We start from the raw sequence: 144,179 nt of genomic DNA, 5'->3' as shown, positions 1-144,179 counted from the left end.
CTAATGATAACCACAAATCAAAAACCTGTACTACACAAAACATAAACTGAAAAGAATCCAAGCTTAACACTAAAGAAATCCATCAATTCACAAAAGAGAATATGAGAACAAAAGAATAGAAAGAACTAAAAAAAAAAAAGAAAGTAGAAAACAAGTTAAAAAAATGGCAATACATACATACCTATCAATAATTATGTTAAATATAAATGGACTAAATGCTCTAATCAAGACACATGGAGTGAATGACTGGATTTAAAAAAAAAGACCTAGTTCAATGCTACAAGGAATCCCTTCAGACCTAGAGACCTATACAAACTCAAATTTAAGGTGTCCAAAGACATATACCATGCAAATATAAGGCAGAGAGAGAGAGAGAGAGAGAGAAAAGCAAAAAGCCAGGGTAGTGATACTTCCATCAGACAAAAGGGATTAAAAAAAAAAAAAAAAAAAAACAACTGTAACAACACACACACTCACACGCACACACAGCACTACATAATGATAAAGGGAACAATCCAACAGGAGGATGTAACAATTGTAAATATTTTTGCACCCAACATAGGAGAATCTAAATACATAAAGAATTAATAAAAAAAGGATAAATTGATAGTATTTCAATAGTAGAGGGCTTTAATACCCCAGTTCCATCAATGGATAGATAATCCAGACAGAAAATCAACAAAGAAGCAGTGGCTTTGGAAGATACTTTAGGCCAGATGTATCTAATTGATATGGGCAGAAAACTCCATCCCAAAACGGCAGAACAGAATTTATTTCAAGTGCATATGGTATATGTTCCGGTACAGATCATGTTAGGACACAAAACAAGTTTCAATAAATTCAACAAGATTTTCCAACCACAAAGGTATGAAACCAGAAATCATGTAGAAGAAATAAAAATCTGAAAAAAAAACACACAAATACATAGAGGCTAAACAACATGCTACTAAATAATGAATGGGACAACCAAGAAATCAAAAAGGAAATAAAAATATACATGGACAAATGACAATATAATTCAAAATATTTGGGACATACCAGAAGCAATCCTAAGAGAGAAGTTTAGAGCAAAAACATGCCTAACTCAAGAAATTAGAAAACTCTTAAAAAACAAAAACAAAAACAACTTAACCTTAAACCTGAAAGAGCTAGAAAAAGAAGAGTGCCCAAAGTTAGAAGGAAGGAAATAAGATTAAAGCAAAAATAAAAGAAAAAAAAAAAGCAGAAACAAATGAAATAGAGACTAAAGCCCAATAGAAAACGTTGATGAAAACTGTTATTTTTTATAGGGTTGAAGAGGAGAGGGAGAAGGAGAGGGAGAACCTTAAATAGGCTGCAGGCCCTGCATGAAGCCCAATGAAGGGTTTGATCTCATAACCCTGAGATCATGACCTGAGCTGAAACCAAGATTATGCTGCTAATGTGACTGAGTTATCCAGGTTCCCCCTAGAGTTGGATTCCCAAAAGATAAACAAAATCAAATAATCCACCATCTGACTCTGGATCAGATCTTTTTAATAATAAATTGTTCATATGATTCCTTCTCTTACATATTTTGCACTATTTAAAGGGCATAAAAGCAAAAGAATGTGGCCAAAATGTTAACATTTTGTGTCATTAAGTGACATATTTCCTGTTTTTAAAAATGACATTCCTGTCTCCTCATAATCTAACACAAATGTCTTCATAATTATGCACAAACTTGGCAACGCTTTTAACTACTACTATTCCTCAAAATTGACCTCTAAGCAAGGGATCAATAGACATTTCTCCCTCAACTATGGCTATAGCCTCATGGGAGTTTCCCTATGACTAACTAATAGAATAGAGAAAGGCTTGCACATGGTTCATGGATAAATGACCTTGATGTATTGGTATAAACTGAAAATTTGCACCATTGGGACTGTAGTTCTATTCAAGTGTAGCTCTACAAAACTCAGGATTAGGGAGAAATCCCACCAGTCGGCAGAGTATCAAGTAGCAATGCTTGATCATATCCTTTGTGTAAAGTTAAGAAATTGTGTGAAATAAGGATACGTCACCCTTCTGGACAGTGGCCAATGGTGTGGTTTGTCCATCAGAAGTTAAAGATTTGACTATGAGAAATGACTTGGGGGTAAAGAGGAATGAGGATAGCCCCTAGGGAGTGTTGGCGCAATATAAAGGATGGCCTTTTCTTCTTTTTCTCTTTATTGTTATTTATTCATCAACTAGACTCCTAGGGTTCATCAGGTGCGATTAAGTTTTGTTTTGAGGATTTTGTTTAATTCATGAGAGAGAGAGAGAGAGAGAGAGAGAAGAAGAGAGAGAGAGAGGGAGGGGCAGAGACACAGGCAGAGGGAGAAGCAGGCTCCATGTAGGGATCCTGATGTGGGATTTGATCCCAGGACTCCAGGACCACACCCTGGGCCGAAGGCAGGCGATAAACCACTGAGCCACTCAGGGATCCCCCAGCAATTAAGTTTTGGCAGATACTTTGTTATTAGGTTGAATGATGGCCCTCCAAATATATGTCAATATCCTAATGCCTAAAATCTGTTAAGATTACCTTATTTGCAAAAAAGGACTATACAGATATAATTTAATTAAGACTCTTGAGATAAAGTCTTCCTAAATCAGGCTTAAGTTCTTTTAAAACACTGCTTTGAGACTTAAGAGAACACTGAGACACAAGGAAAAGACACAGAAAAGGAGAAAGTCATGTGAAGACAGAGATCGAGACTGGACTGATATAGCTACAAGCCAATGAATAGGACAGTGACTAAAAGCTGAAAATGGCTGGAATGCAATCTCCCCTCAAACTCTGAGAAGCAGTGTAGCCCTGATGACACTTTGATTTCTGACTTCTGGCCACCAGGACTGCAGGGAATACCTTTCTGTTGTTTTAAACCACTCAGGTTTTGATAAGTTATTACAGTCACTTCAAGAAACTACTACAGTAACTTTAATTTTTTATTGTGACAAAAGTAATTTTCTAAGATTTAAATAAATGTATGTAGAATCAAATGGATCCAAGTAATCTAATTTCTAGTGGCATTTTAAGTTTAATTTTTTGAGAGGGTCTGCACACATGCGCATGAGCCAGGGGATGGGCGGAAAGAGAGGATCTCAGGCAGCATCCCTGCTGAGCACAGAGCGTGATGCAGGGCTTGACTTCCTGATCCGGATATCAGGACCTTAGCCAAAATCAAGACTCAGATGTTTAACCGACTGAACCATCCAGGTACTCCCATCTAGTGGCTTTTATTTTATTTTATTTATTTTATTTTATTTTATTTTATTTTATTTTATTTTATTTTATTTTATTTTATTTTTGTATTTTATTGTATTTTATTGTATTTTAATTTTATTTTATTGGCATTTTAAAAATTAATACAGTCACACTTTATAAAGCCTTTTGAAAAGGAATTATATTTTTAATCCCTTCTTTGATATAGTTCTAAAAGGTTTAAATATCTGGCAATTTCTTAGAGAAAATTTACTATTAAAACTTGAATTCCTCTGGTGAGAAATAATAAAAGAGGAGTGTCGAGTACAAGAAAAAGATAACATTTATTACCACTGTGGTACCCGATGAATGTTGTTGAAATAGAATTTGTGTATATTTCCACAGTGACAGTGAAATGTTATAGCATTGCCTAGGGTATTAATAAGTCCATGACTCCCTTGTACACTAAATCATGGTTCGATGCCAAAGGAAAAAAAAAAAAAAGAGAGAGAGAGAGAGAGCCAAAACAGATGGCAGCTACAATAGCCCCAATGCTTAGGAAAATTATATACTGAAAAAGAGTACTGATTGCATATGCCTGCAGTTTGGACCAACAAGATGGGTACAGGTGCAAAGACCTTTTGTTGAGGTCACTTAAATTTATAGAATAGAAAATTATATGATGCCTTAGAAAGCTGAGAACTATTCTTATTTTTTCTGTTACATAATTGATCCTAAATTACTGCTAATTAACTGCTGAAAGGTCATAAATTACAAAGGAAAACAATATTCGTTTTAAATAAAGGAGAAATTATGATGGTCAAGGGTCATTGTACATCAATATTTTACAACATACATTTGAGCTCATAAGCAAACACTGTCTTTGGGGTCTTTGTTAAAATACTACTTAGGCTTATGGAATTTTTCTTTGCCTTTGGTTGATTACATTTGGTCCAACTTTTCCTTAAAACTTACCTCCCAATTGTCTTTGATACCAAGGAAAATATGCCAAAAAAAGCTTAACTATTCTATGCTATTGGCTATACCTCAGTATTTCATTCAGTATGGATGAAAGAATTAATGAGGAATTACCTATCAGAACACGTAAGGGTCTCCATAAAGGAATACATTTGCAATGCCCTGTAGCTTATTGAATAATAGGTTGTCTCCTGCTTTTAACTTATGACTGAAATTCACCATTTGGCTTTACAATTCCTTCCTTGGCAATTGGCGTATGAATAGTCAATCTGAGGAATCATGTGGCTAAGTACTCTTAAGTTGGTATATTTAGTTTCCTCATAAGGAGCTTCAATAGTGCTTCTGATGGTAATAGCAGTAGTAATTGCTCCATTCTGGAGGGATTATATTGAGTTAGAAATGTTTTATATATCAGAAAAAATAACCTGTTTGCAAGTGGATAAAGTCTGTCATCCTTGGTTTGTTTGCATGTTTAGTTATGAGAAAATCTTAAGACGACTGTCCAGGATAATTACCGTAATTCAGTATTGCTAATACAATATTTCAAAGGAAATAAAATGAGTTTTTCTGTGTTTGACACAAATGCACACTTAATGTCATTAGTTATTGAGGATTTTAAAAATTGTTTTAGCAAAGCTTAAAGCTATATTCTAAGCATGTTAGAGGCTAGGAATGATCAAAAGAGGCACATTATGAGTGTGAAATGATAATATTCTTTACTCATTTTGTCCTACAGTTATTTTTATGGAACTAAATGGACAATCTACTATAGTATGTTTTCTTGCCAAATATGATTTAGATAGATATGATACTAAACTAGATATGGGAAACTTCAGTAACTCTTTCAGGAACTCACGACACCATTAGAGTGCTACTGGGCACTACAATAATGTGAACAATTACTAACAAAAGGGCATGTGATGAGTCTTTCGTGGTCGATCATTCATGAGTCAGCCATTCTTAATATTAGATTTTTATTTTACTAAATGGTACACAATTATTTATAAGTCATTGAATTTTAGCATTTTTGCTTTCAAGTATAAGTAGAATTCAATCTCTGTCATTTCCTGCCCATCAGGGACTAATCTTTTCCTGGACTACTTTTTCCTACTACCTTCTAGGCCCACCTGGTGTCATTACACCGAGAAAATTCAGTTTAAATACCTGAAGAGAATGTGATGGGTGAGTGCCTTTGTATCTAAAAAGATTTTGATGGAATATGGTTTTGAGCGCCGTATTTATATCTTTGGAAAATATTCATCTGTTTCTAGTTTCTTAATAGAGATTGCTTTTCTGTTCTGCCAAGGTAAAATTGATTGCTATTCTCTTTCCTTGTTCTTTGATACACATTTTGCACAAATCTTTTCTTTTATAGTAATACCAATCACTTTCTAAACTGCAAGAGAAAATGTTTTCTAATTCAAATTTAAATTTCTGAGGAAAATATGATGGCAAAGAATTACAGATTTTTTAACATCATCTATTAATTTTAGACAGTAATTTTCAGCCCTGGGTATGCATTAATGTTTACAACTTGGGCTTGGCTTTTAAAAATATAAGTTTCTGCTATACAGATTTGTAGAAGTACTACTACAATTGTATTCACAATTTTGTAACATTTGTAATCCACATCTTGCCACCAAATTTCATTCATTATGTCAATTCAGTTGTAGTTTATTTCCAATCTTGAATTGTTATCTTTTTGTGTAACTATCAATTCTCTACTGAATAGATTCTAGGACTGATTTCAATTCCACTGTTTTGCAATTACAAGTGATATTTCTATGCATGTCTTTGCAAATGTCCCTGGGATACACATATCTGAAGGTTTGATTATGGAGACATCCAGTTGATTTACATTCATCCACATAAGATCATGCCAGATTCTTTTATTTTCTTTTAAATATATTATTTATGAAAGAGATTAAGAGAGAGAGTGGGAGAGAGCATTTGCACAAGCAGGGAGGGACAGAGGGAGAGAGAATCTCAAGCAGACACCACACTGAGAACAGAGCCCAAGGCTCAATCCCATGACAAAGAGATCATGACCTGAGCTGAAACCAAGAGTCAAATGTTTAACCAACTGCATCCACCAGACTGTATTTTCAAAGAAACAATTGCAGTTTAACCCCCCCAAAACAATTTGTCTGCTGCTCTGATTCCTCAACACATGAAATTATCTAACTTTTTATTTTTACAATTCAAGTATAATATAGTAATTTTCTATAGTCCTTATTTTCATTTCCTTGATTACTTATGAAAGTACACTTCTTTACACAAACATAAATGCATTCACTACTACTTCATGTTTAGAGGCAAGTTTAGCAATGTTATTGGCCTCATAGACATTATATTGTACAAACTCTTTTATAATACTTTAAATCAGGAGCTTGGGCGGCTCAGCGGTTTAGCGCTACCTTCAGCCCAGGGCCTGATCTTGGAGACCTGGGATCGAGTCCCACGTTAGGCTCCCTGCACGGAGCCTGCTTCTCCCTCTGCCTGTGTCTCTGCTTCTCTCTGTGTCTCATGAATAAATAAAATATTTAAAAAAATTAATTTAAATTGATGGTAGAAAATGTATGCATATTGTCTTAATTATTGAGGTGTAATTTATACAATATTATTATACTCTGATTAGCTTGATTTTCTGTATACATTTGTGTAACCACAAATATAATCAAGCTGTAGAGCATTTTAGTAATCCTAAGAAAGCTCCCTTGTGACCTTTCCTATTAAATCCCTGCCCATTGCGGGTTCCAGGCACCCCATAGACAATATACTGTGTGGTGATACAAATCTCAATTATACAGAATATATTTTTAGATCATTATGAAATTAAATAACACAGAAATCTGAAAAATCCACAAAACTTTGTATATTGCATAACAAACCTACATGGTTCATGGACAAATAGAAATTATCATAGAAATAAAGTATTTTCAATCATATGTTTTTGAAAAGATGTGTATCCTGTTATTACTGGGAGCATCGATCTACAAATGTCAAATAGTTTAAGTTGGTTATTAATGTTCAAGTTTTCCTTACCCATATTGATTTTGTATTATACAATGACTAAGAGTCATTGACTTTTATTACTGTCAAATTTTGTCATGTGTTATAAAGCTTTTTAGTGGACTCAAATATTTCAATTAGTTGTTTTCTTGATGAATCAAGTCCATTTGTCATAAACTTTTCCTTGTAACCTTCCTTATTCTGAAACCTAGTTTGTGGGTGCCTGGGTGACACAGTCAGTTAAGTGTCTGCCTTTGGCTCAAGTCATGATCCCAGGGCTGAGATCAAGTCCCCATCAGGTTCCTTCCTTTGCAGGCAGCCTGTTTGTCCCTCTCCCTCTGCCTGTTGTTCCCCTTGTTTGTGCCCTCTGTCAAATAAATAAATTAATAAATAGCATCTAAAAAAATAAAAAAACCTAGTTTGTATGATATTATAGTTGTTGAAGATTTCTTATGCTGGATGTTTTCAGGGTATATGCATTTATATCTTTCTACCATATCTATGCACTATTATTATTTTTGTTTATGAAGGCAACCAGTACTCCTGCCTTCCTTTTCATGGAATATGACAATCTCAGTTTCCCACTTGAGGTATTAATGATTACTCGGATCATTTGTAATTAATACAATTATGGATTTGATAGGATTTAAGGCTATTGTAGTGCTGTACACTTTCTATCTGTTCTTTGTTCTAGTCCTTTTAATTATCACTCATTTTTATAGTCAGTTTTAAAATGCATTTTTAACTTATGAAATTCCTATTACATCAACACATAATATTAGAAACTTACAATAGTATCCTATTTAGTTCACTTTGTTTAGAATATTGTCTTGATTTGCTTTCACTACTACACATTAGAAATCTCACAACATATCATTAATATTTTTGTTTTTAACAGCAATTAGGCTTTAATGAAATTAAATTGAAAAATATAACTGATATTTACTACATATTTATGTTCCCATCAGCCTTGTTCTGTTCATGTATCCCAATTTCCATCTGCAACTCTGATTAAGTATTTTTAGTTCACATTCACCTTGAACATATTTTTTCTAGGTATGAAATTCTAATTGAATGGACCTTTTCTGTACCCACAAGACCTTCACATTTTAAAAATGTTATTGTCTTTGTGTTTGCATAGTTTCAGAGAAATCAGTTATTTTGCATGTGTGTGTTACTGACTGTTGCACTAATAAGATTTTCTCTTTGTTACATGTTTACACTAGTTTTATTATAGTGGATCTTAGCTTGGTTTTCTTTTTTCCTTTGTATAGGCTCTAGGATATTCCTAAATTTGTGTTTAGTAATAATGTTTTAAATTTTAATCAAAGTTATGGAAAAGAATTCTGGTTCAGGCTCAATGGGAGCTGGGTAGATTCTGAACTCATCAACTCCATGCAACAAACCAAATTGCCCAAATACAACAATTCCTCCTGAGGAAGTGAAGGGTGACTGAATAGCTACTGAATAACTAAATATAAAGAGAATGGTAACACAACAGCAAGATAAAAGAGATACCATAACAAAGGGAGCCTCCACTCCCAACAATGCAAATGGTAATGGGGAGGGTTAGTATTAAGGGAACAGGAACCTATGGATCTTTCCAGGAGCAAAGAAAAAAAAAAAGCTACAGTTTAAAAGAGCAACTAGCATATGCAAGACATAAAACTAGTATTCTGCAGAGTTGCTATGGGAAAGCTCTCCAGGTCAGAGGGACTGGGGAGTGACACAGTTTAAGCCTCCATGCCCACTTAAAAACCTAGACGGCACAGTCCAGATGCCATCATCGGTGGGTCTGATCCTCTCAGTGAGCTTGTTACTTGGAATATAGGGTTCACAAGCTCACACCAACCCTAGGAACACTGGAGTATAAAAAAGAGATTGCAGCTTAAAAGGGCCAACGAACTACAAGAGCATTCTCTTCCTCTCCACCTTAAAAGGCCAGACTGATCAGGATATAGATGCCATAATGACCAGATTCAGATGCTATGATTACAGTCTCAGTTTAAAAGTGAAAAAAAAAAAAAAAAAAAAAAAGAGAGAAGTTTGTCTCCCCTGCCACCTTAAAAGCCCAGACTGGAGCAGTCTTGCTCATCATGAACTTGTGACCTTAGCAGGTCCAAGCCACAGTTACAAACCAATTGCCCCATAGTGCTAGAACACAGAAAAGAAGCCATGGTTTTTGTATGTATATTGGTTTTCTTGTTGTATTTGTTTCTTTTGTGTGTTTTATTTTTACTTTTTAAGATGTCTTGTTTTTATTTTCTCCTTTTTTTCCCTTTCTTTCTTTCTTTCTTTCTTTTTTTTTTTTTTAAGATTTTATTTACTTATTCATGAGAGACACAGAGAGAGAGAGAGACAGGGACACAGGCAGAGAGAGAAGCAGGCTCCCTGCAGGGGGAGCCCAATGTGGGACTCCACCCTAGAACTCCAGGATCACGCCCTGGGCCACAGGCAGATGCTCAACCATTGAGCCACCCAAGCATCTCTTGTTTTTGTTTTTGTTTTGTTTTTCTTTTTAAATGTTTTTCTATTTTTTTAAATTTTTTGTTTTATCTTTTTCTTTATTCTTTCTGTAAAAAGCCATAGTTTACAAGAGAAATTGGGATATATATCCACAGCTCCAGCCTGCCAGCTAGTCAATGTGGGGACACCATACACAAGACCACTTCTTCAACTTTAGAAATAGCTATTTCACCTAATGCACAGAACATCAAGCAAAATGGGCAGGCATAGGAATATTCTCCAAAAGAAAAAAAAAAAAAAACTCAGAAAAAGAACTAAGTGATACAGAGATAAGCAATATGTCTAACAAATAATTTAAATTAATGTTCGAAAAGGTATTCACTAGGCTGGGGAAAAGAATCAAAGAATATAGTGAGACTTTCAATTAAAAAGTTAGTAAAGAGAACCAGAGTTGAATAATACAATGACTCAAATAAAAACAAGGGAATCACAGTAGGTTAAAAGATACAGAAAAAAAAAAAAAATACCAGTAATCTGTAAGAAAGGGTAATGAAAAGCACACAAGCTCAACAGCAAAAAGAGAAAAGCACTTTAAAAAATGAGCATAGATCTCTTGGACAACATTGAGTCAACAAACATTCTCAATATAAGGGAAGAGAGAAAGGTATAGGAAACTTATTTGAAGAAATAATGGAAAATGTCCCTCATCGAGGGATGGAAACAGATATCCAAGTTAAAGGTGTACAGAGAATTCCAAACAAGATGAACCCAACCAGGTCTACACTATGGTGTAGAGTAATTAAAAGGTCAAAGTTTTAAGATAGAGAATCTTAAAAGTAGAAAAAGAGAAACAAAAAGTTATCAAAAGGGAAAATCTTTAAAATTACTAGCTGAATTTTCAGCAGAAACTTTACATCAGTAGAAAGTAGCATCATATAAGCAAAGTGCTCCAAGAAAAATAAAAACCTATAACCAAGAATATGCTACCTGAGAAGTTATCACTTAGATTTGAAGAAGATACAGAGTTTCCCAGACAAACAAGAGATAAAGGAGTTTATACCCACTAAACTAGCCTTACAAGAAATGTCAAAGGAACATCTTTAAGTGGAAAAGAAATGGCCATAATTAGAAATAAGAAAAAATGTAAATAAAAACTGTAAAATATGGGACATCTGTGTGGCTCAGCAGTTGAGCGTCTGCTTTCGGCTCAGGACGTGATCCCAGGATCTGGGATCGAGTCCCTTATCAGGTTCCTTGTGTGGAGCCCTGCTTCTCCCTCTGCCTATGTCTCTGCCTCTCTCATGAATAAATTAATAAAATCTTTTTTAAAAAGGTAAAATATGACAACATATACCTAAAATGTGGATAGGGGAATAAAAGGGAAGAAAAAAAAAGATTTTTATTTTTTTTAGAATGTGTTTGAACTTAATTGATCATTAAATTAATACAGACTTATTTTTTTTTTAACAGAGAATGGTATAAGTGAAACTCATGGTAACCACAAACCCCAAAACTAAGATATACAAAAATATTAAGTGAAAGAAAGTCAAATAAAACACTACAGATACTCCTCAATTACAAAGAAAGAGATAAAGAAAATAAAAACCAGAAAACAAATTTTAAAAATTGAACTACATACCTATCAACAATTACTTTAAATTTAAACGGCCTAAAAGCTTCAATGAAAAGACAAAGTGACAGGATGTTTAAAACAAAACAAAACAAAACAAGACCCATCTATATGCTGCCCACAAGAGACTCACCTCAGACCTAAAAAAGCACGCAGACTATATATAAATGGAGGAATGGAAAAACATACACCATGCAAATGGAAGGAGGATGGAAAAAAAAAAAAAAAAAGGCTAGGGCAGCAATACTTTTATCAGACAAAACAGACTTTAAAATAAAGATTATAACAAGAGATAAAGGAAGTCATTACATAAAGATAAAGGATAAATCTGACAAGTGGATGTAAAGATTGTAAAGGTCTACCTAACACTAGAGCACCTAAATACATAAAACAAATATCCGTAGACATAAAGAGAGAAACTGATGGTAATACAATAGTATTAGGGAGCTTTAACACTCCACTTACATCAAGAGATAGATCATTCAGATAGAAAGTCAGTAAGTAACCCAAGATTTTGAATGACACATTGGGCTAGATGGACTTAACAGATATATATGTCCAAAAACAAGAGAACACATATTCAAGTGTAGATGGAACAATCTCCATAACATACCACATATGAAGCTATAAAACAAACCTCAATAACTTTAACTGAAATCATACCATGCATCTGTTCTGACCACAATGGTATGAAACTCGAAATCACATGGAAAAAACACAAACATGTAGAGACTGAAGAACAGGGCTAAAACATGGGGCAATGGAGCAATCAAAGAAGAAATAAAAAAATACAGAGACAAATGAAAATTAAATCACAACAGTCTAAAATTACTGGAACACAGTGAAAACAGTACTAAGAGGGCAGTAAAAACCCTTAGAGGCCTACTTCAGGAAACAAGAAAAGCCAGTAAGCAAGCAATCTAACCTTACCCTTAAAGGAACTAGAAAAAAGAAGAAACAAAGCCCAAGGTAGAAGAAAGAACATAATAAAAATCAGAGTAGAAATAAATGGTGTAAAAACAAAACAAAACAAAAAAACAAAAAAAAGGAAAAATAAATGAAATAAAAAGAAGATTCTTTGTAACAATAAACAAAATTGATAAACCCTTAGCCAGACTCAATAAGAAAAAAAGATTAAAAAAATTGAAAGAAATACAATCAAAATGAGCGAGATAATTAACTGACACAACAGAAATACAGAGGATTTTGAGAATTCTATGGAAAATTGTATTCCAACAAACTATTCAATCTGGAAGAAATGGATCAATTCCGAGAAGTATACAATCTCTAAAGCTTAGCCAGGAAAAAATAGAAAATTTGAACATACCAAGTATAAGTAACAAAAGTAAATTGGTAAAACAAACAAACAATTCACGACCAGATGGATTCACAAGTTCTACCAGAAACTTAAAGAGTTAATGCCTATTCTCTCAAACTATTCCAAAAAATACAAGAGGAGCAAAAGCTCCCAGATATAATCTATGAGGCCAATATTACCCTGATACCAAAATCAGATAAAGACGTCCCCAAAAAAGGAAAAACCTACAGACCAATATCCCTTATGAATGTAGATGTAAAAATCCTCAACAAAATAGTAGCCAACTGCATACAACAATACATTAAGAAAATCTTTCCCACCTAATGGGACTTATGCCTGGGATGCACAGACAGGTCAATATTCACAAATCAATCATCATACATGACATCAACAAAATGAAAGATAAAAATTGTATGATCATCCCAGTAGATGCAGAAAAAGCATTTCACAAGATTTAATATTCATCCATGATAAAAACTCTTAACAAAATGGGGTTAGAAGGATTATACCTCAACATAATAAAGGCCACATACAAAAACCTCACAAGTAACATCACCCTCATAAGGGGAAAAATAGTACTTTTCCTCTTAGGTCAAGAACAAGACAAAGATGCCCACTCTCACCATTTTTATTCAACGTTTTACTTGAAGTCCTAGACACAGCAATCAGACAAGAAAAAGAAATAAGTGGCATCCATATTGGTAAGGAAGAAATTAAACTGTCACTATGTGCAGATGATAGGATGCTATACAGAGAAAATCCTAAATATGCCACCAAAAAATAGTAATAAAAAAATTTAGTAAAGTGGCAGGATACAAAATCAATACCCAGAAATCAGTAGCATTTCTATATACTAATGACAACATCATAGAAAGAGAAATTTTAAAAATAATACCATTTACAATTGCACCAAAAGGAATAAAATACCTAGGAATAAACTTGGCCAAGGAACTGAAAGACCTATATATTGAAAACCATAAACATTGATGAAAGAAACTAGAGGTGACATAAACCAATGGAAAGATATTTCATCCTCATTGACTGGAAGAGTATTCTTAAAAATTTCCATGTTACCCAAAGCAACCTCCAGATTTAATTCAATCTCTAACAAAATACAAACTGTGTTTTTCACAAAAACTAGAGCAAATAATACCATAATTTGTATTGAACCACAACTGACCCTGAATAACCAAAGTAATCCTGAGAAATAAACTTGGAGGTAGTCACAATTCCAGATTCCAAGATATAGTGCAAAACTGTAGTAATTAAAACAGTATGGTACTGGCACAAAAATAAACACCTAGATCAATGGAAAAGAGACCCAGAAAGAAACTCCTATTTATATGATCAATTAATCTATGACAAATGGGGCAAGATATATAATAAAGATGGTCTTTTCAATAAATGATGTTGGTAAAACTGTACAGCTATGTGTAAAATAATCAAACTAGACTACTTTCTAGTACTACACACACACATACAAACCTCAAAATGGATTACAAAAATTTGAGACTGAAAACCATAAAAATTCTAGAAGAGAACACAAACAGTAAGTTCTCTGATGTCAGCCATCACAAGACTTTTCTTGTGTGTGTCCTCAGGCAAGGGAAACGAAAGCAAAAATAAACTATGGAGATTACACGAAAATAAAAAAGGTTTTTGCACAATGAAGGAAACTGTCAACAAAACAAAAAGACAATCTACTGAATGGGAGAAGGTATTTGCAAATTATATATAAGGGGTTAATATCCAAAGTAAACAACTTCTGCAACTCAACAACCCAGAAACAAACAATGCATTTTAAAAATGGGCAGAGGATTCAAAAGAACCCTTTCTTTTTTTAAAGAATCATACAGATGTCCAAGAGATACATGAAAAGATAGTCAACATCACTCAAGAGGGAAATACAAATCAAAACCATAGTGAGCCATCACCTCGCTCCTATTAGAATGGCTAAAATAGAAAAAAACAAATAAGCTTTGGAGAGGATGAGGAGTAAAGGGAAGCCTGTGCAGTGTTGGCAGAAATGTAAACTGGTATGGCCACTGTGGAAAACAGTATGGATGTTCCTCAAAAGTTAAATTTAGAAAAACCATATGATCCACTAATTCCACTATTGGGTATTTACCCAGGGAAAACAAAAACAGTAACTTGAAAAGACACCTGCACCCCTGTATTTATTGCAGGACTATTTACAATAGCAAAGACATGAAAACAACCTAAGTATCCATCAATAAACAAATGGATTAAAAAACCCAAATGGATAAAGAAAATAGACACACACGCAGTAGAATATTACATACCCATTAAAAAGGATGCTTTTGTGCCATTTGAGACAATATGGGTGGACCTAGAGGGTGTTATGCCCAGTGAAAAAAGACCAAGAAAAGCAAAGATGATTTGTTTCTACTCATAAATGAAATCTTTAAAAAAATGAACATGAAGCAGAATTAGAACTTTAAATACAGGGATCCCTGGGTGGCACAGTGGTTTGGCGCCTGCCTTTGGCCCAGGGCGCGATCCTGGAGACCCAGGATCAAATCCCACGTCGGGCTCCCGGTGCATGGAGCCTGCTTCTCCCTCTGCCTGTGTCTCTGCCTCTCTCTCTCTCTGTGTGACTATCATAAATAAAGATTAAAAAAAAAAAAAAAGAACTTTAAATACAGAGAACAAAATGATGTTGCCAGAGCAGAGGGCATTGGAGGGTTGGGTAAAATGAGTAAAGGGGAGAGAGGAAAGGGAGATATAGGCCTCCAACTATGGAATGGGTAAGTCAGGGCAAGAAAAAGCTGAGCATAAGCAATAGAGTCAATGATACTGTAGTGTATCATGGGACAGAGGGTAGCTACTCACGGTGAACAACAGAGCATAATGTATACACTTGTCAAATCACTAAGTTGTACATCTGAAATTAAAGTAACATTGCATATTAACTATACTAAAAAAATCTTATACAACCTTTGTGACTTCTTTATTCAAATATTTTTCTGGACCTCCTTCCTTTTGAGAATCCAGTTATACATAATATCAGACAGCTTGAAATTGTTCTAAAGGCAGTGATTTGCTTTACTCTCAATGCTTTAATATGGAAAAATTATATTGTTATAGATTCATTTTTATAATATTTGCTAATATATTGCATAAACTCCTGCTAATCCTATCCAGTGAAATTTAAATTTCTTGTATCTAATTTTTAGTATCTTGAAATTTCATGTGGTTCTCTTTTGTTTCTTGATTTTCTGTTGTTAATATATTTAGGCTTTCCTTCAAATAACTGGATGTTTTAGAATTCCTATTTTAAGGTTCTGGTCTGATAATTCTAGAACATCTTTCACTTCTGGATTAGTTTGTACTGATTGACTTTTTGCCTCTTTACAGGTCACATATTTCTGCTTCTTGGAATGTCTGGTAATTTTATTGCATGCTAGACATTATGAATATTATATTTATTGTCTCTAATTTGCTCTCCTCTATTAAAGATTGCTAGATTTTGCTCCAGCAAGCAGTTGAATTGGCCCCAACATGCTTAATCTTTTATTTCATTAATTATTCAAGATTTTCAGGCTTATTATTACTTTCACTTCCTCTAATAAGTCACAAGCTTACCTCTATGCATAATTAGAGGGTCATTGTCAGGCTCATCTTGTTTGTTTCACTTTTCACAGTGATCCAGTTTCTTCATTGCCCTTTGAGTATTGCTTGAAAACCACTATTTCCTTTTCTCCCTTGTTTTATAGTAGTCTATATTGAGAGGATTCATTTTTTTTTTTGTTGACTTATCAATGGCCAGTGGTGGAAGTCTGTGTACATTGGTTTTAATTTATGCCCTACAATAAGTGATTGATGTATACAACTCATTAATATACACAACAGGGGTGTTATTAACATTAAAGAGATCCCAATACTGAAGCCAAATAGCAGACCTAAATGCCACAAGAGCAATGCTGCCCAGAATTTTAGCATAAAGGCTGATTTTTTCATTTAAATAACTGGTATTCATCATAATGTGTATTTTATAGGTATAATTACATTCTTGTGATGTCTTTTCTAGAGTTTGGTAGGTCAGCATATTAACATCTTGAGTTCCATTCTATGCCCAGTCCTCTTTTCATTCTTATGTCCTTCCATAGAATGCAAAATGAAAGATTTTATAACACTTTTAACTATAAGGCTTTTTAAATTATGCTGTTAATATACAGTTGCTTTCTATTTCAGTGAACCTCTTGCAGAATTCTTAACTGGTAAATAGATGGTATGTTCTTGAGTATATAGAGTATAAACTGTTCTTTGGACTATTTGCCAATAAATGTTTGGATAATTGCTAGAATCCTATTGGACATATTTGATGACAAGCAACTTCCTGGTAGCAGGGAAATAAATCTAAAGTACCCATAAAGGTTGATTTTTATAAAAATAAACTGACAATTTTGAGTGACCAAGTTGCCTAAATAACTTCTTTAGGGCAGATGAATATTGATTTTTCTGATATATATATATAAATAATATACATAAAAGTAATAATTAGAAATATGCCCATATCTCATCAGTAGAATTTCAACTTTTCTGGAGACCTAAGTATCTGTATATATATATATATTTTTTTTTATGTCTCTAGAAGTTTTTCTGATATGCAGCCAAAACTGGAGATAAGAATCTTTTCAAGGGACCTAACAGATGATATAATTTGATTCCTTTAACATTTAAAAAAATGAATCAAAATGATTTTTTTAAATCCTGAGATTATGTAAAATTTGGTTTTGAAGAGTTTTCAACCCATTTTCTACTATTCACATCCTTGGAATTTATGGATTACTGAAGAAATTTATAAGGTATGATGCTACACAGAGCACAACACTGTTTCTGTGTGCATTTAGTTTCCCATTTGAATCCAGTGTTAGTGTCTTTTATCTTTTTAACAGTTATTATTTTATGTGCAGGGTAAGAATAACAGCAAGAACAAAGAAAAAACATCTTAGGTTTTAAATGTCATTTTTGAGACATAATTTCAGTTATATTTTGCTGCTTCTTCTAAATTTACATAACAAGGATACATGAATTTATATTGTGACTCATTGTCATGTAAATATATGAAAAGTTCATAAATTTAAATGTTTTTCAGACATCTGTTTGACCTGTTGTGGAAAGTTTCTCCTCAGGGGGTATACATCTACTTCACATTTGATAGCATGACACTTTCTGCATCTTATTGTCTTATTTTAGCAAAGAAAACAGCAGACCATCATTGTGAGAACAGAATACCAATAAACTAGTAAAACTCTAATCAAGTTTGAAAAAATGATTTGAATTGGGCATGTCATTCAAAGCTCTAGCTTATTGAAATGTGATTTTAGAAAATAAATTTGCTGAACAATAAAAATGGTAAGTCTGAATTCTAAAACAAAAGATATCAGAAAAACCTAGTGTTTTAATGTATTCAGATTTTTTGAAGTATGCTATTTGCTTATAAATTTAAGTCAACAGAAAGAACATCATAATATATATACTTCATATTTTCTTCAAAAAATATGATGAATATTCAGAAGATATTGACAAGCAGATGGTCATTGTGGATATTTTTGTCAACATTCTTGACTGAGACTTTTGCTACATGGTTCAGAAAAAGAATATTTTAATGGGTTTGTATATATAAATAACAAAGTATGGTGATAGAAATTCAGAGAGACCTAAAACCATAAATCCTATCTTGTTTCATTAAAAGTCTAGATGAATAGATTAATAGTTTAATGAATAGTTTAATAATCAAATACATTTGAAAATTTAAAAAATTATCTGAATAATGATTTAATCAAAATTAAGTACCCCTTTAAAATGAGAAGTGTATCTCCTATGCTTTATACATATTATAAATATACTTATATGTAAATATATGTATTTAAATTTTATGTTGTAATATACATGCAGAAAACTGCACACATCTTAGGTGTATAGTTTGGTATATTGCATAAACAATACACGCTTAGAACCAACACCAGACTAAGAAACAGACATTACCGTGAAAGTGGAAACCTCAAATTCTTTTCCAGTCACAACCAAATTTTAAGACTGGCTTCTAAAAACACAAACTAATTTTGCCTGCTTTAGTACTTTATATACTGATGGAATCAGAGAACATGTATCCAGGGTATAATGAACATCATTGTATCTGTGAATCTTATCCATATTTTTATGTATAGTAGAAGATTCATTTGCCACCTTTTAGTTCTCTAATAATCTAAAAATTATTAGTGAGAAATTTTTGTTCTTAGACTGAATCTAAGGTAAACAATCCAAAGCAAATGTGAGTAGAAAAAATCTTATTGCTCTCACTTGAGAAATACTTCCTACAAACTAAATCTTTGACAGTAATTTTTAAAAAATCCAAATATACAAGTATACATGCTCAGAGATAGTCTTTCAAAATATTTTAATATTAACTGTTATGTCCTACTAAAAAAAAAAGAAAAACAAAAAAACCCAGTTATGTCCTACTGAAGATGCTCGCTCTTTCTTTTGATTTATTTGAGAGAAAGTGTGAGCACAGGGAGGGGTAGTGGGAGAGGGGGAGAGAGAGATTCCTCAAGCAGACTCCCCATAAAGCATGGAGCCCAGTAGGGAGGTTAACACTAGGATGACCCTGAGATCACAACTTGAGCTGAAGTCAAGAGTCGGATGCTCAACTGAATGAGCCATCCAGGTGCCCCCTTTTTCTTTATTAAAAAAGGAAAGTAATATAGTCTTTGATGTTTAAAATAAATAAAAAAATTTAAATACAGCTAAGTCATTATCATTACAACTTAATAGAAAAGTTAGTCAACATTGCTGCCTGTATTTTTTTCTAAAAGTTTCTAAATCCATTACAAACCCCTCCAGCACATTAAAGTGGTTCTGTATCCACAAATTACAAATTATAGCTCCATTATCCATAAAAATAATTAGATGCCTTGTGTGAATGAAATGCAAGGAATGGTTTGCTTTTTGATTGCTCTGACTGAACTGTTTTGGTTTTGTTCCCCTAGCAGTAATGAGCCATTTTTAAGATTGGCATTTCTAACTTAGGGAATAAAACTGAAGTGATTTTACTGGCTGCATATATTGCACCCCCGTTCCCCAACCCCCCGCCCCAGAAAAAAAGCTTTCCAAAAACACAAAAGTTACAAATTAGAACATAGTGCTGATAACATGAAAAAGTGCTATGTAATAGCAGCCTTGTGTATAACATAATAGATACACACATCTATGAATGTTGTTCAGAAGCATAGATCTTGAACATCTAATCATTTATCTTGGCATTTTCAATATAATATAGTATGGGAAGCTCCATAGAAGACTAACTTGGATATAAACAAGCAATGTATTTTACTCTGTAAAGATAGCTGTGACATTTAGGTTTTGGTCATAGTGTTTTGTTCTTGCCTTTTTTTTTTTTTTTTTTTTTTTTTGCCATGTGTAGAAGTAGCTGCCCTGTTACCTTATACTTGTAAAACCTATGTACATGCCTATCATATAGGAGAATATTTAAAATATATTTATTGCATGACTGAAAGCATTTGTTGTGGAGCAATAACATTTTCACTATCTAGATTGATTATTTATTTATTTATAAAGATTTTATTTATTTATTCATGAGACACACACACACACAAAGAGAGAAGCAGAGACACAGCCAGAGGAAGAAGCAGGCTCCACACAGGGGGAGCGATGCAGGACTTGATCCCGGGACTCGAGGATAAGGCCCTGGGCCAAAGGCATGTGCCAAACTGCTGAGCCACCCAGGTATCCTTTACTTTCTAGATTTTTTTTTTTAATTTTATTTATTTATGATAGTTACAGAGAGAGAGAGAGAGGCAGAGACACAGGCAGAGGGAGAAGCAGGCTCCATGCACCGGGAGCCCGATGTGGGATTCGATCCCGGGTCTCCAGGATCACGCCCTGGGCCAAAGGCAGGCGCCAAACCGCTGCGCCACCCAGGGATCCCTACTTTCTAGATTAAAAAAAAAAAAAATGGGGGAATTTGAAGTAGTATATCACCTAATTCACTTGGGACATCTAGGTCAAACCCAATTACACGTGGTACTGTTAAGTTTTTTTTAAAAATCTAAAATTGAAAAGTAGTTTCACACTCTATTTTTCAACAACAGCATAGCTCAATATTTAAGGACATTCTTAAGTTTTTTGTAGTTATGTCCACCAAATATATTTAATGCATAGTTTTTAACAAAATAAATCTGTTATATTTAATCCTTTAATAACTTCTTGAGAAAAAAACAAGTCAATATCATTTCCTACATGGCATATCTAACATTCAAAAATGTGTGAAACAAACATATCACTAAGGCTAACTAGAATCTGGAGTATTCTAACAAGACTGAAAGAGGGCCCTTTTTTTTTTTTTTTGAAGATTTTTATTTATTTATTCATGAGAGACAGAAAGAGAGAGAGAGAGAGAGAGAGAGGCAGAGACACAGGAAGAGGGAGAAGCAGGCTCCATGCAGGGAGCCTGACGTGGGACTCTATCCTGGGTCTCCAGGATCACGCCCTGGGCCAAAGGTGGCGCTAAACCATCAAGCCACCCAGGGATCCCCAAGAGGGACATTTTTAATGGAAAATAACTGAAAAAGAACACTTTTATTGCCAACTGACTCAGTTTGGCCTTCTGCCCATATTATGCAATACCTTAGGATTAACCTTCTGATACCTATGTTAGCATTACTAAATGCATATTTTAGTTAACTGCCTCTATTTTTAGTATGATTTTATATTATAAGCACAGTATAAGCAAATAATTCACACCTATGATATTTAATGAACATGGCTTCTTCCAGGAGGAACAAATTACTTGAACAGAAACCCCCATTATGGCCGATTGAGCTGTGTGAGAAATTCTCCTGGCAGATGAGCCCCAGACCAAGGGCTGGCTTCTGTTAAGATAAATGGGTAGATTCTTCTTTATTTTGTAGCTTTTCTAATTCCTTTTGTACTGAAAATGATGCTTGCCTAGTCTTTCATTGAAACAGTTGTCACAGAGAATACCGTATGCTCATGGAAAGAACTTTTCTCCAAATTACTGTCAGTTAGATTCTCAAATCACAAAACCTCATACCTCCCCAAATTCCTGATTACAATTTCCTGTATATTTATTTGATTTCTTCCCATTTCTAATGGAAATATTCTAGTGATGTCCCCTTTCATGTCCCCAGGCCTTCACTATCAACCAACTCCGCTAATCAGCATGTTTAATCCAGACAGCAGTAAGGTTGTATATTTGTGAAGAAGCATAGAACTTTTCTCTCCTTAGTGGGAGGAGACAAGAGTAATACGAGTCTGTAAAACATTTGATCTAAATATTTTATTAATTCTAGTTAGTATTTGTAGATATCAACAGAGAGACAACAAAATGCTTATTTTTTGGTCACTAACTCAACTGCATATTGGGACTGGGCCCACGACAATGGAATTAATTGGATTCTATGTAAGAACATTAGGTACAGGCCTCACTGCGAAGACTAAGGAGCACATGTTCACTCCAATTAGGACATGGATATTCAGTTTGAAAATTTGCACTTTGATTGCATGAATTAATGCTATGATTTAGGCAACCAGCCTGTGAGCTTAGGTAGAGTAGTTACAGGGTAAGCTTGGAATCAGATGACCTTTTAGATTGTCCTTTTGCAATTTAAATTACTTTTCTTGACTTACATTTCTCCCACCAAGGTGATTGATAGGAGTACCTAACTCATGTGTGATATGGACTGGATAAGTAATTTACCAGACAGAATTTAAAATAATGACCATATAGATACTCATCAAATTGGGAAAAGAATGGATGAACATAGTGAGAACTTTAACAAGGAGACATAAGAAAGTATCAAACGAAAATCATAGAACTGTAGAATACTATAACCAAACGGAAAAATATTCTACAGGGGTGCAACATACTAGATGAAGCAGAAGAGATCAGTGACCTTGAAAACAGTATAGAGAAACTCTATCAAAGTACAAAGTATGAAAAAAAGTGAAGAAAGCTTAAGAGACTTAATGAACAACATTAAACAGAGTAACATTCACATTATGAGTCCCAGAGGGAGAAAACCGGGGGTGGGGTGGGGGGGTGGAGGGCAAAAAACTTATTTGAAGCAGTAATGTGAAAACTTCTCTTGCCTATGGGAAAAACAACAAAACAAAACGAAACAAGACATCCAAATCCAGGAATCCCAAAAAGTTCCAAACAAGATGAACACAGAACCACACCAGGACACACTATAATTCAAAAGTCACAAGTTAAAGACAAGGAGAAAATCTTGAAAGCAGCAGGAGAGAAGGATGTATAAGGGAACTCCCACAAGACTACAAATAGACTTTTCCACAGAAACTTTGCAGGCCAGAAAGATGTAGCACAATATATTCAAGGTGTTGAAGTCAAAAAAATAACAGCAAGCAAGAATAGTCTACTGGGCAAAGCTATCATTCAAAAATCAAAGAAAGAAAGAGCTTCCAGATAAGCAAAAGCTAAGGGAGTTCTTCATCACTAAATCAGCCTCGTAAGAAACTCCCAGAAGAAAATAGAGGGTAAGCTCCTTCACTTCAGTCTTGGTAATCCTTTTTTTTTTTTATGTGATAACAAAAGCAAAAATAATCAGGTTAGACTACACAGAACTAAAAAACTTCTGTACGACAAAGGAAACCATCAACAAATGGAAAGGCACCTACTGAATGAGAAAATATTTGCAAATCTCATATCTGGTAAGGCACTAATGCCCAAATATATAAATAATCCATTCAACTCAACAGCAAAGAAACAATTGGATTTAAAAACAGGCAGAAGACCTGAATAAATTTTCCAAAGAAGATATACAGATGGCCAATAGGTACATGAAAAGGTGCTCAAAATCACTAACTGTCCAGAAAATGCAAATTAAAACCACAAAGAAATATCATTCACATCTGTTAGAATGGCTATGAAAAAGAGTTAACCAGTACCAGTGAGAATGTGGAAATAGAGAACCCTTGAGCATTGTGTGTAGAAATGGAAATTAGTGCAACCTCTATGGTAAAATGTATGGAGGTTCTTCAAAAAATTAAAAATAAAACTACCAAATGATCCAGTAATTCCACTTCTGAGTATTTATCTGAAGAAAGCAAAAACAGTAACTTGAAAATATGTATGCACCCCTATGTTCACTGAAGCACTATGTAAAATAGTCAAGACATGGAAACAACTGAAGTGTCTATTGATGGATAAATGAATCACTAAAATGCACGCGCACACACACGGAAAGATTTCAGCCATAGAAAGTAATTAAATCTTGCCATTTGTGACAACAATGGATGTTGAAGACATTATGCTAAGTAAAATAAGTTAGAGAAAGACAAATGCCATTTGATCTCATTTATATGTGTTATCTTAAAAATGAAAAAAAAAAAAAAAACCCTAAAAACTAAAAAAACTCCTAGATAGAAAAGTTTGGTGGCTGCCAGTGTCATGGGCTAGTGGTTGGCACCATGGGTTAAATGAGGTGAAAAGGTACAAGCCCCATTATAAAATAAATAAGCCATGGGGTATGGTACACCTGAAAATTAGTATAATGTTGTAGGTCAACTATATGTCAATGAAAATACATACATATGTACATATATCAGTGAGTCTCGGTTTAAGGTACAGTATAGTGACTATGGTTAATTCTGTATCACATAGTTGAAATTTGCTCAGCAAGTAGATCTCAAAAGTTCCTATAATAAGAGAAAAAAATTGTAACTATGTATGGTAAGATTTGTTAGATTTATTGTGATGATCAATATTTACTATTTTTACAATATTGAATCATTAGGTCATAAATCCAAATTAAATATATGTCAATTATACTTTAATATAAAATATACATAGATTGTTACTGCGCTCATAATGCTTCATATTCTGTGCTGTTGATACAACTATCATGTTACATTCATGGGTTTTATTATGGACTGGAGATTTTTGCAATTTTATTTGTAGAGCCAAGAAATAAATTCAAGGTAGGATCAATGAAGTAGGCCCATGGCGTATGGATTAAATCCAAAAAATTACAGTTAAAATGGGAGCATACAGGTAAAGGTTTTATTTTCCATGTCAGTAAAGTAATTAATTAAAAAATAAGTTCTTTAACTCTTCTGGAATTCTTGTGTTTATCCGTATTGTGTATAAGATTGTGTGTGCTATTTGTTTCTATCTCCTATCTTTAAAAAAAATTTAAAGCAAGAGCTGAATTTAATATCAGGGGTATTTGGGCATTTTTTATTAACTATATTATTCATATGTTTCTTTGAGTTGTGAATATTTTCCAGTAAGTTTGGAACAGCTTAGTGTTTCTCAAGTTATAAAATTGCTCTGAAATCAAATTGAAGAGATAAAGTAAGATGAAAATAAAGAGAAGATAGGCTTTAGTTGTTATATAAAGTGATATATATGTAATTTTGAATATATGTCTATATATACATATAGCACCATGAATCATATTTAAAAAGATGAGGCAGACAAAAGAGATGGAAAAATCAGAGCTCCATAGACTCAATTTTTTTCCCCCAGTAGATCCCAAAGAGCCCAGGAGTGAAAATGGATATAGCAGAAAAAAAAAAAAAAAAAATCCCAGTATTACATGGAGAGAGGCAGAAAAACTACATGGTAATATAGGCATCTCTTTAAATTTGAGATGACAGAGAGCCTCATTGAACTTGTACTGAGGAAGCTGATTTGAGCTATCTCAGAAAAAAAAAAAAAAGATTCTGATTAAAAAATCATTTAGTCTAACTGTGCTTTAATAAATGCCAGATTGTTTTCTGTGACATTAAATCTCAAATGGTTTAACATAGCCAAAATATTAACCTATGTGACACCAATAATTCAAACAATTCAATTATGTTAAAAAATATTAAGATACACAGACACTCACACTAAGACGGTGTTATCAAGCACTAGGAACCATGGTAAAGCATGTAGCTGTACATTTACTACATTGTCAGCACTATGTGCAGAGCCTCTTTGCATGAAACAAGATCCAGAGTGACAATATTTTGATCATTAAAATGCAAATGTTTTTCACTGAATAAGTTTGTTTGAAAGTTAGTGTGAACAATCTAAGTTAGATCAGAGAGGAATAATTTATTGCCTCCATTATTCCAAAAGTAGATTTAAAAGCACTTTCTGTATTATAAACCTTTGAAAATTTTGAACAAGTAGGGCTATGTAGATACAGAGCATGCAGTAGTAACTCTCAATTTTCTTTCTATTGATGGTAAGTGTCTAGTAATTTTTTCAAATAAATACTGTATTCTTTGTAAGGACATTATTTTCCTCCAAGAATTATTAATAATGATAGCTTATATTTGGGGGAATGCTTAAAATGGTCCGGACACTGTATTAATTGCACCTCACAATATATAATTCAAATATAGTAATAGTAGATTGCAGCTAAAATAACTGCAAGGCTCATAAGCTATTTATACAAATAATCTTTAGGAAAATTCCAAGATAGTAGGAGAGGTAAAAACAAAGACATGATAGGAAATTTTAGCCTCTAACACGTACAGCAATGAATATGAGTAGTCATAAGACATGAGGTTGGGGAAGAAAAGATTCTGTAATTCATGTCATTGAGTCTTCATCTTTTAGGGAGGTTATGATCTTGAGCTATAAAACATGTAAATATTAAAATGACAGGATTTTTAACCATTTCTCCCTTTTTAAAAGAGATTGCATTTATTTATGAGACAGAGAATGTACATGCATGAGGAGAGGGAGGGGAAGAGGAAGAGAGAATCTCAAGCAGACTACAAGCTGAGCTTGGTGCCTGACAGGGGGCTCAATCTCATTACCCTGAGATCATGACTTGAGCTGAAACCAAGAGTCAGAGTCTTAATGTACTGAGCCACCCAGGTGCTCCCATTTTTAATCCTTATTTTACCTACTCCACTCTCCTATTCCATTTTCCTGAGTTATCGCTAGTAAAACCAAGAGACAATCAATGATTTTAATGAATTTTTAAAAATCCTTTGTGAATTAGGACACTAATTCACATAGTTTATGACGCAGTATGAGACAATGATTAAGAGTTTGGGGTCTCTAGTCAGTTTTCCTGCTTTTTTAGGTCTTGAATACTATTTATTAGCAGCATAACCTCAGTAAGAGTCTTCATCTGTTAAATGGGGATAATGGTTGTAATTACAACTTCACAGAGATTGTTAAGGATTAAATCACTACGACAATTGATACAACCTTAGCTTTTGCTAGAGATTCAGGGGCAGACAGGGAGAATAAGGCAAATGGAATACTTAGGATAGTGAAACCATGCTATGTGGTACTATGAGAGATACATAACATTTTGCATTTGTCAAACTCCATAGTAGTGTACAACAGAGAGTGAACCCCAAAGTAAACTGTGGAAATAACTTAACCAATAACAGATCAAATTGGTTCACTAATTGTAGTGAATTCTCTACACTAATTCAAAACATTAAAAATAGGACGAGCTGTGTATGTGTGGTGGGGAGTAATAAGGGCATTCTGTACCTGCCCAATTTTTCTATAAACCTGCCCAATTTTTCTATAAACCTGAAACTGCTCCAAAAAAACCCCACATTTATTTAAAAAGTTATGTAGATTCCTATGGGGGCAATATTTATAATGGAAGACAGAGGTTGGATAAGGTTGTCTCATTATTCATTGATTAGTTATGATTATCCCACCTATGGATGAGAAAGATTATCCTAACCAGAAGTTTCACAGTTTTTTCTTATTTTTGTTGTTGTTCATTCTGAACTTTAACTTGGTACAAGTATAGGAATGCTTTAATAAAAATACATTTAGGAAGCATTAAAGACATCTGATACTTAGATGAAGACTATGGTACTAATACACTCATTAAAATTAATAAATTCTTTAAGCCAAGGTAATTTTTAGGGTGAATTCTAGCAAATATTAAGGAATAACTATTACCAATTTTACTTTCTCTCCAGAAAACAAAGGAGAATATATTTCTCCATTTATTTTATGAAGCCAGTGTTACCCTGTTGCTTAATCCAAAGATGGTACAAAAATAAAAAAAAAAAACAAACTGTTGACCAATCTCTCATAAATATGGACAAAAATATCTTTAGCAAATTAATAGAAGAGAGGCTGCAGCAATGTCTATAAAGAATTACACCTTGACAAACTGAGACACATTCCAGGGACTTAAAGCTGGTTTAATAATTGAAAGTTTATGTATTTCATATTAAAACCCTGAAAATAGAAATCTCATGATCCTATTAATTGATAAATATCATTTGATAAACTCAAAACCAATATATGATAAAAATTGTCAGAAAACTTTAGAAAGAAGTTCCCAATTTGCTAAATACCATCTACAAAATAAGTATAGCTATTATCATAATAAATGATCAAAGATCAAATGCTATGAGACTGGGACCATGGCAAAGATAACCACTTTCACCATTGCTAGGGTATGCACATATGGATTGCATTTCTATATGGTAACAATGAGCACAAAAAAAATCAAAATTTAAAATAGTATTTACCATCATTCAAAAAAAGAAATACATACATACAAAAATAACAATGCGTATAATAGTAAGCTGAAAACTACAAAACACTGGCAAAAGAAATAAAAGAAGTACTAAATAAATTTAGAAGTTTCAGCATAGTAAAGGTGACATTTTACTCCACAATGACAGAAATTGAAGGTAATTCTTATCAATCTCAAAATGATTTTATTTATAATTAGACAAGATTATTCTAAAACTTATATGACTTAATTTTCCATTAAATTGTAATATTTTTCTTGGGTCTCCCCCTCATACCTTCCTAAGCTGGTTTTATCAGTGTAAAACTTATATGGAATGACAGGAGCTCTAGAATAGCTAAAACACTTCTGAAGAATAAAATAAGGATTACTCTGCTTGATTTCAAGGCATAACATATAGGTACACTAATCAAGAATGTGCAGTTTTGGTGAAGGAACATATAGAACAAGGAATTTGAAGATCCAGAATTAAACTCACACAGATAAGACCAACTGGATTTTTGTTGAAAGTGTAAATATGACTCACTAGAGGAAACATAGTATTAAAAAAATGGTGCTGAAGCAATTGGATATTCATAAGCAAATATACAAACCCCAATGTAAATCTTATAGCCTATTAAAAATTATCTGAAATGGGAACATTTACATATAAACTATAAAAATTTTACAAGATAATATAGGTAAAAAACCCTCTGCAACTAAGCCATGGTGAATAATTCTTAGACATGACACCAAAAGCACAAAGAACAAATGAACTAGACTTCATCACAATGAAAATCTCTTGCTCTCTGTACCATAAAGTATAGACTAGGACAAAATATTTGCAAACTAAATGTCTAACAAGGGACTTACATGTAAATTATTTACATATGATATTCATTATATAAATAGACAATAGGCAAAAGACAAAATGAGACATTTCACCAAGGAGGATATATCAGAAAATGAACACAGGAAAATAGGCTCAGCATCACTAGCCTTAGAGAAATACAAATTAAGACCATAGTGAGGTTTCATTACATACCAATTGGAAGAGCTGAAATAAAAAAAAATACTAACAATACCAAATATTGACAAAAAGGTGAGGAAATAATTCCTCATCAATTGTGGTAAGTACGTAAGATGATACAGCAATTTTGGAAAATAGTTTGGCAATTTCTTTAAAAATAAAAGGACACCATAAATGTTAGATACTGCACTCTCAAACTAGAGAAGTGAAGGCTTAGGTCCAAGAAACATATTCCCATGATTTTTTAGAGCAGTTTGATGTATCATAGATCTAAACTGGAAGCAACTAAAATATCCCTCAATAGGTTAATGGTTCACAAACAGTTGTGCATCCATACCAGGGAACTCTATTTAACAATAAGAAGGATATTGATACTTGTAAGAGCTTGAATGGAACTCAAAGGCTTTTTGCTGAGAGAAAAAAAAAAAGGCTAATTTCAAAAGTTACTCTGTTTCCATTTATGTAATATTCTGAGAATGACACAGAAGAAAGTTCAGTGTTTGCCATGAGTTAGGTATGGTGAAGGGATTGGTGGGACACTATGGGAGATTTCAATGATGAAGGAAGAGCTTTGTACTTTTATTGCAATGATGGTTACTGGAAGCTACCCATTGTGACAAAAGACACATAAAAATCACACACACACATTCCATCAGATTCTTTTTTCCAGGATTAATATTGTCTACATACGCAGGATGTAGCCTTTGGAGAAACCAGGTCAAGTTTCATTGATCTGTTCTACTGTTCTTCTGATTTCTATTTCATTCAGTTTCACTCTTTATTATTTGTCTTCTACTTAGTTTAGGCTTTGCTATTCTTTCTCCAGCTCCTTAAGGTGTAAGGTTAGCTTGTATATTTGAGATTTTTCTAATTTTTTGAGAGAGGCTCATATTAAAATGTACTTACCTCTTAAGACTAACTTTCCTGTATTCCAAAGCTTTTGAACAGTTGTGTTTTCCTTCTCATTAGTTTGCATGAACCTTTTCTTTTCTAATCTCCTGGATGACCCTTTCTTTTTTCTTTTTTTTTTTTTTTTTGTAGGATACTCGTCAACTCCCAAATGTTTGAGTTCCTTCCAAACTTTCTATTATGGTTGAGTTCAAGTTTCAAAACAGTGTGGTCTGAAAATATGCTGGGAATAATTTGAACCTTTTGGTATCAGTTGGGACCTGATTTGTGACCCAACATGTGATCTATACTTAGAAAGTTCCATGTGCACTTGAGAAGAACGTGTATTCTCTTGCATTAAAATGGAATGTTCTATATATATCTGTAAAGTCCATCTCATCCATCTCAGAGCCCTTGTATCTTTGTTGATCTTTTGCTTAGATGATCTGTCCATTGCTGTGAGTGGGGTGTTGAAGTCCCTTACTATGATTGTATTATTATTTTTAAAGATTTTATTTACTTACTCATGAAAGACAGAGACAGAGAGACAGAGAGACAGAAAGAGGCAGAGGGAGAAGCAGGCTCCATGCAGGGAGCCAGACGCGGGACTTGATCCCAAGTCTTCAGGGTCAGGCCCTGGGCTGAAGGCGGTGCTAAACCGCTGAGCCACCTGGGCTGCCCAAATGATTATATTATTATTGATGTGTTTCTATACTTTGGTTATTAATTGGTTGACATAATTGGCTGCTCCCCAATTAGCATAAATACTCATAATTGTTAGATCTTCTTGTTGAACAGACTCTTTAAGTATAATGTAACATCCCTCTTCATCTCCTACTACAGTCTTTGATTTAAAATCTAATTTATCTTAAAGGAGGATTGCTACCCCATCTTTCTTTTGAGGACTATTTGTGTGGTAAATTGTTCTCCACTCCCTGATTTTCAGTCCCAAGGTGTCTTTAGGTCTAAAATAATTCTCTTTTAGACACCAATATGGATGGGTCTTGCTTTTTTAATCTGATACCCTGTGTCTTTTGACAGGAGCATTCAACCCATTCACATTCAGAGTAACTATTGAAAGATAAGGATCTAGTGCCATTATATTAACTGTACAGTACAGTCCCTGTTTCTGTGTATTGCTTCTTCAGTCTCCCTCTTTGCTTATAGGATCCCTCATAATATTTCTTGGAGGGCTAGTTTGATGGTCACATATTCTTTCAGTTTCTGTATGTTCTGGAAGCTCTTTATCTCTCCTTCTATTCTGAATAACATCCTAGCTGGATCAAGTATTCTTTGCTGGATATTTTCTCATTTAGCACCCTAAATATATCATTCCAGCCCCTTCTGGCCTGCCAGGTCTCTGTGGATAGATCTGCTGTTAATCTAATATTTCCTCTTTTGTATGTTAGGAATCTCTTATCTTGAGCTACTTTCAGGATTTTCTTTATCTCTGAAATTTAAAGTTTCAATATTATATGTCAGGAATCTGTTTGTTTGTTTTTTTGAGGCATCCTCTCTACCTCTTGGATATGAATGCCTATTTCCTTCCCCAGAGTAGAGAAGTTCTCAACTAGGATTTGCTCAAATATACTTCTCACTCTCAATTTCTCTTTCTGCATCTTCAGGAATTCCAATAATTCAGATGTTTTTCTCTTTCAAACCATCACTTATCTCTCAGAGCCTCTCCTCATGGGTTATTAGTTGTTTTTCTTGCTCTTCCTCAGTTTCCTTCCTTTCCAGCTTGTCGTGTGTGTCACTTATTCTCTCTTCTGCCTCAATCACACTCGTTTATTAGAGCATCTAGTTTAGACTTCATCTCAGTAATTTTAATTTTGGTATGATTAGATCTCATTTCTACATGAAGAAATTCTCCAGTCAAGAGTACAGGGGACATTTTTGTATTATTTTTACAACTTCCTATGAATCTGTGATTGTTTCAAAGTATCAGATATTGAAAAATAGTTTAAAAAAACACTTGATAACATTGTAATATTCCTATGTATTTGCAAGATTATTGTATTTAATGACTGAGCTAGCAGCTTCATGTCCTGACATTACCATAATGGGGAGTCAATACATAATGTTCAAAATTAATGAATTAGAAGATAGCAGTAGAGTTTCATGTTCTATTACAATATGTTGAAGTGTAAATCCCATGGAAAAATACAAATACCAAAGATGGTGCTTCTGAGAATGAGTAAAGAAAAATGTGGAGAAAAGAACACCAGACTCTTTAAAAATTAAATTGTTCTTTTCATTTAACACTTAAACAATGAGGGTGTTAATTAAAAAAAAAAAAAGAAAGAAAAAAGAAAAAGGAAAAATAAGAGAAAATAAAGATATGTTTAATGTAAATACTTGGAACAATTGGTCAAGTTTTCTGATTTATAGGAAAAATACCTACAAGAGGTATTTTAATTTTAAACCACTAATTTTAACCACTTTCAGCTGGTGGCTTCTCTTTACCTATTAGTGTTTATTTTGCACGTTTACATACATTACAATATCCTCATATGTCTTAATACATCTTGAATTTGCAATCAAACCAGTTGTCAATGGTATTTTGACCTTCAAAGTTAAATACTCAGCTTTATTTTAAATAAAAATAGTCAAATATCCCTTATTATTGAAAGATTATCATACATCATTTTTCATATGGCCACAACATCCTAGCCTAATAAATCTTAGATATATATTTAATAATATTTATTCAAAATACAGGTTTGTGTGTGTGTGTGTGTGTGTGTATGTGTGTGTATCCTAGCCTATTCTAGGCACTAAGAACACAATGAAATAGTAATGAAAGGTCACATTATATTAGGAAAGTCCCAAACAGGATAATTAGAATCACCAAAGAACTATGTAAAATGTAGATGGTATTGAAGTTAATTTTAGCTCTATGAAAGCAAAATTGTTATTACTAAATTATTCAGAGAAATATTTTTTCAGATTAATTTTAAAGTACTTGAGTACAATTGAATATGTGTGTCAATACATTTCTAAATTCTACAAAGATGTTTTAATTATACAATGGGTATAACAAAGATCTGAAAGTAACCCATCATTCACCCTGAGGATAGATTTTTATTTACAGAGTGACTATTATTTATTCTCCCCTTAATATCTCTAAGTCCCTCATTAATTTTCTGTAAGCTTCCAATCTGAAATAGAGTCACAATACCCTAAGTTCATCTCCAAGAAGGCCACCAAGATTTTTAATATAGTATACTATGCCCCAAGGCTCTCCTCTAGGACTATTAAGCACATTATTCCAATATTGCTAAAGCACATAATGAACTGTGTTAAACACTAATCAAATATTTAAATAAATGCATTTCACTGGATGATAGTATTGCTAAGAACTTTGCTTAGTTTGTGAATCCTTTGATTAAATCAACTAATTATTTTAATTGAACTATTTGATGAATTTTTTAATCACAAAGTATTTGTTAAAGAACTTCTATTGGGGGGCCATAAAAATAATCTTCTACTTTAAACACAATCTCTTCAGATATATTCTGATTAAAATTTTAAGACTTCAGAAGTGCAAACATTAGTACTTCCACTTTGTATTTTTGGAAAAAAAAGCATATTACATTAAAAATGTACTCTACAAATATTCATTTATAGTCATTATACATATTGGTTTTTATAAAAAGTGAAATGCATTTTTTTTTGCAATAGCTGCAACAGTAGCTGCTAGATAAAAAAAAAATCTACATACACTTTTAATGGCTGCTGGACAGTTATATTGACTGTTTATGATAAAGGATTAGAGAAAGAGAAGTAGGTACCCCCTGTCCTGCAAAAACTGATTCAGGTGTTTCGTTTGAATTAAGGACTTAAATACACCACTCATTTGTTAACTAGTTCTTTAAAAACTTGCTCTTTTAGTCTACTTATACATATATCTTAATGCTATCAACTGTCTAGGCAGTGGATTGGGTCTTAAAGACTTTTACCTTCCACCCAAGATATCTAGCAAGAAATGTGAACTGGCTTGAATTTCTTTTTTGCTTATCATGCATACTATTGTTAAAGTTATTACATATTTTTCAATGATTATGTGAAGGATAAATAAGATTTCCTTCTGAAAATTATACTTGAAACAAAGAGCATAAAATAGATGAGATTAATTATCTAAATAAAACTTTATATTTATTTTTTGCATTTATTTGACCAGGATAACAGGACAATATTCATCTTGTCATTTTTGAGTTCTTATGTAGGTGATCTAAGAACTTTGTTTCATCTTAGTCTTAGCCTAATTTATTTTGCTTAATAAAAATGATTTTGAGCTACACTGTCAATTATCTCTATAGATATGTACCTGCATGTTGAACAGTATCTGACATGTAATATATGATAACTGGCATATTATTAGATTTTTAATTTTCACATAAGCTGAGGTATTAGGATGTGGGGGGAAGAAAGTTATAGAATAGTTTTTTAATTAATTAAAATGTTAATTCATTTTAAAAATTACTTCAAATGATTAGACTCCTAATAGTTACCTTAATAAATTTTTCATTTTAAACATTATGTCTAATTAAAAGTGCAATTTTTTTCAATTCTATATATCTCAAAAAAGCTCCACTTATTTCCTTCTGTTCTGGTCTGACAATAGTTTCTCATGTAGTTTGCTTTTCCTTGAAGTCACTTACTGTTTTCTATTTTGTTTTCCAAAACAATTTGCAGAATCACATTTTAGTTTTAATAAAAAAATATAGTCAAAAATATTTTTATGGATAAAATATGCAATTATATAATATCTTACTGATATTTCATAAATACTCTATTATTACTATTTAAGTTACCCCTAAAAGATTTTATTACTCAATTCTTTCCTATTGAGATCATGTAGTATTTAGATTATTAAAATATAAAATAAATGAATTAAAGTCTCAAATTCTTTGTTTATACAACATCAAATTATGTCTTGGGGAGTAAACACAAACGTTTTGCTTTCATAGAAGACATTTCTCATCATTTGAGAGCAATCATTTCTAGTTTTATTCATTCTAACTTTATTCCTTTATGAAAATTCAATCCACAGTCTTAATTGCTAGATGCAATCAGCTTATCCTGTGTATCATTAATGATTCCTTGTCTTTTATTTAAAAATGGTCCTAAAATTTATCCTAATGTTTCCATTTCTGTTAAGAAATATGAATCTTTTTATAACAATGTTATTCTTTAAACAGGATACTGTTTCATATATTAATTGGGGCTATGTAGTTCCTTACTTACATTCTCTGGACAGATTTTTTTCTTTTCTTAGGATACAAATACACTAGGAGTTCACTTTATCATTGATAATGTAGATTTTAAACATACATGAAATCTTATTTTTTTCAGGTATCCCTGAATTAAATGCGTATCTTGGAAAGTTATTTTTATTCTATAGTTAGAGACCCATTATATTTCTTTTTACTAAGTATGTATTGAACATGAGGTCTTACAGTGGAAAGTTAACCAACCACTTTGCACTCATGTTTGCTATTTTTATAAGAATTATAAAATTTTTCTTCCTGCAGTAACACCTTCAAAAGATATTTTATCCTTAGACATAATTAAAAATATTTGGAATGTCAGACTACCATACATAAAAGCAAAATTATTTATAACTAGACATCATCTTTACATCTTTAATTTTTTAATTAAAAATTTTGTAGTTTTTAGTCTATAACATCTATACTTGAATTAGTTAAGTAGTGTCTTTTTGATTCTATTAAATAGGAAATTATTTTGTAATTAAATTTTCAGACAATTCATTGCTAGCATCTGCAAATATAATTGACTTTCCTATCTTGATCTTGTACATTTTAAATTTGCAGAATTTATTAGTGCTAGTAGCTTTTATATAGATTCCTTGGGGTTTTCTACATATGTCACCTAGAAGTGGAGAGGGTTTTAAGTGTTCCTCTCTAACCTGAATGTTCTTATCTTTATTCTTTCTTAATAACCCTGAGTAGAACTCCAGCATAATGTAGTGATATGGCTAGAGAGAATATTTTAATATTTTTCCTAATCACAGTGCAGGAGAAAGAGATCAACTTTTCCATCAAGTTTGATGTTACTTCTATGTTTTATGTACAACACTTTTTATCAAGTTTTAGAAGTTCTCTTCTATTCCTACTTTTTAAAATGCTTTTACCAAGAGAGGGTATTGGATTTTGTCCAATGCTCTTTCTGAATTGAAGTAAATGATAATAGGGTTTTCCCTCCCTTAATCTATTAACATATAGGATATTGACTTTTAATGCTAATAAAACCTTAAACTCCTGGCCTAAACATCATTCAGTTATGGTGAATAATTCTTTACATATTTTGCTGAATTTGGTTTGCTAGCATTTGTTGAGGATTTTTATGTCCCTATCTTAAGGAATATTGGTGTGTAGTTCTCTATTTAAGGTGTTTTTGTTTGGCTTGGGATCACGATAATAATGGGGTTATAGAACGTGTGTGGAAGTGTTATGTCCTATTCTTATTTGGAATGGTTTAGGGAAGATTTTTATGAATTTTATATTTTTATCTTTGGTAGAATTCACCACCACTAATCAGGAACTAACCAGTTCTAATTTATTATTATAGGTCTATTCAGATTTTTTTTCTTGTCTTGATTTGGTTTTGGTAGTTTGTATCTCTAGAAGAATTTGCCCATTTAAATTAATATGTTGGCATGAAATTGCTCATATAAGCAAATATATTCCTTTTAATTTCTCTAAGGATAGTAGTAATTTCATCTTTGATTCCTGATTTAAATAATTTGAATTTCTTTCTCAGTCTAAAGGTTTTTCTATTTAATTGATTTTTGCAAAATGGCCAACTTATAGTTGTTGGTTTTCTTGATTGTTATTCTATCCTTTATTATATTCATTTCTCAATGTTTGTTATTTCCTTCCTTCTATTTTGTTTGAGTTTCATTGCATTGCTTTTTATTTTCCATTTTTTATTCAAATTCCAGTTAACATTACATACAGTGTAATATTACTTTGTGTGTGTATATATATAATATATATATGTTATTCAGCACCTGGTGCTCATCACAAATGTACTCTTTAATCCTCATCACCTATTCAACCTATCTCTCAACTCACTTCCCTTCTGGTGACCATCAGTTTGTTCTCTACAGGTAAGAGTATTTCTTTATTTGCCTCTATCTTTTTTCCCCTGTGATTGCTTTTTTTTAATTCCACACATGAATGAAATCATATATTTGTCTTTCTTTCACTTAGCATTATACTCTCTTGCTCCATCCACATCATTGCAAATGACAAGATTTCATTCCTTTTTTATGGCAGCTGCTTTTCTTTCTTTCACTTTTTCATTTTACTTTCTAAGATAGGAGGTTTATAAATTTGAGCATATTCTTCTTTAATACACTTATCTGTAGCTATAAACTTCCCTGTAAACTCTGCATTACCTAAATTCCACAGGTTTTTTTAGGTTTGATTTTCATGTCTATTTCCTTCTTAAGTAATTCCTTCTTTCTCTTGCAATTTTCTTTTTTTCACTCATTTGCCATTTAGGAGTCTGGTGTTTAATTTCCCAAAGTTCTTAAAAAAAAAAAAAGAAATAAAATAAAATAAAAAGACTTATTCTTCTATAATTAACATATTGGATGATTTCAATCTTTTATTTTTTGAGGCTTATTTCATGCCCTAACATATGATCTATCTTTGAGAAATATTTCTTGAATTCTTAAGTATATTCTGCTGTTGCTGAGACAAAGATTCTACAGACACATGTTTGGTTTATAGTGTTATTTAAATTTTCTATTTCCTTGTTGACTTTTTAACTCATTATGCTATTCACCAATGGAAGTTCCATACTGAAGTCTCTACTATTTTTAGATTTTGGAGCTCTATTTTATGATGCAAGTGTTTTCATTATAATACTCTTCTGATGGACTGACTTCTAATTATGAAATGTCATTTTTCCTCTGGTAACACTTTTCTAAGTCTGTTTGCTAGATGGTAGCCATTCCTACTCTATTTTGAGTCTTCATTTTATGTTTTTTTTCAAATATTTAAATTTCAACCTATTTGTGTCTTTGAATATAAAGTGTGTCTTTTGTATAGTTGGATCTAATGTTTTATCCATTCTATCTTTTGATTGGAACGTTTACTTCCTTTACAAGGAATGCAATTGCTGATAATGCAAGATTTATATGTAATTTTGCTATTTGTTTTTTATATGCCTTATGCTATTTTTTGTTCCTCTATTCTTCCATTATTGCCTTATTATTAAGTATTTCACAGCATGCCATTTTAATACTTTGATTTTTTTTACTGTGTTTTTAAGCTATTTTCTTATTGTTTGCCTAAGGTATTAAAATTTGCATGTTAATTCAAAATATTCAAATTTGGAGAAATATCTAATTCAGTGAAATTCATTTTTGCTCCAATATAGCTCTTGCCCCTATCTTTTGTGCTAATACTGTCAAATAAATAACAACTTTACAAATGGTAAGCCCATTACCACGTATCATCACACAAACAAGACTTCAGTAAAGATAACAAATATATAGATAACAATGTAGTTAGTAATAGACAGTCTTTCTGGGGAGCAGCACACAAAAGGAAATCCAAAGCTACAGAGACTCAAACAGGTATCACCAAAGGAATATGAAATAATTGGTGCCTATGGTATAATGAACCCCAATATTTGTAACAATAACAAAACTTAAAACCAACACATATGGGATCCCTGGGTGGCGCAGTGGTTTGGCACCTGCCTTTGCCCCAGGGCGCGATCCTGGAGACCCGGGATCGAATCCCACGTCAGGCTCCCGGTGCATGGGGCCTGCTTCTCCCTTTGCCTATGTCTCTGCCTCTCTCTGAGTGTGACTATCATTAAAAAAAAAAAAAAAAAAAACCACACAGAAAAATACACACACACACACATATGTCGACAATATTAACACAAATACCTTCATTAGAAGCTTAGCAAAAAGAGACTCCTATCTAAGCACTAAGCCTCAAAATATATTTTCCTAAACAATGTTTGTTATTACCTAAAAATTACAGGATACACAAAAAGTTAAAACTACTTCATCTCTTTGAAGAAATAAAAAATTGTCAAAACCAGGCTCAGCCATGACAGAGTGTTGGAAATATCAGACAAGGAATTTAAAATAACTAACATATATTAAAAATTCTAAAGGGAAATTTACACAATGTACAAGATCAAATATGCAGTTTCAGTAGGGATATAGAAACTGTAGGAATCAAAGAAATGCTACAAATCAAAATTACTGTAACAGAGGTAAAGGTCTTTGATGCCTTTATCAGTGCACCAGTACAGCTAAAATAAGAATCAATGTGCTTGAAGTTACAGAAATTAATCAAATTGAAATGCAGAGAGAAAGAATGAGGAATAACAAGGGATAACTTGAAAGAAATAGGAGCAACAAAGTTGTCTAAATACATGTAATTGAAACTCCTGAACAAAAAGAGATCATGAATGCCTTAGAGAAATATTTGAAGAAATAATTGCTAAAAATTTTCCCAACTTAATGACATTCCAAACCACAGATATAATTCAGAAAACTCCCCACACTCTGTATAGCACAAAATAACTAGCCAAACTAACTTTTAAACTGCTAAAAAATAAAACAAAAAATTCCTCACAGCAAGAAGAAAAACTTATGTAAAATGAAACTACAATAAAATTATAGCTAGGATATATGTAAAATTAAAGTACAATAAAATCATAGCTAGGATAGTTTTTTTTTTTGCCTTTTTTTCATTATGTAAACTCACTAATTTTTCAGATGAAGATTCTTTATCTCCATAAATTTCATAAATTTCTCCATATAGCATTTTGTCATATAAGGAGTATGAATATTTGGCATTCCATCACAATATGAAATGCTTGCTATCTCTACTAAGCTCTGAATGATTTTTTTAAAATTTTATTTTAGAGATAGCATGTGTGCACACACAGGGTGGGAAGGGCATAAGGAAAGGAGACAGAGAATCTCGAGCAGAACCTGGGTTGAGCATGAAGCCAGACCTAGGCCGGATTTCATGACCCTGAGAACATGACCTAAGCCTAAATCAAGAGCCAGAGGTTTAGCTGACTGAGCCACCAGGCACCAGGCACCCTGATTTCTAATTTCTAAACTTGGTAGCAATATTATTTAAATTCACAGGAGAACTTATACGAAATATTATTTATAAATATTATATATCTGATGTATGATTTAAGAGCAGTTATACATACACACAGCCCCATATAAAGTTTGAGCATGTTTCTTGTGCTTGAAGTCTTCTTTAATGATCATTATTTCTTTGAGCCTCTTACCTATGATATTGGGCTGATTATTTTCACCACTGAACCAAAATCCAATATTTAAATATATTTAAAATTTTAAAACCGAACTTGAAGTATTCTTTTTGAGGGCTTTAGACTAGGACTTTGACCAGTTTCTTAAGGACAAAATAAATGATAGAAATGCCAGAAATATAAGAAGCAGGAAGTACAATTTTATATGAATATTCATAAACTAAATAAATCTTAGGATGAATGCAGATATATTGAGCGGTATACCTTAACTTCTGTTTTTTAAATTGGAAATATGATTTCACAAAATTATAGGATTTCACAAAATTAAAATTACAGGGTATATTCTAGTTTCTTTTTACAGGTACCTTGGAACTAACACAATTCGAGCTTCATTTTTGTAATTGAATCCTATGGTAAACAATAGCTTTTAGTGAGTGAATTAGTGAGTTGAGATTTGTTTCTGAATCTGATAAAGATCAGATCTATCTTTAGTTTTTAGTCTAAAGATTTAGGTCTACTGTAGAACTATTTAAATTCCAAATTTAAGTTACCTTGATTTACAGCCTGTTATTAACATCATTAATTATAAACATTTAGAAAATCAGTCAAAATATTTATTTTCTATTCTTTTCCCATTTAATTCCTTCCCATCCCTCTAATCATTAAAAGAATCTATCTCATGCAATCCAGTAGGGGCATTTTCATAACACATGGAAGTAAGAACATGCCAATTTAACCTTAAATCCAAATGTAAAGAAATGTCCTTATAGATCACATTTGAGATTAGACCCTCTCATAACCTATCGATTATGGATTAGACCCTCTCATAACCTATCAATTATGACTTATATACATTTATTTAATTATTGTTTTCATGTCAAGTTAAATCTGAAGGTCTGGGAAAGATGAGATTAACTTCAATAAGTGGAGGTCCATAAATTTATAAAACTAAAAATTTTCTGAAATTTCTCTCAAGTTATTTAGCTTCTCTTTTAACATTACCATTTGATTTTAATCTGCTACATTTTCAAGCTTAATAAAGTTTAAAATCTCTTAACAATAAAAACTATATGGAATAAGCATATGATTTAGATACAAATCAAATAATTACTGACAGAAAAAAAAATCCTAACTATGGCTCTTTAATGAGCAGTAACCTGGTTATGTTTAAAAATGAAAGAAATGCTATATTGAGATATTTGCATTAAAGGTTAAGCAAAACTACTCACAGTTCTGGACAGTTGGGAATTATAATAATGTTTACCAACTAACAAGATTTTTCAGGAGTTATATATGATTTCAGTTAAGAAGGTAGAAGAGTAGCTTTCAGGAAGCATTGTAACATTCAAGGGTACTTAATTTGTGACTTTATGAATATGAATGGTTAAGTGAAAGTATGGTTAAAGACCAATTAAGGTAAAGTAGTAATTTTTTAGATTAATTTTGGTAGGAATTTGAGAATAATTTATAGTTATTAAAGTTCTTACACTTCATTAATAGCATTATTTTCTACTACTGAATATAAATCAAAATAAATCACATTGGTTTTTGATAATATAAAAACACTAATAAAATCCCTTAACTAAAGACATTAAAATATCAGTAATCACAATAGGTTGGGAAACCATTTAAGACATCTTTGAGAGATTTAAACTAAATACAAGTTATCAGTGAAACATCATTTTCTTCAAAACAAACATGAGATTAAGGCTAGAGAAGAAAGACATCAGGGCAGAAATAAAATTATTTATGAATCATACTCTTATCTGAGAAACTGGATTATGAAGTCTTGGTTCCAGGTCATTGTCACGGCCAAGCTTTCCTAGGTGCCCACCACCAAACTTCCAGGTTCCCTCCAGTCAACTACTAGGAGTATAGAGAAACTCTGATGTGTCTACAACTGCATTGTCAATATGGCAGTCACTAGCTATGTGTGGCCATTCACCACTTGATATATCTAGTTTAAAATGCCTACTACAAATATTTTAGTGGAGATATCAATAAGGCTGGCATAGGAGTCTAGAGACAATTGCAGTATGAGGCCACCAAGAAGAAACTTCTACATATATTGGAAAATCCACATGGGAGATCCCCATTAATGAGGGATTTATGGGGAACCTGTGATCAATGTCCTTTACCACAGATTGCTAAAAACACATCATTACAGAACTAAATTGAGTTTGTAATTCTTTGCACAGAGGCTATTTACTATGAAGAACCATGGAATGTCTCACCAAGAGGGTATTAGAAAGATACTATTCAGTTTGTTCTTTGGTTAGTCAATATTGGGGAGAATGTAAGAAAGCAAGGATTTACTGTCTATTGGGTGTTATCATAAAGTGGAGAGATTTCATGATTGGATACCTCAACAAATCCTGTCTAAGGAATGAGCACATTAAATGAAAATCACAACTAGTAAATTAGTAGAAGTTACTATTTTTAAAGAAAGGGTATATTTGCTATTTTGTGGTTTCACACTGATTTTTCACCCCACTCTATGTTTTTAGGGTGATTGTGTCTGATGTTGAGGTTCTGAGAGAAAATTTATGCCTATTAGGGAAAAACATGGCCTGTGAGTCAGGACAACGTGAAACAACACAGAGGCCTTAGCTTTGTGTTTAGACAAGTTCCTAATAAGATTAAGGCCTAGCTGTGACTAGTTCTCAGATATGAGGGGCTGATCTCTTTATTCCTCACCAAGAATAATGTGCCCCATGAAAACAGAAAAAGCTTCTTAGATGCAGCCAAGAGATGCCAATCAAAATAAAACTTTTTTTTTTGTTCCTTTCCTACCCTCCACCTAGACCTTCTAAATCATTCTTCAAAAGGAAGTCACAAGTGAGGTAGAACAAAAAGAAGATAGTGAACATAAGTCCTTCTCTTCCCACTCAGGTTTTCATTCTCAAAACACTCTGGACTTGGGACGGAAGTTTTAATAATATTTGCCGTTTTAGTTTTCTATGAAACAGTCCATATTAATTACAATGGAGCACGGAAAAGGTAAAGTTATAAGTGTATGTTCCTTTTGTAATAAAATTAGTTTAAAAATCAGAAATTAGATAGAAGTAATAGAGATTATCTGGTGTTGTTACTAGCATCAATGTTCAACTAAGTAGCTTTGCTCCTTTTGGTAGGGAAAGGTCTTTTTGATTTCAGTTGCCCATGGCCTCAATCACCCATGCAAAACAAGAAATACCTCTTTAAAAGCCTGATTTTCAGAGAAAACAGCAAAATTTCCATTTGTAAATCCTATTATCTTTCTAGTGTTCTCTTAAAAACATGGTACCTAATTCTTAATTTGGGGGTAAGGGAACATTATAGAGTATTCTTGCTCGTCAGTCTAAGGGCATTCTCTTTGGATATTAGATCTTCTTATTATTAGGTCATTGTAGGAACCGCTTCTGTTAATATTTTAACAGTCCTCATTAGGCACGATTTTTGATGGTGGATAGAGTAGTTACTTCTTTTTCTTATCAGGATGTGAGAATCTATTTTACTTCTGCAGTGTTTATGGGGCTTTCCAAAAGAGACAAAGGAATAACTGTGCCCTTACTTTTAAGAAGTTGAATTTAAAATGATAGAGACAAATAGTTAAAATATTACGTGAATTTATTAACAGAGCAAAGTTTTAAGGGAGTGCCGAAGAATGACAGTTAATATTTAAAAGCAAAGTTTTAAAATGAAAACAAAAGGATTTCTGAAAATTGTTCTCCGATGAATCCATTTTCAAAAACTTTTCTGCAAGAACAACCAGTCTAACATATCAGAAATGTGTTCAGCAAAAGCTAAAAATTCCTAAAATAGTCTGCTTGCACTTTAATCAGATTGAACACAGAAATGAAGTGGCAAAGTATGCCAGCACACCTGGTCATTACCCCCTGTGGCTTATACATTTTCCAAAAGGTTGGCATTGATGTGTCAAAGTAAGTAGCAGGTGGTCTCAAAGTCTTAGTTCCCTCCGGTGATGGATGTCAGTTGGTTCTTAATTTTTCCAAAGAAGGTGCCCTAAGCAAATTAGCAAGCAAAACCTACAAACCTTTTTGACCACGTTTATGCAAAAGAAAGGCAAGAGAGCATTTTCACTCATCATAAGATGTATCAACTCATTAAAAAGTGCTTCAGTTCCTCACTGGCAGGTCAAGGGACAATACCCAGGAACTCTACAACTTCTAGTCTACTTTATATGCTGTGTTAAACATATTTTATACTTTCTTCTATTCAAAAGTTTGATCATGCTCTATTACAGATGATGTTCATTCCTTTATGTCTACGACTGGTAATTTTGATTGAGCAGTTATGGAGCACTCACAACGTGTCAACAACTATTTAAGGCTTTACAACTATGAACTCGATCTACTTAGCCATCTTCTGAGCTAGGTTCATTTACAAACAGGGAAACTCTGGCATAGGGAGCTTAGCTAGCTTTCCCAAAGTCACACAGCTGGTAGGTAACAGAGCTGGGAATTGAACCCAGGCATCATACGGACTTCAGTTGAACTTCAACATCCAATTGTACGATTTTCTTTTTATATATTTATTTATTTTACGCAGAAGGCATTTTACCTATTTAATTCATCCCCTACCAATTGGGTAACTTGCCATCATAAACCTTTATCACAAGATAAGCTAAAGGTAGGCCTTGGATGGATATGTAAACTACTGAGCTTTGTTTCATACCTAATGGTTATATATATTGAATTAATATTAAATAAGGGTATCCTGATAAACTGGTTCAGAACCTTCCTTTCGTCACAGATTTAATGGCAATGAAGTAGTGTCAGATTTGATATTCTATTAATGCCATGTTCATTTCCCAAATATGAATTATAAGATAGCCTTGATAAATTCTCTTCTCTTGCTAATTTAGCATGCATAAAAATTCATAAGCTACACAATCCATCCTTATGAATACCAGAAAAGTTCCCCAATAGAATCTTCTAATGATGTCTCCTACTTAGATACTCATAATTCCAATGCCATAACACAGTTCAAGTCATTTTCATCATTTTACCAGTTTTATTATGCATATTTCTACTTTTTAACATAATTTTTAAACTGTATTGCTTAATTACACTGTGGTCTTCATCAAGCTGATTCTGATAACACTTGGACATGTTACTTGGAGCATTAATGGCAGCTTAATAGTAAAAGATGATCATAAAACACCTATTATCAATGACACTGTTAGCTCATTTATATCTATTTATTGCTACATCTTTTATGTAAAATCAAATTCAATGTCCCTGGTAGTAGAAAAGGGGCCCCTGAGTTAAAATGACAGGAACTAAAAAGTAAATGTTATCTGTCAAGAAACTCTGATTTGTATTTTCCTAGACTTGAAGAAACCACAAAATACCATTTTTTGTGCTATTTATTCTCTATCACCTAAAATACTACCTTTAACAATTATCGTATAAAAACAGATGATTAAATGTGTATAGTTCTTGTACATCATTATCTGACTCGTTCAGTAATAAGGAAATACATGCAGATATCAAATACTTATTTTAAAAAAGTTTGAGAGCTACAGTCAATGCTATTGATTATCCCAAAATGAATTAATGACGCTTTTCAGCAGATGAGTTAATGAAAGAGATATACCTACAATTATAAATTCCGTCAAGCTCTTTAAAAAGTTATAATTTTTCTACAACTAAATATTCCACATAGTGTCAACAACAAAAAGCTATTAATACTACTTTCCCATTAGAATTTCTTGAAGGACACAATTGATCTTAACAGATAAGAAAATTTAGAAATTTTATACAGCTATCAACACAAAATTTAAATTATTCCCTTTTGTTAATTTTTTATTGTATATTATGATTATGAAGAAACATTTAGGAGAGGTTTCAAGCCAGTGGCTGTCCTTGCTCTTTTGCTCTTACTACTGTGAAGACCAGAAAACAAAGTTGGTATTTATTTCCTTATGTGATCTTCCAGATTCTCTACAGGCGATGAAATCCCAGTGAACAGTTCCATGAAAGGCAATTACTCCAGTGTAATGCATTTCTGTGGAAGAAATTTGGTTAACAAATGTGCATGGACTTCCTGCTCTTCCATGACTGTAAGTCCCAGAGTAACACTGAAGGTCTAGTTTTAGAACTAAACACAAGAGCATTAATATTATGCCTTCTATGTTTCATGATCAATGTATATTTAATAGATTAGGCTGATTTCAAAGCACAGTCCAGTTACTCTACTATTAAAACTGAAAGCAAACCAAGTATCATAGAATTATAGGGAAGAAAAGCTACTAAGTTTTTTTGTTTGTTTGTTTGAATTATAGCATCTTGACTTTAGAAGGACTTACTCCTGTATAATTCATATTCTTAACATAATTTTTAGTTGCCTCTGGTAAGATGCTTTACTATTTCATACCAAGCTAGTTTCTGCCTGGGCATTTGTAGGATCTATAACCTTGCCTTAAGAACAAATGTCACAAGTTGATTTTATACAGATGCTCTAAGTATTTTTTCACCACCATGGAAAGGTAACAGTTTGATTTTCGGCATAATTCCCAGAGTTCAGAAAATTAAGTTCTCTAAGAATCCATCAGTTATCAGGATGCCTGGGTGGCTCAGTGGTTGAGTGCTGCCTTTGGCTCAGGTCGTGATCCTGGGGTTCTGGGATCTAGTTCTGAATCAGGTTCCCTGCAGGGAGTCTGCTTCTCCCTCTACCGGTCTCTGCCTCTCTGTCTCTCATGAATAAATAAATAAAATCTTAAAAACAGAGAATCCATCAGTTATTATGGACTAAACGATAAAGCCCAGCATTTTTTCATAATTTGAGATTTAAATTTCAATTTGTATCTTCAAAATTAAAATTCTACTGAGATTCTAAAATCCAAAATTTTCTTTCACATACATTCAATGCATTTTTATATATGTATATGCATATATGCTACCTATATGTATTATACTGCTTATTAATATTTTAATAATAAAAATAATAAACTACCATATTCAGAACATGCCATTTCCAGGAATTTGAAGCACAGAATTGCAGGCAGCTGGTATTTGCAAAGTGTGGGCAACAGTAAGTGTACTCTTTTTTAGTAATATTGAACAACAATATTCTCAATGTTTTTAGCACTTGTCATTTACTCTATTTGGAGATATCTGTCTAAAGAGGTACCAGACTTTAGTTTAATACTCCATAATGAGAGAAGTATTCTTCTAAATATAGTTCCCTATGCTTTCTAATTTATAGTTACTAATTATAGATTCCAAAGATTAGAAAAGAAAATTAAGACTGATGGCTAGCTCCAAATGTGGATTATAAATGTAACATTTCATTTATTTTTAAATACTGATTTTATTAGATCATCTTTCAGAATTAAATTTAGGTAAATATAAAACGTACGCAATTCTTTATGACTTGCAAATTACAGGGCCAGGAATGTGGTTATTAACTTATGGAAACAATACAAATGGCTAAAAATACTTTTGTCCCATCCATTAATACTAGTAAACTTTGTAAGTTTGATCCATATATATTTATGGCTATATGCCAACTATATATAGGTCTTTTAAAAGTTGTTTTGGTGAGGACAATGAAATGTTGGGGTTAGATTACTTGATATGTTTTTCTAAACAATATTATTATTATTATTATTATTATTATTATTATTATTATTTTTTATGATAGTCACACACAGAGAGAGAGAGGCAGAGACACAGGCAGAGGGAGAAGCAGGCTTCATGCACCGGGAGCCCGACGTGGGATTCGATCCCGTGTCTCCAGGATCGTGCCCTGGGCCAAAGGCAGGAGCCAAACCTCTGCGCCACCCAGGGATCCCTAAACAATATTATTTTTGTATTAGAAAAAGAGCGGTTACAAATTTTGGGTGTATGAAAATGAATAGGATGATTAGAACCATTCAAAGAGGATCATACTTTCCGGCATTTTTAAAAGTAGGCTCTTATTTATTTTGGTCAATTCAATATTGTAAGTGGGCAGTGTCATTCTTAGGCATAAGGTTTAGAGCCTGCGTGAAACTGATTACACTGTACTCTACTCCAGTGGCTGTGGACACATGTGTTAAAGAGTTTCCTTCAGCCTCAGTCTACAAGCACTGCAATGAGCAGAGGTCCTGTACTGTATCCTGCTGGATGAGTAGCAAGAATGAGAAATAAAATATTATCGGGCTATGCCACTGAGAAGTGGAATTACTTGCTACTGCAGCAGAGTTCAGTCTTTCCTGACAAAAACTGCTCCAACTGGAGAAGTTTCCATAACCCAAAATTTAAATAAATGACATTGGCTTAGGGACAGTTGGCAAGCTCTGGAGAAACAGATACTGGAGCCTTGAAAAAGGGGGATCTAGGTTATGGAATGACAAATTTCAGTGAAGTGTTAGCTGTGATAACCCTGAAGATAGGTCACAAAATGTAATGATCATGCAGCCCTAAGAAAAAAAGGCTGGAAAACAGATAGTCAATAGCATGGATTAGTGACATCCATCCCTGTTTGCTGAAGATTTGGTGAGAAAAGTCAGAGGAAGAGAATTAGTGCAAAGGAAAGAAAAAGAAGTGCAGAGGAAGGTGGAAGGAGGGAGGGAAGAGGGAATGGATAAGGAAAGGGAAAAAACAAAATAATTGATTTCACCAAACAACTGGAGACTAAATAGGGCTCATAAATCAAGAAATCAGCAGTATAGTTTTAGGCATCTGTTACTAACAACCATAAAAAAAGGTGAAAACCTTTGATAGAAGAGACTAATCCAAACATCAGCCTTGATAATGTCAGCCTTGATGGCTACATCATTTTTAAAATATCTAAATAGATTAAGGTATTGAGCAGTAATGTCTTTGCAAGAGTATAGCACTCTGGTAAGTCATTTCAGTTCAACAAAACATCCAAGGGGGTTACTGAATATGTGTCCATTTCACTATGATCTGAAACGATAAAATACTTATGAATAAATCAAGAACAAGAAACAAATGATAAGGGTGCAGAGAAGTAAGAATATTGTAAATCTAATATAAACATCAAAAAAAAATAATTGTGGCTTTATATACTGATATATACTGCTTCCTGAATTCAAATTAGTGATAAGCCCATTTTGAGTTACATGCAAAGAATGTGGATTTTTATTTATCTATACCTTTCTCTTGATAGAATGTACAATTCACACATTGTCACAAGAATTTTGGTATATTGAAGAAATATTCATTATCCAGGTCAAATGAAGACTGAAGAGATTTATACAGTAATGAGAAGAATATTAAAGTGTCAAAATTAAGAAATTTTTATAAAGGAAAACATTGGTATCAATGTGTTTCAAATAATATACATTCACGTGATATTGCTCTGGTAACTTAAGGTATTATTTGGAATTTTCTTTTGCCAGGCAAATTTTACTCACCTTCAGGATGCATTTTTCTTTACCATAAATATGTTGCCAATTGTAACATAAATATTAGTTTTCTATAGTATGATCTCCCTTGGTGGGAGAGCAAGATGAATGTGAGCAATGTAGAGTAAAATAGTTCTGATGAGAAGAGCAGCTACTGATAAAATGTCAACCTGATTTTCTGCTTTCTAATATATCTACCAATCTAACACATAATCTAATTCAGGGTTTGATTATCATATTTAGGTTCTACAGTTTGATATTGAGAACTTGAAATATCATCTTTCATTTTCTACCTAAATTTAATTGTAATCCAATAGCTGTCCACTCCTTCAAAGTAATAGAGAAATTTTTGCAAAGGTTTCTAGGGTTCAGAGTCCACGCCAGGAGTCCTGATTGTGTTGTCTGTATGAAAGAATAATGCAAAGACCATTGTATTGTGAGAAGAATCTACGAAAAATGCACTCATAATTTTGACTTTGATACTATACACAAATGCATTATGTATATTTTATGAGGGATGTATTTATTTATGTTATGTGCACAAATGTGCATATGCTTATGTATTGTTCTGAAGCAAACTGAGTAGTTTTATTCTTGGATTATAGTTTGCTAGTTTGGCATTGTCTAAGTGGTCACTTGAATGTTAGACGACAATACATTCAATTATATAAATAGATAGAAAATGCCATGGATTCTGCAAAGATCTCTAAATAAAAAGGCAATCATCTCAAAGGGAAATAGACATTTCTTTTATTTCCTTACATTTTAAGCAATTAGGAGTAGGAAACCACTAAGCCTTCAAAACCTTTCAAGAGCACAAAATGGTTTTCAAAACAAGGTAATTTTACATATTTTAAATTGAAGTAAAAAAAAAAACTTGAAAGGTGACAAATAGTTGAAAGGAATGTTATCAATCTCAGAGTCAGTAATAAAGGATAAACAACCTGTTAGAGGCACAACATCTTTAAAATTACACTTAAATATTTGGGCACAAAATTACATATGAATTTTCTATTGCTTACTCTTCTGTTTTATGAGGTTTCATTTCTTGCTATCTATGGCAGTTAAGTTGGCAGAATGAAATTCTGCTTCATGTTTGAATAAAGTGTCATGGAATTTACAATTTAAAAATCTGAGTAGTATTTTGAGTGTTTTACATACTTTACATTGGGAGGACCATGATAAATTTATAAAAATTGTAACAGCTGGAATGGAAGTAGCAAGTCCCAGAAATTGAAACATAATGTTTACTGAAGGAGTGAACAAAAAATGAACTAAATCCATTAGTAAAATAGGCTTCTGAAATGCCAAAACCTAACTAGTTTTAAGTTGCATTATTTATGCTTTCAAATGAACATTTTATATTTACAAATAAATAAGAATTGAAGTAAATATCTAGTTGGAATCATAAAACATATGTCTGTCATCTCTCTCTCTTCAAAAACAGCCAAGCAGACATCACTAACTTATGATAACTTGTGATGCTTTAAGTTGACAGCTGCTACAGAACCCATTCCCACACCATACTTTAAAAAAAAGTATAAGTTGAATGAATTTGCAGAGAAAATAGGAAAAATCTTGATTTACACTTAAAGAAATGCACACCTATCAATATTACCTGCTCATAGTCACAATACAAACTGGCCACAAAACAAGGTCTAAAATGAAACCAGTTCAATATTGTGTAATGTTGGGGTAAGCCCCAAGTCTTTTGTGATCTAGAAAAAGGTCTATTGATTAGGCAGGTAGCACGTTGAGACAATCCACACGTCAAACAAAAAACAGAAACAAGTATTTCAGCACCAGCAGGAAGCTTAGTTTCTCTCCACCCCCCCCCAACCTCTTCTCTTACACTCACTCTCATTCTGAGAGAGAGAAAAGCCATATATATATACTGTGATTTAAATATTATATATATATTCATTTTTTATTTTATTTATCTGTATTTAAGTATATTTTTATATATTTTTATATTTATATATGTATAAAACAACTCTGAAACTTCACCAAGTTACTGTCAGATATCTTACTAAAGCAGGAATTTAGCACACATTAGTCCTTGGACAGATATATAAAGAAACAAATGACTAGCAACATCATATGGACGTGCTGTATACTTTTGTAGTTCGCTGGAATGTATGTGCATTTTTCAGAAAATGTGTTCAAAATGAATACACAGGTCAATGAGAGACATTTTATACGGAGATAAACTATCTTTAGAATTTACATTGTCAAACGCCTCACTTGGCAAATTGGTGGAAGGGGGCAGTGACGGGAGCTGGGGACAGATCTCATTCCAGACTCTTAATATGCCTGGAAGTTTGTTTCTCCTTCTATAAAATGAACAAGTTGGTTTTGTAAATCTTCAAAAATATTTCTAAGCCCGTGTTTCATCAATTGTGAATTTACAATTTGTCTGAGATGGAACTTTATTTAATATTCACTATAGGATGCATTAAGTAAACAATTTTGAAAAATGCACATTGCATCGATTCTTTAAAGAAAGATCTCTAAATTCATTCCCGTTTTGTATCTGAGCTCTTTTCTATTCAATTATAAAAACAGTTTAATGAATTTATCAAAGTAAGAGCTTAAAAATACAAAGAAAACTGTCAAAGTGAGTTTCATTAAATGTCAGTAGGGAATCAAGTGTTAATATGGTTAAAGCATTTTTCCATCCCTGACATGACACTGTCCGGATTATGCATTGTGAGGAAAAGTGTATATGAGACGTGTTCACTACGGTGGAACAGGAAAGTCTGCCTAAGGACAGTGGAGTGGAAAATAAAGGGCAGAGGAGGGTGGTGGACCAGACAAAATGACAAAGTCTTTGGTGTATCAGTAAATAAAGGTGTGGGGAGAAAAAGATCAAGTGAAAAAATAGATTTAATTCCTTATTTACAAAATCAGTATGAAATAGTTTCAGGAGGGGCACCTGAGTGGCTCCAATGGGTAAGCATCTGCCTTCAGTCCAGGTCATGATCTCTGGGTCCTGGGAGTGAGCCTCAATGTCAGGCTACTGGCTCAGTGGGGAGTCTGCTTTTCCCTCTCCATCCCATCTCAGGCTCACTCTCGTCTCTCTGCCTCAAAATGAATAATTAAAATCTTTAAAATATTTTAAAAAAATAGTTTCAGGATTCTAATGTATTCTAAGGTCAAATAGTTTTCACAGAGTTGTATTACAAGAAAACATTAGCTGCATTTTTAAAGTATAAACTAAAACGATGGGGAAGTATCTTTTGGAACCCTTTTAGGGCAAGTAACTTGACCAAACTTGACAAAAATCAACTAGGAAAAACATACATACCAGTTTTTTGTTCTATTATTCTCGTCATATTATTCTTCATTGTCTTCCTGCAAATTAAGACTTTACCTTGATGAATTTGATTGATGCCAATATGTGAAAATGTAATTAAATTATACATGTTTCCAGATTAAGTAACTAGAATTCTTCTGAATGTTCATCATGAAGATTTACCTCTGTGTTTTCTCTTAAGAGTCTTATAGTATTAGCTTTACACTTAGATCTTTGTTCCATTTTGAGTTAACTTATGTTTGGTGTTAAGGGTCTAACTTCATTTCCTTCATATGTGGGGTATCCAGTTTCTCCAGCACCATTTATTGACAACTTTGGTACCTTGTCCTTTACCAACTTTGGTACCTTGTCAAAAGTCACTTGACCAAAAACGTGAGCATTTTTTTCCAGGATCTATTCCATTGGTCTGTGTATTTGCCTTTATGACAGAACCACATTGTTTTGGTTACATCATATATAGTGGTAGAAAACGAAAAACATTTCCCCTAAGATTTCGAATAAGACAATACCACCTGCCTTTGCTACTGCTTTGGAAAATATTACAGGATATTCTAGCCAGAGAAATTGGTCAATACACAAATAAAAGATGTCCAAATTGGAAAGAAATTAAATTATCTCTGATTACAGATGACATAATTGTATATGTAGAAAATCCTACAGATTTCCACCAAACAAGTTAGAACTAAATGAATTCAGCGAAGTCGCAAAATGCAAGATACAAATTTAACAATCAAATCTGTCTTGTTTGTATACACTATGAAAATCTGAAAATAAAACTAAGGAAATAATTTTGTTTATAATAGTATCAAAAATAATAAAAACACTTAAGGATTAACCAAAGAATAAAAGATTAATACTATGAAAACTACGTAACATTGCTGAAAGAAGGTAAGACATAAATAAATGTATACACATTCCATGGCCATGGACTGGAGAACTTAATATTGTTAAAATGTCAATTGTATGCAAATAGTACAGATTTCATGTGAGCCCATTTCAGAATGGAAGTACAGTTTTTGATACTACATTTTGCCACAATATAGGTGAATTATTTGTAGCGTAGACCTTTACAAGATTCATAATTGATGTATATGATGTTACACAGTTTGGGGCTTGCAATTTGGTCATGTAGTAGACATAAATAAACTTTAGTCAAACAAATTAGCTTAAGTGATTCAAGGGCTCAATGCAATAAAAAGAGCAATGAGAAATTTAACCCTACCCTAAGAGTTATTTGTGTCATTAAAAGCATGAGCCAATGTCTAATCTTTCCTAGTTCTGTTGATGATGTTAGTTCATACTGAATCATGAACGTAGGAACCTGTTTATTGTGTTTTTTTCCTCTATGAAAAAATATACAACACGCCTGTGATAGCTTGTTATCTATAATGGATTTGGCCAGTACAATCATTAACAGCACTAAAATAAAATACCCCACAGTCCAGCATACTTAGCCATTCTTAATCCAGAAAGAAGACTAAGAACAGACATCATCGAATGCCTTGGATGCCAAGATATCAATGTAGGCTTTTAAAAAGACTCTGAATCTGTTCCTCAAACTCAATGTGGAACCTTCTGTTTTTTTCTCAGAATAATTGCCTTATGGGTACAAAATGGCAAATGGCAAATTCAAGAGGATAGGATTTTTAGACACAGGACAATCAGACCATCAGGGTAATTTACTAAGCTATCTCCTAAAGTCCTCCTCCTGAAGCTGATTCTTCATGTATCAATATTAGACTATTCCTTTAATTTTTTCTTCTGGTGCTTACCATCAGAGCTTGAATACTATGTATGTGTCCACAGGTAAGACACACAATGTTTAATAATGTATATGTCACAGGCACCGAATAATCGCAAAGCCCTTGTGTTCCAGTTGATTAGCACTCTAAATTTTAACATTTTTAATGACAATTTAAAAAAAAGTACTTGGTAAATTTTTTGTCTCTTGGGCAAGATTTGTAATACAGGATAAAATTGGCATATTTATCTGACAAATATATTATTGTGTTTTATCATTATAAATTAGCTTTGTAACTTATTATAAAATAACTGTCTTATAAATGTTCAAATACAGACACCCTAGTTGAACACTTTCCTGCTTTCCTTACATTAAGGGTTCATACCAAATTTGTTTTCATAGTTAGAAGATACACTTATCATAAGATCTTTTTAAAATGTATTTTTAATTGCCTTCCTTCTCCTTGATGACAATAAGAATATTCATATTCCATCTATCTCACTGTTAAATATTCTAGCTCATATTTAACTTTTTTTCTTGCAAAGCTATCATTTTAGGACATATTTTACTACATTGCCATTTGTCTTGGATACTATGCCTTTTTCTGACATTCTCCAGTATGTGACTTAATGTTTTGGTGGGGGAAAAATACCTCAGTCTTTGATATTCTGCTTTATTCTGATTTCTAATATTTGTTTGATAACTGATTACATATTGTTAGTTTCAAAAGCATTTGTCCTTGAAATTTAAAAGCTTTGCTCAACTGTCTTCCATTACCATTTTTAAAAAGATTCCATTTATTTGAGACAGAGAGATAGCAAGAGAGGGCATGAGCAGGGTGGGGAGAGGGAGAAGCAGACTTGCCACTGAGGAAGGGGATGAATGCAGGACTCGATTCCAGGACCCTGGGATCATGACCCGAGCTGAAGGCAGAAGCTTAACCAACTGAGCCACCCAGGCACCCTTGTACCATTGATACTGAAAATACTGCTGCTGTTAATTGCAATTATATTATTATTAACAAACTTATTTTCCATGGACCTTCAGAAGCTTTTATTTAACTTTCGTATCCAGAACTCACAAAAGTTTTTCTAAATGTCTAAGGTATAGGGTTAATTATTTTCCCACAACAGTAACATTTAATTGATTTTTTTTTTTTTGTCTGAGAGATATTGTAAGATTTCTTTAGTTTTTTTTTTTTTCTTTATTTCCTCTAGTCTTTTTTTTTTTTTTTTTCAGTATTATGAAATACCCTTTGGTCTATATAGATTGATGCAGCATGTACAAGGTTTTTATCAAATTTTATCTTCCTTATAGTCCTTAGCCCCATTACACTATATTATTTATTTTCTTTATATTTTGGATACTTTATTATTTTCTTACTGCCTTTCAGTAAGTTTTTTCATAGGCAAACATTTCCCAGTTATCATTATAATAGCCTCTTCTACTTTTATGGATACTTATCTTCTTAAATATCATGGCACACTAAATATGTCATTTAAGTTCTCTTATGTTCTGAATTATATGTTTCCTCTATGGTTAACTTGTTTTGTCATCATTCATGCACCTCTTTTTACTGTTGATAGTTTTTCTCATTTGCCTTGAGATCATTGTTTGCTTTTTACTCCAAAGATAGATTCTTAATAATGTAATTTTTTTCTAATATATAAAGATACAGAAATGTCTACTTCTGTTCAGGGATGGATCTATTCACTGGCAGTTATCCCTTTTGTGTGCTTAACAATCAGGAAGTTATGCCAACTCCACTCTTAACTACCATAAGCAATACCAATACAAGAATGCTCTATTCTATTCTAGCCTTGGAAGCACCTAACCTAGTGGAGTCTTTTTTCAGGCTTAGTTCTCCAGTTTTAAATTGGTGGTAAAGATCTCAGCCATAAATATGATAGGAGGGACGGAGAAGAAGTATGCAAACCTGAGCTACAGTTTGGCTAATACTATTTTAATATGTCATCTTAGTTTTAGTCTTTTTCCTCACTTTTGCTTTTAACTGAGGATTTCCAGGGTTCTGTAATGCTTCCTACTATACATCTTTCTTTCCTGTCATGTGAGATGGAATTCTCTTAATATTTGTTATTAATGCTAATATAGCTTACTTCTCCCTCATTGCTTTTCTGAATGTATCCTTAAATATGTTTAATAATGTAATTTCAGTAGATTTGGGAAAGAAAATAATCATCTCTGTGAACCCCATCTATAGTCTATTACATTTTAGTTTATTTTCTAGGTAGAAGGTATTTTGGAAAAAATATAATGAATCAGTTATCAGAAAGATAAAGTTAGTTTTAAAAAGCTTCACAAACAGAAATTTGTTTTATTATAGAGTGATCTAGATTCGTACTTTTCTTATGGACCAAAGAAATTCTTACAAAATTGAGTTTTTTTCCTCCTTATATTGAATAGAAGTGATATGCTCTTTTAGAAATTATTAGTCATTGACACATATGAATCCTCTCTATTTTAATGATGTTCATCATCTAGTGGTTATTGCCTAATGGAGAAAGTTGATTGAAGGTGGAAATCTTAGAAAATAAATTGACAGTTGATAGGATTTATACACAAATATATCTGAACTGTGTAATTTCTTAATAATTTTAGGAATATGAAAACTGCTAAGGAACACACTTAGTGTTCCTGAGATCACCAAGGCAATGATTGCAAAGGGATGAGAGAGAATATCAGACATTCTTAATTCCAAAGAATGAAGGCATATATATTAGAAAATGTAAGTGTTCAGGAAAGGAGAGTAGAGAATAAATTTAGTAATATTCATGTTACCTGATTTTCTTCATGAAGAGAGATACAAGTGACACATGGATCAATGGATTAGAATAGAGAATGCAAATATGAGCCTGTGTTTATATAGTCAATCTGGGACAAAGGAGGGAATAAATTGTAATGGAGAAATGACTATATCTTCCACAAATGGTACTGAGAACAGTGGATAGCTACACGCAGAAGAGTGAAACTGAACCACTTTCTTAAACTACGTACAACGATAAACCCAAAATGGATTGAAGACCTGAAGATGGGTGTGAAACCACAAAACTCATAAAAGTGAACACAGGCAGTAATCTCTTTGACATTTTCTATAGAAATATTTTTCTAGGTAGGTCTCCTTGAACAGGGAAACAAAAGCAAGAATAAACTATTGAGACTACACCAAAATAAAAAGCTTCTGCAGAGAAGGAAACCACCAACAAAATGACAAGGCAACCTACTAAATGGGAGAAGGTATTTGCAAATGATTTATCTGGTAAGGAGTTAATATTCAAAATAGATAAAGAAGTTACACATCTCAACACCAAAAAAACAAAACAAAACAAAAACAAAAAAACTTCCAAACAATCCAATTAAAAATGGGCAGAGAACCTGAATAGGCAATTTTCTAAAGACATACTCATGGCCAACAGACATATGAAAAGATGTTCAACATCACTAAACATCAGAGAAATGCAAATATAAACTACAATGAGATATCACCTCACAGCTTTGAGAATGGCTAGAGTGAGAAAGACAAGAAATAACACTTGTTGGGGAGGACAGAGGAGATGATGTGTGGGTGGGGGAAAGGAACTCTCATGCACTATTGGGGAGAATGTAAATTGGTGCAGCTACTCTGGAAAAGCATATGTGGGTTTCTCAAAAAATTAAAAATAGAGTTACCACCATAATTCCATTACTGGGCATTTAACCAAAGAAAATGAAAACACTAATTCAAAAAGATGCATGTACTCCTATGTTTACTGATACATTATTTACAAGAGCCAAGACATGGAAGCAATCCAAGTGCCAATCCATAAATGAATGAACAAGTAGTGGTATATATACAATGGGATATTAACCATAAAAAAAGAATGCATTCTTGCCTTTTCTAATGTGGATGGACCTAGAGGGTATAATGATAAGTAAAATAAGCCAGAGAAAGACAAATACCATATGATTTCATTCATACAAAAATTTAATAAAGAAAAGAAGTGAACACACAAAGAAAAAAGACAAATAGATTCCTCAATATAAAAAACAAACTGAGGTTGCCAGAGAAGTGGGTTGGGGGATAGGTCAGATAGATAAAGGGGATTAAGAGTACATTTATTGTGATAAGAAATCAGTAATGCACAGAATTGTTGAATTATGTTGTACTGAAACTAATATAATACCATGTTAATATTACTTCCTTAAAAATTAAGTGGTTTGGACTAGAGAACTTAATATAAAATGTTGTAAATTATTTTCCAGAAGATAGCAGATCCATGAAACACAATTTAGTAACAAAATATAATGGAAATATTAAATCCTAACAATACATGCATAGATTTTTAAAAAAGATATTGTACTGCATCTGGAATTCATTACTAAGTGCCGATTGTGGAATGAGGCATAGCTGAGTTATTGTTCCAGTGCTCCACCAGTTGCTAGTTGTGGCACCCTGGGCAAGTAAATTATATTAAGACTCAATTTCCTGTTGTCTAAAATGGGGAAAAATAATTGCACCCTCCTTAAGGGATGTGTATAATTAAATCTGATAATGCAGGTAAAGCACTTAGCATAATCTGTGACGTATTCCAAGTCCCCAGTGAGTGTTGTATCTATTTTCCATCTTACTAATAGTAACCACCTTGAGGTGTCATTTTACTACAGATTGTGACTAATACACCATTTTACAGATGAATAACCTGATCCATTACAACATGTAGTATTTATCATAGCAAAACCAATGGCCAACTGGCATTTTATTCCCAAGTACCATCTCCAGAGCTCATTGACTAAACTTGGAAATTAATACTTCTTTCATATAATCATGACCAGTGTCCTTAGATAATTTAGGTGGAATATTTTATCTACTCTCTAGGGACACTGATTAGGATTCTATGAAGGAAGTATTCATTTAAATAACTAATAAGCTATTACTATATTCAAGGCATTAATGTAGGTTCAGTGAGATAGGCAAGCAGGAAAAGGACAAAGCATTTGTCCTCAAACAAGTCACTTCTAGAAAAAATATGAATATTAAAACAAGTACACTGAGCAGTTTCCTGTTTCTGGTGGGCTAGTTTACCGGCATTAATCCTCCTGCTGAATTCAATACACAGTGATAAATGTGATGGTTTTTGTTTGTTTCAATCATGAAAGCATCAAGATGTTGTCAAGTCCCAATATTTAATGACCTAAGAATTTAGATATGCAGTCAAGCATGAGAATTGCTCTTGCCCTAAGGATATTTCTCTTCTCCACACCTTGGAAACCTGTTTTGATGGACTTTTCAGGACAAGGAGAATATAAAAGTTCAAGTTAACATCCAAGGAGATAAATAAAAGCGAAGATATTTCTCCCTCAAACATACAAGAGCAAATTATAGCAACTTCAGAGTAAAGGTAGCCAATGCAAAAATCATAGACCAGTTTTAATTCCCTAGCTAATACAAAAAATTTAGTCTTGAAATTGACTTAATGTGGTCTTTAAATGGGGAAGCCACCAGATGCCTCACAGAAGCAAATAGTTATTTCCATTCAAAGAGGATTTGTATTTCCTCAAAGTAACTTTACTGTATTCTTCAATTTTTACTGTATATACATATAAAGATATTATTCTTCAAATATTTTATTCAGCCAATGACTAAAAACAAAGCACAGGAGTAAACTAGACTCAAAAACCAAGAGCCAGCCAAAATACCTGAGACACATTAAATTTCTAATAATTTTGGAAAGAGAATATATACAACACTAAAATATAATGAAATGAAAAGAGTAAATTTAAGGCCAGAAGAGGCAAGGTGGAAATTATTTCATGATCTGGAATATCTCAAAAAAAATTAGTGAGAATGTGTAGGTAAGAAAAAAAAGGGGGATGGAAAATGCTGAAAATAAGTTTGGCAGAGCAAAAATGAGCTCTGATGAACAAGTAGTAAAGTATTTCGTTTTCCTCATAGGAGTCTAGGTGAAGAAAACAAGATTTTAACACTAAGTTGTATTAGGGATTTAAGCATAAGGGATAGTTTTTGTGTGTGTGTGTGTGTTTGTTTTTGGATTTTGTTTGTTTGTTTGTTTATTTATTCATTCATTCGTTCATTCATTCATGAGATACACACAGAGAGAGGCAGAGACACAGGCAGAGGGAGAAGCAGGCTCCATCCCAGGATGCCAGGATCATGCCCTGGGCCGAAGGCAGGTGCTAAACCGCTGAGCCACCCAGGGATCCCTGAGGGATAGGTTTTTTAGAAGTACTCAGTAAAACCTACTACACATGAATTTAAGTGTTAATGAAGAAGATGGAAATGAGCACCACCCCAGTATTTCCAGATCAGAAGACTGGAGGAGCTACAAAGTAGAGTGAATTTTTCCTTTGTATTACACATAAGGTGCCTGTGAAAAACCTGAAAAGAGACCTTTAGCAGTAAAGAAAAACCATGGGTAAGGCAAGAAATCATCATATCCTAGTTTTATCAGAAGATTTGCTCCTTTTCTTCCTTGGCAATACCTAAGATAATGATGCATTTTATGACACATGAAACTTCAGCTTAAGAAATACAGGTAACACAGGTAACTGACTATTGATCATTAGAGTAAAATATTCTGGACTCAATTCGAATATTTCACATTAATAATGTTGCAGATATTTACATTCATCTATTTAGATCTCAAATTCCTGATGAACAGAAATAGAGATATTTACTCTATTTGAAACTGGAAAATTATTACTACAGAGCATAGAGCTGATTACCATTTTACTTTAAAAATACATATAAAATACAAAGATTTTGATTTAAATATTACAGAAATTAAAAATATAAAATCGTAAATGTATTAGTGTTACTATGTACCATGAAAAGTTCACATATATACAAGTTCTGTACTTTATCTCCTATAGTTCTGAAAACTTACAGCAAGAAATTAACTCTACTATAAAATATAGGTTCTGCTTCCCTCATAATTAGCCAGTGGGTTAAAACTTCAATAGTCATTTGGCAATTTTGCCTTCTAATTTATTCTGAATCTCATTTATTTGTTATATTTCATAGGTTTACAGCCTATTGTAAGTAGATCTTAAGCAAAACTTTTTGGTAAAATACAAGATTTGGTGTCATAGGTATTATCATTGTCAGAGATGTTCTTTTAATCTTTAAGAACATCAGGGCTAAAAATAACCCCTGATTTTACCAAAATGTAGTTGATTGCCTATTACCTTGGATACTTTGATGAATCTAAGTACACTTCAGATGTGAAGGGACATTATACTCCCATTGAGCACGGGGAAACGATTTCATTGTTGAGCTTATGTAGCATCAGTAGCACCATAAACTATTCTGCAAAAGCTGAAATTGAACATCCTTCAGTGACACTGAATGAAGGGATATAAACCTCAGAAAATCTAAAGAAGCAATTTCATCAAGTTCTTGATGTTTTGACTCTTTAGAAGAGGGACTTAAAGAATTATACTGATGATTTTTAGTGCTAATCCACATGGGTCCTTGTATTACATTTTCCAGGTTCTAAACCTAATATTTCAAATAAAAGATTTTAAATAAATTCCAGAAAGCATAACCCAGATGAATGGTATCAAAGACCTGAAAGAATTTAAAATACGTGCTAAGTTAAACTTGAATGCTTTAAATTAGAAGCAGATTGATGCTTTTTGTTATTTTGAGGATTAGCATTATCAAGGTATGTATTTCCCCAATATGCCAATTCAAGATAAGGATTTTAACCAGACATCTAAGGAAAACAAACTAACTCCTTCAGTGGTCTCTCCATTGTAAACAATATAAAAATAATTCCACTTTGCACTAAGAAGTGAACCATGTTGACGTCAACAAGTTATTGATTCAGTGTGTAACAAGCAAACTGGCACTTTAGAAAAAAAATGAAGTGGCACCATTAATACTTCATTGGTTATCAAATACGTCCCAAATGAAAATTGTTCTGCTGGGGGAAATGCCTAAAAAGGAAAATGTCATTAGTTATCAAAGAACTCCTAACATAAAAATCAATCATTCATTTCATTTAATAAACTATTCTTGGAGGTATTTCTAACCACAGTTTAGGTAATTGCTGTAAAAACTAAAGGAAAAAGAGTAAGTCCTACTAGAATATTACTTTGTATTTTTTTTAATAATTCTGTTCCACTCTTATTATACACCTTAAAGGGAAAACAGACACTCCGAATCCAGGTAGAATGAAAAAAATATAGTCAGGTAGTATAATTATGAATTTGTTCCTTCTGGTTTGATGAAATGCTTCTATTCTATGCTGTATAGTCTACACACTTAGGAACATCAGTACTTATATTGTTGTGTAAAATGAACAGCTACTGAGCTCTAATAGGCTTCATTCTGGGTTTTAAAATTCCTCAAAATGACTTTGAGATCATTAGCTCTGCAAGCACTAATGCATGCTGCACTCATAAAAGAGTGTAATAAAGACGAACATGAATAGCTAACCTTACATCTGCCTTAATTTTAAGAAGAAATGTGTATACGTTTTTGCCATCAAGGCAAGGAATAAAAAGACACATGATATATTTTTTTAAATCTTGTTTTTAAAAAAAAAACAGATAATGGATTTGTAATAAGCAGAATTTTTCCTAGGTAAGGTGAAGGAAATTCTCAAGGCTTTTTGCTTGTAACAAGGCTTTTTGTAACAGTTTAGTTACCTATCCAAGATCAGGTGATCATCTCTGGGGACTCAACACTAACTTATTTTTTCTATGAATACTTCTTTACACTTTTTTTTTTATTCATAAAAAAATAGTGTGTGTGGGGGGGAAACTTACTAGCTGATCAAGTTATCACTTTGATACACAGATCAAGTGCCCTCCTCTTTCCTTAGCAATATATTAACCTTGGTGCGTGGCATTATGCAAGAGGAAATGGATTGTCTACATTGCACATATAACGATTACATCTGCAAAACTTTCCAAACAATGGAAAATAAGTGCTTTCAACATCAGATCCAGATCACGTGCTAACTCTGCTTCCCCAGATCGCCATTCATAGCCTCGAAATGCTGCCTCAATATAACTCACCCAAGTTATCAACTCTACAGGTCTGAATTAAGTGATGTTCCGTTTACTGAACAACATGACCAAATGAAAATTGTAAGCTATTTTCATATTATTTTAATATTAGAATATGATTTTTCATAGCTGACATGGGTAAATATGAAATTTCCTAATACCTCTGTCAGTGAGGTACAAAATTATGATACTGATAATGCAAAAGAAAATTTTATCTTCAAATTTCAATTTGTCCACCAAAACTCTAGAGCTTTTATTTATAAGACATTATATTTCCTGAATTTGTTGCAAATATATTCATGTATTCTTACAGTATTAAAAGGAAAACAGTCATCAACTGTCTTATAATCAAAGGTTAAAGAATTCCATTAAAATACATTATCTGTTTACATTCAAAGTCTATCAGTGTTTCATAAGTGTCTTTACATCCAGATGAGTGCAAGTCTATAAAATGTGTTTCCCCCCTCTTCTCCATTGAAATAACCCCCTGCTAATGACCATAGGGAAGATATTTAGAATGTGCTTCAGTATTGAGAGCCACAGGATGTTACTAACACTTAACAAGCCTCAACAAATTTGTTAGATCAATGAGATAGTCAATATACTTTAAGATAGAGAGAACTAAATCATATCTTCTGTTCCCAGGAAAAATTATTAGAATTAAGAGATGTATTAGAATCTTTCTACATACTCCAAATCGAAGAAATCATGGTTGAAGATCCAGCTGGGTGAGGAGATATTTTCTCCACAGAATTCAGAACCAGCTTAAATGAGAAGGCCAAGGACAAATAAACCCACACCAAAAAGAAAGCAATTAAGTGACATGGATTATTCTTCATGTAGATTTTTTCTGAAGCAATTGGTTATTTTTTAAGATTTTATTTATTTAGTAATGAGAAACAGAGAAGAAGCAGAGACATAGGCAAAGGGAAAAGCAGGCTCCCCACGGAGAGTCCAATGTGGGACTCGATCCTGGGACCTGGGGATCATGACCTGAGCCACCCAGGTGTCCTGTTTTTTTTTTTTTTTTTTAATTTTTATTTATTGGAGAATGAGAAAGAGAGAGAGGGCATGTGCCCAGGCCCGAGCCACCCAGACGCCCCAATAGGTTTTTATTTTATGTGTAATCACTTCATGAAGGCAGTAGAACATGACACAAAGGGAACCCAGAATGATGACTCACGTAAGGAAAGCACAGGGAATCAAGTTGCCCCTTTCTTTTAGTCCTCTTTAATCCTGAATATGCACAGCTGAAGTAAAACAATTTCATACAGAGGACATGACTGGTACTTTCTAAAGCTTTGTTTTTGAGCCACATGAATAGTAGTATCAAGTTCATCTTAACGGCCTTGAAAGTTCAACAAATTGTTAAGTCTGATTCATATGCCACCAGAGTACTGAGATTACTTCTACATGCAGTCTTTTGAAGCTCCGTGCATAAACATCATTTTTAAAAGAGAAAGTTAAAGTAATGCTATAGTTTTGAATGTTGATTTATTTACCTGTTTATTACTCCTGTGATGATATGTTAGTTCCATTTTGGTAATAGTTGCAGAAAAATATTAATAAATAAAATGTGATAGTTTTCCCTTTTTTTTTAAGCTACTCAGACAAGCAAATTAGAACACTGATATTATTTCATAAATATGAATGAAAACTCTTTTTAGAAGGTAGTATGGAAAATGTAAAAATGCAGAGGTCAAGGTTCACATGTTTTCCCACATAAAAACATAACTCACTAAGCACCATTTTTAGAAAAAGCCATCCTATCTCTAGTGCACTGTTGTGTCACCTTGTTTGTAATTCAGGTAAGTTTGTACATGCATATGGGTTTGTTGTTGGACTCTGGTCTGTTGCTATTTGTGTGGCAATCACCTTATCCTATTTATTGAAGTATAATGATTAATATTTTTTTAAAAAAGATTTTTATTTATTCATGAGACACTCCCAGAAAGGCAGAGACCTGGGCAGAGGGAGAAGCAGGCTCCCTGTGGGGAGCCTGATGTAGGACTCTATCCCAGGACCCCAGGATCATGCCCTGAGCCAAAGGCAGACGCTCAACCACTGAGCCACCTAGGCTTCTCACGATTAACATTTTTTAATTAAAGTTGAGATCAAAAGGTCAAATTCAGGAAATCTTATTTCCTGGTGGAAACCGAGACTTACATAGTTACTTTATGTAAAAGATAGGATTACTTATTTTTCTCCTTGAGAAAATTCAGGAGGCAAGAGAGATTTGTTTTCACTAACCATGTATATAAAATGTACTTGCTTGTAATTTGGATTGCCTCGAATCTTAGAAAATGGTTCTATTAATTTATATTGTATCTATTATACTATATATATATATTTAGATTTTCTCAAAACTATTTTATAGCTTGGAATCTTTTCATGTCATTTATTAGCTTTATTCATAGGTATTTAAATACATTGATGCTACTGTAAGTGACATTATTTGTTAAGTTTTTTAATTGTTTACTTCTGGTTCAAGGACTATAATTATTTTCTCTCTACTGACCTTGCAACAAGTGACTATTACTTGAAATGGGGAAATTTTGATTTTCAGCATTACTATAATATTAAAATGTCCAATTTTCAACCACTACAAAAAAACCACAGGAATTAAATCAAGATAGTAAAAAAATAAAATTAAAATTATATATAACATGACCAAGTGGGGCTTATTCTATAAATATGATTGGTAAAGTATTTGAAAAATCAGGGTAATCTATGTATAATGCTTAAAGATATTCACTGTCAGCACTCTTATTCAATATTGTGCTAGAATTTTAGTCTAATTAAAGAGCAATAAAGGAGATACAAGGCATATAGATTAGAAAAAATAAAATTGTCCTTATTTGCAGATGAAATAATTATCTGTTTAGAATATCTCAAGTAATCTAACATACATGCACAACTAGTTAGCAAGTTAATTCAGGTCACAAGAAATATGCCAAAAAATTGTAATTTGATATATTAGCCATGACCACAAGTATATCAAAATTGAAAATACCAATTTCCGTTGCTTAAGAAAATGAAATATACTAGTGTAGATCTAACAAAACCTGTACAGGACTTGTGTCCTGGAAAAATCACAACACTGATGAACCAGTCCAAAGATGTAAATAATGAGTTACTTTATCTTCATGGATTGGAAGCCTCAGTTAAAATATCAATTTTCTCAAAAAAAAAATTTAATCTAATTTCTCTCAAAAATTCTGTTATTGTAGACATAAACAAAATTATTCTAAAACTATATGGGATAACAGAACTAGAATAGTTCATATAAATGTGCATAAATTCAAAACTTTAATGGCCACAGTAATCAATCCTGTATGAAAATGGTAGAAGGATAGGCATACAGATCAGTAGAAGAAGAGCTCAGTAATCCATTGAAACAAATATTCACAACTGAGTAAAAGTAAATCAACAGAGGAATAATGTTTTTTTATTTTTTTAATTTATTTTTTATTGGTGTTCAATTTACTAACATACAGAATAACCCCCAGTGCCCGTCACCCATTCACTCCCACCCCCCCGCCCTCCTCCCCTTCTACCACCCCTAGTTCGTTTCCCAGAGTTAGCAGTCTTTACGTTCTGTCTCCCTTTCTGATATTTCCCACACATTTCTTCTCCCTTCCCTTATATTCCCTTTCACTATTATTTATATTCCCCAAATGAATGAGAACATATAATGTTTGTCCTTCTCCGACTGACTTACTTCACTCAGCATAATACCCTCCAGTTCCATCCACGTTGAAGCAAATGGTGGGTATTTGTCATTTCTAATAGCTGAGTAATATTCCATTGTATACATAAACCACATCTTCTTTATCCATTCATCTTTCGTTGGACACCGAGGCTCCTTCCACAGTTTGGCTATTGTGGCCATTGCTGCTAGAAACATCGGGGTGCAGGTGTCCCGGCGTTTCATTGCATCTGTATCTTTGGGGTAAATCCCCAACAGTGCAATTGCTGGGTCGTAGGGCAGGTCTATTTTTAACTCTGAGGAACCTCCACACAGTTTTCCAGAGTGGCTGCACCAGTTCACATTCCCACCAACAGTGTAAGAGGGTTCCCTTTTCTCCTCATCCTCTCCAACATTTGTTGTTTCCTGCCTTGTTAATTTTCCCCATTCTCACTGGTGTGAGGTGGTATCTCATTGTGGTTTTGATTTGTATTTCCCTGATGGCAAGTGATGCAAGAGCATTTTCTCATGTGCGTGTTGGCCATGTCTATGTCTTCCTCTGTGAGATTTCTCTTCATGTCTTTTGCCCATTTCATGATTGGATTGTTTGTTTCTTTGGTGTTGAGTTTAATAAACTCAAAGACAACCTACAGAATGGGAGAAGATATTTGCAAATGACATATCAGATAAAGGGCTAGTTTCCAAGATCTATAAAGAACTTTTTTTTTTTTTAAATGGTAAGCTACTGGACCCAAGTTAAATAGAAATGAACCTTGACTTAAGTTTCATATTTTACAAAAATTATTTAAAATTGATCAGAGTAATATCTTAAACATAGAGTATATAATTTTTAGAAAAAATATAGGAGAAAATCTTAAATCTAGGGATAGGAAGAATTTCTTAGATTTGGCACCAAAATATAATAAAGGAAAAACTTAAATATTAGATTTCAAAAATTAAGAACTTAATAGGTTCTTGCTCAGTGCAAGAACCTATTAAGAAGATGGAAAAAAAAAAAAAAAAAAAAGAACTCCCAAGTGGGAGAAAACATTTCACACTGCACATCTGACAGACTAGTATATAGACTAAGTCAACAACATATTGACAAAACACAGTAATAAAAGAACAAAAAAATTCAATTAGGAAATGGGCAAAATACAAACAAAACTTTTCAAAGAGGATATACAGATGACAGAAACACGTAAAGATGTTCAACATCATAGTCTGGAGGGAAAAGCAAATTAGTGCCACAATGAGAGATCAGAACACACCTATCTAAATGGCTGAATTTGGGATCCCTGGGTGGCGCAGCGCTTTAGCGCCTGCCTTTGGCCCAGGGCGTGACCCTGGAGACCCGGGATTGAATCCCACGTCGGGCTCCCGGTGCATGGAGCCTGCTTCTCCCTCTGCCTGTGTCTCTGCCTCTCTCTCTCTCTATCATAAATAAATTTAAAAAAATTAAAAATAAATAAATAAATGGCTGAATTAAAACAAAAGAAAAAGGAAAGAAAGAAAAGTGATACCACCAAGTGCTTCAAGGGTGAGGAACAGAAATCTCACCACTGCTGTTGGAACAGTAAAATGGAAGATCAACTCTGGAAAAGAATTTGACTGTTTCTTAAGTCTCAATATACAATGATCATATAAACAGTAATTGCACTGTTGGGTATTTGTCCCAGAGAAATGAAGAATTACGTTAGCAGTAAAACCTGTACCAAATGTTTTTTAGCAGATTTTTAACGTCCAAAAATTGGAAACACAGACATCTTTTTAAACAGATGAATGGTTAAGTAAACTGGTACATCCATATCGTGACTACTTCAGAGCAATAAAAAGGAATGGATTATTGATATGTGTAACACACTGAGCATGAACCTCCAGAGAATTATAGTATTACAGAATATCCTGGAAGGTTATATGGTGGAAGATTTTGTTTTTTTAACATTGTTGAAATGAGCAAATTGTAGAGATGGAGAACGAATTAGTGGTTGCCTGATGCAGCTATTAAAGAGCAACAGGAGAGATCTTTGTTGGAGAGATGGTAATATAGGAGATTCTAACTATATTAATGTCAATATCCTGGTAGTGATATAGTTTTGCTAAATGTTATCACTGTAACCAAGAATGCATGGAATGTTTGTATTATTTCTTACAATTGTATGTGAATCTATAGTTATCTTAAACTTTTAAAAGAGAAAAACCAATCGTAGTTTTTCAAGCATTGATACAGACTAATTGCACACAGAATTCAAGCTTTAATATTTGATTTAGCTTCCAATCTCTTGTGCAGTACTTCTAGTTTCCTTTTAGTAAATGCTTAGCTATCACTGCCTACTTTCACACGTAGAGTATAGCAAGTCCATGTTTTCACCACTGTTTGAATTTCTCTATCTTTCCCTATGAATATTGTTTTTGCAACTAGATATCTATTTTGTATTTCTTATAAATTAGCATCCTGTCTCTTTATATACACACTCATGTCAATTTATCTAAATTTATCTTAATAAAAGTGCTTCATACTATTTGTTATACAATCTGGATGGGAAGTACTTCAGCATGAAAATAAATGTTTAGAAAACTTGCTGTCCCCAAACCCTTGCTCAGTGTGGAATATAAAGAAACTTATTAGATCTAATAACATTCAGAATTGAAAATTTGTTTAGAATCTAGAGTTTATAAGGTTAAAGTTTCATCGCATAAAATAAATGGTTGGCTGTTTGAGCTAATAAAATTTTCTTACTTGTCTTCAGTGTTTAATCAGTGTGGGGGAAGTTTATTTGGAAAATGTCCTCCCAGAAGGATTATAATAGACCAGGACAGGAGTTAGAGGCGTGTAATTTTGTAAAACATAGAACAGCAATATTTCAAAGATTATGAAAGCCAGCATTTGTCTAACACACAACTGAGAAACCTCGCAATGATGATCATTGTGTGGGTCAAGTCTTTTGGCATTAGAAAAATGCCTAACCTTTAGCTTCTGATCAAATACAACAGAGACAAGGTGAGGGAGGAATGCCCCAAGAGAATGATTGGACTTGCTACATATTTCCTGTTTTTATTCAATAATTAAAATATACATATTCAAAAATATTTATAGGGTAGCTACTTGATGTTAGATATGGTTTTTAGATAATGGTGACAGAAAAAAAATGTTCATTCCTCTACTATGGTGCCTCTATGTTATTTTAATAGATAAGTGATACTCAAGTAAACAAAGGTGCCAAGAAGACAACATAACAGCAGTGAGTTTAAGACAGGCATGTTTTATGCAGTTTGTCAAGTGAGTAATTCTCTTAAGAGTTGATAATTTAGCTGACATCTGTAAAAAAAGAATGGCCTATTAGTGAATTCTTATGCAGAAAGATATTTTTGAGCATAACAAGTGAAAAATGCCGAGAACAAAAATTGTGATATTTACACTCAAAATGTCTTTTCATTATGCAAATATAAAACTATATTGTTGAATTTTAATTGTAATTAAGAAAGATGGACTCATCTTTATACTAGTTCCTGAGATATATTTTTAGATGTGAGAATTCGTAATTGTACCTGAGAAAAGTACACATTTATACATGGCTATCCTCTCCTAATATATAAATGTACATTAAGCTATGTTTATTTCTGCTAATCTTGTGTCCTAAATGCTAAACACATCTTATCTTAGCAAAAGATATGGATATTTTGATGCCATTATCATGTTTATAAATAATTTTTTGTAGTGTAAGACCTGTTAATACCTACCAATATTTCCTCGATAAAATGTATCATTTGTCTCATAAAGGTCTAATTTATTGGCAATTTTGGGGGAAAATACAAGCTAATCCATGAATGGATTAAGTAATCACACAGATACTTTCCATAGGGCTTGATGTGTTGACCACATTTTTAAGAGTTAATAGCTTACTGAATTATTTCCTACCATACTCTAAAGACAGAGCTCACATCTTGTAATCAAGTAACATCACTAATATGTCCAATACATAATAGTGGAAGACTTGTCTGAGATAAAATTAGGTCATTCTCAGAAAAAAGAAAAATACAGGAAAAGAGGAAAAGGAACTTAATTTTTAATACTTACCAACTTGACAACTTAAGTGCTGTCAGCATGAACATATTCTAACTGTAAAGAAATTTAAACACAAAAGTATAAGTATGCAATATGCCCTGATCACTGTCCTTTTCATAATTACTTTCCTAAACATTTATGTCATATTTACTCTTTTAAAACTCAGGAGGAATACATAAATATATTTTCAGTTAATAGTATTCAGAGAACAAAGATGAAAATTGAAACCAAATACTATCATAAACCCTTGATCTTAAATCCTTAAGTTCAGTTTCTTTTAAAAAGTATGGAGAGAACCCAGATGTCCATTGATAGATGAATGGAAAAAGGAGATATGGTATATACAAGGGAGTATTACTCAGCCATCAATGAAATAAAATCCTACCACTTGTAATGATGTGGATGTAACTAAAGGGTATTATGCTAAGTGAAATAAGTTAATCAAAGAAAGACCAATGATTTCACTCATATGGAATTTAAGAAACAAAAGAAAGGATTGTAGGAGAAGGGAGAGAAAAATAAGTTGAAATCAGAGAGGGAGACAAACTGTAAGAGACTCTTGATTATAGGAGACACCAAGGGGAGGTGGGTGGGAAGATGGGATAATTGGATCATGTACATTAAAGAGGACACTTGATATAATGAGCACTGGGTGTTATATGCAACTGATTAATCACTAAACTCTACCTCTGAAACTAAAAAAATAAAACTAAAAGTTCCCAAGTGATGCTGAAAAAAATAAAAGTAAATTGATAACCATTTGGATATGTCCCTTTTAAGCCTTCTGTTCAACCTGTTAGCGAATTTTGGATTCAGAGGATGGCTACATTCCTTGTCTTTTCCCTTTCTTCTAATACTTTATATTTCAGGATTCTCTTTCCCCCTGGATTTATATACTACTACTAACGTAGGTGTAAATTTTAGTTCATGTAGTCTGTGAACAAATTTGAAGTTGAGAGAAACTAATCAGTGTTCGACTTCAGTTTGCACCTCTTAGAAAGTAGATAAGAACCACACCAATATAAATATACACATACATATAAATGAAGTGTTAAATATTAACTTAATTAGGGAGCCATGAATGCCAAATCTTGCCTCTAAGGATATCCCCCATGTATTGACTCTAGGTTCTTAAGGAATTAAGTATTCACAAGGATTAACACATAAAACAAAAATAAAACTTTTGGAACTATTCTGTGACCTCAGAGTCAACAGCTGACATCATCAATGAACCACAGTAGATACATAAAATGCCCATTTTTGCTAATTAAAGTCCCTAGCAAGACTTTGATATTGTTTCCGCTCTTAAATTTAATACTCAACCTTTTGATTTTATACAACCTTCTGACTACATGAAAGCTACTATTTAAGAGGATAGCTGAGAGCTAGGAAAGTTGGCCCTTCCTAGGCCTCTTTGAGCTTAATAGTTTAATCTAAGAATGATCCAAAAGAGGTCTTTTGTGAAAGGTGAGATGAATTGCATAGGAGGAAAGATGAACCTAAATTTTGGACCGGCTACTTTCTAGGTATTTTTACTATAGTTTTAGAAACCCTCATACAAAGACTTGGATAGTTCCAGTATAGCTTCTAGAAGCATATAAAATGGGTGCAAAGAAGGCTTTAAATATGTCAAGTTAAAGATTGAGTCTATAATTACTCAGATACTATCTCAAATTATAGCCAGTTATCGAATGAATAGAAGTTTATATGGTAAATATAACCTCAGAAACTGAAAAAAAAATGATTGAAATTCTCGATAAGAAACTCATACACAATGTTAAAAGAAGCAAACAAATATTCATTCATTGCAGGTCATCAAATCTATAGATCGTCTTTACCAAATTTCTTCTTTGTGTACTCCTATCAGAAGAGTCTTCATCAAGGATAGGATTTTTCTCAGTTGCATTGTGAATCAACCCCAAGTGCAAATTATATGGTTCCTCCAATATCTTTAAAGGTTATCTTGACCTCTGTATCTTGACATTTTGTGAAGTTTAATATACAAAATTTGAAGATATTCTCTGAACGTTATCTACATTTAGATTATAGATACTTTAATAAAAATTCGACATAAGAATTAAATATGCCTATGAAAGTTTAAAAATCTAGCAAGTACTCACTTGTGCAAGGTATAGAGTGAGGTATGCATGAGCAGAAGCATATTTATCAGAAAACTATTCTGCATTTCAAAATGTAGCAAAGAAACAAATATTGGTCACTGAGTATGGCTATAATATTTTTCTCCAAGAAATATCTAGATTGACTAATGCGTATATTTATCACTTTAAAAAAACACCAACAAATCTTAATGCTTTCAAATAAACTATCTTAATAGAAACTCCTAGTAAACTACCAAAGGCTCTGCAATCACAAAATACTACTTTGCATAAGTAATTGAGTTGCTTTGAGAGTTTTTAAAATTTTTTAGCATTCAGTCTTCAAATCTACATTCAGTATGTTCAGATTGCTTTGGAAATAGTTGGTTTAATGTCATCTTGGCAATAGTGAGATAGCAGAACCAGTGGCCCATCAAGAACACGACTTTTTCCACAGTATTTTGTAATGGGGCTTATAGGATAATGTACCTCTCTCCCTTAAAGGAAAATACAACGAATCTTGGATATAAAACTTGAACACTTAGGAATCAAGTACCACTTAAAGGTAAGAGTTTGGGTAAGCACATCACTGGATCAGCTTTCTGACATCTTTACCTGATCACAAGGCCATGACTTTTCACAGCCTTGAATTGGCTAGAATTTGTTAATACATATTTGCCTTAACTTCTCTGGGACAAAACTTCTCAGTTTTCATACAAGCATGTTTTCAGTAGCTTGAGATGAGTAGAATAAGCTGGCTTTTGATTATTTCCAGTTGAAGCTCCAAACATTAAAAAAAAAATGCCATCCTATATAATATATGTAAATGCAGAGCTTAAAAAAATCCCTGAGTAATAAAATGTTTTATAGCACCATAATTTTCTGCGTAGCAGCAGCATATGGAACAGAAATGAAGTAAGCATGAAGGAGGAAAAAGATAAATTCATGGTTACAATAGAAAACCAGGGGCGAATAGAGGGCAAGAGTTATTTAACTGTCTCCTAGGTCTTCAAACTGACAAAATTCAAATGACTGTGACATTATACATTTTATTTATTTTTTTAGAAATCAGTGTTACCTCAGACATATTTCATAGACATAAAGCCCTTGAATATTTTGAGCATCTCTCCAGATATTTAAATATACATAATTTAGGGTAAAACTTGGAACCTATTAGCATTTCTGCCTTTTATAGGTATTAAGGTGAAAGTCAATTTCAATTTGACTTCCTTCATCTGTATCCCCAACCAAGAAAGAAAAGCCTTAATAAGGAGATCTTCTTTTAATGCTTTTATAAAGGTTCACCAGGTCATTCAGACCAATTGTTCCACTGAGGACAATCAGAAAAGCTAAAGGATTTGCATTTTAAGGAGTCAGGAAGCTAAAAATATAGTGAAGAACTATCATGCAAAAATTAGGGAAAAGATGGGAATTTTGGATACTGACCTCATCATCTGGGGCCATTTATGCCCTTAGGGACTTTAGCCTCTCCTGACTCCCATGAAGTTGGCATATCAGACATAAAAGCAGATCAACTTTTGTGCACAATCAGAAGAGATTGGAAAATTACCATATACCGAGGTACGAAAAAAATTTCTGAAAATTTTCAAAACCTGGTATATTATATAAATTAAACTAGTATTTAACTACATGAAGAACATAATTATATCCTTCTATGTTTGGGTTATGCTTTGAATTGTGTCCCTGCCTCCTTCCCTGCAAAGCCCTATGTGGAAGTCCTAGTCCCCAAATGACCATATTTAGAGATAAGGCTTTTGTAGAGGCAATTAAGGTTAACTGAAGTCAGAAGAGTGGGGTCTTCTTAAAAGGAAGAGAAATCAGAAGTAAATACAGAGAGAAAAAGCCATGTGAGGACACAGTGAGTGGACAGTCCTCACCAAAACTAAGCCTGCTGGCACCTTGATTTCGAATTTCCAGCCCAGAACTGTGAGAAAATAAATTTCTAGTATTCTTTTGTTTTGTTTTTCCTGTTTAGCTTGATTGCTTTCCATTATTCTGCCCTCTGGATTGCTTATCTGTTCTTCTTCTAGTCAACTACTTATGCCCTCTAGTGTATTTTTAATTTCAGTTATTTTCTTCCTTTTAGGTTTTCTTTCTTTTAGTTGCAAAAAGAATGGAGGATCCCAGTGAGACCCTCAAGACCAATGAGTATCTTTAGGAGTATTAATTTAAACTATCAGTACATTAGTTGTTTTATTTAGATCTCTTGCTGTGATTTTTGTCTGGTTCTTTCATTTGGGGCTTATCCCTCTGCTTCATTTTGTCTGACTCTGTTTCCACATGTTAGCAAAGCCAGAGACATCTCCTGCTCTTACAAGTAGGGGCCTTATGAAAAAAAAAAAATTCTGTAGCATCCCCTAGTTCAATGTATCCTCTTCACCTGGACTTCAGGGTTATGTCCTACAAGTGTTGTGTGTGCTCTACTTTTGTGGCTGAGCCATCTTTGCCTTCACTTCAGTCATCCACGAGGACTCTCTTTGCGTTTTGTGGGCAGGGTTTGGTCTCTTTGTTGTTAACGGGCAGTCTAGAACTGCCTTGGGCTTGAGTTGGGTCAGCCAAGCATTTGCCAGAGGTGAGGTCACACAGAACCCCAGGGCCTGTGTTGATCCCTGGAGGCTTTTGTTGGGGCAGGGCCTGCAGTTAGGATGTCTGCCCTCAGCCCACCACTAGGGCCACAGTCAAACTGATGTGTGTAGCCAGCTTCCTTTCTTCCTGGGGCCAGAGTCACTTTGGAGAGGTGCTGGCCCTTGTTGGGGCTGTTTGCACACCATGCTTATGGCAGTACTTTGAATGGGGTCTTGCTTTGGATGGAGGCCAAATTGGAGGGGGCAAGTCCATGGTGGAGCACAGGAGTGGAGCGTGCCCTTAACAAGCTAGGCGAAAGGGTTTACTGCATTGGTTTCTACAGGTGTCTGTATATCCAAGCTGGTGAGCAGGGAGGGAAAATGTTGCCACAGCTCTTTTGTTCTTAGAGAAGTCTCCAAAGGTCCCTACCATTTCAGCCCATACTCTGAGATTAGTAAAGAGATCTTCCTCCTGTATACCCCACACGTTTTTTTTTCTTTAAGATTGTATTTATTTATTCATGAGAGACAGAGAGAGAGAGAGACAGACAGACAGACAGAGAGACACAGGCAGAGGGAGAAGCAGGCTCCAAGCAGGGAGCCCGATGTGGGACTCAATCACAGGACTTCAGGATCACGCCCTGGGCTGAAGGCAGCACTAAACTGCTGGGCCACCAGGGATGCACCCCCCCACCCCTCATCGTTTTTCAAACTGTTTCTTCTGCACTGTATGTCAGGGGGCTATTGATTGTGCCAGCTTTCTTAGGGTAGGGGCTCAGTGTACTCTTGCCTTAGCTCTCCCAGAGCCAAGCTGCTGATTTTTAAAGCCCAGATGTTAAGTCTAGCTGATTTTAAGAACTGAAAAAGTGATGCTCCTCTTGTTTTCAAAGTCAAATGTTTTGGGTATTCCTCTTCCCAAGGCAGGTCCACCATGCCTGTTGTGCTGGTGTGGGGTTTAATTTTCTCCCTTCTCTGTGCCTGCTTAATCCTTCTCCTAGGAAGTCTCATAGGTCAACTTGGTTCCTAGCTGCATCTCCATCCTCCTTACCATTTTACATGTGGCCTGTTCTCTACATTTAGCTGTAGAGAGAGTCTGTTCTACTAGTCTTCCAGTCATTTTCTGAATCATTTACACTGATAGGAGGGTTATCTAGCTATATTCATGGGATCAATTGAGTTTAGGATCCTCCTACTCCACCATCTCTCCTGGAAACACCCATATATTTTCTTAAGCCATCTACTCTGTGACATTTTGTCATGGAAGACTGGGGAGACTGAGACTGGAAAATATTTAGTGCATTTTTCAACAATGCATGAGATTTGCATTTCCAGCCATGAAGGAGTGAAAGAGCCCACTATTACCCTTGCTTCATTAACAAATAGAAATATGGACAAAATAGAGGACTAAAAATCATATTTTACTCAAATAACAGGCAAAAAAAAAAAAAAAAAACCTGATACCTGAGAAAAGGGAAACAAATTTGGTAGGACCTAGGATCTAGGACTACCAAAAAAAATTGTTTTTTGGACACAAAACAATTCTCAATGGAATCCCAAACAGGTTACAGACCTCTTTCTCAAAAGAAAACACCAGGAATAGAAGAATTCAGGGGAAAAAAATGGCTAGAATTCATAGGGCAAAATAGCCAAGTTACTGGAGCTACACAAAGAAAGAACTGTAGAAATTTGCATGGAGTCCCATTGAGTCTTCAGCTGAATACCAATCTCGAGCATGAAACAAACCAAGGGCAGTGAAGACAAAGTTCAGAAAAAGAAGTTATTAGTACCTCATAATTGTAAGTTTAACAACTACCTGTGTTAAAATAGGACTAGACATTGTTAGTTTTTAGCAGCCCCAGTGATGAATGAACCAACAAGATAATGAGCAAAAAACTAAATGTCCTGCCTTAGAATTAGAACTCCATTAGCTATAGAATAAAGACAATCACAGAAAGAGCAGAAAAGCAAGCTGAAATGGTCAAGCTGGATATTATACAATCTAACTTTCTGCAACAAAAGTCTGTTTAGTCCTTAAAGATAGAGAGGTATAGTACCCAACATTTAAAATTATTACTACACTTAAAAGTATACAACAATCAAGGGGGAAAAACCTATCAATACAAATGGAATAAGGTATGAAATGGATAATTGAATCAGCAGAAATCGAAAGCAATTTTAGACATACTCCTTATGAATAAATCTAAGACTTAATATTAATGAGAAAAAAGGGAACCCTGGGTGGCTCAGTGGTTTAATGCCTGCCTTCGGCCCAGGGCATGCTCCTGGAGTTCCAGGATCAAGTCCTACATCGGGATCCCTGTGCAGAGCCTGCTTCTCCCTCTGCCTGTGTCTCTGGCTCGCTCTCTCTGTCTCTTGTGAATAAATAAAATCTTTAAAAAATAAGGAAATGCATTTATTAAAATGTATTAATGAGAAAAAAAACAAGACCGAAATTCAAATTACAAAGATTAAAAATACAATATAGGATGCCAAAAAAACAAAACAACCCATTTCTCCAATGGATGGAATTATAGCTGATAAGGAAGAAGGGAGAATTAATGATTCCTAATAGCAATAGAAATCACAAATAAAGCAAAAAAAAAAAAACACTGAAAAATAAATGAACAGATGATTAGTGGTGGGAAGGAACAGAAAGAAATAAAGATGTAAGCAGTTTAATATATTTATTAGAGTCTCATGTGTAGAGTTTAAGGGAAGCTGGATTGAGGAGAAAGAGCAATTTTTATGAGACTATAGTTTGGAGATTGTCACTTAAAGACATAGTGGAACATGTTTTAAGAAATATTAAAACATACATCCTAGAAAAAAATTTCCTAGATAAAATCAAATCTTAACAAGAATTGTAAGAAAAATCCAGCAAAGGCACATAATAAATGAATTACTTAGAAACACTACTCAGATTATCATTTTAAGAGTAGGCAGAAAAGAATTGCATATAGAGGAATATGTATCATCATTACAACAGACTTCTCATCAAAAACTATGTAACCCAGGAGACAATTAAAATGCAGTTTAAGTATTAAAATTAAAAAAAAAATGCCTGTCAACTCAGAATTCTTGACAAAGTGAAAACACAAAAGTTAAAGTGAAATCACATCTTTTCCAGGCACAAGAAAAGCTGAGAGAAGCACTGGCAAGAAGATGAACTTCAGAAAATGGTAAAGATAGATTTTCATAGAAAATAAATTACTCTTAAGGGAGTTATAATGAGAGAGAGACTCCCCTCACCACCACACACACCCACAGAGAAAGAGGAGACCTCTCCACACACACACAGACATACACACACACACACAGATGGAGATAGACACATGCACAGAGACACAGGCAGGCATGTACCTGGACAGATGTGTGGATACACACAGAAAGACACACTTGCAGAGACACATGCCTGAATGTAGACAGACTAAATTATGTGATTCCTAAGTATGAAGAAGTGAAAATATGGCACCTGCACAAAAATATGAAAAAATGAATTATTTAGTTGAAAGTCACTAATGTATATATGAGGTGATACAATATCATTTTAACATAGATTATTGTAATTTTAAGACTTATCATGAGGGGTGCCTGTGTGGCTCAGTGGTTGAGCATTTGCCTCTGGCTTAGGTCATGATCCTGGGGTCCTGAGATGAATCCTGAATCCCGATAAATGGAACCTGTGTCTCCCTCTCTCTCTGCCTCTCATGAATAATAAAATCTTTAAAAAAAAGACTTACCATGAAATAGGACAACCTCATTTATGCACCCACCTATGAAAAGATGCAGTTCATAACTCAATAGTAGAGATAAAGGGATTTTTAAGAACAGTAAATTAATAGAATAAAATAGTAACCAAAACCAAATGGAACAAATAGAAAATAACCAGTGATATACGTAAACATAACTCTTGTAAAAATTGTGTGAAAACTGAATGGTATAAACAAAGACCTAGTACCTAAATATGATTATAAAGTGATACCCAATGTACACTGCCTATATCAACCCTTGTGAACTATAAAGTCATGGGTGTATATAGAGTATGACAAGGGGGGAGGGGGGGAAGCATGTACCATGCCACCACTGATAAAAATAAATGGAAAGAGAACTATTTTATGATAAAATGTTTAAATTATCAAGAATACATAAGAACCAGAAATATGTACAGGACACCAAGTTGTATGTATGAATCTAATAGAATTCTAAGGGAAAGAGAAAAATCCACCAATATAGTTTAAGATTAAAAAAAAAAAAGAAGAAGATTATTTATTTATTCATGAGAGACACACACACACATAGAGAGAGAGAGAGGCAGAGAGAGAAACAGGCTTCATGCAGGGAGCCCAATGTGGGACTCAATCCTGGTACTCCAGGATCACACTCTGGGCCAAAGGCAGATGCTCAACCGCTGAGCCACCCAGGCTTCCCTAGTTTAAGATTTCAAAACTTCTCTCTCATACCTAGTAGACAAGAAAAAAGAAGTATATAGAGACCTTGATCAGTAGTAACAGATTCTAAGAGAATAGGGCAGACATTTAGAATACTTTCCTCAACACCATTATTTTAAGTCCTTTTTAAGCCCAAAAGAAACATACACTGATACAGTTAACAGTGTGGATTTTTAAAAAGTCTTCTTTAAAAAGTTTCAGTAAATTTAAAACAATTTTAAGCACACACAGTAAATTTTCTGATCACAACTAAATTCCCAAACAGAAAGTTTAACAGAGTATCAGTTAATATTTATAGGCTAAAGAAGAAATCATAGGGAAGATAATAAATGGAAATCAATGACGTTGAAAATATAGTATATCAAAATGTGTTCAATATAACAAAAGGAGTGCTTTGAGGGGACATTCCTATTAAACCTCACATGAAAAAGCATAAATATCAATGTTTTTAAAGAATCTAAACTTCTACCTTAGGAAGACAGAGATCCAAATTAAGTAGAATTTTTTTAAAAAATAGAAAAAAGACAAAATAGTTTTAAAAATTAATGAAACAAAAGTAGGTTCTTTAAGATAATTGGGATTGATAAACTATTAAAAACCAAAGATTAAGAAAAAAAATGTAGCAGAAATGACCAATACTAATAAAGGATTAAAGTTCAATATTAATATTGAACTTTTCCCTATCAAAAGAAATTGGGAACAAAGGATTCAACTCTAATCATTTCTATGTAGTATTTTTCTGTAGATTCTAGGGACTGCAATTCAACAATAAAGAGGGAGGAAGGAAAAAACAAAGATAAAAAAAAGGTATAAATTTTGTAATGTATAATGTCAGACCATTTTTATTTGCAGAGAACATGATTTATTTAGATTCCTAATGAATTTTCAAAAAAGCTATTTTTATGTTGACATCAATAGCATTTATAATATTATACATAATAATTTGAGGAATGCAAAGTCATACATTAAAAATAAATTTGTATCCTTCAATACATGTATTTTCAAAGAAGAGTGGCAAATTATGTCCTAATTTTCCCTCCCAGTATTTTAAATGAATAACAAATTAAACCAAAGGTGATAAATGTAAATAAAAGAGAAGACTGACAATGCAATATTCTACACTTCTGAGACGGTAAGTATTTTAGGAAATAAATTTTTTTTTTATTATACTTTTATTCAATACTCTTCTGGAAGTCCTAACCAGTACAGTAAGAGGAGTAATGGAAACCAAAGATAAAGATTAGAAATATTAATGATTTGTGTGTTTATACAAATCAACATAATCCATAAATTATTCAAATTAGTAAATTAGTATAGTTATGTTTACAAGAAGCAAGTTCGCAATCTATCCATTTCCTCTGCTGATGGTACAGAGATTCTCCTCCCAGGAAATAAGGTAACCTACTCAAATCTTCTTGTAAGATTACCGACAGACGTCTTAGCAAACAAATGGTATTTTCGAGTACACGGTGTTTGGACAATATATATGTAGCTTTCCCATATTGCTTATGGAATCTATAGATTATCACAGAAGCCAGGACTCAAACTTCTATAAATGGGTCAGATGGTAAACATACTAGGTTTTGCAGGTGCCATGTGGTCTCTTAAAGAAAAAAACAAAAAACAAAAAAAAAACAAAAAAAAAAGAAAGAAAAAAAAAGAAAGAGAGGGAGGAATTTTTGACAGTAATTTAAAAATATAAATGGTATTCTTAGCTCATAGACCATAGAAAAACATGCTGTAGGCCAGACAATGGGCCATCATTTGTCAATCCCTCATGTAAACTAGGCGAATAAATGGAGGGGTTTCATGTCCAAAATGACTCTACTTTGAAAATTATGTAGTTGCATACATTAGAGACTTCATATTTTAACCTGAAAAAGGAGTAGGCTAATCTTACTGCAGCTCAAAATGCAAAGTTTAGTTGAGTTGCCATTGGGTACCTCTTTTCCTGCATATTGCAATTACTTGTATCCTTGAAACAAACTGTAATGTTTGACACAAGGTGAGATCTCTGGGTTGTTTGAATCTCACTGAAAATCTGAATTATTGAAATATTTCATGGTCAACATAACAATAAATCATTATCTCCCTTATTTCATGATTAACTAACAGAAAACATAGTTAGCCTACCTTCAACAGACAAAAGGCCAGACAAAACATGAAAACATGGTTTTTAAAGATTGATCAACAGGAAGCTAAGATAGCAATCCATGAGCAATGGAGAATAAAGGAGTAGAATCTTGTTTAATGTAGCTCTTCAACTAGAAAGGGTTTTGGACTAAGCAGAAGGAATTAAACAGAGCCACACTAGCAACCTAATTTTATATGAAAGTTGGAGGGGGGGGGGTTGGTGTGGAGGCTAGGTTTCCAGAAATCCTAGAGAATTCAGTCTACAAGAAAATCACTTTAAATATAACAAACTCAGGTTAAGTAACAGAAAACTGAAAAAAAAGTACACCATGCTAACACTAATGAAGATAAATGTGGACTAGTACATTAAGACCAAACAAAATAGATTGGAGTATAAAATGTTACTAAATATAAAGAGGATAATTTCAAGTAATAAAAGGGGCAATTCACCAATAAAACCCAACAAAACTCAATGTGTAAATGTCTATAAACATAGTATGAAGCAATAAAACAAAGTCACAATAAATCAAAATTAAAATAATTCAAAGCATATCCATTGATAATAGTAATAAACTGGTATTACAAAAAGTGACAAGTATCAAAATATTTGAGAATTAAATAATATTTTCCTGACTCTTCTATGGGTCAAACAAGGAATCACAAGGCAAATTACAAAATACTTTTAACAAAGTTATAAGAAAATAAGAGATGCTCAAAGCAGTGGGATGCAGCTAGAGCTTCTAAATACCCATATTAAAAAAAAAATCAAATGTAGGACCTACATTTCCTACTAAGAGTAGGATAAGCCCTATGCTAGCAGAAAAAAGGAAGCAATTTTTTTAATCAAATAGAAAAAAGAACCACAACAGAATGAAACCCAAAGCTCATTATTTGAAAAGATCAATACTTTTGATAGGTCTCCTGCCATAATTACCAAAAAAGGAATATTCAAGAAATAACAAGCAGATACTATTCAAGAATGATAAAAGGAATTGCCACTAGAGATCTTAAGGGTATTTTAAGTATAATAAAGGAATATTATGAAGAATTTTGTGGAAATATATTCCATAGTTAAATAAATTGTTAAACTACTTGAAGACAAACTACCAAATTGATAGCTTAAATAGCCATAAATCCATTATACAATTTGATTCATAGTTTAAAGCTTTCCAGAAATAATATTCCAGACCTAGATGGTTTCATGGGAAAATTCTATAAAATATTTAGAGAGAAGTTCAAAACAAACTCTTTCAAGAAATACAAAAAAGCAAATATTTTCTAACATTCTATGAAACCAGAATTTTCCTGATACCAAAACCAGAAAAAAGCATTATATATAAACTCCAGACCGATATCCTCCATGAACATATGTAAAAATTCCTAAAAAAACTAAGTCAAATTTAAAAATATGTAAATAAGTAAAAAGATCATGATGAAGTGGCTATTATCCTGCATGTGTGAACTTGATGCAACACAGATTGTATTCATCATGTCAATGATCAGAAGTACAAAAATAATTCTTAGGATCATGTCAAAACATACAGAAAGATATATTAACAAAATTCAACGTCTTTTTTTTTTTTTTTTTTTTGAGGATTTATTTATCTGGGAGAGAGAGAGCAGGGGAGGGGACAGGGCGGCAGATTCCTCACTGAGTAGTGGGGCAGACGCAGGGCTTGATCCCAGGGACCTGGGATCATGACCTGAGCCAAAAATCAAAAGTAGGCTGCTTAACTTACTGAGCCACCCAAGTGCCATGCAAGATTCAACATCTAATAATGATAACCACTAGCCAAAACAGGAATAAGGACAACTCTTTCAATCCGACAAAAATAATTTATGAAAAATCTGTAGTACCTGGTATCAAACTTAATGATAAAGCACTACGTTTAACCAGAGACCAAAAAAAAAAAGGGGCTTTCATATCCGAAATCCGCTTTCATATCTTCTATTCACCATATCAACAGAGGTTTCAGCTAGTGTTATTAGGGGAGAAAAATAAATGCAAATTAGAAGAGAAATGGTAACACTGTGCTAACAGAAAACATAATTACCTCCATAGATAATTCTGAAGAATCTACCAAAAAAAACAAAACGTTAAAATAATTTATTTAACAGTGTTACAGGATAAAGTAAGGGTAGAAATGCTAATTGCATTTTACATGTTCACAACTGAAAAACTGAAAGTTAGAAAATGATTTAAAATAGTGTTGGTAAATATGACGTAGTATGCAATGTTTGTTAGACGATACGCCCAATCTAATCCCTAAAATCTGTAAGACACTGCTAAGAGAATTTTTTTAAATATATAAATCAATGGAGAGATACCATTCTCTCTCGGAAAAACTCAATGTACATAATAGTTTTTAGATATGTATGTTAAGTGTCCGTATAAATTTTAAAATAAAAATTGTCTTAATCTACAAAATTCAGATTGTACACTGGAAATATATCCTGACCAAACGTAACTTACAAAAACCCATAGAATAAAATGGCAAGTACTTAAGACTAAATATATAGGGCAGCCTGGGTGGCTCTGCGGTTTAAGGCCACATTCAGCCCGGGGTGTGATCCTAGAGACCTGGGATTGAGTCCTACCTCGGGCTCCCTGCATGGAGCCTGCTTCTCCTTCTGCCTGTGTCTCTGTCTCTCTCTCGGTCTCTCGTTAATAAATAAATAAATTTAAAAAAAAAATCTTCTTAAAAAAAGACTAAATATATAAAAACTCTAACATTGCTTTAATGACATCTAAACTACTATTGTGGTAAACTGAGGAGGACAGAAGAGGCAAAACGTTTCATTTATTGGGCAATCAGGAATGAGAAATGAGGAGCATCATTCATTTAGTATAGATTCATCATAATACAATCCAAATATCAATTCACTGGTGTATTTGTGTGTAAACAAACTGATCCTTGCCAATTATACAAATTAACAAAGAACCAATAATAGCCAAAACAGTCTTCAATAGAAACAAGGGTGTGTGTATGTTTTTTTAAACCAAACAGTATAGGCCTTGTATCTACAGTAATTAAGGTGGTGTGATACTGACACAGATACCGTCACTGACAAATAGACCAACACAACAGACTAGAGATCACAAAAGCACACTTCTGCATATACTGGCCTTGATTTGGGTCAAAGTGGCATTCTAGATTGATTCACTACCATTTATCTAAAATACAACTAGACATTTACGGGGTGGGGGAAAGTCTCATATACTCCCTATACTATGAACAAAAATTCAATCCTAAATAGAATATAGAACTAATTGAATAATATAAAGTTACCTATCAAACTTCTAGAGGTCAATATATTAGATTATAGTCATGAACGTGGACTAGAAAGAATTTATTAAATAGACTATCAAAAGCACAAGCTGTAAGGAAAAAGAGGAGAAGTGTGATAGTATTCAAATTAAGAACATCTATTCACCACCAAATAAGACTAATTTACTAAAAGCATAACCCTTGGAGTAGAAGAAGATACTTGGAACCAAGACACAATGCTGGTATCCATTATCCTTGATGCAAAAACAAAGTCAGATAAGATTGTAGTAAAATGTCCAAATAAATCTATCTCCCCATAGTAACTGGGGACACGTAGCATCATTTGTATTAAGCAAAACTTTGAAAGGACCCCAGTGGTCAACAGTAATATTGTGTATATTCTTGTGATGGAATGCCATGCACTAAAGGAAGTCTTTAAACTAGATGTTAAACAACAGGTTTCAAAAATGTGAATTTGAGGGAAAGAAGTTAGGCAAAGTAACGCATGCTGTGCAATTCCATTTATCCAAAGCTTAAAAACATACAAACCACCCGGTAGTCCTGAGGAGTGTATACTTAAGTCAGAATAATAGAAAAAAATAGGAAAGCCTGAGTGGCTCAGTGGTTTAGCACCGCCTTCAGCCCAGGGCCTGATCCTGGAGACCTGGGATTGAGTACCGCGTCGGGAGCTGGCTTCTCCCTCTGCCTCTCTCTGTGTATCTCTCATGAATATATAAACAGAATGAATGAATGAATGAATAAATAAATTTAAAAAAGAAAAATAGAAATGATTACCATAAAGTAATAGAAGTTTCCTTCAAGTACAAAGTAGTGGAGAAGTTGGACTGGTAAACACGATAACCAGCATATTAGATGTGGGCAATATTAAACATTCTCAGTTGAGCCTCTACAAGCATCTGTAGTGTAAGGACTTGAGTACCCTATATTTACACCATAGTTGCTGTATTTAAATTGAAACACTTAGGTCTTTATCACACTGGTCTGTTTCTTCTGGCAAAGTTGAAGAGAGTGATTTCAAAGGCTTTGCTAATGGTTTGGATGGGCAGATACTACCCAATAGACTAAAATCTGCATTTCTGCCCCCAACTGATAGACTTCCATACTCCACATCGAGCAAAATGCTTTGCATCAATTTTTTAACTGAATGGACTGATTCTAGATTACCTTTGTGCTTGCCCAGCCAGCAAACTACTAGGGTAGCAGTTTGAAAGCTAGTTGAAAAGCAGAATAAAAGAACTGCAAAAATGATCACACACACACACACACACACACACACACACACACACACCCCACCAGCTAGAACCAAAGATAGGTTAGTTTTCTTTGAGCACCCTTAGAGGTATACATACATTATTTTTTATTCAAATAGATAGACTCAAATTCCTGTATTTCCTCGTATTTTCATTCTCGTCTGTCTCCTTGATTCTGCATTTTGCTTTGCCCTTATGGTCAGCAGAGAAAGCGCCCATGCTTTGTTTCAAGGGGATTCTTGCCTTGTGTCTAGGGAAGACAGAGACCTTGTTCAGCAGTAAGCTGAGGTCTGCTTCAGAAGGTTCCATGAGGCATTCTCCTTATTACTGTTTTCTGTCCTGATCAAAATGTTAACGTTACTTAAGGATTCTAGACAGTTGTGATTTGTAAAGTCAATCTCTGGATTTTATCATTTAATACCATAAAGAATAGTATTGAGTGTGTGATAGAAGTTCCCAAGATTTTATCCGTGATTGGAGGTTAAGGTTGAGATATGTCCAAGAACTCTGTCAATCATCCTTTTATTCATGTGTTATCCATCCGTTCATCTGCTCATCCCTCATCTACCACTGTACTATCCTACACAACCACCCCACCTTCAGATTTTGTGATTTTCCTTTAAAATGATTTCCAGCAACTCTTTCTTGGTCCCCAAAGTTAAATTGTCAGAGGCCTCATGTTTTTGGGTAACCTAAGATAAAACTTGGTTATTTCAGTACTAGTGTGAAAGGATAGCAATCTCAATAGCTGTACTCATGAGACGTTCCTTCAACAGGTTGCCTTGACACCATTGAGTTCTAATAGACTACTCTCCTAATAAATCGACACAGAGGTAAAATTTCCCCAAAGAAATCTGCTCCAGTGAGGATTCAGGTCAAAAGCCTGTTCTTTGGATCTGAGGTTTTGAAATTGGTAGACAATCAGAAATGTGTAATAGAATGGAGACAGTCCCTCAAGCAAATTGATGCTAAGAGGTAAAAAGGAGATGCTTGGTCTGTTACGGAATAAATAAACATGAATTCAAGTTCCAGTTTTGTCTATAATTAGTTGTTTTTGAATAAAACTATGAGGATAGTATCGAACCCATAATGCAAAGACAAGCCTGTACAAGTTGACATTTACGCCTCCTTCAGGCTCTAAGATTTTCTTAGGTCTAGTGTTAGGAAACGGGCATTTACACATGTTGATGGAACTAATTTCCCCTTAATCAGGCCTAAAGCTGAGCAGATGCTATTTCTTCTTTTCATCTCCTTTTCTCCAATGAAAGCATATAATTCTGCAGTGAAACTAAACTGGAAAAAATGTGGATTTACTACTTCATAGTCCACAGTTGACCTTGTGACATACTTAAAATTGCTTTCTCTGAAAGCACAGAGGCTGCATAGACTAGGAAGGGGGTCAGCTTTCGTAAATCTAGCTCTTTATGTGAAGATTTTCGTGCTTTAACAAACTTCTCCTTTAATTTTTTAAGAGTCATGTTTTACCAGAATCAGGCTTATAGATAAGTTTATATATAGTATGTAAAATTGTATATGGATTGTTTGTCATCTTTTTTCCAGAGCAGTAATCACGGCATTTGTAATCATACTGCAAGAATTTCAAAAGCTCTAGAAGTACCTTACCATAGATTTATATTCATGAATCTCAATCCTTACTAATTAGAGTGTAAAAAGATGTTTATGCATTTTCTAAACATTTCGAAGCACTTCATTCTATATTGCACCTTTGTTAAAAATTTAAGACAAACTACTAAATTTAAACTGCTGACTTTTCACAAATCATGGAATTTTAAAAAGATATTTATTAGAGAGAGAGAGAATATCTCAAGACGACTCCCTGCTGAGTGCAGAGTCCAATGTGGGACTCAATCCCATGACCCTGAGATCATGGCCCGAGCTAAACTCACAAGTCAGATGCTTAACCGACTGACCCACCCAGACCCAAAATTTATGGAATCTTAGCATAGGTTAATATCATCATTCTATTAACTCATTAAGTATATCCATTAGTATTTCATAAAATTTCATGTAAATTAGATAAAAATTGCAAGTACAGCTAAGAATGTATTTGTGATCTTTATGAGATGATTCACCATCGTGTACCATGGTCCCTATTATGATTTTTTTTTCCTGTTTCCTGGTCTCTCAACATAAGCTCATCTTTATTTTAGAGAAAATAAAACAGTTCCTCCAGGTTCTACCCCCACCAAGTGTCCAGCCACTGTGTTTGGACCACAGGTACCTGCCTATCCTGTGGATAGCTGAGATCTAGGACCTTTAGGGTTCTTCCGCAACATGTGACACATAAGCCTTCCCTAGGAGGTTCGTACAGGAATCTACCATAAAATGTTTCTGGGGAATTTGGGACCAAATTAAACTGGCTGTTTCAATTTCAACCTGATAAATATTCTTCCAGTTGCGCACTTCAGGCATTATCTGAGGTTCTTTATTACGACATTCCTCATTGGGTGAAATGCCAGAGTCTAATGTGGCTCTGTTAACAGCATTAACTGTTTTGTTGAGACCATTTCCATTCCTCCCAACTACCTTAAAAAGAAACAGTTGGAAGTAGAGGATTTTTCTCACCGTACACACAGCACAATTCAAAGCGATCTACCCAGATGGTCATCTCCTTTGGAATTCCCAGGTGAAAAACTTACAATTCACCTTCAACACAAGCCCTTCCTAGGATGGGGCCTTTGTTTTCATTACTGTTTATGCTGAGACACCTGAAGACTTGCCCATTAGAAGGGCAATCAGCGTGCCAGGAACTCCTGTATGTTTCAAACAAGATAGTCATCAGCTGTTCTGCAAAATCTACTGACTCAACTTCTCATGTTTTTTCACTAATCTTGTGACAAAGAAGACTGTTGTTACAATTCTCTCTCTCACGATTCAAGTAAATTGTAAGAGTAGATCATTAAAACCTAACTTTATCCTCAACAAAAAGTGTAAAGACCAACCATACCTAAGTTTCTGTCACCCACACCTTTGTATCCTTTAAAAACAATTACCAACCAGTGGCCCAGAAATTTAGGATCTTAATTTCAAAACCATTTCTAATAATTTGTTTATATATGTGGTACAATACATCATTTTTCAAAAATTCGTACTTTTGAAAGCAATCAACCTTCATCTGTCTCCATGTGCCAATGTATCTTTCTTTGAAGCTATAGCTGTTGTAGGGTCTATAAAAGCAACACGGGGGATCCCTGGGAGGCTCAGCGGTTTAGCGCCTGCCTTTGGCCCAGGGCCTGATCCTGGAGACCCGAGATCGAGTCCCGCATCGGGCTCCCGGCATGGAGCTTGCTTCTCCCTCTGTGTCTTTGCTTCTCTCTCTGTCTCTCATGAATAAATAAATAAACATCTTTAAAAAAAAAAAAAAAGCAACACAGTCACACAAACACAAAGGCACATAAAGCTATTATCTCCTGATTTATATTCAGTTATTTCAAGTTTCAAAAATTTCTCAGGTCACAATTTTTGTATCATTTGCTGTATGTGTAAAAGTAACTTTAGGATAAACTCCCAGAAATGGAATAAGAGAGACCAAGAGCATATTTTAAATTGTCAACAGTATTTTCACATTGACTCAACTAAGGTTTCGGTCAATTCACATTACGTAATAAATATATCTATAGACATACAATGTTTTATTCATTCATTTTATTCAAAAATGTATTAAACTTACTTTTGTAGTTCAGAAGTCCAACTGGGGCCTCAAACAAGAAAGTCAAGGTGTCAGCAGCGCAGCCCTCCTTTCAAGGTCTTCAGGGCGTAATCTGTTTCCCTGCCCTTTCCAGCTTCTAGATGATGCCCACATTCACAGCCGCCTTCTTCATCTTCAGTAACAGCAACGCCAGACCTCACCACGCTTCTCTTCCCTAGTCACATCTTCCTTCAACTCATAGTTTTGCCTCCCTCTCCTACTGATAGGTGCTCTTCCAATTAAATTATTTCATCTGGATTATTTTGGATAATCTGCCTATTTTAAGGTCAGCTGAGTAGCAGCTTCAATTCAATCTTAATTTCTCCTACTTTAAGGTCAGCTGAGTAGCGACTTTGATTTAATCCTCATTTTCCTTTGTCATAAAACTAAATATAGGAACAGGTTCTAAGGACATCTTCGTCATAGGGGACATTATTCTGCTTACCACATATATAACAGCTTTATCTTATTTTATTTTTTAATATCTTATCTTGTTATTCTTAGAAAATCTCATTTTTGACTGGATTCCTACTGAAAGGTAGAAACTCCCAGGAGGGTAACCTCTGTATCTTGGCAATCTGTTCTTGGCATTTTTCTTTGGCCTCCTTCATTCTCTTCCCCAAAAGTTTAGCATTTTCTGCCACCCCTTACTTATTTTTCTTGATACACTGTTTCTTCAAAGTAACACACCCACATTTGTTGCACGGCAGGTGGAATAACAAGGCGCTCATCACTTTGGTCCTTGGCTTCCTGCCCTTGCTTATGGGCTTTTCCAAACATAGTGGTGAATGACATCTTCTTTAGAGAGATTGAAAATCTTATGGATTCTGCTATCTCTTTTGGGCCCCAGGAGAGGATCATGGGGAGTATCAATAAGTCTAGGAATATCGTGCTCTCCTTTTTTTTTATTTTACAATGACCAAGTTCAGAACACTCAGATTAGCATCTTCAATGCAAACCCAAACCCAATTGTGTTTTCTTCTCTGGTTGTTAGTCTATAACAGGAATGACCCTTGCCCAGTAGAAGGCAGACAACCATGGATGAAGACACCTTACTTCATGGGGAAGCCTTGTCTGTAATTTCACCACCAATTCCAACCCACAAAACCCATCCCTTCTTCACCTAGAATATCAGCAGCAACTTCTTTGACCATACTTCTCATAAAAGGTACAGAATATGCATTCATCACATACTTCAGTGAGTTTCCAGCAGCCAGTAGTTGGGAAAATGTTGTTCAGCTTCTCCCTTGAAGCACCTGACCACCTCCGAGGCACCACAAAAAAGAACTCCAGTTCTCTTATTTTGAATGGGACTGATCGCCACATTTTAAAGAAATATTTTGACTCATATAGTGAAAAAACAATGCCCCATATATTTATTGTGTTTTATGCTGAATGTTACATAAAGGTAGAAGTATAATATTCACTAAAAAAGTAAAAATCCTTCAAGAGCCTTGGAGGTATCTTTCATCTGATCTTAAAATGAGACACTTGACAAAAGATTTTAATAAAAATGTCTTGAATATGTTACTTATTCAAATGTCAACTGTGATGAGTCATTCTGGTACATTTTCTTTCATGTTTATTCAAAATAACTCATTTTACCTAATCATTTATTAGCTTTTCAAAGTTGCCTTAAGTCTCTAAAGAAAAAAATTCTCTGCTGTTGTTCTCCCAAAGACCTGGTAAAGGAAAATTCAGCTTCAGCTGGACTATATAAGATTCAGTTCATTTCCTCCATTCCAGCTTTCAGTGGGTACAATTCCTTGAATGAGGAGCAGCTGAAGATAACAGCCATCCTTCCAGGGAGCTTTAACATTTGCTTTCAAATAAGCCATCTGAGAGTGAATTCAAATGCAAAAATGAAACATTTTGAAGATAATACATTGACTATTTGTATTATCTGTATTTTAGTAATATATCAGAATGTTAATATACTAGCAACCGGTAATACGGTTTATGTTAGGTTCATACTTGATACATATGAAAGATTCATTTATAAATTAATATATATGTATATATATATGACATTAAAATTCATCTATATTTTCTATAAACTACAAGTCTACAACAGGTCCAATAAAAAACATTATTACTTTTTGTGATGGAATTTTTAGGGGGAAAAAGATATGTGTTAGCATCAGCTTGGAGAATACAAATGTATGACCATTTTATAGCTTGTTATGAAAACAAAACAAAACAAATAAAAATATGGTGTGTGGTAATAAGGCCACAGTTGATACTTGTGAGTACTTACGTACCTTATATTCTGTGTAGTTTTTTTCTATAACTTATTATAAACCTGAAAAAATGAATACACACTTTGTAATGTATAATGTCCTGATTAATCTAACAGTTTTAAATAAGAATAAAACATCTCCTTAGTTATTGGACTGATAACTTTCTGTTCCCTTTACTTTGATTTCTAATAACGTGTCACATATTTAGTGGATAGCAAATTGAGGAGAATCTTTTACAGGCAAAATAAATGTTTTTCTTCTTGTGCTATAGGCAAAATATTTCCCTTTGATTTATAATTCTAATAAAAAATTGCAATGCTCTGGTATTATAATAAGTAGAATCTAAAGTCACATTATTGAATACAGTCATAAAAAGGGACTAGCAGTATTATGGTTTTATATTAAGTAGTAGTAATTTTGTCCACTTCAGTTTACCAATTTTGACTGGTTTCAGTTTCTTTGACTAAAAACATTATAGTTTAGGTGTATTTTCTTTTTTTTTTCTGACAGAAAACTAAGGTTTTAAAACAAAAATGATAATAAACTTGATAATTTCACTGAGTCTTTGGTTCATGTGAAGTTGCATTAATTCAGACAATCTGAAACTAGTGTGTATATTTTAAGATTAACAAGGTGAATAGTTCCAGAAAGAGAGTTAAGAGGTAAAGTCTACTTATAAAACCATGTGAAAAAAGCTTGATTATGTACTCTAATATCTGTCAACTTTTTTGCTACTAACTTTATCAATTTTCATAATAAACTAATTCTATATTCACTTACAATTAATTATTTTTATAATACAAAGAGGTGAACTTTCAAACATCTGATCTGCAACACTAAGTACAAAGATCACAAAGACATTGAATTGCTATTATCGTGTCCTTGCAAGATGTATTTAAAATACTGGCAAACTCTAAAGTGAGATGACAGACAGTACACATGTAGCACGTGGCATTTTCAATTAGGATTTTAATTATGCTTTGTGAAATCTAGTGATACTTTTTTTATTTCTTAAAATAAATGAGGTAAATCTCATCAGAATTATTTACTCCTATGGATACCAATTTATATGATAAACCACTTTGTTCTACAACTGCATTACAAAAACCCAATTGTCTCATGCTGTTCATGGAAGTCAGTAATAGGACACAGACTGTGATGCTATTAAAGCAATTCAATAACAGAATATTAGAATGTCTACTAAAACATCACAAATGAGTACCGGAATTTTATATAATGCTAGTAGAATGTTATTTCAGTGTTTCCTTTTGTTTTACAATTTAGGCAATAATATTACTGATGTAATTATGTTTCATATCCGTATAATCCAAGTTTAACCCCAAATCATAGTATTACATTTATCATATTGAAATGAATTTTTTCCTATTCTAGAAATGGCTTGATACTTCTGCATGATTTTCAAAGTGTAAAAGTTTTAAATTTGCATTTATTACATCTTGACAAGCTAAGGACTAAGTATTAAACCTTAGAAAATTTTGTTAATTTCAAAATATATCAAAATCCAGAGCATCAATTTTGTTTTTATTGTTAAAAACTTAGGTAGAGCAATACTGTCTGAAAGTGACGCTATTACTGTCCATGGCCATGAAAATTTTCCCTTTGAAAACAAGTTATTTATCATCTCACTTATCAGTAAATTCTCATTGATTTTTCATCCAGTTCAGCACCAGTTAAAGTCATTTAATCACAATACAGATTTTTCTGATTTTAAATGTGGAGAAATTGGACCCTTAATATTCAATAATTTTTCAAAAATCAAACTCAGTTACTGAACCTATAGTAAAGATTAAATTCTAAACTATTGCTTAGTCATTCAGACAAAACTATTTCTTTCTGATGGTGCAGAAATATTTTTGCGATGCTTAGATTATGAGATATTATCAGGTGTAAGGATTTTGGTGTTGATCAAACTCATGGTCAAAATCATGGATTGTGGGGAAAGTATGGAAAACTTAATAATTGTGTCAGGGAGGTTAGGGGGTGGGAGTATCCTAAGAACAATAAGAATAATTTTGAAAAATACCCAAATATGTATAAATGAGCTACCATGTATTGTGAACACACCCCATTCCATTGGAAGGAGATAATGAAGTTTAGCTCAACAGGCAATGTTGAAAATTGTCGCTTTTGGAATCCACAATCTTCTCCATAACAATATCCTTTGGTACTTTTGAACACTATCAGCACTTTTCCCCTGATAAAATTCATGGGCAACTGGACAGACAAGCTTCTGAAAATAGACTGGGATGGTTGTCATAATACTAATAAAAGCTGAATGAAACTTAAAACTCTCTCATAAGCCCAGATGGACTAAGGTTCTATTAGAATACTTGCTGTTTCTGTAGTTAGCTCAGTCTAGGCTGCTAGCTTCCTTCCACAGAAACACCATGTCAGTGTGACATGCCCTGTGGCAATGTAAGGTTTCTCTGGAAATGAAGTGTTTACCGATGAATCTTTTGGACTTTTCAAAAATAAATATGTGGAGTTATCCAGTGTGATTTTTATCACTCAAAAAATACTCAAGAAATTTCCTTTCACATGGCCGTATCTATAGCTTGCTTGCCTCCTCCTCTCCCGGACAACATGTTTCCAGCGCTTAGAAAAAGTAATGTTTCTTTTTTTTTTTAATAATAAATTTATTTTTTATTGGTGTTCAATTTGCCAACATACAGAATAACACCCAATAATGTTTCTGCTTAGCTTTGACCATGAACCAGAGCAATCTAAATCACACTCACACAGTTTAGCGGGTTTTTGGTTTTTTGTTTTGTTTTGTTTTTTGTTTTTATGGTTTGTTTTGTTTTGCATGCAGGACTATGTCTAGAAGCCTAGGCTAAGTTTTCTATTCTGTATGCATAATGATAAATCTGCACTCCTGCTGGGGGCCATTTTCACAGCTTCCTCTCCCATAATTAAATGACCACCAGTAAGCATATTGCCCATGGAATTTAGAGAATCGAAACATTTTTCTTAATACTCCTTTTAGCAAAAATGATTTTAACATCTTGCTTCTATTTTCTTAAACATTTTAAATAAATTTACCACTGATTAAGGCAAAGGTTATTTCTTAGCACTTTAATCCTCTTTACATAGTTAATTAGCAGCGAGTGATTCTGTTTTCTCGTAAATTTGTTGGAGTATAAAGCTCTGGGTGTGTGTCTTAAATATATGTGTTTTGGTCATGAAATATACAGCATTCACAAAATAAGTGTCTTTCCTGTTAACCGTTTTTTAATTTGAAAAATGGTCTAAACTAGTTTACTAATCTGAAATACATTTTAAGAATTAAATGATTATATTGTATATTTTTAATGTTACAGCATGTGAAGAAATCACATCTTGCAACAAAATGGAAATTATATTTTCCATGTTCTGTCTTGCAAAAATTTTTTCTTTATGTTTCTAGAGATCTTGTACAGAATCACATGTGATGGAGCTAAGAAATACTGTGAGATACCTATTGCATAAATGGAAGCCTTTGTCTCTGACACTTTGGGAGGGATAAGATATTCAGACTAATTTAAACTAAAAATTAAGTTGAGTAATGACAGGAGAAAATGAATGGGGTGTCCTGAGGAGATTTTACAAATTTTTTTTTTTATGAGAAAATCACATAAGATGTAGAGAAAGTCAGATACTTGGCATGGTAAAAGTTTTTTTGATGTTGTGCTTAATTGCAAACATGGATTCTTCCAAGGGAATCAAATAAATGCTGTTGTTCATCATTTAGAACAAGAGAAACCAATAAAAAATAGGCCTTGGTAAAGAAATCTCACTTCTCAGGAAAGAGGCAGGTTTGACTTAAGGAAGGACTTAACATTTAACTTACTAATGTTTGCATAATATCCCTTGTGTTCTAACTTTTCTAATGAAATAGAATAAAATAAAGATCTCATTAGATCACAAAGAAGAAATCATTCTCTTTAGATTTAGAATAGAGGCAGTAGAGGGATTGGGGCAAAACTTGGGCCTCCTAGAAGTTATCATGTGTATTTTACCTCATAAAGCAGATAATATATCAAGGGTACACCTTGATAATTCTATACTCTTATCTCTGCAACTTAAGAAATTAATATCTAAGAAACAAAGAAGTATATGATCTGACTTTGCCAAGTTCAGATATAAATCTGTGATTTTTCATATGATCTTATCACTAAGTAGATCTTATTAAAAAATCCCTAGAATAAATGTACTAATTTAATTCCCATTTCTAGAAAATAAGTTTGGAGTATCTTAGTGTACTTTATTAAGAGAGTCTAGTGAATCATGATGAAAGACTTGGAACAACACCTTTTCTTTTTCTTGTGTAGACCTTTTATATTTAAAGACCTTCTAATTTTAAACAGTTAAATTTTGAGACGTGTGTTACATATACACTTTTCTCTCCTATTTCCAATATTATTTTTTAAATGTGATTTTCTCAATTATTTTCTACACGATTTAACATGTTCACAACCCTACTGCCATATTTTAATAGGGTTCATCAAGCCTTGGTTCAAGCTTTGTTGGGCAATGGCAAAGTATATACCATAAAGTAAAGATAAGGCCATCTTCAAAGGTATTTTTATATATCCCAAAGAGCAATATTGTAGACATAACTGGGAAGGAAAATCTATGCATACTTGCACAGTTTCATTTTCTTAAGATCATTTTAAAATCATCCCAGCAATATCTTTTTTTTTCTGGAAATCTTGTAAAATGCTTTTATTGGAGAATCTATGGGTTCTCTGCTGTCTTTATGAAGCAAAGGAGAACTGCTTCTTCTTTTTTTTTTTTTTTTTTTTTTTTATGTGGCATTCTGCTCACCTCTTAAAAGAAACAGAAAGAAAAGTGTTCATTTTGAGTGTGACTTTTTAGTTGCTACTCTACTTTCTTCACTTTCTCCTAAATCACTAAAAGGTTGGAAAATAGTAGGAAATTTCAGAGTTGCACGGGCACATGAATCAAGTCTTCAAACTTAATGGTGAAATAGTATTGTGTATGAATCTAGGAGCTCTGATGAAGGGTTATTTTCAGTAAATGTTGAAAGGTTGACAGTAGTTGCTTTGTAGATGTGGAAAAAAACATGTTGATACCAATCATACAAAATTGCTCTTTAATGGTAAGAATTTTTTAAAAAGAAAGAGTTTCTTTGGAGTACTGATTTTAAGCTGGGGAATACAATTCCTGGAAACTTCCTACAAAGTTATAATTGACTCAAATTAAAAATGTCAGGAAAAAGAATAAAGTAATATAAAATTAGTTCTCCTGCTCCTTATTGTATATTATTCTCTCTTACTCTATTTTGCTTCTTTTTTTTTTTTAAGATTTTATTTTTGTTTATTCATGAGAAACACAGAAAGGAGAGAGAGAGAGGCAGAGACACAGGCAGAGGGAGAAGCAGGCTCCATGCAGGGAGCATGACTGACATGGGACTCGATCCTGGATCCTCAGGATCACCCCCGGACTGAAGGCGGCGCTAAACCACTGAGCCACCCGGGCTGCCCTTTATTTTGCTTCTATGATAAAAATAATATTTGGAGAATTAAGTACCTGAGCATCAGTCTATGTTTATATACTTTTGAGCATGTTGCCTCTAGTCTGATTGACAAACCAATCTCAAGATATAAATTTGGTAAGATTAGGATGCCAAAAAGACCATTTTCAGAAAAGAAAGCATTAAAAGCTTTATTATTTTCAGGAAAAAATAGATGGATTTTTATCTGAATTCTATATTCCTTAAGAGATTAGAATGAATTAATTCACAGGAAGAAGTAACACTGGCTTATTCGATAATGATCCATCAGTGGTTCCAACATTGCATGGTCTGGGTATTTCTATTTTCTTTCCACCTTCACACAAAGCAAGGCTTTGGGGATCATATGAAGCAGTCAGAGATGGGAATAGAAAAAGAAAAAGTAGGGCACAAAAAATAAAGGAGCAGTCATATGGAATCCAAAAGTATTGTCTTCAAGGCCTACTCTAATGTCTACTACATCAGATGCTTGAAATAAACCTGTTCGAATCCATATTTTTTCCTTTACCCTCATATTACTCATAACATATTTATTCATGTATCAAACTTTGTATTATACTTAGTTTTTAAAATCTTTTAATACATCTTCCTCTTGCAGGTAAATAATTTATGCTGAAGCAAATTGTATTCTATTATTATTTTTAAAAAAGTATATTGAATTAAACATGAAGGTTCTCTTTAGCCTTTCCATTTTTAACATTTAAAAAATTATTCTATTTAAAAAATTATTGCTGAGGAAATTATAGCTGATAATTGTGCATTTATCCTTCTTTAAACACCTAGCATAATATAAATACAGGTAATTTAGGTTTGATGTTTACGAAATCAACTGAATTAAGCAGTGATATAGGAAATTTACATTATGGGGCAACTATATCTAACCACATGCTAGCATTCTGAGTATGACTGCTGTAATTAATAGAGTTAACAAAGAAGGAATTCTAAATAAATATAAATAATATGTTTAAGAGAATAAAGATGTGTGAAGAAGTGTTGGTATATAACTGGAATACTCAAAGTCCTCACTTTTGATGACAAAGGTAGTAACTGAAATATGTGTATGTCGAGATCATGTTCTTGCTCTGCATGGTTCCACTGACTAGAGAGCTATGCAAAGGAAGGACAAATTCCAGTAGCAAGAGTTTCCATTACCAATACTGTCTAAAATGAGGAATGTCTGCATATAAAGAAATTCAAATGGAAATTCTAAAATTGAACAGTGTAATACATAAGATTAAGAACTCAACTGATGGGTAAGAAAATAGAACAGACCACCAATGGGAAAACTGAAATGGAAAGCAAGTAGATAGAAAAAATAAAAGCTGAAGCAGAGGCAGAAAAGAGTAGAATATCTAGAAAAGAAAACAAGAGACATGTAGAACAGAATTAAAGGTCTACCATATGTTCCACTGGGATCATAGGAAAAGATGAAAGGGAATTGAGAAGAATAATATCAGAATAGTTCATGTCTGAGGTGTTTCCAAAATAGATGAACAATGGCAAGAAGCTCTGTGGATCCCAACATTCAAGAAGTTCTGGATCCCAATACAGATTGACATAAAGAAGACCACATGCAGGCGTGTCTAAAAGAATATTTCTTACAAGAGTATTTTACATTCTTAAAATATTGAAGTCCTCAAAATGCTTTCCTTGTGAATGTTTAGTGTTTTAGAAAATAAGACAAATATTCAAAATAGGCACTTAATTCATTTTTAAAATACCCTGACTATATCCATTTAATGTAACATAACATATATTTTCAAAACCTATCTTTTCCAAAACAAAATATAATTAATGCTATAAGTAACTCCCTCACGTTTTTGCAAATACCTTTCGTATCTGCTTTACTAGAAGATAGCTGGATTATCACATCTGCTTCCCAAGTCAGTCTGTTATAATATGTTTTTTTGTTAGAAGTACATAAAGAAAATCTGGGCTCCAAAGATTATGTAGTAAGAAAATGGAGGAGAAATGGAAAGGATAAAACTTTTAGATAACTGCGGATAATTTTCTTTGATATATACACAAAAAACTGACAAGCAGTAAGTTTTATAAAGATAGTCGTAATATGGAAAATGAAAGACTATCACCAGCTTTTTGAATTCTGTTACATTCAAATCCATTGACTCAGCTTGGACTTGTTTTTTTTCAACTTTCACTCTGATTTAATTTTATACCCATATGTTCATCTTGTAACATCAAGCATTGATCACTTTGGAATAATTGCCAAAAACCAAAGACAAACAGAAAATCTTGAAAACAGAAAAAAACCTTCATTGGAGAAACACTATGGAAAAAGCCAGCAAATGGTGGATTGATATCTTCAAAGTGTTGAAAGAAAATATCAATCACATTCATCATCAGATAAAAACACAGGAAAAAAAAAAAAAAGGAAGATAAAAACACGGAAGTCCATGAAGGATTTGCCAGAACATTATAAGGCTTAAATATATGGGTAAATTTAAATAAATACTGTTTAAAATAATAGTAATGTTCTGTATGGTCTCAACTATATGGAAATTAAAATGCATTATAGGAATGAAACAAAAAGAATAAACTGAGCCCACAGAGGGAAAATGTTTTAAATTTCTAGTATTGCTGGAGAGAGGCAAAATACATTCTTCCATGGCATATTCATTACTCTCAAAATCTGTACTACTGTCATAAGTATGCAAGTATGTATATATAACCTCTAAGTTAACAACTAAAATAAATTGGAAACACATAAGGGAAGTAAATAAAAACCATCAATTGATTCCAAAGAAAGGAAGAAAAAATAATCTTGGGACACTATGGGACACTATGTCTAATGAAAAATCAATGTAAATACAAATGTAAATAGATTAAATAGTCCAACGTTTTAGATATGAATTTGAGCCTATAGGTGGTCTATCAAATAAATGATGACATTTATTTTGAATCTTATTATTTTTTCTTCAAAAGTAGGACTTATTCATTATTTCACTCCTTCCTCTTTACACATTTTTATGCACATCAGGAATATATAAAATATTTAGAAACAAAAATTAATACAGTTAAAATGCTATGTTAGGTAGTTGGAGAAATAATGCATATACAAAAATAACTACGATAATACAAGACACAATGTGCTAGAAGCAGTAAACATTGCATCAGTGTTTTTTCAACATATAGTTTGAGACCAATGGCATCCTACACAAAAAAATGCTGGTGAAGTTAAAAGTATGATCTTGCCTTGAGCCAGGTTCACTTTTTTGCAACAAATGTTTAGGACAGTTTGGAAGCTGAAATTTTTATTGCTATAAATATCTTTAAGTTAACTAATGAACCAATGAATTAGTGTTTGTTTCAGGAGAGACTCAAATTCTACTGCAAAGTCTAATCGTGTACTTTAAGGCAGCTCTTTACTTTTGCTACATTTTCATGTTTCTTTATTGTGATTTTGGTAGCCAACCCCCTCTTCATCCTGATTATCTTATCGTCCTCTGGAACTAAATCTGAAATGACATATGGTCAGTCGAATTTTCAATTTCAGTTGCAAAGTTGCTCACAGGAACTTTAGAAAAACCACATGAATCTTTCAGAGCAAATTAGAGTCAAGAAAAGCTTCACCAACACTGCTGCTAGTAAAAAGTCACTTATAAAGATATCTCACTGCCATCATGGCATATATACAAGCTAAAGGAGCTCCCAGGACTAAATAATACTTTATTAAATTGCCCTCACATCTGATAGTATAAATAAACTATGTTCAGTTCATTAATTTTAGAATGTCTTTACTTTGGTAATTACTAATAAAAAGCCAATATTTACCATGCACTCTATGTTAAGAAACAATTTTTGACATTATCATATTTATTTTTATGCCATGGTAAGAAAGGTATCCCTGTTATCATCATTTTATAGGTGACATAACTAGGCCTGAAACACGATTAACAGATAATGTAAGTTCCCTGATATTTAGCTGGAGTAAAAACTCAAGCCTAGACAATTTGAGTCCATGGTGAAAGTGATTTTTCTGTCAATTAATTAAATTATGAAGAATAACATATATGTGAACCAGAAAATAGTATCAGAAGTTAACAAATCATCATGTCTTAATGATGTGAAGAATGTGATATATCTAAAAGAAAAACCAAATTGTTACTCAACAAGCACTACAGAATTCAGTTACATAGAAAAACTAACAAGACTGAAAACACATGAAATTTCATTTCTCAATAAAAAGCAAGGAAATAAACATATGGCTACCTCTTACATAAGTACTTATTCTCTGGATCACTAGTGTTGAAGGGTACAGCTTTTGATAAGACCCTACTTGAGCAGGCAATACATTTGTCAGGTTCAGAATAAAAAGGAAAAAAGAAAAGAAAGAAATTCCAGGAAGTAAGTCCAAGGATAAAAAGAATCCTCTTACTGCAGTTCAATCAATGAAAACCCTAGTGTAAAGTAAGAGAGATGTGCACAGAGAGATGTAGGGAAGGGGGTCTAGGAGTTCGTGACTACAGCACAGATTCAGGTGCAATGGTAGGCAGTTCTGGCATAGCTAATACTCATGAAAATCAGGAAAATCATGATAAAAGTAACTGCTCTCATGATGGGTACCTATCATCAAACCCAATTTAATACAGTGTTAAGAATATAGGTTCTTTAGTTGGGAAGGCCAAAGTTTGAATAAAGCTCTGACATTATTTCTACAACACTGTCACTCAACTTTCTCTGCCTCACCTTTTTAATGCTTGAAAGAATCAACCCAGCCAAAGTACTCAGATGACTTAGCCTCACAGAGAAAAGCAAGGCTGCAAATATTTGCAAGTAATTCAGTCTTCAAGACCTCAGCCTAACATAAAAGGAAGAAAGCTTGAGTAATCATTTTTAAATTTAGCCTGTAGGATTATCTTTGTGTTAGGAGTCATGCGGTGCGCTGCAGAAGTAGGCCAACATGTAACAAAAAGTCAGAAAGCTCATTTTCTAGACTTTCACTTCCAGTCAATTTCTCTGAATCACTGAAGAAATAGTAACCTAGCCTTTACTTTTGCCTCTCCAAGAATCCCTGTTTTTCTCCTTTTTCCTTTTTTCCTACTTCAGAGAGCAGTAGGACAATCATTTTTTATCTACTCTCTGTGATTTCTGTGTCTGCAAACAACAGCAGAGGCGGCATTGATTTGGTTCCATCTCAAACTAGAAAATGTACCCTTTGTATGATCAAATACACTAAAAAGAGTAAGATATTCACAGCGATTCCTGTTCTCTCCCCTCTTCCTCCTCCTTCAGTGGTTCCGCTGCCTTGACTCTAAATGATTCATGCAGACAAAAAACTATCATAAAGTTCAGATAATTTGGAGATTATGGAATCTAAAATCTTTCATATTTTTTTTAAGATTTTATTTATTTATTCATGAAAGACAGCAGAGAGAGAGGAGAGATATAGGCAGAGGAAGCAGGACTTGATTCCAGGACTCTGGGATCATGACCTGAGCCAAAGGCAGACACTCAACTGCTGAGCCATCCAGGTGTCCTAAATGTTTCATATTTTAAAAGAGACTAAAAATGTAGCCCTCAAGGATTAAGCACCTACAGTGTGTGTATGATAAGTAATAAATTAAGATCAAAGCTACTGAGCGGGAAGTCTATAGATGGGTCTCCTGAGTTTTAGGTAGTAACTGTTCCATTTGCCCTAGTATATCTCAGTTACTGATAATATAAACATAGCACCATAAAATAATTTTCATAACTCAACTTATTATCTAAGTATACATATTGTATAATAAGACAATAAATTTATTTTATTTTTATTTTTAATTATTATTTTTTATTTTTTTTAATTAAAAATGTTTATACACCAAAATTTTAAATTGGACATTTTTGAATTCTAAAGATACACCAATGTTTAAATTCACAGAATTAAAAAAACTATAGCATTATGTATAATAAAAGCTACCTAGTAAATATCTATTAAATGAATGAAGGCATGATGAAACACACACTCTAACATGTAGATGCTGGGATTCTAAAACATTATAACTTTCCAGAAAGCAATCAGACATACTGTATTAAGAATCTTGAACTAGGGTACCTGTGTGGCTCAGTGGTTAAGCATTTGGCTTTGGCTTAGGTCATGATCCCAGGGTCCTGGGGTCAAGTCCCGCATCAGGCTCCCCACAGGGAGCTTATTTCTCTGTCTAAGTCTTTGCCTCTCTCTCTCTGTGTCTCATGAATAAATAAATAAAATCTTAAAAAAAAAGAATCTTGAATGAGGTATATATTTTTTTGTTCAATAACTCCCCATGTGGACAAGAGAAGGAAGAGAGACAACAGTATTTCAGTTTGGATACTAAATTCTTTAAAATGGAAACTTTTGAATAAAATATTTACACACATGAATGATACTGCTCAAAAACAGTATGGTATTGGCATTAAAACAGACACATAGATCAACAGACCAGAATACACAGTGCAGAAATAAACTCCTGAATATGGTCAAATTGTTTATCACAAAGGGGCCAAGAATAGGGAAAGGACACTCTTCAATAAATAATGTGAGGAAAACTGGACAGCTACATGCAAAATAAGGAAACTGGATCTCTACCTTACACCATACACAAAAAAATGAACTCAAAATGGATTAAAGACTTGAATGTAAGACCTGAAACCATGAAACTCCAAGGGGGGTTGGTGGTGGCAAAAAACAAGAAAGAAACCTTATGTAGTAGTCTCCTCAACATGGGTCTTGGTGATGAGTTTTTAAATCTAACACCAGAAGTAAAGGCAGCAAGAGAAAAATTAAACAAGTGGGACAAAATCAAATGAAGATGCTTAAGCTCATAAACAAAATGAGAAGGTAATCTACTTAATGGAGGAAAATATTTACAAGTCAAATATCTGATAAGGGGTTAGTATGTATCACAAAATATATAAAGAGCTCAAGACAATCTGATTAAAAACAGGCAAAACATAGGAATAGACATTTTCCCAAAGACATACAGATAGGCAACAGATACAAGAGAAGATGCTGAATATCACTAATTACCAAGGAAATGTAAATCAAAACCACAATGACATAATAACACCTGTTAGAATGACTATTGCTAAAAAGACATGAAAGAACAAGTGTAGGAGATGTGGAAAAGGGACCATTATGCGTTGCTCATGGGAATGAAAAGTGGTGCAACCACTACAGAAAACAGCAAAGTTTCCTCAAAAGTTAAACATAGGATTAAAAACTAAAACAAAAAACAAAAATACTAATTTTTATGAACCTGAACATTATCATTTATTTTGGTTTTGTTTTTGGGGGGGTTATTTATTTTAAGCTTTTAAATTTAAATTCAATTAATATATAATGTATTACTGGTTTCAGAGGTAGAGGTCAGTGATTCATCAGTCTTATGTAATACCCGGTGCTCATTACATCACACGCTCTCCTTAATGCCCAACCATAAGAAACTCTTAATTGTAGGATATTGAGGGTCTCTGGAAGGGAGGGGTTTGGAAGGATGGGGTAACTGGGTGATGGACATTAACAAAAATTCTATTTTGAAAATAATGCCCCCATGTTCACTGTAGCATTATTTATAATTCCATAAGATATGGAAATAACCTGTATCTAGTGAGGATGGATGGAAAAAGAATATGTGTGTGTGTGTGTGTGTGTGTGTGTGTGTGTGTGTAATACAATATGATTAAGCCACACAGAATAAAATCTTGCCATCCATGACAACATGGATGGGCCTTGAGGACATTATGCTAAGTGGAGTAAGTTAGACAAAAAAAAAAGACAAATACCTTATGATCTTACTTAAAGTGGAAACTTAAAAACAAAACAAATAAACTCATAGATTACACACAGAGGATTGGTGGTTGCCAGAGGCAAAGTAGGAATTGGGGGGAATGAATAAAAGGAGTCAAAAGGTACAAACTTCCCATTATAAAATAAATAAGCCATGTGACTATAATGTGCAGATAAGTGATTAAAGTTAATCACTGTATTATACTGTATTGTATATATGAAAATTGTTGAGAGTAGATGTTGAAAGTTCTTATTACATGAAAAAGAAATTTGCGACTATATATGGTAACAGATACTAATAAAAGTTAATAAAACAGTGCCTGACATTTAGTAAGCCCTCAAAAAAAATGATAACATTGCTTTTCTAGTGAAAACATTGTATTTTAATTTATGGGCAGTTTTATTTTTTACATTTATTAAGTTTACTAGAATACATATTTATATGGTTTAGTATAAAAAGTTAATGAAATTAATGATATAACAGTTATGGAAACAGTGAAATAGCCATGAATATTAAAGTCTGTTAATTATAATAAAGTCCAAAAATGTGTTTTATAAATATAATTACAAAAGGAATGCATTTAAATCATTTTATGATAATAAATTATTTATCTTGGTTAATGATATAAATAAGACTGAGAAACTGATTAGATACGATTGATAGGGATTAAAATATAATAGTGCCTTTGCATACACGTGGTTTGGATACACTTTTACTCTCAACATTGACAATTAAAGACGTATTAAGGCATTATTTCACCACCCTCCTGAATCCACAGGATTCCTACTTCCTAAATCTCAAAAGAGATGAAAGCAAACACAGGAGAGGAAGAGACACATACAGAGAAAAATGGAAGTATGAAGAAGACAAATTATAAAATAAGGTATCAGAAATTAGTATCTATCAACCAATACAATAAATATATATTGAAAAGCCTTCACATTGAAAAGTCAGCTGATTACTCATGAGTCAGTATCCTTGTTCTACTTATAAATGAAGTATCAAAGAAAAAAATGTGAAGATCATACCAAGAATCAAAACAAAGACTCAGAAAAATTAAATGGCTGACATGAGAATATGCTGAATAACTAATCATATATCTTATTTGAACACAAATGGGAATTATAATTAGGTGTCAATAACTCTTGACTACTAGGATTGCTTGGGTGGCTCAGTTGGGTAAGCATCTGCCTTCAGTTCAGATCATGATCCCAAGGTCATGGAATTAAGCCCCATATTGGGCTCCCTGCTCAGTGGGGAGTCTGTTTCTCTCTGCCCCTCTCCCCTGCTCATGCTCTGTCTCTTTCTCAAATAAATACATAAAATCTTAAAAAAAAAAATCGACTACTTGCAAGAAAGTAACACATCAGTCTATATTTTTGTTGTCATTCTGGTCTTAATTGTGGGGTTTTCCAAATTCTTAGTAAAAAAACATTTTCTGCTTTTTAGGTCAGAACAAAACAATCCCTCAAAACCACAATGACATATCACCTCACACCTGTGAGAATGATTAACAACAGAGGAAACAACAAATGTTGGTGAGGATGCAGAGAAAGGGGAACCCTCTTGTGCTGTTGGTAGAAATGCAAACTGGTACAGCCACTGTAGAAAACAATATGGAGTTTCCTCAAAAAGTTAAAAATAGATGTATTCTATGACCGAGCAATTGCACTACTAGGTATTTACCCAAAGGATACAAAATGCGGATTCAAAGTGGGCACATGCACCTTGATATTTATAGCAGCATCACCAACAATAGCCAAATTATGGGAAAAGCCCAAATGTCCAACAACTGACAAATGGGTAAAGAAGAAGTGCTATACATAGACAATGTAATATTACTCAGCCAACAAAAAGAATGAAATCTAGTGATTTGCAATAATGTGGATAGAGCTAGAGTGGATTATGCTAAGTGAAATAAGTAAATCAGAGAAAGACAAATACCATAAGATTTCATTCATATGTGAAATTTAAAAAACAAAATAGATGAACATAGGGGAAGGGAAAAATAAAAAGAGAGAGGGAGGCAAACCATAAGAGACTCCTAACTATAGAGAACAAACTGAGGTTTAATGGAGGGGAGGTGAGTTAGGGATGGGAAAGGGGTGATAGGTATAAAGGAAGGCACTCGTTTTAAGCAGTGGATGTTATATGTAAGTGATGAATCACTAAATTCTACTCCTAAAATCAATATTACACTATATATTAACCAAGTAGAATTTAAATAAAAGTTGAAAAAGAAAACAAGAATAAATTAAATAGAAAACAAGTTTTTACCAAAAAACGAATGAAAACAATCCAATAAGTATAAATATGTCTGGTAGCACTTGATGAAAAAAATGGATAAAAATTTCCAAGTCAAATTAAATTTACTCTGATTTCTCATTCACACAGTGGAAATATGTTCAATATCAGCTAATATTTGGACTCTGAAGACTATAACTACTATATATTATAACTATTGCTATAAGTGTAACTACTGACTTTCCTTGTCTAAGATTTCATCTTCCCTTTTGAAGAAGGGTAGTTCCACTCCCTCATTCTGAGCTTGGACTGGGAAGTATTTTGCCATATAGACAGTCTTCTTAAAACACACAGTTGTACCATGAGGATAAAGCTCAAATTTCCCAAAACTTTCCATCTTAGTTTCACAGAAGCTAAACTTTTATTTTCCAGCCAGGGATTCACTTTTCCCCTTTTCAACACACAATACCAGTTATCATTCAATCCTAAATCTCACCATGGGGGATATCAATAATGATAGGACAAGGAGAATAACCAGAGGTTGAGGAAGACGACACGGTACATAAACTTACAAGTCCATAGTGCCAGAGCCCCTTAAGACCCCTCTATTTGATGGACTATAGAGAGGTCCCAAGGGGTCTTGGAAAACTGGGCTGAGGAAAGACACTCAGAGCATTTAGAATAGTGACTATTAACAATACTCATGGAAATACTTCCAGAATGTCACACCCAACTAAACACAGTTTGTTAAAGATCAGTTTGGTCGGGATCCCTGGGTGGCCAGCGGTTTGGCGCCTGCCTTTGGCCCAGGGCGCGATCCTGGAGACCCGGGATCGAATCCCACGTCGGGCTCCCGGTGCATGGAGCCTGCTTCTCCCTCTGCCTGTGTCTCTGCCTCTCTCTCTCTCTCTCTCTCTCTCTCTCTCTCTGTGCCTATCATAAATAAATAAAAATTAAAAAATAAATAAATAAAAATTAAAAAAAAAAAAGATCAGTTTGGTCTATCTTGGTTGAAGAAACTCAATTTCTTTGAATGAACCTGAAAAATACAACCAACCACTGAAATAAAAAAGCAAAACCATGATACTAGTTAGTGTGTCTTTAAAAGAATCACATTATCCTACTCTGATATACATTTGTCAAACAGATAACAATTTGAAACCTTTAACCTAGATGTCATTCATAATAGCTTCCTTTCTTTTTAAAAAGAACAAGATTAGAAAAAAGTGAGTTTTACTAATATTTTTTTGTCTTGGTCTTGAGCTGTCATTTTAACCTGTTTCTTTCTTTTTGTTTATCTTACATTTTTATTTTATTATTTTTTTATTTAAATTCAATTTGGTTAACATATAGTGTATTATTAGTTTGGGGGCTAGAACTTAGTGTTTCATCAGTTGTGTATAACACCCATTGCTCATTATATCAAGTGCCCTCCTTAACGCCAATCAACCAATTACCTCATCTCCCACACCTCCCCTCTAGCAACCCTCAGTTTGTGTCCTGTAGTTAAGAGTCTCTTATGGTTTGCCTCCATTTCTGCTTTTATCTTTATTTTCCCTTCCTTTCTCTTATGTTCACCTATTTTGTTTCTTGATCTCCACATATAAGTGAAGTTATATGGCATTTCTTTCCCTGACTTATGTCACTTAGCATAATACCCTCCAGTTCCAACCACGTCATTGCAAATGGCAGGATTTCATTCTTTTTGATGGCGGAGTATTATTCCATTGCACACATATGTGTATATATATATTATATATATACACACACACATCTTTATCCATTCATCTGTCGATAATCTGTTTCTTAATATGACAACTGTAATGAATGCAAGAGTTAATATTATCTAGATATACCAGCAGATATATAGTATAATTAATATCAGAGCTTCATAGAAAAAAATGATCTTAAAATAAATTTCAGTTACCCACCTGCATCAAAATTGGGAAAAAGTATAGACTATATGTTTAAATCTAAAATGAATGATTCTAATTTTAATAAATCATTCTCCTGTTTGCATGTTTTACCTCTTTTATTTTGGTGTTCTAAATATATTCATTGAATTTTATTTTGTTGCTGATGACCAATTGCAAAAATAACTACTGACCCTATGACCACTGATTAAGGCAAACTCTAGGCAACTTGACCTTCCTGTTCATTTTCATTAAAAATATCATTTGGGAGAGCAAATCAGGCTGAAATAGCATAGACATATAATTTTCTTAAAGATTCTACATATCTAATCATTGAAAAATAGTTTTGATACAAAATGTGTATTAAAATAATGTGGCTCAAAATGGCATAGCTTCAGCTTTACTATCAGTAATCATGGCAATGATCTAATAGCCTTAACCAGGAAAAATGTTTTAGGTAAACTTTGTATTTTTTTTTAATGCTTCACTTTGCCTCAAAGCACAGAAGCACACACAACAAAATAAACCCTAGTTACATCTGAGTGTGGTTGAATTGTACATGTGTCTAGGAAACTAAACGTAAATAAATCAGCATCCCCTGGTAATTTGCTCTAGTCTGTCTATATCTAAAATCTGGTCTGAACATCTTGGCCTAAAGCACAGAGAATCAAGAGAAGAAATTTCAAATCGAGACATATAAACGGATACTTTGTTGTCAAGGGTATAGTATCCGTTGAGGGTTTTTTTTTTTTTTTTTTTTAATTTGCATTTCTTGGTCTCAACTCTAATGGTTCTGCTTCAGTAGCTGTGGATATAGCCTACAAACAGCATTTTTAATGAATGAATTGATGATTCCAATGAAACCTGTGTAGCCACCAGTCTTCCTTGCCCTGAGACCTCTGCCATCCAAGGCCTGATGGTCTTTAAAATGCAAGTTCTACTGAGAATAAACTACCAACGACTTCCAGTCAGTTAATCTCAGCATAGCTCCTAAATTGGCTCTCCATGGTCACTGCTCAAGATGTAAACCCTTCCAGCCTCAATCCCCTGCTCTAGTTTCATTTCCGCTCACTTACAAGTTACTGCTTTACACCCTTAGCCTCATGACCTATTTCTCTCTCCACCTCTTAGCCTTACCCAGAAGTTGGGCAGGAAAGAACTGAAGATGGAAAGGGGCTGACAGAAACAAACCAGTAACATGCCCTTCCTCAGACATACTCAAGATTCCTCAATCTCATCTCCTTAGTCCTTCAGCTCTGTCATAGGAACCTCGAATACACATCTCCACCTACCTTACTGAAGCCTCTTGTTCACTTCCGCTCATCCTAGCATCTGCTCCGTCTCTGGTTCTTTCAATCACTTTCCATCATGTTCAAATTCATCTTCTTTGCCTTTTAAGATGCATTCTCTTCATCTCATTCTCCATGTGCCCTTTATAGGATAAAGTCCTATGTTGGCTGTGCTCAGAAGAGCAAGATTGTCTGAAAATGAGCAGAAAAGTTGCTTTTTAATACCTGGACAAGGGGATGGCTTTTGCTGGGGATTCTCCTTCTCCCAACATGAAGGACTTCAGTCTACATTTCGTTTCTCTCTCTTCTTTTTTTTTCTTCATTTTCAGTTTCTTTATTGGTTTTCTCATTGGCTGCAGGCAGAAAATGATGGTGTCAGAGCAGCTCCCAAGCCCACCAGCTCTTTTCTCAGTCTCTTTCACCCCTGGGCATACAAGGTCTGGGACTTTGTGCATGTGAGCAAGAGCAACCAGTGCTAGGTATAGGACTAGCACCTCAAGACCTATGCCAGGTCCATCGAACTCGCGTCTATCATAAACTCGAGTTGCTTATTCTGCACAAACAAGGTTATTTTTGTGGTCTTAGTACAGTGCTCCATTTTCTGCCTCCTCTCTCTCTGGCTCATAAGTGCATGCATGAGTACACGCACAGAGCTTATTAAAGGACATACGTGTGCGTCTGCAGCTCTGGATCTTGGATCCAGTGTTTAGCCCCAGAACAGAAATCACATTTTTTTTTTTCCCATGGGGCCCAGGAAAACACTTATCCCATCTCCTTTTTTATATCTTCAAACGAAAGGAGACAGTGTCTAGATGTGGTTGTGACTCTGCTAATGTTGGAGACTGTTTCAGGGCACTATTTTTGAGCATACAGACTCTTCGAGAAGCAGAATTGCTTTGTTGAGATAAAAGATATGTCAATTACATTGTCAAATCCTTCTTCAGACAGCCTAAAAACAAGAGACTCTTGCATAGTGAAATATTATTTTCTAGTAGAGTTGAATATCCATTGCTTGCTCCTTTGCAATGTTAAACGATTCACATTTTTCTAAAATTTGCTTATGTGGAGCTCTAGCCGAACATATATGAAACATGATATTGATTCTTTATATTGTCAACAAGAATAAAGAAACTGTATATTGTGAGTAGTTATATTTTAATAAAAATCTTTAATAAAATGTAATTCAATTTTCAAAAATTAAATAGTTCAATTTCATCTAATAATCTTGATTTAATTTTTTACATTTGTTAATAAAACACATTTAACTGGGTTACATTTTATTTTAATCCTTATGATCAATGAAAATAATTACACATTGAGATGACAGAAATAAGTATATAGAAACAGAATACAAAAATAAAAAGAAATAGAATGAGGAAACATGGAGCTCTGGATGAAAACTAAAGAAAAGAGAGATGACTGTTTATGTAGATAGTCTACTCACATTTTTAAAAACTGGAAATCTCAGGTGTCTGCTAAAGTTTTCCCCAATCAAATTTGTTAATATGTTTAGAAATCATTCAAGACAAGAAATAATTACTGATAAACTGACCCTTTTGAATTATGGATTTTATCAGAAAATATTTTTGGTTCATATTCATTTTTTTATCAGACAGCTTTGACATTTGGCTGACTTGAGTCATAAACACTATCTTTTGCACATATTTTTCAATTTGCTATTAACAAAAGTACTTTGGCATATTAAAATTATAGCATGTATTTCACTTAAAAATTGTCAGGTCGACTTACAAGTTTTAAATATCTGACATATATGTAGGCCTCCATTAATACTCTTGTTTAAGTTCCAGTAAATGTTAGGGTCCAGACTGCTTATGGTAAAATCATTGAGAAGAAAAACTTGGGAGTGACTCATACTCACTACTCTGGCATGCAAATCAGCTGTGATTGTCTAGTCAATGGGTCCCAGAACACTTTACTTGGGCTGATGGGAAGACCAGGAGACATATGCCTTGTTTCATTTTCTTTTTTTACTTTTAACTCAAAATTTTGAGGTTTTCCTCCAATTATATCTATTTCTAAACCCAGACCATGTGACTTTGGGGAATTTATCCCAGACCTGGCTGAATGATGACAGATTAATCCAACTCAGTGCCATACCCATGCCTATCACCAGGTTACAGAAAACTAATGAAAGAGTCATAGCGGAAAGTACACAAAAGTCTTTATGAAGCTAGGGTCTCTGACTTCAATTGAGTCCTCAGTGCTGCTAATTAATTTGGCTTTATTTTCATGGTTTATTTTTGTCACGTTCTAGCCACCAGTATATCAAAACCTTTTCTCACACTTCTTGATTTCAATCCTTCTGCCTCATTTCTCAATCTTAATGATGAATTTCCTTCTTAACACTTCTTTCTAAAACTGAGAAAAAAAATGTGTCAGAGGAGATACCATCAAATGCCCTACACAAATATGAAAACATACCCTATGTTTCCATCCAATAGTTCTCTTTCCTTGCTGTTATAATAGAAGCAATGTTTCTTTACTTTGTTCTAGATACTATTCTTTCATATATTTGAATGGCTTTATCAAATTTTATTAAATCTTCAATTCCTCTCTTTCATAGACTTTTGTCATTAGTTTCTGACATATAAAGAAACCCTACAAAAACTTTCTTTCATTTTACATAATCCTCAATGATATTTTCACATACCTTCTCTTTTTGTCTTCTGACTTTTATTTTTTCACTCACTACTCTCTTCTCACTTTCTTAATCCATAGAAGCTACTCTCATCCAAGGTGCCAGGCACTTTTCGCTAGTTCTCAGTCTATACCTTATTTGAATTTTGGCAATGTTTGGCATTGTTGACCACTCTTCTTCCATAAGTCACTGTAGATCCTTGCCTTTTATAGCATCGCATGTTCCTATTTTTCTTACTGGATATCTAACCCCTTTTCCATTCTATCTTCTAGTCTCTTTTTCCTTTGCCATGTAATTAATAACACTTTGGACACCAGTTCTAAGTGCCTTTCAGATCTCACACATTCTACCGACATAATTTCATCAGTTAGTTATATGGCAGTTATGAATTATAGCAAGAGTCCACAAACATCTTGTATAAAGAGCCAGATAGTAAATATTTTATGTTTGTGAGTCATATGATCATTGTCTCATTTATTCAGCTCTGTTCTAATAGTGTGAAAGCAGCCATAGACAATACATAAACAAATGGCTGTGCTATGATCCAGTGAGGTTTATTTTCAAACAATTGCCAGACCAAATTTTCCTTATAGGTAGTAGTTTGCACACCAGTGCAGTATAATTTTGTAATTTGCAAAATTTCTGAGCTTCAGGATTGAATTACTGAAATAACTGAATACATGATCAATGTGGCTCAAGTCAGCACCTTCTATTTCGTTGTGCTGATTACAGTGATCTTATTAGTTCTTCCCTACTTAAAAGCCTTTCAGAGCTCCCAATTTGCTCAAACATTGAACATAGCTCACAAGGCCCTTAATTAGGTGTCACTCCATCCCTTAGTCCTAACTCGCTGCCATTTTTATATTTTAATCTAGAATAGTAGTGGGAATCTTTTTGGTCCACAGACTATTTATATGAATTTCTGTTTTCATTGAAGCATCTTTGTGTGTGTTTTTTTTTTAAATTTGTTTTCTGTTTATTTTTACTCTTAGTTTTTTGGCTTTGTTCTCTTAATTCCTAATACCTTGTTAAATTGTCATACAATTTATTTGCAAATGAACATATTTTAGTTATACCTTTCACAAAAACTCCCCGAACTTTTAGAAGTCATCAAACACATTAAAATTAAGCTGCAATACTTGCAATTAATTAAGGATGACACTGGAAGGTGGAGTTCCTAGAGACACTTATGTAATTTTTCATTTCTCTATATTAATCACAGTAAATCTCTTTATGCAAAAATATGTTCAGTCATAATATTTAAAACCATTAGTAATTCAGACATATTATTTAAAACCATTTATGATACCTTTAAAATTTTTACTGGGAAAGGTGTTTGAAAGAAATTTGGCATTTAAATGAATTATAAATTATATATTATAGTATAAATGTATTATACAAATATAATTATATAAATATATAAATGTAATTATTTCCCTTTTCATACAACCAAACTGAAAAACCAATATAGCATTTTCTGTGAAATATTTTTCTTTTTATTGCTGTTAGAACATCTTAATCTCATGTAACAGTTGCTTAAATGTTCAATGATATAAAATGTGTTTATGTTTTTTTTGTCACTACACAATCATTTTAGATGTATTATTTGGAAGTTCCAACATGTGTTATTATTACAAATCTTCCAAGAATTTATAAACATTCATATTTGCTGATACTACAAATAACTACTGTGCACTAAGAATATCCTAAATTCCTACTTTTACTTTTTCCTAGCACTTTGTTTTAAAATGTATTTCAAAAGTGACTGATGCAAGGAGTCCATAAAAATCTGGGTATTGCTGGCTGTCTGGCTAGACAGGTAGTTTCCCATGAAGTGGAGTTTATTATGATCAATTATTAGTCATTTAGGCTTTAGTTCCCAGCATTGCCCCATAAATTAAATTTCGTCATTATTACTGATTTGATTAGAATTGAGTATGCTAACACAAATGGTATCAAAGTCACAAGGAACTAATGTTTAAGACCAATTTATCCACTTATTAATTTACAATAAGAATCATAATTGCTAAGTAAACTGGTTAATCAGTTTGTCTATCTCTCTTGGAAAAGAAGCTTCATGAAAATAATACTCGATGAGCTTGAAAACAAAGTATGGAGAATTCTTTATATGCATGAATGTTCAATAGCATTAGGCTATTAAGTACTTTGAGGTTAATATTTACAAGAAGGCAGCTAGGTTCCAGAAAAGAATATGTGATCTTCTTAGAGTACAAACCTTTTTTTGAACATTTATTACATTATATTAAGAGTCTCCCATTAGACAATATATTCCTCCAATTTGCCTGCAAGCTCCTCAAAAAAATTTTAAACTATGTCTGTCAAATTGAAAAATATGAATGATTTTACAATGGTAGCCAAACAATAAATGTTTAGTAAAGCTTGGTGGTTCTAAAATGGGCTTACAAATGTTAGCCTCCTGAATTCTTACACATATCTCATTCTCTTATAGGATTCACAATTCCATTTAAATATTTTAGAGTCAGAAGTCTTGGAGCAAAGAAGTCATTTTTACATTATTTATGCTAAAATTTTTAAAGCATATTTATTCATGGCATCATTATTTGGCTGGGCTCTTAATAAATAGAACTCACAGAGTCATAATCAATTGGTTGGATCTACCTCAGAGATGTGCTTTTTAATGATATATTTGCTAATATTTGAGATTTATGACATTCCACACATTTAAATTATTCATTTTCTCTTAAAAATGTGTTGACTGGTGATATTGAGTCCAAATCCAGCATGACAATCACATAGGGCTGAATGTTAGCCACTTGTTTTAGAAAGAGAATACAAAGAATAAGGACAATAAACTTTCATGTCCACCAATGTTTGCAGCGATCCTGATGATAGAGTATTTGTCCAGACTCACTCACTTATGATATTGTCTGGCAATTGTGTTTGTGATTCGTATAATTTGACAATATCAGAGTGGCCAAGATAAAACATGCTGTACAGGGAGGTTCCCAGAGTGGCTGCCCAAGACTGCTCTGCCTTCTTTGTTGAGGAGGTGGTGCCGTTTCAAACAAATACTTTGCTCTTGGCTTCAGTGGAAAATTATGAAGATGGACTTGAGTGCCCAGAGTTCTCTGTTACTTAAGTTTGAGACTAGACGTCTCAAGCATGAAGGCTGGATTCTTAGCTTTCTGCTTTATTCTTGTCTGTAATCCAGTCATGTAGGACTTTGAGAATCTCAGGAATGATAACTAAAATAAATGTCCTATCTAAGATCGTAAAGAAATGTGAAAAAAAAAAGTGTAGGCATGTAAAAGAATTGAATAGATAATAATCACTTTTTAAAGCAAAATATATAGTGAGGTGAGTAAAATTGATTTGGTTATTATCCTCTCGTCTTACCTCCAACTAAACTTCCTTAAAACACAGATAAGTGTTACAGGATTAATCTGTTCTCTGTTGCTGAAAGTACTACCTTAATTATGGAAATATTTTTTTATAGTTCAGCATCTGAGGTATGAAAGAAAACAGACTAAAGGAGGACAAAAGACCAGTCAGAAACTCCATGAGCAAATCTACTCAACTGGTCTGACAGTTCTCATCCTTCCCGTCTTTGTCGTTTTTGTCCTCTTCTTCCTTCTTCCCTTTTTGCTTCTCCTTTGATTCCCTCCTCTTTCCCCTCTTTCTTTCCTGTCCTTTGTTCCTTTACACCAGTTAAAACTAGATGTTTCTCGAATGCCAGAACTGGTTTGGGGCACTGAGTGTGATATTGCGCCTTGCAGGCTTTTAAGAAAGTATTGGAAATGGCACATTTAGGCAGACCAACTGTTGCACATCTCATCTGGGATTCAGCACACACAGAAAGGCCTCTGGTTAGCATCCAGGGGCTGTGTCTCCTGATTTTATCTTTGGCTGTTATGAATGAACCAGAAATGTTTTTGAACCCTAGAATTTCCCACAGGAATGCCCAATGTCCATCAATGACTCAGAAACTTGATGCTTTTTATAATGTTAATCTGTTAATTATGTATCTTCTCATAACTCTGAATGGATGTTCTGGGCAAAGAAAGGAGGCTGAAATTTGCCATGTCCTCAATATCTCTAGGAATGGAACAATAACAGTTTATTTAAGTAGTGCTGTTAATCAATTCAACAATTTAGTTTGAATTGTCACTTTTGGAAAGAATTTATTACTTCCAGCACCACTGGACTGTAAATTTAGAAAAAAAATCACTTAAATTTAACCCTATTTTACCTTTGGGTTATATGGTATTTGAGTTACATAATTATTCAAAGAGAATAGGATAGTTACCAGCAGTAGCTATATATGATCCAAGGTTGTCAATAATAAGAAATGATAGAGGGAACGTTTATGAATGATAGAGATGGCTAGTTACCTGTTAGGATATCAATTATATTTACTACCCCTTATTTAATAATAGTTAAAAGCTGAGTACAAAATTACTGCTATTTAAAAATGTTATCTTCCAGTCCTGATCCTAAACTTCACTGAATATTGAGACAACTAGCAACTTGGTGAAATTTTATAACTGACCCTACTGCTACGTAAACAATTGATACATACTTAAATATAAATAATTTTGAAATCAAGGTGGTAATGGCAGTTTGCCACATATAAATTAAGATCTAGCTACTTTCAAATTATTAAAACAGTAGTATTTTCTAAACAAAAAAAACCCACTAGATTTAGCATTTACATATCAGTATTTTGAGGTTAAATTTTCTTATAGTCTGCAAAATGAAATCTTGTATGATACAGTAAATTCAATTTACATGTTGTTATTAAATACTTTAAAGCATAAAATTCATTGTACTTATCTTAATGAAGGTGAAGGTATACAAGAAAACACTTGTTATACTTAACATCTGTGAATACAGTTATATGTAGTTCATGGAAGAGGATTTGATGTAAATGTACTTTTCAATTTTTTTTTATTGAGGTGAAATTCATATAAAAATATTAAGCACTTTAAAGTGAACAACAAAGTGGCATTTAGTATATTCACAATTCTGATATGGACTGAGTTGCTCCCCCCGCCCAAATTCATATGCTGGAACTCTAATCTTCATTATGACTATATTTGAAGATAGAGTGTTGAAGGAAAAAAAGTAAGGTTAAATGAGATCATAAGGGTATAGCTGTAATCCAGTAGGACTTGTGTCATTATAAAAAAAGGAAGAGACACCAGGAGTGCGCATGCACAGAAAGAAAGACCGTATGAGGACATTCCTACAAGGTGGCCATCTGGAAGCCAAGGAGAAAGGTCTCATTAGCAACCAATTCTATGGACAAATGGTTCTTGGCTGTCTAGCCTCCAGAATTGTAAGAAATACATTTTTATTGTGTAAGCCACCCAGTATGTGGCATTTAGCTACAGCAGCCTGAGCAAACTAACACAAGTTCCAAAGTATTTTCAATACTCTAAAAAGAAACACAACCTGTAAGCAGTTACTCCCCATTTCCAGACTGTGGAAACCACCGGTCTACTTTCTATCTCTATGGACTTACCTATTATGGATATTTAACATAATATATAGATGACTTTTTTCTGGTTTCTTTCATTAATGTAATTTTTTGAAGCTCATCCCTGTTGTCCTGTGTAATTTTTATGGGTTTCATCGTATTCCCAAACAATATATGTTGAAGTCGTAATCTTCAGTATATCGGAAGGTGGTTATCTGAAATAGGGTCATCGCACATGTATGTAGTTAAAATAAGGTTATACTGGAGTAGGGTGAGCCCTTAGTCCAATTTGATTGGTGGTCTTATAGGAAGACACTGTGAAGTCACAGAGAGAATGCCATGTGATGACAGAGACAGAGACTCAAGTTACACAATTCCAAGCTAAGGGATATCAAGGATCTCTGAAAACACCAGAAGCTAAGAAAGAGACATGTAACAGATGTTTTTCCTAGAAACTTCAGGAGAGCATGGCCCTGAACAATTCCTTGATATCTTTTAGCTTCTAGAATTAGATTAAAAAATATACTCCTGTTTAATTAGGCCACTCTATTTATGGTACTTCATTATGGCATCCCTGGGAAATTGATACAGATTTTGGTAATGAAAAGTAGGTTACTACTATAACAAATACCTAGAAATGTGGAAGCATCTGGATTGGATTTAGGTAATGATGGTGACTAGAAGAGTTTTGAGATGTATCATAGAAAAAGCCTACTAAGCTTTGAAAAGACTACATAGAAATATGGATGTTAACGATTTTAACAAAGTCTCAGAAAGCAAAAAAGAGGAAGCACCGACACATACATCAAAATGAATATAAGGTTGCTGGAAATATAAACATTAAAAGTGCTGCCGGTGAGATCCCAGTTGGAAACGAAGAACATGTGGTTGGAACGTGGAAGAAAGATGCTTTCTGTTGCAGGTGACAGAGGACTTGGATGATGCCAAAGATAAAACTTCCCCATGTGTTTTGTCCATTTTTTATAGCTGTTTCCAGTAGAGACCCAATTTCTAAATTAATGGCAGTTACATATGCTTATTGTAAAATACTTAAACCGCTCAGAATTCTATATGATGAAAAAGTATATCAAATATTTTTAAAATTATAGTTAGTAAAATAGTTACACACTAATAAATTATCCATTGCATTTATGCTAAAACAAATACTTGTTTATATTTAACTTTATGACATTTCATGTTAAGTATTTTGTTCACAAAACTTTTATTCTATTATGCCTGCTTCTTTGTATGTGTACGTACCTATGTGTGTGTTTTTATGAATGTGTTTTCCATTTTTTGTACATGCGAGTATATGTGTGTTTGTTGATATGTTCCCTTATGTACAAATTATTTGCATACCTAAAATAGATATATAATTAATATAGTATATTAATATTATAATTGTATTATATTAATATTATAGTTATAGTATATTTTTAGTTATCTAGTCTTTGAAGCCTTGGAGAATATATTTTGCTTTTGGGGGGGGACACTGGACATAGTTTAATTATGATAAAGATTTTTTAAAAGTACGCTTGTAATTTTACCTGCCTTCCACTTTTTACTTTCTCATATTTATTAATTGTTATTTTGCACCGTATAGAGTGAATAATATGTCCAGACTCATTTAGCTTTATATTCATAATTTATATTTAACAAATTTGACCCTCAATAAAAATCATTCCAAATCAAATTTTCTCCATTTCTGAATCTTTAATTTGAATTAAATTGGTATGTTAAAACAATAACTGTGTTGGTTAGTGTATTAGTTTCCTATAGCTGCTATAGCAAATTTTTACAAACTTTGTGGCTCTATTAGGATTCTCCAGAGAAAAATAATCAAAAGGATGTAAATATATATGTAAGATTTGTTGTTACAACTCAAGTCTGAAGACAGAAGATAGAATTCCCTCTTCCTCAGAGGACCTGTCTGTTTTTCTCTTTTCAAGTGATTTGATAAAGTCCATCCACATTACACAGGATAATCTGTTTTACTCAAAGTCTATCGATTTAAATGTTAATTGCATCTAAAAAATACCTTTACAGCAACATCCAGATGACTGATACGTGAGAAATAATAAAATGAACAATTCAACTGTAAAATACTATTCTACAGGAATTTAACTTTCCAGAGATATTTAAAGCTGTCCTGAATAAAGCAAACTTACTTCTGCAGGATTTGTTTCTGTAATCGAAGAGAACTACCAAATAATTTATGTGGTATTTTATACTTCTAATATCCATGGCTTAAAAAAAACTTTATTTTCTGGCTTTCATTTTTTTTTTCTAAGCAAAAGCCATGCAAAGACGATGATTGTTTAAAAAGTGGTGTGTATTCCTGATGAAGTTATTTTAGTTCTGTGTAATTATAAGCTATTTCAAGAGCAGTGCTAGAGTTGATTTTATTTTTATATTAGACTTCATAAGGTATAAGGTATCTGAGGACAATAGCAGAAGTTTAATTCAAAAGAACATAATACATTTTTGTAGCATTTTAAGTAGGTAATTTTTTCACAAGTCAGTTTGTTGCAACATTATTTGCACAAGCAAAATATAAACGACATCCTGAAAGTTCATAAATGAGGAAATGATTGACTAGATCATGATTCCTAAACTATGTGAAATAAAGAAAAGTGAGATTTATACGTACTGACTTAAAAAGTTATCCATGATGGATATAGCTGGGTGACTCAGTAGGTTAAGCATCGGCCTTTGGCTCAAGTCATGGTCCCGGGGTCCTGGGATGGAGCCCCATCTTGGGCTCTCTTGATCAGCAGGGAGTCTGCTTATCCCTCAGCCTCTGCCCCTTCCAAACCTCCTGACCCTGATTGTGAACTTTCTCTTACATGCTCTCTCTCTCTCCCAAATAAATAAAATAAATCTTTAAACCAATAAGTTATCCATGATGGAGTATTGAAAAAAAGGGTAGCAGAGTAATCTCAATTTTTATGAAAAATTAAATAAAATAGCACTAAATTAACCAGTTGTACATTCAGACAAACATTAGAAAAAGAATGAAAAATCATATTATTTAAAGCATTGTTTAAATTTTATGGCTGGGAAAATTAATGAGTGAGGGGAAAATATTTTTCTTCATATACAACTGCACTGTTTGGAATTGCTGTAAACAGTATATATTATTGTGTAAGTTTTGAACATACAAAATTATCATATAAATTAAAACGAATATAATGGTGATTCAAGAAAAGCACCCAAACATTTTGTAATGTCTGACTAGTGTGTTTGTTAGATTACAGATAGAAAGACCACAATACTGATTGAATCAACTACAAGTAATTATAGATTTGGAATTTACGGAGAAATTTACATTTTTATGCATGAGCACATGTATATTCGAGAAGACCAACTAATAATTAGAGTCATAACTATAGAAGAAGAAGTGATATCCAAGGATAGCTGTTCACTTCGAATCATCATTGTGACCAGGAAAATAATAATTCATAATAAAAAATAATGCTGATACTTTCTTTTCTCTTTCTTTTCATATCAGCTTTGAAATCCATATAAAATATGAAATTGCTACAACTAGAAATATAGGGGTGCTTACAGAATATAAGAACCCTCAGAATATTCCAGCAACTCCTATCATTTTAATAAAATAAATTTAACATCTTTAGAATATTTACCATTGCTTTAAATACTTTACTCAGTAATTCAAATCAGGGCTCCAGAATAATGTAAGCATATCATTATATCATTGAGATATTTTACAAGTATAAAAAAAGATCTCACGATGCCTAATCAGCATCATGTTTTGTCCTGGAATGGCATCACTTGGACACCTGAGGATGTTGAATAATCACATAATGAATATTATGAGCATGTTTTGCAAAGTTAGCAAAGGCACAGTTTTAGAGGAAAATTCACTCTGTAGTTTAATCAATATTCTGAAAAACATATTTAGCAGGGCAAAAACATCTTGAGGAACCTCTATTACACAGCAAAAGGGTCTTTCTCTGTCTTCCGCTAGGGGCATATCTCGTTAAAAATGAAGAATGAATAAAACATAGTGAAATCATGTAGAGGAGGGTCTTTCCGATCTTAATATTTGGTTTTCCCATAGCTTATTGTAGAAATTCTCAACTAGATAGTGAAGGGTAGGAAATGACAAACACCTATCAGGCAATTTAGACACAGGGTTACATCTCTCCCATGTATCTAGCCATTAGGTACAGCATTCCAGAATAAATGAGATGTTAGGACATTCCTTCAACAGTCATCTCCGAATTCTCCTTTGATGTTTTCATGTTTCTGTGTGCTCCAAGAATACTAACCAGCCTCCTTATCTTTTGCTTAGTCGGTGTTTAGTTTTAGGAGATCTCTCAATAGCCTAGAGTGAAGGCATAATTTGGATCAGAATCTGATTTATATTTTAGTTGCATTAATCCCAGTGTGTCTTGGCTTCTGTATTCTATATCGATCTTTGCTAGTTTAAACTGTGATAGTGCTCATAGTCTCATCTATTCTGTAAATTCCCATTATTGGTGAAAATGATAATCTCATCCTCTAAGGTGATCACTGATAATAAAAAACTAAATTATATTAAATTCAAGTCAGGATTAGTGGGTGTATAGAAATATCAAAAACACATTTACTCATTTGTATATTTATTCAGCAACTGTTTAGAAATGCTTACTTAACCTACTCCTGAGCTTAGGAAGAGAGAGATAAAAAAGCATGGAATTTCAATATAAGCCATGCTACCTGGAAGCTTTCCTTCTATTGTCAGTGACAGCAGATCAATCAAATAACCCAGGCAAAGAAAAGTAGGAGAGGTGCTAATGTAGAAAATGATCTGTAAGATGAATAGAAAGGAAGAGGATATTGATGAAATACAGTGATCAAGAGAGAAAGTGGTACAAAATGAAGTATGAGAATCACACAGGGGCCAGACCATGGAGGACATTCATTATAGGTTATGTAAAAAGACTTGTTGCTTTAACCAATCCAATGGGAAACTACTGAAAAAAATTAATCAGGAAAGTGTCAATATCTCTACAACATTTTTAAAGGTGCAGGATAAAGTACTGTGGAAATGGTGGGGCCAAAATTTGGAATCGCAGACTTAAGAGATTATCTTATTATTCTTTATAATTATGATTATAAAGAAAAGAGATGACAACAGCTAGGAGAAAGATGGTAGGCATTCAATGTAAAGAGTGGATATTTTTAAAATAAATTCAAAAGTAGAACTATTCGGGGAATCAAGAATATTGCTTTAGACTTTATTAATATTTAAAATGTCTGCTCTTCAACAAACATTCTTGAGAGAAAGAAAAGATACACCATTTGCAAATGACGTACTTGATAAGGAACTCACACTGAAATACTTAGAACAATCAAAATTAAATAAGAAAACAAGCAACTCAACAAAACAGCATAATTTAATTCATTTGTTAATTCAATAACTTCAACAAAGAACATGTATAGATCACAAATCTGCACATGAAAACGGTAAACATCTTTTAGTCATCAGAAAAATGCAACATAGAACCATGATGAGATATCTCTATACACCTATAAAATTGGTTTATATTGAAAAGCCTGACCCTATGTTGGGCTGATGAGGATGTAGAGGAACAGGATCTTTCATAAGATTGCTGGAGGGAGGGATCCCTGGGTGGCGCAGCGGTTTGGCGCCTGCCTTTGGCCCAGGGTGCGATCCTGGAGACCCTGGATCGAATCCCACTTCGGGCTCCCGGTGCATGGAGCCTGCTTCTCCCTCTGCCTGTGTCTCTGCCTCTCTCTCTCTCTCTCTGTGACTATCATAAATAAATAAAAATTAAAAAAAAAAAGATTGCTGGAGGGAATGCAAAATGGTAGAGCCACTCCACAAAACAGTTTAACAGTTTCCTAAAAATTTTAAAATATAAAAGAATGAAAAATATAGCTCCCATATGATCCAACTTTCTCACTCTCAGCTATTTACCCAAGAAAATGAAAGAATGAAAGTTTATCTTCATACAAAGATATATATATATATATATATATATATATATATATATATATACACACACAAGTGTTCACAGCACCTTTCTTTGTTAATAATTCAAAATTTTAAACAACTCAAATATTCATCAACAGGTGAATGGATATGGGCGATCCCTGGATGGCTTAGTGGTTTAGTGCCTGCCTTCGGTCCAGGGTGTGGTCCTGGAGTCCCGGGATCCAGTCCTACATCAGGCTCCCTGCATAGAGCCTGCCTCTCTCTGCCTGAGTATCTGCCTCTCTCTCTCTCTCTGTCTCTCATGAATAAATAAATAAAATCTTAAAAAAAAACAGGTGAATGGATAAACAAATTGCACTATGTTCACATAGTGTACTAAGACTCAGTAAAGCAAAATATGAACCATTGATGTGTGCAATGTGGGTGAGTTCTAAAATAATGCTGTGGGAAAGAAGTCTGACATAAAAGAGCTTACACTGTATGATTCCATTTACATTAAATTCTAGAAAATGCAAAGCAATTTGTAGTGACAGAAGCAGATCAGGGATGAGAGTTGGGAGAGATGGTTGGGAAGGGGCGGGAGAGAGAGATTATGAAGGGCAGTGAGGAGACTTCTGAGTGATGTATGTGTTTATTATCTTGGTTGGGATGATGGTTTTAAAGGTATATTCATATGCGAAAACCTGTCAAACTGTACACTTTATATATGCCTAGTTTACCATATATTAAATGTGCTTTTAAGAAAAAAGAAACAATGTCTATTTTTTGCCTTTAGTAAATGAGTAGATTATGGTGGCAGTTCCTAAATTGAGAAAGAAAAAATGTTGGCGGCAGGAATCATGAGTTACTTTACTAGGCATAGAAATAAGACCTCCTGGCATTACTGACCTAAGTAAGTCTGTACCCTTCCACTTGAAATCAAACTTTGGAAACTATTTTCCATTGCTCCTGTTTTAACTGATGGATTCTTGACACCTATTATCTCCCGTATTGTTACTAGATACCCCTTAGTTTATGAGATTTAAAGATTCTTTTGATGACAGGACACAACACAATGACATTCAGGTAGATGGAAGTTTAAAGCTTGAATATGGAGATGGCTGCCAGGCAGGACCACACAGAAGATTGCACCCGAGGACAGAGTAACTGCAAGCTGGAGCTCTAGGCGAAGCTTATGTAAGGCACATCAGCTGGGATTGGTGGGTTTTGGCAGGCTGCCTCTGTGGAATGGCTAGTCTGAGGATCTGGAGGTTCAGAAGGGGTTTTCCCTCCTTGTCTGATACTTGGCCTTAGGGACAGTTATGGTTGAGCCATACTGGTCCTTGACTCTGAGTCCAATAAGGGAAGTGGCTGGGGTGTGGACTTAGTTGTTCAAGAAGGGGAGTTGACTGGCCTCAAGCCAGGGTCCAAAAATGGGTCAGGATAGCATTTTTCCCAAAAACTAGATTTCATCCCTGCTCCTACATCTTGTTCTGTGACTTATCACTTCCAATTGTTCATGATTATGACTTCTTAATTTCAATTCTAATCAAATTCCACCTCTCAGGTGCAGTTCCTTAATGCCCAGCCTTTTTCAAAGTTTACCCGTCCATTTTGCATCCTCTCTTTCTATAACCTAAAAATGGATATTTGGAGGCTAGGTTAAAATGACCCATAAATCGCACATTAAAGAAAACCTTATGTCTATGCAAATCAATTTTAGTTTTTAACTTAGAAATCTTATCTAATAAATATGCAACTTTGAAAAGCTAAAATGGACTATAACTTAAGACCTATCATTTCTCCTCTGACTGCGGCATCAAATAATCTTTATGGAAAATTCTTTAAGCATAAATTCGGCATATATTATCTCCCCTTTTATTTTACTGTGGACCATGACTTAACTGAATCATTTTAGTAGAAACCAAGGTAAGAGCAGAAAATTTGTTGGAACTGAATTTATTACAGTATATTTATTGTCAAAACTGCCAGGCCTTGGGTGATCACCAGGCACTAAGCACTAGTACTCAGCAAACTTCTGGAAAAGGTGTATCAGTAGTCTGAGTTATGCTAAGTCATTCCAAGAAGGCATTCATTCAGACAGAATTAGCGAATCTATCCCAGTTCCCCACCCCTCTGTCTACCTCCACGCTTTCTATGCCTAAGTTGATTGATTTCTTATAATTAGGCTTATAAAGAACCAATTCATTTGAAAGCCAGGCACCTAAAACCAGAAATGGTAAAAAGTAATCAGGTTTGAATCACCCACAATTCCTTTGCTCAGTGACCAAAGAGGCTCTTAAAGGTAAACAATGAATATTGGTTAGCTTAGGTTCAAGTAAGACATTTGATACCTGGAGAAAAATAAGCAGGAGAGTGAATAAAGCAGTAGTCACATTTCTGAAGAATGAAATCAGTAGATTGCAAGTGACAGGTTCAATTACTGGTCCATGGACCACTGACACATCTGCCTTAAACTCTGAGGAATGGGCAGTGGGAAAAGGATGAATAACTCTTAAGATTTAGAGAAAATATGTAACCACTCAGGCAGAAAATTAGCAATTACATTTCGTGCCATCAGTAATAACTATTTCAACAGAGATCTTAGGTTAACGTCAGACTGTGTGACAGTATATCAACCATTACACCTGTGTTCAATCAGCGACCACATCCCTCAACGCAATGCTGAGCTGTTTAGTTCAAATGTGGCTTGTTCAGTGATAAGCAAGATGGCTGACATCTGGTACAGAAGTATTCAAAAGCAATTTTCTTTACAGTTTTGATGCTGACTGTTGAAAAGAGAAAAATACTAGAAAATTTGGACAGTCGTGATTTGCCTTTAGGTGTTCTTTTGATTTTTTTTTCTCTCAAGTAACGAACAAAATTACAATTTTTACTGAACATTATAGCTCCAAGTTACATCAGTAAGAACTTTCCATAGTGAAGTCCTTCAGATGAGATAGCATCTTTAATAAAAGGTGTAGGTTGGTGATATTTTTTGTGTTCTTGAGTAAACGAGCAAAACAGCAGATGACAAATTTAAAATAGAAACAAAAGAATATGAACTTATAATTAACATATTACTTTTACTATGTTCTCAAGTTAGATTGGGTCTGACATCATAGACCTAACCAATAATTTTCTTTTCATTTACTTGCTTATTGAAAATATAACATGAGGATAATAAGTGATTTTTCACCAACAGATGAGTACAATTAATTTATCCACCAGCCCTATAATACAATTATTTTATACTGTTTTCTTATACTTTTACCCTAAGAATAAGCTAAATAAATAAAAATTTAAAAAGTCAAAAAGAAATGTAAAAAAATATAAATGTAGTACAATATGTAAACAAGTGACTAATGAGAGGATTATAGCATAAAATATCTTTAAGAATATTGCTTAGTTGAGTTAATAAATGACCATATTTAATCCAAAAATGTATTTGATAATAACCTTAATAGCAGAGATAAGATTTTACTCTTAGATGTTCGGGTACAGAAGCCAAATATTATATATCGTGGTCCTAACAGTCATACTAGTTATAAACTTTTAAAGATGTTTGTGAACAAATTGAATTCCCTCAAATTAAGTCATTAAATGAATTTTATTATGAACTTTATTATTATAATGTCAAATTCATGTTATTGAAGGCTCAGACCTAAGAGAGATTTCTTAACAACTGATTAAACTATTCTCATATAAAACAAAGCTATTTTATTGTAATTAATTACATCTACTGTCAATTCAATAATATAGATGTTCAGGTATAATATATGTTACATAAATTCACATATAATAATATAATATATACGATGTATAATATATGATAGTATGTATCATGTATTACACATCTATTTAATAAAGAAAATATAATCATTTTTGTCTGCCTTTCGACAAAATATCATGAAAGAGGAGATATAACTCTTCTTAAAGGAACTTCAAGAATTATCCTTGAAGCCAGACAACCACTTATTTGCTCATGTGTGATTCTCTTGTGTTTAACTGGGCAAATACACTTTCTTTCTCCCTCTCTCTCTTTCTCTCATTCCCAAAGCTGGTGAAGATGACAATGATAGATTAGTGAACTATATTAATTGCTGTGTAAAGTACAGCATCTTATTCAATTTGCACAAGAAAGAATATCAATGCAGAAGAACTGGAAGGTATTTTGCATTACTAAATAGACATTTTTTTCGGAAGAGTTATGTTGAGATTCAATAGTTTTTAATTACAGATCTTTTACATGATCTAAAAACATCTTTCTATGTAAATCATATACAGGACAATCTTTAAAAACTGGAAAATGTTTTTTTATTGTCTCCTATGTTATTCTGATAATTGCAGAATACATGTGTTTATATTTGTATTCTTAGATCAAGTGTACCTAAACTGACTGAATAAATGCAAATCCCTATCCATACTGGAGTGATGTGTTAGTATCCTTTGGCATGAAGGGTAGTCCTCTAGGCGAGGAAGAGAGCAGAGAGAGTAGTTTTTTTCTGCCTTATACACAAGTGTAGCACTGGAAGGCTCTACGATAGCCTAGCCATCTACTCTTGAGCTCAGCACGCTACCTACCTCCAATAATTGTTTGTCACTGGTGATTTAACCTCTTTATAACTTTGTGAATACTGCCGATAATCTCAGCACTCTTTCATTTTCCTTTTATTTTTCTGTCCTCCCTACTCCTGGTTCCCAAGAGTTTATGTCTCACCTCCATCCTATCAATGTCCAATTTCAGATAACTCTAATGTTGGGAGAGTTTGAGTGACTACTTCTTATTAAGGTTTAAATGATTGATCGATTCTTGTACTGTCTTTTCCGGGGCATTTACATTTTAATAGGGGATAATTCTTTCATTCATGGTGAATGAGTTCTCTAATAGTTATCATTTCAAACTAGAGTAATAGGACACTGTGAGGGGAACTGGAATTGGAAAATCTTCCTTGTTCATTTTTATCAAGGTCATATCCAATTACCCAGTACTTTTTTAAGACTTCAAAACTTTACCCTGGGTTCTGGTGTCTCCAAAGTTGGGTTTAGTCTCTCCAAACTGAAGTTATTTTCTGGAAGTAATTTCAACATGGAAGCAATCACATTAACTCTTTCATATCAGTAAGGTAACCTTGAGTGCACAGTGGTCATATTATGGAAAGCCTCTGAAGTAGATGGAATCAAAAGCCAAAATAAAGCAAGTAAACAATTGCAACAAATACAAATACATAGAAGCAGAGAGAGTGCACTGAGACAACCTAATCAACCATCCTAGCAGTAATATTTATATACCTCCTAGCACTGTAGTAAATACTGTTTTATGCACATACATTATTCCTTCAGCTTCAAGGAGAGATGAGATTTCTAAGTACCTTCTTACTATACAGCCCTAGTAAATAAAATGTACAGTACTCCTATAACTATCCCAGAGAGACACGGAGATCACATCGCAGGCACTCTTATTCTCCCTTAAAACAATTTTTATGAATTGTAAATCACACATAATTCTGGGGAAGAGAAATGCACATGAAACTTACTGACAACTTGTTTGTCTCGACATCACAAATGACTAAACTTTAAATCACATTGTCTTACATGTACTACAGTTTCATCATTTAATTTACTGTAAAACCACAAGAGTCCCAGGATAATTTTTTTAATTAAACAAAATATTATAAGTTGGCTAAGTCTATGTATATTATCAGAATGGATTGAGGTACAAAATTCTAGTCAGCCAAATAAGATATCTTAATAGCTGAAGGGAGATTCCAAAAATTAATGCATTTGCACCAAGTTTAGGAAGGCTTTGGCTAAAAACTAGCAACTAGAGTTCTTCTCCATTTAGCTCAATGGGGCATTGAAAAGTCAACTCATATCACCAAATTCTATATAAATGAGATGAACTTCCAGACATCAGTAGGTCTCCCATCTAGGATATAGCCTCAAATACATTGAGGTGTTCTAGTTATCAGGTACCATCTGAAAAGAAAAAAAAAAAACTGATTTTCTGGACAATGGACATTTGTATTTTACATGATTTTTTTGGTAAGCATTTACCAAATATTAATATTTAGTATTCTACACATAATTTAAACTTCCATGGTTGACTAGAGTTTAGGTTTATAAACAGCAATTTTTAATTTCTTCAAGTTCACTTTAGTGATATGGAATTATTTATCAATGGATAAAGAATGTCAAGTGTCTATAAAATGGCTGTCTCATTTTACAGAGGTTTCCAAATGAAACCTAAAGGTAAATTTGCTTCACTGAGAATTTATGTATATTTCTGGCTATTGTCTTAGAACTTCAAATATGATACTTAAACACAAAAACTATATTTGAAAATATTTTAGTTGCTGAAAAATCTATCCCTTGATTAGTGGGGATATTACTCTACTAGATGGATAGACAGATTTAAAAAATTTTTTCAGTTGCAGTAATTTGTAGGCTCACTTGAATTATGACTTTTAATTTACATAAAGTCTTTGCTTGTAGAACAAATAAACTTTCTTATCATTTCTGGAAATAATATTTTTAAATTTTTAGGAAAACCAGAAACATTAAAATACTGCTGGTTAGTTCTTTCTGCCTTTGTCTATATCCTATGGACATAACAAAAGATCATTTTCTTACCTAATCAAAAAATAGAACTTTACAATTTCATTTAAAAAATGTCTCAGGAGACTCTCTGAAGTAGAATAGTGGGAAGTGAGGGAAGAAGAGAGTGAGAGAGAAGAGTAATTTTTAAAAATTCTCTCTTTTCCTAGAGAAAATGTTATTAAGAAAATATGAGAGAAGGACTCTTTTTTTCTCCCTAACACACAATATATTTTCAGTAGTGCATTTGATTTAGATTTCATTTTATTTACAAGCAATCATCTGATTTATAGAAAGATGCACGAATACTTAAAATGATACAAAATACTGATTTCAAAACATCAAAAAATGAGTATATTTAACCATACTCAGCTCATAACAGAGCAAATGGGTAAGAAGAATAATTCATACTATAGCATATTGCTAATATGAACTGACAACAGAAAAAGTTGGTATAAGAAGGCAGAAAAACTCTATCTTTTAAGAATTAGAACTGAGGGGCTCCATAATCATCTGGCATCCACTCAATGTTGTACCTATGGTTAGAAATGCACATGATAGGAACTCCAGGGATCTTCTGGATCCTTCGTTTAAGGTCCCAGTCAACTGTGGCCACAATGTAACACTTGTGCTGAGTTATTCTCTGTACTAAGCATCTGCATAGGTTCCCTCCTGTGTACATGGCAATCGTTCAAATCTCAGATCCTTGGCAATCCTTAGAGCCACTCCATACTTTTGCCCCAGTTTCTCAATTTCAGCTGTTACACAGTCAGTTATACAAGGGATACCCTTGGCATACACACAGTCCATCATTGGCTGTACTAAGTTTGGCTTTAATGGAAAAGTTGATAAAGTTGGTATCAACCAGGATGTGGTAAGGGGGGCCCAGCTGTGTGTTATGTTGGAAGAATAAGCAGGAAGGATGTTGGAGGACTTCTCTTTCCTTGAGTGCACTGGGATCTTTCTTTTCTTTCTTTTTAGGTTTTAATCTATCCTTCTCTTTAAGCCTCTGATCTCGGAGACTAAGCATTCGCTTCACGGTCACATACTTTCTTGCTTTCTATTGCTTCCCCATGTTCATGCCACACTCTTGTTTCTTCGATTTAGATTTCATTTGAATTAAAATGTCATTAATGAGAAAAATAGCTGACCTGCCAGCTAAAAGAAACTGCTACCCAGAGGTTAATCAAGGTATATCTGTCTCAATTGATACAAAATACTGATTTCAAAACATCAAAAAATAAGTATATTTAACCATACTCAGCAAAAATCATAATCAGCAAAAATAAGTATTCTCTTTGAAGATTCAAGATTCAATTATGTTTTTCAGAAAATTTAAGAATGTGCTCATTGCACAAAATTTCATGTAAACATAAAAAAAACGGTTGTCCTTAATATTCATCCAAGTTTTCATAATCTACTCAAGATACTATCCTGGTAGCTTTTGAAATATAAAAGCTTTTTGCATTGAAAATTAAGTTAAAAATCAATCTAAAAATTTAGATTTAGAACAATTGGCTGTCAAACTTTTATTATTCTAAATTGTGAAATTAGTATTCTATAATTAAACAAAATAAGTGACTATTAAACTTTTTTGATAATGAAATTTTACTTTAGATAATGATGCATAAGAAATATTCCCAGATATCTCTCACTCTTAGATGGTTGCTAGAGGAAAAATAGAAATGCAAAGGGGCTGAGGCGTCTTGGTGGCTCAGGCAGTTAAGTGTCCAACTCTTGATTTTGGATCAGGTCATGATTCCCAGCTTATGAGATCCTTACTCAGTGATGAGTCTCTTTGAGATCCTCTCAGATCTCACTCTCCCTGTGCCCTTCTCCTGTTCATGTGCTCTCTCTCATAATTAAATAAAATCTTTAAGTTCTTTTTTTAAAAAAGAAATGCAAAGGGACTATAGATGCTACTTAGAATTTAAATAGCCAACATAACATTTTATATATAAACTCACCAGTTTTGATTCAGGCAATCAGTCAATGTTTATTTTATTGAGTCTATAACATGTGAACTTACTTCATTTTCCTTTTTACCTATGCCTTGAAAAAAGTCTGAGGAGAAAAATGAGACAATCGCTTCTTGCTCACTACTTTTTTCCTCTGCCTTTGAAATTACAAAAGAACTTCAACCAGAGGTTTTCCAAATGGAATAAAAAAAAAAAAAAAAGGATACAGATAGTGGTTAGGTTTTGGGCTCTGTATTCAGGTAGCCTCCACTCAGAATTTTTGTGAAGTGCAGTTGACATACAGTGTTATATAGTTTCATGTATATAACAGAGAGAATTGACAATTCTATACATTATGCAAAGCTTACCACGACAAGTGTAGTTACCATCCATCACCACACATTATTATAATATCATTGACTATATGCTCTATGCCATATTTTTAACCCCCAGGACTTAATTATTTTATAAAAGGAATTCTGGTTCTTTTATTTTTTTTTAAGATTTTATTTATTTTTTTGGAGAGAGATAGAGCACAAGTAGGGGGTGGGATGGGCAGAGGGAGAAGCAGACTCTTGGCTGAGCAGGGAGCCTGACTCTGGGCTTGATCTCAGACCTTGAGATCATGACCTGAGTCCAAGGCAGATGCTTAATCGGCTGAGCCACCCAGGCACCCTTTTGGTTCTTTTTGTAACAGCTATCTCTATGGTTTTAGATTAGTTTCTTATGGTTTCAGAAAAACTCCTCAGTTTTCTTACCTGCACAATGGTGACAAAAAATCCCTACCATACAGGGCTCTAGTGAAAATTAAATGACTGACCAATGTCTTTACTCAATATATCTAGTTTTCTATCTAGTTTCCTCTAAATTCTTTTCATTATAATTGATTATGATTATAAAACTTTTTCACCCACCTATATCATTGTCTCCACTGCACCAGGAAGGCCTTGCCTGACTCCTCTTTTCCTCTCAACACTCTATCCTGCTTTATTTTTAATTTGTCACCTATCACTATCTACCCTATTCCATGTTTGTTTTTTTCTCCTCTTGTTAGGATATTTACTATACAAAACCAAGATCTCTCTCTCTTGTTCATTTGTGGCTAGGAAAATTGTACATAGAAAACCCACGATACATACTCATTAATTATGTGTTAAGTGAAAGAATTAATTCATACTTGGAGATCAATGACTGGAAAATTTCTGAAACCTATTAACATGTACATTTTCAATACCTACATAACATTTTGTAGGGAAGGGTACATTTGAAAGGTTTGGTAGTAAAGTCTGCTTATTACTTACCATCCCTTTCCAATACCCACAAATAAGAAAGACATTCTCAAAATTGACAGAGTTATTTTATCTGCTTAAAGCTCATGAATATCACATTTTTAATACAGAAAAGCTGCTAGGGTCTATAACTTTTCCTTCAATATGCTTGATCAGAAATCATAGCTACATATTTTTTTTTCCCATTCTGCCTCCCATGTCCCTATCTTAGCTTCAGTTTCTTAGAAAGTAGAAAGCAGAGCCTGAGAAATGCTTATGTGATAACAGCCTATTAGAGAGTACATTTCCAGGGAAGCAGAATATAGGGGACAAAAAGTAAGGAAGGATGAAGAGAGAACAAGCATCAGGAACTATATTACCAATCTGTCTAAAGAATCATGGCAGGTTGACTGTTAAGATCTCAATGGAGACTTTCAGGGAGAAATTGTGAAGTTATTGTGGAGTATATAAAAATAATAGAGGAGGTAAAAACAGGGAAAATAATTTGTCCATAGATTTTCATTCCCGTCAGCCACAGTTTTGCTACAAGAACTTCAAATCCTTCCACTTTCCTGATTGTACATGGTTGGGGTCTGAGCAGATCTTGTATTTTTTAGGAATATGATGGCAACCAGGAAGACTTAGATTAGAAGACTGCCTTGTACCCAAAACTGAAGCAAGGTATTGTCAATTTAGGGTAGTGGCTAGGCACTGTCATCACAAGTTACCTCTATGTAGCAGAGCCAGTAGTAGTGACCTGGCTTCATGACCACGATGGGGACACATGCAAGTTGTTGTTAGCACAGTCTCAATTAAAAAGCAAACAAGAGCCTTTATCTGGGGTAATGAATATACTGAGTCCCACACATGCACTCATCCTTCAATGCATATTTGCTGGAAAAATGTTCTGGGTCTGTAGCACCAACCTTCCTAGACTCAAAGTGTGTAAGTCCCTCAAATTCTAAATATACATTTAAAAACACATAACTTTTAAAAGTACTTGACTCTTTCTTTAAACAAAATACAAGTTAAAATAACTTCTGTGTTAAAACTTTCATTTAAACTAAAAATTTTGGGGATATAAAGTAAAAACTTCCGTAAAAATTTAATTCATAATAATGCTGTAATTTATGAACATTGCAGATTATCCAGCTAACAATATCAATGCTTACTATTGCATTTTAGTAAGAAATTATAACAATGGAAATATTCAATCAAGCATGAACTAGGAAACAGTGTTATAAGCAGCTCTGCTGCTCAAACTTAAATACATATAACAGCATCTCCTCTCCAATGCCCTATTAAGAACGAATTAGATTTTCAGGCAAAAAAATAGAGTGCTTTTTCTGGGTCTCTATTTTACTTAAAGATTTAAAAAAAAATATCTTGTCTTGATTTTCTATGCCAGACAATCTAATGTGAGAATATTTTTTCTGTGTGATACATATTATTTAAACATATTTTCCCCCTGTGTAAGCAGGAAAAACCTATAATAGTATGACATTCTCATCATAGAGAAAGGACTACCTGCTGTGGAGAAAGTTAATTATTCTAATATCACTGACCTGCCTAGCTTTTTTTTTTTTAGCACCAGTTGGATCTAGAAAATGGGTAGTAAACAATAGCAATTAATCTAAAACTTGTAAAGCACACACACATATATATATTTTAAATACAAATTTTAGAGTTGTAGTATAAATCTAAACATAGTTATTTGATTTTCTTAGATGGACTCCACAATAAATATCCCTCTGGAAGTGACTAACCAAAATGTTATATTTTCTGTATCTTAAAAAGACAAGTCTGAGCTGAGAACAATATAATAAAAAATATAATTAGAAACTATATATGTAGTTGTAGTTATCTAGATCATAGTTTATATATAAATATAGATTACATATATGTCACATTTTTGTTACATAAAACATAATCATATATATATCTTACATATAAAGTTACATATAACTACAAACATATATATATAGATATCTAATTCAAATACATGTTGGTTCCAAGAGAAGCAAATTTGCTGAAAAAACACCTCTTTCAGACATGTAAACAATTTTAATGTTTGAAGGATCTTGGAAAAACCAAGAGAAAAACTGAGGTACAGATAATTGTTTAACTTAGAGTTGGATAAAATTATGGACATTATTTCCTTGACTAATTGCTGGGTTATTTTTTTTTATATTTTTACACTGAAAATATTTGATAAAAAAAAAAATTCTCAAATTGTTAAAAGCCAAAATGAACTGTAAAGAAATTTTCAACCAATGTTTAAATGCAACACAAAACAACAACAAAATAACACACAGAAAAAAATGAACAATGTGGTTGTATGAATGTCTAGGCCAAGTCAAAGAGAAGTAAAGCTGCTTTGGAAAAAACAGTTTTGTACAATGCAGGCAGTACCAGCCAATACTTCAAGATTCAACAAGGACACTGCCATTCAAAGTTTAATTAGTTTTTTTTTTTTAATTTTTATTTATGATAGTCACACAGAGAGAGAGAGGCAGAGACATAGGCAGAGGGAGAAGCAGGCTCCATGCACCGGGAGCCCGACATGGGATTTGATCCCGGGTCTCCAGGATCGTGCCCTGGGCCAAAGGCAGGCGCCAAACCACTGCGCCACCCAGGGATCCCAAAATATACTGTAATATATACAAAAATAAAGTAACGGTAAGAATGCAGTGCATTTAGAGGTGGAAGACTCTAGAAAAGTTCATGATGGTTTGCTTTGATGGCATGATGGTTGCTTGATGAGGCACAGTAAGGCAATGTCAAGCAGGAAGGCTTTGTGTGAAAACATGGAGAGCAGGTGATGTCACTGATGATATCAGGATGGAATCAACCAACTTCTTTTCTCCAAAATAAAAGACACCCCCTAGGAAGCAAAAACTAAATAGTTTATTTACCAGAGTGGTGACGGGATGCACCAACTGGTAGCAAGAGCTTCTCAGAGCTTGCACTGGGAATCAACAGAAAATTTTGTAGTTGAAGAGGAATCTCACAGTTTAGGATTTTCAGAAAGCAGTCTCTCTTTTTCTAGGTCTGTCTACAACTGAAAAGAGATGCTGATTTGACCACAGCTGCCTATTCTCATTTACTGGTAAGAACTGAAAGCTAACTAAACTCACAACCAAAGCTCTTCAACTGAAAGCCTCTAAGAGGCTCTTAATGGTTCCCCTATATTAATCTTCTGATTCTTAAAAAAAGATTTATTTATTGATTTATTCATGAGAGACACACAGAGAGAGGCAGAGACATAGGCAGAAAGAGAAAAAGACCCCCTGTGGGGAGCCCAATGCAGCACTCGATCCAGGATCCCAGGACCCCGGGACCCCAGGACCATGGCCTGAGCCAAAGGCAGACACTCAACCACTGAGCCAATCATGTGCCCCCTCTAACAAGAGACTTAACAAGAAAACATAATTCAAATAAATCATACAGGGTATATGCAAAGGTGCCATAAAAATACATGAAAAATCAAATGACAAGTAGAAATACCCACCAAAAAATTGTTCCAACAGTTTAGATGAAAATTGCTTTATTATTCCAATTTAATTTAAAAAATCTTATTTAAGTAATTATATCTACCAGTAAAATCAGCGACATAATTAGAGATAAAAAAGCTAGGAAAGATGTTAAGAAAACATAAGGAGAGTAACTCTGAACTAGAACAGCTCAATTTAGAAAATGGAAAAAAGAATAATCACATAACATAATAGCAAAATTTAAAGAAAAACAAAGAGAGAAATATAGAAAGAAAACAGAGGCCATAATGATAAAATGAATAACATGAAATTTGTACAAGTAAATAATTTTAAATGATCATGGATAAAATGGTAAATCTGTAGAAATGAAGTAGAGTCCAAAATATGGTATATTGTCGAAAGCAGTGTCATAAAAATTGATAACTATTTAGGTTATACAAGAGTAATATTTTAATTGTATAAAGTAGATCATAATACAGAAGGTGTTTATGACCATTACCTTACATTTGTGATTGGATATTTTTTTTGTCTCAGTAATTTATTTAATACTGATATCACCTTCCACATGGTAGATCCTGTAATGTAAGAGTTTCTTATGAATTTCTAGTTGAAGTCAGTATGATTAGAAAATTTATATTTAATTAAAAAAAGAAAATTTATATATAACCTCCATGTTCTATGTTGGAAAAATTATTGAGGTTTAAGATTAACATATATTTAGTTTTTGTGAATGTTACTAGTGTATTTTAAGACAAGGGGAATCTGTTTTAAAATTCACTATCAATATATATTATTATGTAACTTATATTACTTAAATATGCTACATTTTCATTTATATTCTTTAACTTCACCTGCCATGGATAATGAGAATAAATTAAAATCTAGTACTGATATGTTTTTGTTTGCTTACTATGTAACTTTTAATGGATGCTATTTTTGTGTTTTTAAACCTAAAGGATGTAATTCACAATGGATGCATGAATAAATACATTCTTTAATTTTAAAAAGCTCTATTTTCCTAAATAAATGTTTTGTACTGAATTCTAGCATGATTGAGTAATTAGTATTCAGCCAGTGCTCCTATAATAAACAATAAAACCAAACAATATATATTAGGTAACTGATTTCAAGATTTGGACATCAAGCAATGCCAAGACCATAATCACTAAGAAAGGGGAAATTCATGATGTGAGCTCCGTAATTGCTCAATTCTCTGCCTTAGGACAATCTTCCAAACATAAGGAAATACGCTGGGGCCCAATTACAGCACCGTTGCCCACTGAAGGGAGCTGTGCAGAATGTGTGTGGTGGGTATGTGTAGGGCAGAGCAAAATCTGGGTTAAGACCCTCAGCAGTCCTTGGGTAAAAAAATCAGCTACACATTCCTAGGGCAACACTATTCGGGGAATATCAGACAGCAACTTCTGTGGGGTTGAAAATAGAGACAACAGAAATAAAGCAGTGGTAGAGGCAATGGAGAAATAGTTCAATTATTGTGTGCTGTCTTCATTAATACCCTGTCAACACCAGGTGGAAAGACAAAAAACATCATTCCTTAATAGTAATGCTACTCTACACCCCTCCAAATAAAGCCTAAAACAGAGGTTGGAGGTTGGATCCCACCAAGTTAGAGAGGCTTAGAAAATTACTTGAATTTATAAGACCTACTGTACATACACCCAAAACCAAGCCTACACAAATTCAAATGTCATCAATTTACAATCAAGAGCACAATAAAACAAAAATTAATTCTTTCGACGAATACGACAAATTTGAGATTCTCTACAATGTATTATTCTTAATGTCTTATTATATGACATGAAAATAAACAGTAAATTTTGACACATAGATCATTAAAAGGTTGGGACACCTGGGTGGCTTAGTGGTTGAGCACCTCCCTTCGACCCAGGGCATGACCCTGGGGTCCTGGAATCGAGTCCCACATTGGGCTCCTTGCATGGAGCCTGCTTCTCTCTCTGCCTGTGTCTCGGCCTCTCTCTTTTTCTCTCTCTCCATGTCTGTCATGAATAAATAAAACCTTTTTAAAAATCAATAAAAGGCATCTGAAAGAAGCTGAACGTAAGGCGACCGAAATTTTAGATTCAGCAGGCAAAAATTCAAAAGTAGATATTATAAATTCTAAGAATTAAAAGGATCTATGTGCACAGAATTAAAATAAATTGGAAGAAATAATCAGAGAAATTTATCAGAGAAATGGACACTATAATAGAATAAAATTTATAGAAAAGTAAGGTGGCTGAAATTTAAAATGTCATTGGATGACCTTAAAAGCAGATTGGAGAAAACAAGAAAAAATCAACAGACCACTAAAAAGTACTAATTTGAATAACAGCAAGTTTTAAAACATGTAGATGAAAACAGAGAGACTCAAGGAGTCCCACTAAGATTACATTATAAGTCCTGGGAAGAAAAGTAGACTTTTTTTCCAAATATAACTGTAAAAGATTAACCATACACAATACCAAAATACAATGAGATCCAAGGATGATGAATACAAAAAAAAAAAAAAAAAAAGATGACATCTAGATACTTTGGAATTCAACGACTAAAAACTGAAGACAAAAATGTGGAAAATTTGAATGTAGTCAGAGATCAAAACACTTCATATAAAGAACAGTGGCAAAACAAATATGGGAGACTTCTCATTAGAAACAATAAAGAACAGAACAACAAAAAATAAGAAACAATACAGAACAAAAGACAATAAAATGGCATCAGGAAGGGCAAATATTAACCTATAAGTCTATCAATACATGGTAAAAAATTTTCTTTACAAATGAAAGTGAAATAAAGACACTTGAAGGTAAAGAAAAGCTACAAAAATTTGTCTTTAGTAAACCTGCTCCAGAGGAAATACCCAAAGATTTTCTTCTGGTGGATGGGAAATAACACCGACTGAAAGCTGGTGACTGTTGGGAAATGAGAAAACCCAAGAAATGTTTTCTGGGTGTATGCATACGTGTAAAATACAACAATTGGAAGCATGTCAGGGGAAAGTAAATAACATTTTATTTCTTACGGTTATTATGTCAATCGTATTGTTGGAATTCGTAGGAGTAAACTGTGACTTCTTGGTGTGATATAAGAAATATAAAATGTGAAGGGAGATGGATGAGTGTCATCTATTTTTGTGAAATATGCCATGTGAAGATGCCATATTGAATCAAAATAGACTTGGATACATTGCGCATAGTTATTGTGAGCCTTACAGAAATAAGTTATTGTAAAGAAGCCAACAGACTGGTCTACTCTGGTGGCTGAAAACTAAGCTGGAAAATTCAAGAGAGAGCAATTGGGTATAAATAAAAGCAATAGGTACAAGTTTGTATTTTCTTGGATCCTTTCATCTATTAATTTATTTTTTTCATCTATTAATTTAATGTAAAATATATTCATACATAGTCACAACAAGTTGTGCTCAAAACTACTCATCAAGTATTACTTGAATGAGCAAATGGTCAAAAGTGACCTAAGTATTCATCAGGAAAGGAGTGATGTTCTTCTGTACCGATCTGTGCAGCCCCTGCAGATAAGGACATCAGTTAAGTACTGAGATAAACCAATATCAAAGACACACTGTTAGGTGAAAAAAAGTGAGCTTCATAATAGTGTTTATGACACAATACCACTTTTTAAAAATTTTTTAAAGATTTTATTTATTCATGAGAGACAGAGAGAGGGAGAGAGAGAGGCCAAGACAGAGGCAGAGGGAGAAGCAGGCTCCATGCAGGGAGCCCAATGTGGGACTCGATCCCGGGTCTCCAGGATCACGCCCTGGGCTGAAGGCAGAGGCTCAACCACTGAGCCACTCAGGCGTCCCTGACACAATACCACATGTGTAAAAGGGGAAACTGTGTGTGTGTGTACTTTATATAAATGTTCATTTTATAAACATAAAAATGCCTTAAATAAAGATGATTAAGAACACTAACTTTTGCTGAAGATGTGAATTGCCTTAGAATTTATAAAAATAAAAAAGAACTTATAAAAATACAATATTAAGAAATGAAACATTTATCTTTTTGAAAATATGACTTTTCATATTTATTACTTAGAAGGCCTAGGCATTTTTATTCACTATTTGAGTAATAATGCACACACTGTCTTTTGTGTCACTCTATTTGTTTTAGGTGAAAAAGCATAATGTTGCAAGTTTTAAAGTTTTTATAACATCATTAAACCATTTAAATAATGGATAATATGAATTTTAATCACAATATGATAACTTGTATGAGAAAATCTTTATGTGGTCTTTTTCATGAATGGGGAGACTGCATAAATAAGCATTTTCATGACTAAAATGACTCAAGGAGAAAAAAATTAGAAAAACACAAGTGGCAAATAGTGCCCAAATAAGAATCAAGAGTAAAATGTTATTATAAAGTTAGAAAATAAAATATGAAGTCTGAATCACTCTTAACAATATAAGGAGATTGACTCCAAATTAACTTTCACTTAGAAAATTAGATGAGGTTAAAAAAAACAAAAGAAAAGAAAAAAAAAGGAAAGAAAACTCTCTATACGTGACTGACAACTTTAGAAGTCCATTGGGGAGATGGCAAAAACAGTGATGCTTAGCAACATAATACATTAGCGTAGTTTTTAATTATCAGTTAGATAATATACCAAGTATCTCTAGAATAGAATATATAAGGGAGAAGGTAAAACTGAGCTCACAAGATAGTCCATATGTTTCATTCCAAAGTAATGAAAA

General features: G+C 33.4%; 1 long non-coding RNA gene and 2 pseudogenes across 1 annotated transcript; all 3 read right to left on the bottom strand.

Moving 5' to 3' along the window:
- Positions 1 to 67,689: 67,689 nt before the first annotated feature.
- Positions 67,690 to 120,470, bottom strand: LOC140611814 (uncharacterized). The gene is made up of 4 exons (XR_012013069.1): positions 120,226 to 120,470; positions 112,064 to 112,252; positions 71,571 to 71,612; positions 67,690 to 68,139 (listed from the first exon to the last, which is right to left on the bottom strand). It is a non-coding gene; the product is annotated as an uncharacterized lncRNA (long non-coding RNA).
- On the bottom strand, positions 89,638 to 91,864 carry LOC140610746 (protein BTG4 pseudogene; annotated as a pseudogene).
- Positions 120,471 to 133,057: 12,587 nt separating the features above from the next.
- On the bottom strand, positions 133,058 to 133,799 carry LOC140609808 (rRNA-processing protein FCF1 homolog pseudogene; annotated as a pseudogene).
- Positions 133,800 to 144,179: the final 10,380 nt, after the last annotated feature.

The sequence above is a fragment of the Canis lupus genome, chromosome 2 (assembly GCF_048164855.1).
Source record: "Canis lupus baileyi chromosome 2, mCanLup2.hap1, whole genome shotgun sequence".
NCBI classification, from domain to species: domain Eukaryota; kingdom Metazoa; phylum Chordata; class Mammalia; order Carnivora; family Canidae; genus Canis; species Canis lupus.
This window is presented reverse-complemented; position numbering and strand designations above follow the sequence as displayed.